This window comes from Impatiens glandulifera, chromosome 6, assembly GCF_907164915.1.
Source record: "Impatiens glandulifera chromosome 6, dImpGla2.1, whole genome shotgun sequence".
Lineage (NCBI taxonomy): Eukaryota > Viridiplantae > Streptophyta > Magnoliopsida > Ericales > Balsaminaceae > Impatiens > Impatiens glandulifera.
Genome location: NC_061867.1, coordinates 8,113,944 through 8,258,122, shown reverse-complemented (window position 1 = coordinate 8,258,122; position 144,179 = coordinate 8,113,944). Strand labels below are relative to the sequence as shown.

At 29.8% G+C, this 144,179-nt stretch overlaps 5 protein-coding genes, 1 long non-coding RNA gene and 1 pseudogene across 7 annotated transcripts in view; all 7 read right to left on the bottom strand.

The window, feature by feature from the left end:
• Window positions 1–2,579, bottom strand: part of LOC124941366 (eukaryotic translation initiation factor 5-like) — a 2,812-nt gene extending 233 nt beyond the window's left edge. Inside the window, exons 1-2 of one of the 2 annotated variants that reach the window (XM_047481676.1) lie at window positions 2,420–2,579; window positions 1–1,536 (exon numbers count right to left, since the gene is read on the bottom strand). The exon at window positions 1–1,536 is cut by the window's left edge and continues 233 nt beyond it. In XM_047481676.1, the coding sequence (XP_047337632.1) occupies window positions 1–1,231 (1,231 nt within the window). In that variant the 5' untranslated portion in view covers window positions 1,232–1,536; window positions 2,420–2,579. The remainder of the gene's footprint in view (window positions 1,537–2,419) is intronic. The other variant, XM_047481675.1, reaches the window with a different exon arrangement.
• A 15,383-nt stretch (window positions 2,580–17,962) lies between these two features.
• Window positions 17,963–20,070, bottom strand: LOC124942860 (trihelix transcription factor PTL-like). Its single transcript, XM_047483429.1, has 2 exons — window positions 19,561–20,070; window positions 17,963–18,704 (listed from the first exon to the last, which is right to left on the bottom strand). Exons 1-2 carry the CDS (start codon window positions 19,905–19,907, stop codon window positions 17,963–17,965), a joined length of 1,089 nt encoding a protein of 362 aa, XP_047339385.1. The 5' UTR covers window positions 19,908–20,070.
• A 24,033-nt stretch (window positions 20,071–44,103) lies between these two features.
• LOC124941196 lies at window positions 44,104–44,767 on the bottom strand. Its single transcript, XR_007099612.1, has 2 exons — window positions 44,536–44,767; window positions 44,104–44,439 (listed from the first exon to the last, which is right to left on the bottom strand). It is a non-coding gene; the product is annotated as an uncharacterized LOC124941196 (long non-coding RNA).
• A 574-nt stretch (window positions 44,768–45,341) lies between these two features.
• LOC124943069 (putative disease resistance protein RGA4) lies at window positions 45,342–48,764 on the bottom strand. The gene has a single exon (XM_047483632.1). The coding sequence runs from the start codon at window positions 48,762–48,764 to the stop codon at window positions 45,342–45,344; it is 3,423 nt and encodes a 1,140-aa protein (XP_047339588.1).
• Window positions 48,765–80,569: 31,805 nt separating this feature from the next.
• LOC124943068 (putative disease resistance protein RGA3) lies at window positions 80,570–84,016 on the bottom strand. Its single transcript, XM_047483631.1, has one exon. The coding sequence runs from the start codon at window positions 84,014–84,016 to the stop codon at window positions 80,570–80,572; it is 3,447 nt and encodes a 1,148-aa protein (XP_047339587.1).
• Window positions 84,017–120,529: 36,513 nt separating this feature from the next.
• LOC124943067 (putative disease resistance protein RGA1) lies at window positions 120,530–123,113 on the bottom strand. The gene is made up of 2 exons (XM_047483630.1): window positions 122,808–123,113; window positions 120,530–122,704 (listed from the first exon to the last, which is right to left on the bottom strand). Exons 1-2 carry the CDS (start codon window positions 123,111–123,113, stop codon window positions 120,530–120,532), a joined length of 2,481 nt encoding a protein of 826 aa, XP_047339586.1.
• A 1,099-nt stretch (window positions 123,114–124,212) lies between these two features.
• Window positions 124,213–141,052, bottom strand: LOC124943066 (annotated as a pseudogene).
• Window positions 141,053–144,179: the final 3,127 nt, after the last annotated feature.

Below are 144,179 nucleotides of genomic sequence, written 5' to 3'. Positions count from 1 at the left end.
TAAAAGGCTTAACATTCTTCCAAATTGAACTCCCTTTGTTACTCCCAACCAAACCCTTCTCGTACCATTCCACGATAAACTCCTCTTCCAAAACATCCATATCGTAAAGCGCCTTCAGCACCAGAGCAACTTCCTTCAATGCATCCGTATTCGTTTTCCCACAATAATTCTCAATCGCTTCAAGCAGCACCAGCTGAGATGAACCCTCCCCTTGAACAGCCGCAAGATAATTCTTCTTCTTCACAACTTCCTTTGAGAAACCCTTGCCAATTCCGTCAAACATAGCTTCAAACAATGCCTCCATTATCTCCTTTGGAGATTCAGTTAATGATTCAACAAACAATTTAAACTGAGCTGCGGATGAACCCTTATCCAGAAATTCTTTAATTGAAGCAACCAGCTTCAAATGTGCCTTGACCGCCTTTGGCTTCTCATCTTCTTCTGTCGATAGCATAACCATACCAGCAGTAACAGCACTCAGCTGTTCCTGAATTCGCTGACGGGCAGCCTCTGCTGATGTGTCTGTCAGCCATTGGACGTCGTCGCCAGCATCATCATCATCGTCATTGTCCTCGACTGCAACAGATTCGGTCTCATCGGCTTGGCTGCCTTGAGGAGAATGATCTTCGTCTTTCTTTTTAGACGATGTTTTCGCCACAGTAGTTCCCTTCTTTTTAATAGCATCTTTTTTCAGTTTCTTCTGCTCTTCATCGGCCGCTTCACCTTCCTTGAGACGTTCCTTCTCAGCTTTCCTCATCGCCTTCTTATCCTTTGAACCCTTTTTCTGTTCTGGCGGGTTTTTAACTATAAACGTAGTGAGCTTATCCCTCATATCAACATCAGAAATAAATCCACAAGCAATGCACTTCAGAGTGATCATTTGCGACTTCGATATGATTACTTCAGTCTCTGGATTCCCACACCCATAGCATTGAACATATTTCTTGATAAAATTCTCGAGAAGACCCGCAAGCTTGGAAGTGTCGTGTGCCCCGTTTACATGTGAGGTTCCAGTTTTCTCATCAAATTTCGATTGGGCTCCGAGCTCACATCCAAAGTATTTCGTCGTATAAGAAGCAGGCCTACCTAGGGCTTTCGCGATTTCAACCATGTTGACTACGTTAGTCTTAATGCCATTTCCACGCCCTTCAATCTTTGTCAACATTCTCGGCATCTTGTAACGATAGAAGGCGTCATCCTTGTTTCCAGCACCGATATTCTGAAGAGCCATGATTGGAACCTGGGGCTGCTTTTGCGTTAATCAGTGTTCTTTTTGAAGAATTGAGTTCCGTTGAATGGAAGAGTGCTCTCGAACTGCCAAAAGTAATTGGGATAGCTAAAGTCTTCAAGCAGCTCAAGATGCATGCAAATGGCTGAAGAATGTATCTCCTTTTTTCTAGACGTAGGGCAGTACTCTCCAAGCAATCCAATAGATAATAAAAAGGGAGATGCTTGTTCAGACATAAAAGAAGGTTTTAACGTGACACGATCCACTTTTGCTAACTGTATATTACACACCAAACTCCAATTATCCTGCTATAAAACAAAGTTAGAAACAGGAAATTGATCTAAATATCATCCAACAGAAACGAATTCAAATCAATTTAATGCACAATTCAACCATCAATGGTTACAAAGGAGATACATAAACCTAACCAATTCAAATGTTTCAATAAACAGGAAATCCTTTTAAAACTTATAATACACTTCATGAATAACTTCTGAGAAAAAACAACGAATAACCATATGAACTGGCAAAGTTCTGATGCAAATCCAAAAACGAAAGCAAAAGTCAAATAATAGATCATCAAATCTTATCTAAATTTAATGAACAATTAAAACCTAGCCAATTCAAAACTGTAGATAAGACTATTAAACTGTTTCAATAAACAGAAAAGCCTTTAAAAACGTATAATACACTTCATAAATAACTTCCGAGAATAAACAAGGAATATCCATATGAACTGTTAAAGATCTGAAGCAAATCCAAAAAAGAAAGCAAAAGTCAAATTACAGATCTTCAAATCCTATTCCTATTCAAATTACCTAGTTCTGCTACACCTTATCAAATCGAAACGCTCAGCTGAATAAAATCATAGTTACGTATTCTAGTTGATCAAACTAACAAATAATGAATCAAATCCATAACGATGAACAAAATAACTAGATAAAAACACGAGATCTATAAAATTCATCAATTAACAAGATTACGCAACATCAAATTTACATCGAAAAACATAACAAAACCATAATAGATCGAAATAAACTTAACTAACTGATCTATCGATCAACCGAACTCTTCCGATCGAAATACAATACGAATAAATCGAATACATAAACAGATCTAGAGAATTCAAAGGCAATACAGGTAGATTGAGTCGATGTATAGATAATGAAAGAGAGAAGAATGATGATATACCTTATTAGATGATGATTAGAGAGAGAACGATGAATGAAAACGACGCTGGCCTCTTACGGTGGATGTGAAACGAATGAAGACTGGTAGCCTAAGAAGGGATCTTATATAGTGAGAGATGATGGAGAGGAGAGATAAGAACCCTAGGCCGCGTGACGAATTAGGGCAAACGCCTTCAGCCGACTTATAAATTTTCTGAAAATATTTTAATTTTATTTATGTCCTTCTAATTTTATTATATTTATTTATTTTACTTTAAGTTTTAAAATATTTATTCTTTTACCTCTCTTTTTCTTCTACTTTTTCTTTTTGAATATTTCTTTTTTATTGCTTTATTTTTTATTTTTAATAAAGGTGCATATTTAATAGCGTGTCTGTTTCTGAGCTTCTAGATAATTATTATATTTTTTAAAATTAAAATTTATTTTACCAAGTTTCTCATATTTATCACTTATAATATTTTTAGTGATTTTTTTTAATTTATAATATATTTTTTATTTAAAAATAACATAAAGTTTTTTAAATATATATAATTTTATAATTTGTTTTTGAATTTTGAGAATTTATAGGAAAGCGACGTCACATAATTACTTCATTGAAAAAGAAAATATATGTGAGGAAAGAGATTAAAACCTAACAACCAATTCAATCACAAAGTTCAACTTTATATTATTTAAATTTAAATTAATTTAATTTTTTATTTTTTATTTAATATTTTAATATATTATCACATCTACTTTTTTTAAAAGAATTCCGTAATTCATAACTTTTTTTTGTTTTTGTAATTATTTTAATTATTATTATTATTATTATTTATATAAGAGGAAATGTCAACCTAATTTAAAAAAGATTTTTTTTTTATTAGTAAATTGAATAAAATATTAAATAAAATTAAGAAAAGTGGTACGGGAGGAAATTTGGGAGAGAACAAGCAAGTAAATAACTTGAAGAGAAATAATTTTTTTTAATTTTTCAGTGATTGGGCAACATAATTTCTTTTAAATTTTCCTCTCACAAATTTCCTCATCAATTATTTCTCTAAAATTAATACGCATGTATTTCGTGCATTTGTACGAGTAATAATATAAAAAACCGTGAAAAAAATATTATGGTAAAATTTTTATGAGCGGACCAACCCACAATCCGACTCAAGTATTCATTTACTCTCACATATATTCAAATTAATCACAGTTCTTGACCCTCGAACTTATATTGTTAAAATGTCACGGGTTTATCAAATTTTGGGTTGAATTTAAAATATAAAATTTTATTAGTCTAATTGGTTAAAAAGTTATACTTGTTTTGTTAGGTTGCAAGTTCGAATCATACCTATAACATTTTTAATTTTATTTTTAACGGTTGTAAGTTTATGGGCGGGTCAACCCACAATCCGACCCAAGTATCCATTACTCTCACATATATCCAAATTAACCACAGCTCTCAACCCGGTAATCCATTAACCACACTCAACCCGGTAATCCATTAACCACAGCTCTCAACCCGGTAATCCGGACACTTTAAAAATTAAGCAGCATTATATATATATAGATGAGCTGATAAATTAGTAATTTTAAAAATTAAGCATCATTATATATATATAGATGAGCTGATAAATTAGTAATTTTAATTAAAATAATTTTATTTAATAAATAATTTTTTTATTAAATTAAATATAAAAGACTATTAAATGGTAATTTATTTTTTATAATTATTAATTATATTTATTTAAAGATAATTATTGTTAGTTTATATGCTTAAGTTGTCTTAGGTGTTTTTTTTAATAATATGTAGAGAAAAATAGTTTTGAAGATATGAGATTTTTTTAAAATAAAATATTTAAAAGGTTTTGATTTATATAAATAAAATAAAATAAAAAATAATAATTTTATTTTTTTTTATTATTGAATTGAGTGATTTATTAAAGAGAAGACTGACCAATGTTCTCAAAATCCAACAAGGCTTTAGTTTTGATTTTATAAATATATATATATATATATATATATATATATATTATTATTATTATTATTATTATTATTTTTTAAAGGTAGATATAAAACACCTAGGTTGCATGAGTAATAACGATGAAAATATAAACAAAATAAATTTAATAAAAAGTTATAATAATATGTAATTCAATGTTTAAAATTCTTAATAAATCATTAAATAATATATTAAAATAAAAAATAAAGCACTATCAATCCACATTTTATTTACTTCAGTAAAATAACTTATTTTTTCATATATTTCATCACATATTTTTTCTTAATTAACATTTCATTTTGTGACATTACACTTTGGTCAAATCACAAATATTACCAATATTTTTTTTACCCTCATTTTTGCCATCAATGCTCAATCATCTCATTCCACATTTATCTATACAAATTTAAATCGGACTTCTCATCTCGTGACTTTAATTTTCACTTCGGTTAAACAACAAATTTTTTCGCATATTTTAACAACCAATATCAATTTATTTCCTAGTTGACCTCTATCTTTATACATTATTTTCACTTCGACTAATCAAAAATCATCTCATTCCATATTTATCCACTAATCACAATCGACCTTTATTCTCTCGAAGACCTTATTTTAACTTCATCAAACAACACATCTTCTCACATATTTTATAATATATAACCCGTCATTTTTATCCTCATTTCGGCTAACCATACATTTTATTCCACATTTATCCACCGCAATTGACCTCTTATCTCGTTACCTTATTTTTATTTTGACTAATTAACCATCTCATTCCACATTTATCAACTAATTCACAATCGATCTCTCATCTTGAGATATTGATTTCACTTCGTAAACTCATCTCCTAACATAATTTACAATATACAACCCGATCTTTTTTATCCTCAATTCGGCTAATCATCCATCTCATTCCACAATTATACACCCCAATAATCGACCTCTCATATGTGACCTTACACTTTCATTTTTGTCATATCAATCATCGATTTCCAACATCACCAATCTCTTTTACTCTTCACTCGGGTCACCAATCATCAACTGACCTCTTATCTCGTGACCCATCTCCTCACATATTATACAATATACAACCTAACTTTTTTATCCTCACTTCGGATAACTAACCATCTCATTACACATTATCCACACCCTAATCAACCTCTCATATTGTGTGACCTTACACAATTCTATTTCAGTCAAATTAACCATCTCCAATATTACCAATCTTTTTTACCTTCACTTTAAATCATAAATGCCCCAATCGACCTCTCATAGTGTGACCTTACTTACTTCGATTAATCAAAACCATCTCATTCCACATTTATATCTCACTAATCTCAATCGAACATCTCATCTCGAGACTTTACTTTCATTTTGTTCAAACAATCCATCTCCTCACATATTTTACAATAAATACTCAAGTTACTTATCCCCAATTCGACTCACCAGCCCATCTCATTTCATATTTATCCACTCTAATTGGACATCTCATACCGTGACCTTAAACTTTCACTTTGGTACATTACCAATCTCTTTTACCCTCATTTGGCACACCATTCCTAGTCCGCCTTCTTCTATAGGAGTGCAAACATCCTCCCATTTGACTTTTTTCCCTCATCTGCCTTGTGTTCCCTATATGTAATCTCTCATGATCCTATCGATTTCAGCCATTACTTTCTTTGGGATGAATATTTGTTGTGCATAGTAGCCAATAATTTCAAAGATGACTCTTTTAACTAGCTCGATTCTACCTGCATAAGACAATTTTTTTGTAGCCCAACCCAAGACATAATTTCTAACATTTTCTACTAGTTGTCTAAATTGATTATATCGGAGTTGTTTTGATGACAGGAGTACTCCAAGGTATTTCACTGATAGTTCACCTTCCTTGATTCCCATAATATTGAATATGTTTTCTTTCATTTCTTCATTAAGCCCTCCATAGAAAGCATGACCTTTGTCATCATTGATGTATGAATTTGTAATACTCGAAAAGATTGTTAGAGCTTCCTTGATTATACTAACAGATTCAACATTCGCATAAGTCACAAAAAATAGATCATCTGACAAACGTATATAGGTTATTGCTTCTTCTTTACGGGTGAAATTTGAAATGATAACTTCTCAAAAACATTTTAAAAATGCAGTCATCATTATGTAACATTAACACGGTTAGACCACTTAAGATTGTTAATTTATATTTATAATTTTGTGTATGCAAATATAATTTATATGAATAACAATTAATATATATATATATATAACATTTGTATTTTTAAAATATTTAATAAATACTAATTATTTTTAATATATTTAAATTAAATATTTATTTTTAAAATTTAATAATTTTTACTATGATTTATTATATATATATGAATGAATTGTTATTGTAAATGTTGATTTTTTATTATTGTTTTACATCAATTTTGAATTATTAATTTTATTTATTTAAATTTATTATTAAAATAAAAATAAAAAAATATGTCAATTTCTTTCTTAATTAACTATACTCTCTTTTTCATTATTAAGGTTTATTATTTGATAAATGGTTATACTTGTTATTATGTTACAAATTCCAAATATACATATAACATTTTTTATTTTAGTTTTAATCGTTTTAAGTTTATTAGCCGGTCAACTCAAAATTCGATCCAAGTATCCATTTACTTTTACATTTATATCCAAATTAACCTAAACTCTTAACTCAAAAATTCCAAAAACTTTGAAATTAAACATTATATATATATATATATATATTAGAATAAATATAATAAATAAACAACTAATAAATATTTGTAGACTATTAAATGATAAATTATTTTTTACAAATATTAATTTTAATTATTTAAAGATAATTATGATTAGTTTACATGTTTAAGTTGTTTTAGTTTTGAATTAATAAATAATTTTTTTTATAAAGGTTGTAACCATGTCATCTTTGATCTTTCAGTGTGTAATAAATAACTAAAAGTTGATTAGGTTACAATTAAAAGATTAATTTATTTTAAATTTGATTTAGATTAATCCTTAGATAAAGTTAATAATAGTATTATTCCCTTAATTGAATTTGACTAAAAAATCTTAAAATTTTAATTATCAAAATAAATAATAATAATTTTAAAATTAAATATTAATTTAAACAATAATTCAAAAGAAAATAGGATCAAGTAAACATTGCATTTTGCTATAGTACATATATTTCAAAAGCTTTTTAGAGCCATCACAATTAATAAATAATTAAATATCTAATAATAAATAATTAATAGATATTATTTTTCTATAAATATGGCTATTACTCCAATACAAATAATCTTGGGCCCAACTTTTGTCCTTTAAGATTTTCTATGGTTTTGAATCCAACGGAAAAATAAAATCTAACAGCATCTATTCGAATTATTTCAAGAGATCCATCATCCTCTAATTAATTTTCAAATTATTCATTAAAATATAAAATACTTTATATATATATATATATAAATATATATATATATATATATATTTTAAATACATTATTGATTTTATTATGTATTAATATATTTGACCATTTTTATTCAAATAATTCAATATATATATTTTGAATAAGTGGACTCAGCCAAAAGTATACTTTAAGGTTAATTGGGTGATATTTGAATAAATTTAAATATGTTCATAGTTCATACAATGTTGGTTAAATTTAGATATTTGATGGGTATAATTATTATATTTACTTATATATATTCAATAATATTTTATGTTAGTCATGTTTTAAACTAATTAAAAAAAATTAATTAAAAAAACAGTCAGAGCCGGCACACAGAGGAAGCCCAACAAATATATATGGGGCTAGGGCAGACCCACCGAGGGCAATTTTTTTTTTTTAAATCCAATAAAAATTCTTTTAAAAACTATTAATTAATATATAATCCACTAATATTATATATCTGTAAATTTTATTAGTTAATAACATTAATTAATATATTTTTAAGTGTCAAAATTTTGTTTGATTATTTGAATATATCTTATATTCAACCTAATAGATCTATTTTTATATTAAAATTTTATATTTGACTCTAAAACCAAGAAATCAATTGTTTTCGATTAATAAGTCGATATAATAGGGTTAAAATTAGTTGAATGATAATACTAATATATTGTATATATTATTTTTGAAAGTTTATTATAATAGATTTCAAATTAGGTATATGCGAGACTTGAAAATATGGTTTTTGAATGATTAAGCCCAATTGAAATTGACGTTTGAAAATTGGGCTGGGATCAGATAATACCTTTTACTTTTACTAATATAAGTTCAGTAATAATTTATTATTTTGTTAGTTATTTTGAAATAATTTGACTTTGATATTTTTATTCTTTTACTTAAGAAAAAAAAAGATTGATCTAAATATATTACTGAGTTTTTATGATAATTCAAACAGTCAAATATAATTTAAAAAATAAATTTGTGTGTCCTTTGTTTGAAAATGGAGGATCTGGATTTGGAAAAAATAATATAAATTTATTTAAAAATATTTGTGTTGACTTATGGAATATTGATTTATATGAATTTTTTTTATAAAATATATTTTAATTATATAAATATTTATATTAATAAATTTAATAATTTTATTTTTCAAAATTTTGTTCTCCAATTTCACGTATTTTCAAATAATATATGTTCACCAAAATAATAAAGATTTTTGGGATTAAAATTTGACATTTATGCTTGTTTTATTTTTTTAATCTAACTATAATCATAGATCCCTTCCTTCACTCTTTTATCAATCATGTAATTTAATTTATTAACGAAATACTAATATATATTCTATTAAATATATTTTTTTATTTTATCCTTATATATTAATATTTAAAAAAAAAAACACATATGTTCAAAACATAATGTACATTTATTGACTTTTTGTTTAGCCCTATATTTGCTAATTGTTTTCGGCATGTTGAGGGAATGCTTGGTACGTGTTTTTTTACTCAGGAATGGGAAAGAGAATAAAATGAAGTGTTTGGTTGATGGGTTTCATTCCAGAATATTGATTTGATTCCCGGATATTCAGGAATCATCCATTCCTCTCTAAATTGGAAGAATGAATCTCATTCCTCTCTTACACGTTCTCTCTCATAATTATAATTATAATATTATATATATTTTTTCTTTTATAATTATATTAGACGTTCTTTTATAATTAAAATAATAATTTATTTATTTAAATAAATTATTTCAATTATTTATATAATATTGAGAAATTATTTTAAATAATATAAAATTAATAAAATAAAATAATTATAATAACTAATAATAAAAAATTTATTTTTATATAATCAATTTATATATTATATATTAATAATAAAATGATAATAAATTAATTAAAATATAAAAACATAAAAATAAAATAACAATTTTATATAAAATAAATATTGAAAAAATATTAAAAAAGTTAGATATAAAATATTTTAATAAAATATTTTATTAAAAATATTATGCAATGTTATAGTATATATTATTAAATAAAATATTATATTTTATTTGATTAATTATTAATATATAATATTTTAAAAAATTTATCTTTATTAATAGATAATTTTTATTTATAAATAAAAGAAATTGAATCATTCAATTATTTTTTTATATGTATTTAAAATATATATATATATATAATTAATATAATAAAATATTAGATGTTTATATTTTATTAAATTAGAATACACTTCAATATTTTATATATTTTAAACAATTATAATATAAAAATAATAATATTTTGTATTTTTAATTAAATAAAATATAATAAAAAATAAAAATATTAATCTAATTCAATTACAAAATAATATTAATAATTTCTCTCTAATAAATCTAAACATTATCAATGAAATAGAAATATGGGAATGAAAATATCCAAACACTATCAATGGTATTGATAATGATTAATACTCATAACCAAACACTACACTTCTATCAATCATACTCATTCCCATTCCACACATTTATCAATCCCATTCCTATTCTGATTCCCTTATTTGAACCAAGCGCCTCCTGAGTATGTTCTCTTCAAAGAATATTATTTTCCTTCTTTTGAAACCAATCCCACTAAAGTCTGGAGCTTTTATTTATATATGGATGGTTATATTTGCAAAATGATCGACACATCTTACTACCATGATCTTTCGTTTTCATTCAAAACGCATTTAATATGAATTAAATTATTCTCGTAGGTCGATTTTTTATACTAAGTCACCAGATAGTTATAAAAAATGGAAGAACAGATTAATTATATATATAACCCGTAAACACACTTAACCATTTAACTATACGTAGAACTTGTCGTTCGAACCCAAAATCTTAATGTGAGTATCCATTTCTTTGTTGCTAGGTTAGAAGAAATGATAAAAAAATGGTTAGTGATGGTATCAATTGACATATTCAATAATTTGTTCATGCATATTTGATAAATGTAAAGGTTAATAGAATTATTGGTGGGCAACAAGATTCTTCCAACTCTTTGTTTACAAAATTTATCATCAAAATATAAAAAATAATAGTAAAATACTTCTATTTTAAATTATTTTATTATATATTAATATCATTTTATTATTTTTATAAAAAAATATACTTTTTTAAAATTATCACCAATCCCTAATGTTTATTTGTTTGAAAATACCGATATTCAAGTTGTATTTGAGTTTGAATAAAAAATATAATTTAGTTCGAAATTTTTATGCTCATAGATTTAATAATGATTTTCGTTAAAAATGACACTAGTGGAATTAAGGTTATTAGCAACTTATATCAGCGACGATTTTTTGTCGCTGTCGCTTATAAAAATTATCAGTGATGGCAAAGTAACACCGTCCATAATAATTATTATCAACGACAATTGTCGTTATAAATGTCGTCGCTACAAAAGAGAGGCTTCTGGTTTTCTCGTAATGTTTTTTGAAAGATTATCAACGACGATATTATAATAGCTGATAAACTATAATATTAACGACGACATTGTCGGGTGCCGTGCTGATATTCAGGTTTTGCCGCCATATTTTTGGAACGATTAGCAGCGACGATATTATGTTGAGCGTATACAGCGTCTAAGCAACCGTTGACGATGTCGTCGCTAATAGTCTGTTAAATTTTTTCTTCTTTCTTTTCCTTTTCCTCCGACGTTGTTCCTCTCCCGACGCTTCTTCCACCTGATCCCATTTGTCTATTGTTTAGGTATAAAAAGAAGTTATATTTAAGAAAAAAGAAATATAAGAAAAATATGAGATTCTAACTAGGTGTCGACTCTAAACGAGACGATGTAAGTATGAACTGATTTTCGGGTTTACAATATCGAAAAACTTGATATTTTGATACGTATTTTGCATTACCATATTTTCAATATATCGAAAATATGAGTAATTTTGTCGCACTTAAATACGAGTGATATAATAGTTAAAGTTAAAAGAGGAAAAATATTAATTAAATTTTGAGTTAAAAAAAAGAATATCAAACAAGCTCTTAGCTAGTGTGATTTTGTTTGTAAATATCCATATTTAGAGCCGTATTTGGGTTTGATTTAGATAATTATTTTCCTTAAAACTAAACTTCATCCCATTTGTCTATTGTTTATATAGAAAAAAAAGTTATATTTTTTTAAAAATAAAAAATAAAAAATGTAAGATTCCAAACTTATTTGTTTGTGGTATTAGAAAGAAGGCATGCATGCAATAAATACTGTCTGTCTCTCTTTGGGTTTTGGTTATGGGGGTCAGAGAGAGAGAGAGAGTGCAAGTTAATGTGGCAGTTGACGACTGTATATATGAGTGAGATCAGCAGATAAGTACTATTTGTAGAGACTAGAGACAAAAGAGACAAGTTTAAAAAATGATATCAAAACCACTCTCTATTTAGGTCTCTGCCATAAAATAAAAATTATAGCCAAAAAGAAAGAAAGAAGAAGAAGAAAGGGGACCAGATTCTCATACTTTTATGGGTTTTTCTTCAGTCATTTGTCAAATCATCATCTCTGCCCAGGCAGGAAGAAGAAGAGGATCAAATACATTGCTTGCTTACAAACCCAAAACTATTTCTTTGGTTATAAACCTCAAGTGGAATACCGATTCAATATAATAAACCCATATACAAGAATGCTTATATAATATATTGATATCAATGTAATTTGGTTCAAATAAATAGTTTTGATTAAGAATTGATTAAACGGTAAATTTAACCCGTATTATTCATCTCATATTCAACCCATTAGTATGATTTAGATAACCCAAACTAAATTTTAATTTTTAATACCTTTATTATATTTTTTTACTCGTTTAAAATATTTTTGTTCATTTTAATTTTTTTTTAATGTTTAATAATTGTGATTTATTTTTTCTATAACTAAACTGTATACAATAAATATATTATTAATAATTTTTTTTAAAAAAAATTATCCCCACTTGAGTGTAGCTAGGTTCCCACGATTTTTCGCTTTGCTAATAAGATAAAATTGTGAATTCTATAGACTATCATAAAATATATATATTTAATTTGAATAATTTAGATAATCTTAATCCAAATTAAACTTAACATAAATGCATTTCAAACCAAATTAATATTTTGAGTTTGAGTTAGGGTTAGAATTTGGGTCAACTTAAGATATGCTCACCCTTAATTTTGTCTTTAATAAAAATAACCTAATAAAAAATTATATATATATATATAAATATATAATATTTATGGCGATGTGAATAACCAAATAAATTAATTATAAACCTCTACGTAAAAACCGAAATTTGAATAACATCATACTGTATAAAACTATTTCTTTAATAACTTATAACATAAACATATGTATCAGTTTTGATGGGAGACACAAAACCTGAACCGGCTTTTGTAGTTTGTCTTTTGACAGGCTAAATGTTAAAAATAGTCATTTCACTTTGAAAATTGCAATTCTTTGTCAATTTCTCTTTGTTTTCTTTACTCTCTTTAAAGCCTTACTAGGATTTGGATTTTTTATTTTTATTTTTTTTAAATGTGAGAGAATCATGATAATATTATTGATGATTTTAAGGAGATAAATATTTGTTTTTAAAATGATTTAAAATATTAATATATAATAATAAAATTAAAATAATTATTTAAAATAGACCTCTAATATCATAATTTTATTATTTTCTTTACGGATTTTTTTATCTCTTAACAAACTAACCACCAATCTCAACTGACATCTCATCTTTTGACCTCACAATTTCAATGTTATCGACCTTTTATCCATCAACAAACCACATCTCAATTTCAATGTTTTCGGGCTCTTATCCCTCGACAAATCATAACTAATCTCAATCAACCTTTAACATTTTTCCATCACACTTTGGTTAATCAAATATATATTTAATATAATTTTAACCATAATATCTCATTTGTTACCGATCTCTTATTCACACATATAATTCACTTAAATTTAAATTTGCAAAAATTTAAAATTTAGTCTTTGAGTGTAGAAGATGACCATTTTAATTTTAACCACTAGATCACTTATGATTGAATAATTTTATTTATAATTTTGTGTATACATATATATTTATATATTTTGTTAACTAATAAAATTTCAAACCATTTTGTATCAAGTATAAAATGTATATAAATAATAAAAACAATAATTTATTTTTAACTATTTTTTTAGTATAAAAATATTATTTACTCGTGTTTTTGTGTCAAATATAGGAGGTAGACAAATAATAAAAAAGATTAATTTATTTTTATTTAAATTAAGTTTTAAATAAATTTATATATATATATATATATAATAATTATATAAATTAAAAATAATTAATACATATAGAATTATTGATATAAATATATAAATATTTTTAAAAAATGTATTGAAAAAGTTATAAAATTTTAAAAATTAAATTAATAATAAAAAGTTAAAATAAGAATGTATCTAATAAATATGAACTGAATTAAAAAATATAAAATAGAATTAAGAAGATATATGATTTTTTATATACTATTTGTTTATTAATTTTGATAATTAATTAACTTACGGTTGAATTTATTATAAAAAAATTAACCTAAATATATATTTTGTCTCATATAATTATCCAAATTAAACACAAACTTCGACCTAACAATCCCAATAATTACATTTAAGCATTGACAAAAATAAAATGTAGATAAATATATTACAAATTAAATTTTAAATAATGTGTGTTCTATATAATATATATAAGTATATGGATAATAAAATAAGTAATATAAATAGAATTATTGATATATATAATATTGATTAAAAAAAATTCCATTAATGAAAATAGTAATGTTTCTAATAAATAACTATTGAGTGAATTTAAAAATGTTAATATAAAAAAGTGATAAATAATAAAAAGAGGTTAATTTTATTTTTATTTAAATATATTTATATATATAATATAATATAATATAATTATATAAATTATAAAATAATTAATACAAATATATATATAATTATTTATTTAAAAAAATATAAAATAGAGTTAGACCATCTCCAACAGAAAAACTCATTTTCAAACTCATTTTGGTGTAAATATCATATCAAACAGTAATTATTCTTCAACCGAAAAAACTCATTCTCAAACCCAAAAGAATATTCTTATAATATTCTTTCTTACATCCACTTTTATAACTTTTTAACATAACTCATATATTTTACATTGGTATAAATTACACCATAATATTTTAATATCCACCTGAAATAAAAATAAAGATAATTCGTACAAATAAAAAAGGAGATAAATTTTTAAAATAAAAATTATTTGTATTTTGTGTATTATTGTAATATACTTTGTAATTTTTATAATTATATTTTGTATTTTATAATTTATAATTTTTATAATTCTATTTAATACAAAATAAAATACAATAATACACAAAATAAATATTGTACAAAATAATAATAAAACAAATGTTATTAAAAAAAATAAACATAATTAAATATTGTTCTTTATTATAATTTTTTAACATTATTATATTTATTTTTTTAACATTATTATAAATTTTTAACATTATTATAATTTTTTTAACACTATTATAATTTTTTTAAACATTATTATAAATTTATGTTATATAAAAAAAATTTATATAAAAAATTTTATTTTATATAAATAAATTGTATAAATAAATTAAAATAATAAATTATATAATAAGTTTAATTTATAAAATGTACTTAAATTAAGTTTCTGGGTTAAATTAAAAAACAAAAAAGTTTTGAGATTAGATACCTATTTGGTTTGCAAGAGAAAATAGGGTAAACCCATTTTGGGTTTATGTGTGGTATGGTTGGAGGGTAAAAGTGGATTTGGGTTTGGGTTTGGAATTTTGTTGGAAATGGTATTAAAAATGATATACACTTTGTTAAATTTGATGATTAATTAAGTATTTATTAAATTTTAATATATATATATATATATTATTAAATAAAAAATAATAATTAAAGAAAAGTTTTTTGATATAATTTATACTAATACAAATTAACTTAATTATTTGTAATAAAATTACTAGATATTCATTTTGATTCATAATTAGTGATTTAAGTTTTAAGTATTAATATATATAAAGAATTAACACAGTCCTACGTCATCCTAATAATTATTCACTTTTACCCAAAGAATCATCACAGTCCTATTTTTCTCTGAGCTTGTTTTTATTTTATTTTATGATTTAAAAAAAATTCTTATTTGACAAAATTTCTTCAAAAAAAGATATTTTAAAAGATAAAAATTTCTTAAAAAAAAGAGTAGATGTGAAAGACACAGTCAATCAGATAAATAAGATTTTGAGCAAATATTTTTGTATTTTTTTTTTGAAGAAATGATTCAACATATATAAGTATTTTTTTTATATATATATATTACAAATTTAAGTTTAATAAAATTAAAATAAGAATATTTAGTTAATAAATTAAGTTATTTAATAAAAAAAAAATTGAATTAAGAAGAACTATAATCCTTTAAAACTTTTGGTATCTTAGGTATACTATTTTCACTTAACAAACTCGATAAAATAAGTTAAGTAATAATTAAAATGATATTAATGTAATATTAGTAATTTTAAAATTATATATAATTATAAACATCAATTCTTATTCCAACATTAATTCGCCCAAGAAGGCGCAAATTAAAACATCTTCAATTAATTATTTGCTGCAAATCTATAAGTATAGTCAATTATTTTGTTTACCCCCAATTTAGCGACATTAACTTGATTGCAAAACATACATTCTCGACTATTTTCACAAAGTGAAGGAATTGCGTTAATTATTTGGTACTTTAATCAATTAATTTTTTCAAAAAATGAAAAGAATCCTGTATAATAGAAAAAATATTTGTGATCAGATTTTTTAATGTTAATTTTGAATTTTACTTCCTTAATCCTTATAGTCATTAAAGTATGTCATTTAAATGTTAAATAAAGTTACGTTTAAATATATAAGGTGTTGGTAGGTAGGCTTTCGTTTTCAAATTTAGATTGTTTGGCTGATTCTGTTCATGTAATATAAATAATATTAATTACTAATCATTCTTAATTATAATGCTCCTATGAAAAAGTTCCACGTTTTCAAAACAATTATAATGATCCTATATATGTTATAGGCTTCACTAGGCTTTGTAATTGTCACGCATGCATGTCACTTATATAAATACTTTAATTAAAATATCTTATTTGGCATTTCATGAATAGAACTTGTATCATTTTTTCTTTTAATTTTTTTTTGATAACATAAAAGAATATTGTAGTAATTATGAAACAAAAATAAATTAAGTTTGAATTATAAGCAACTCAATAAATTCATTATTCCAATTCAAATAGTAAGAGTTTTAATTAAAAAATAAAACATCTCATATTTATTTATTCCTATTAAAATTGTAGCGATATGTCATAACTATAAAAAACAATTTAAAAGATTTCTAAAACCAATCCATAACTAAAAAAATATACCCTTATAGCTTTTCGAGAATTTCATTTCAAAATTTTTTATAGTAACACCTTTCTTATAATTCACTCAGGAAAAATAATTATCAAGTAGTTTTGTATTTTCATTCTTGAAAAGTGGGCGATATTTATTATTTTCACTAATTCACTGTTCATGAAAAAGTTTATTTAAAATTTTTTCAAACATAATAATACGAGTAATTAGTTTTCATTTCAAATAAAAATACAAATCATAATAATATAAAGTAAACAAATAAAAGAAAACTACAAAATTACAACTCAAAATTAACTATATATCAAGGTTTTCAAATGATTTCATGAGGTGAACATAAAGTTTAATGACCTTGGCAATTGAAGATCATGAACTTGACTTAGCCTTGCTCCATTTCTTCATATTCATTGTTTTCATAAATTATTTTTTTTGCCAAAATCATTGAAATACATAAATACCCTACATCCATACCGACTTACTACATCGTTCATTGGAATAACGAATAACTCTGTAAAAATAGTTTTTACGTAAGAACTGTACTGATGTCTCAAGTTTGATTCACATTCTCATTAAATTAGAGTCATAAGAGATAGTCCTACTTGCAAAAAACAATATATAAAAAGATTAACTAGGTACTATCTAGTTAATGATTTTCTTCTTTGTTGAGATTCAAACCATAACTTCCCCACAAATTTTCACCATCACCCATCATCAAGAACCTAAAGCAACTATCTTGAATCCCATTACTTACACAAGAAGCAGCAAATTGATCATGTTCAATATTTGGTCCATTCATTTCATAACCGCTTCTTACATTCAACTGTTCATTTCCAGTCAATTTCTTCAAAGCCTCCATTAAAGATGCATCCCTAGCTTCAATCCAAGCTTTTTCCTTTGCCCAAAACAAGTACTCTCTCTCAACCCTATCTGCATCTTGTTTCCTCCATTCTTCTTCTTTCAAAACCCTTTCTTCATCTTTTCTATCCATAGTTTTCATCATTTTCTCTAACCATTCATCTTGCTTCTCCATTAGTTTTCTCATCTGAGAATCCATGAATTCTTTAATCTGAATTAGAACTTGATCATTAGAAGTACTTGAGGTGTCTAATTCAGAAGAGTTCGAACGGTCAGATATTAGTTGCTTTGTCTTTTGTTGTTGGAATCTAAAAGAACTCATATCTCCAAGGAAATGAGATTCAGAATTAGGGTTTGTGAGTTGTTCTGTACCATAGATAGATTCAAGCTGTTTGAAGAATCTATAATGTTTTCCATCTTGTCTACCAGCTTTCCCATCTTTGGTTTTTTTGTAATATTTGTATAGATTCTCAAACTTTTCTCTGCATTTCTTCCCACTCCTTTGATACCCATGTTCTTCAGCCATGATTCTGCCAAGAAAAAAAAATCGTCGAAAAAACCCTAAACATGGATGGAAATCTTTATCTTACAAAAAAAAAAAACATATTAGTACCAGTTTCCCAAGAAGATGAAGACAAATGCATGTGTCTTTTCATCATTTAAGAATGGTGTTTCACTGTTTTTAAATCAAACAAAAAAAAAGGAAACTCAAGATCTATTGACCTAGACTAAATATGATATTTGACAGATTTATGCAACACAACCTAGGTTATTTTAATATTTTTTTATGTGTTAGGGTTTAAGTATAAACTATTTACATTAAGAGCTTGTTTGATATTGAGTTTTTTGGATTTTTTTTATTATCAAAAACCCAGTATTTTTTTTTGCTCCTTTCACTTTATCTATGTTCTCACTCTTTTTATCTAACACAAACACCAAATGTTAATGTTTAATATCAATCTCATTTATCTCCACTGTATTATGATTATTAAATTTTGAAAAACTAGTTTAAAAAAAATTAAGTAAAATAATTTTTTTTATCTAAAACCCAGATAAAATCAAGATCAAACTTGATGTGAGTTTTTTGAGATTTTATTCCATAGTTTATAAATTCACTATTTTTTTTAACATTACTATCATTTTAAACATCAAATCATTAATTTCATCAATAAACAAGGTAGCCTAATAGTAAGAGTCCACTTAAGAGACAATTTCATTTAAAAACGCTCCATTATTTCAAAAAATATATAATTTTTTTAACAAACCCCTACAAACCTAAATAACCAATATGGAAGAAGAATGCCTAGCTATATATGTTTATGATTTACATAATTATGAAAGATCCTTATCAAAATATAGAGGAATGATTAATAATAGTGCACATACCTAGAAAGTTCATCCCAAACAGGTCCTTTCTGATTAGCTTCTTTAAATTTGGAATCAAGTTTGGATCTAATCTCAAGTAAGCATAGAGTCTCTTGACGTGGCCATCTTCCCGTATTAGGTTCCACCTCAAAGTATCCATGAGTGGTGGTTGACGCCGGACCGGCGTCGGCGACCAAACTTGCGCCGGCGCCGGCGGCTGCTTCGTGATGATGATGTTGATGAGTGAGCATGGGCGGCGTATCGTAGTGGTGGGATAATATCGGGATTAGAGTCGACGGATAATTATCGGCCGGTGTGATGGTGTTCATGAATTGGGTGATATCAGCCATGCTGTATTGTCCGTCCATTTGTAAATTTGTATCGTTGGAGAAATGATGGAGATGAGATAGAGAGAGAGAAGTCTGAGAGAGTGTGTGAAATAGAGAAAGGGAAACGGAAGACCCGGATCGTGTCGTTCACGAAAAAGCTATTGAATTTATGCCTCCATGAAGGTTTTTATGGACCCACTTAGACTTTTACTCTTATTTATTTTATTACAAAGAGTAATGAGAGGGATAAGAAGTTGGAGAAGAGTAGTGGTTATAATTTGTATAGAAATAAAAAAAATCATATTAAAAAATAAAATAATAAATTAAGAAAATGGTCATTTCGGGACAATAATATTTTTGTTATATTAAAAAAAATCATAAAATTAAAAAAATGGCCTTGTAGGTTGAAAATATTTCATAAAAAAGTTCTGAACCTAGCCATATTATGGAAAATGATCTTATTATGTTGAAAAAAAGTCCATAAGAAAATTCCGAACATAATGTTTAGAAAATTAGCGTATCATATTGAAAAAAGTTCATAAAAAATTCTATAACATTGTCATTTTCTCGAATATGGTCTTTTTTTTAAATTTATTATTATTATTTTTTAGACATATTGTTTTTATTATTTCTCTCTCTTGTACATTTGACAAACCAGACCACGTTGAATTCGTGGTCTTATTTTCTTTATATTTCCGTTTTCTAAATTACTTAGGTACGTATTATAAATTTGTCTGAATAGTCTAGTGAAAAAAGTTGACCTAAGAGATCAAAAATATCACAACCACTTTAAATGGAAGCGAATATATAGTGGGTGTAATGCTAATTCTCTATAATAAAAAAATATTTTTAAAAAATAATGAATTATAATAAAGTATACATATTGACTTAAAAAAATTAAAGTTCAATTAATATTAAAAACTATTTAATTGAAATGAATGAGATCTAATTTGTTGGATAAAGAAAAGAAAGTAAAAAAAATTATTTTATTTTTTTAGCTAACCAAATGTCATTCCCTCTCTCAATTGTTACTCTTTACAAAATTATGATTGATTATGGTTTTGTAAAAAGTTATTTTATTTTGAATAAAAAAACTTAGATATTAATATATAATAATAAAATAAAAAATAATAATTTTAAATAAAAAATATTTCAGTATTAATAGATTGAGTGATCATTATTAGGGAGAATGAAACCCTTGTATAGTTCCTTTCTACAGTGCTAACTATTTCGGAAATAAACTAGAAAAGAAATCAATAGAATATATAAAATCAAAAGCATCACAATTTGTCTAAATATGAAGGTTGAGGTTATCAATATATAGATAGGAATCATGATGTCTTTATTTTTTATTTCTCTTAATTGATATAAAAACAAGAAAATACATCCTTAATCGGTCGTAGAATTTTTAAATAAATACTATGAACATAATAAATAAATTAGTACTAGTTATATATTTATAAAACAAGGAAAATAAGCATTAAAAAAAAGAAATATAAAATAAGCACTACAAGATAATTTTAATGCATCCATAGTGACTTATTATTATTATTTAAATACCAAATCCTTAAATCTTCTTTAAAAATTTCTTACATTTATTTATTTTTTATTTAAGATAATTAACACTTTTCTCACCTCACCCTTGAACTCTGATACTTTTTATATTTAGAACAAAAGCTTACATTTTTTTTTTCATTTAAATAAAGCTACAAATTATTTCTATAAAGTAAAAATATTTTTTGGCATTTATTTTTTACTCACAAACATCTTCTTTTCAACCATTTGTAACATTATTCATTCATATTTAGTTTTTAATTTTTTTTTTATCAAATTCTCAGATCTCATTCTTAGAGCTTGTTTGATCGAGTTATTTTAAAAAGTAATTTATTTAAATTATTATTTTTATATAAAAATATAAAGAAAATATTTTATTTGATCAATTGAATAAACTGAATTTTTTATTTTATTTTAAAGATGTGATATAATAAATGATTATTTTAAAAATAATCAAATAAACCAAGATCAAACAAGCTCTTAACCTTTTACTTGTTTTATTTTTTGTCTTAAATATCTGCAACTTTTCAATGAGTTTACTTTTTACCATACAGAAACTGTAAAATCGATAGCATGAGTGCTATAAGAAGGAAACGGGCCTACAATTTTTTTGGAAATGAATATCCATAACTATGAAAGTAATGATTTCCAAATCTTTAAAATTGATTTATTTTACTTTATGTGGATGCTTGTTAATTTTGTCATCTTCTTCGAGTGACTTTGTTAGAATTGGGTTATTTGAAATTTGTATAAAATTGTTTGAAAAAATAGTTTATTTGAGAATAATTAATTCAATTAATATAATATTTTTTTATATTCAAATATTTTTTTTGTGTACTCTTTGGTTGAAAAGAAATCGTCGAACTTTGAGTGCGTATCATTCATAATACTATTATTATGACGCTATCTGAGATTCGTTCAGAAAAATCAGTAAAGTCTGCTGAGAAGTTAATCGTTCTTATCGAGAATTTACGAGTTTCATAACTTATTAAATACTATTTTTCTTATTTTAAAATTTTCTTTTAATACCATGTTTTTTCGTTATGCGTAAATAATTTTATTTTTATTTTTAATATATATGGATTTTTTTTAATTTTTTTATATTCAAAATTTAAAATTAATATAAATAAAGTAAAATTATTTTAATTAATTAACCGATTAGAAAGATGAGATGAATTTTTTATAAAGAAAAACCAGTCTTATATATATAAAAAAAGCAACAACATCAAACCACCTCTAATCTAAATAGCTTCTTTCTTACAATATTTTCACATATCCTATATCTCTGGAGTGTAGTTTTCAATTATTTAACAATTATTTAAGAAAATTGTTAAGGTAGTTTAAGTGAAAAATAATAAGATATAAAATTTAATTTTTACTTAAAAATTTACTTTAAGTTAAAGAACCACATAAACTGAAGTGGCTGTGATAACATTTTGAAAAAAAATAACTTTCAAATAATTCAAACTCATTTAGAGAATGAAATACTAAATAATGTAGAATTTCAGGCCCAAACTGAAAAGTCTCAAATTCTATGAAATAAAACCATGGCCAATCTTATTAATTTATTTGATATTTGACCAATTTAAAATATTTGAATGTGACCATTTTTTATTTTATTTTTTTAATGTTGATAAACAAGACCAATAAATATGAATTTCATTTTTATTTAGAGGGTTTTTAATAAAAATCAAATTCTTAAATTTTTTGATTTTTGGTCTCTTAAAAATCTGCGACGATATTTTAAGTAATAACAATCCTTTTGTATTGTCGCTATTTGTCCCTTTCAAACGCAACCAATTGTTTACATAATTGATCATATTTAAAGTTAGTAAACCAATTGAAGAAGGTTGATTTTATTGTGAGTAGTCTGGTTTGGGCTAGGCATTGGATAATGAATATTGTTGAAATTTTCTAATTTAAGATAGTTTGATTTAAAAAAAAAGATATTTGATACTTTTGATTCAATCAAATATATATTAGATTTTTAAGAAGTAAATTTTTAATATTTATTTGAAAATTAAAAGCAGTGCTATTGAAAAAAAAACTATATTTAACTATACATAATTAATTTTACACACTATATTTAGTGTTCTATTTTATTGCAGTGCTCAGTTATATATTATTATAGTGTGATTATTTTTTATTTGGAACAAAATATATTTTATTAATATTTTAATTTTTGAAAATTATCAATTCATTTAATTGTTTATTAGCTATATCATATTTGTTAATAGACTATCTAATATTTTTTTACGACAAAATAGAAATTTAAACTTCAATACTTTGGACAAAATAATTCTTCTTCTTATCATACTTCACAGCCTTTTATTACAAGTAAAAAAAAAAAAAATCAAGAACAAGAAAACCTTTGATCTTTAGCTACGAAAACCAAGAACCTTATCGCTAAAATCTTCTTTTATCTCTTGTAAGTAGAAGGGTATCATATAATACTCTTTCTTTACGCGTTTTCAACCTCCATAAGATCTGAAAAATATCGAATCATGTAACAAACTTCAGTCTTGCTAGCTCTGTGTTTGTAATCAAAACAAAAACAAAGTAATTATAATATAATTAAGGAGTACCTTAAGCATGTAATCTTGGTATGAATTTGAATGAATCCAATTTGAGGTATTAAGAGAATAATATTTGTGGATTTCTTTCAACATACCTTGTTCAAAATCCTTCTCATTAGCACTTAAAATGGACCTCATCAAACATATGCAAGACACTCCTCAACAAATCTATACCAACTCGACTAATCCCTTTGCGTTGTCTATCAATTACACGATTTAAGAACGCCTTCATTTCATCGCCAAGAACCAGTTTGTTGAAGATGGAATAACTCATTTCTTGCAAAGTGGGTAATTTTTTAGGAGCAAGATAGTATTGGTTAAGTTGGTTAAAGAATATTGACGTCCAACTTGTCATGAATTTATGGTTGTCCCATTTTTTGACAACTTTTTGCAACAAGTTTACTTCTTCTTCCTTTCCCCTCAAACATGGAATAACCTAGAATGATCATAATAATGTGAGATTCTCAAGAAAGATATGAATTAGACTATTAGTATCATGTAATTTAGTACTTACCTTGGAAATGATATAATCTTCAAAAGCTTTATTGTAGTTTTCATAAACGAGTTGATAGTGTCTAGGTGATATATAAATTTCACGTACTCTATATGCCATTCTAATTAGAGAGTTAAAGTAGACGATTATAAAGAACAAATCGCAACAAAAATAAGGAAGAAAAAATTGGATACGCGTAGATATCTTTGAAATCTCCGGGATTGTATTTATTGAGGCTTTCGACAATCCCAATTATCATGTCGATCGCATCCTGCATAACATCCATGCCTTCTTCCACTTTCATGCCTTCTTCAGTAGTAGCCATTTTTGTGTTTACTTCTCCACAGCTAATGATCTATTTAATATATACTCTTCAATAAATTGAGAAATTTTAATAACCTTTTTCTTAATTTGTTCATTAACTAACTCCTCAAGGACCTATTTAAACATTTTACACAAGAACCCCAAGAATTGGTTCGATTTTTGTTATTTGGTGAAAATTCATTTATATTTTACACTTTTACTTAATTTAATTTATAATATATATAAGTAACCTACTTTTTCATTTATTAAGGTGAGTTCAATTTATCTAATCTTAAGATTTATTTCATTATTTTTGGTAGTAATAAGACTTAAGAAAGCGACTGATTCAAGAAAAAAATAAATTTAAAAAATATTTATCAAAGCGTCGGAACAGTGACTACTAGTAAAGATTAACGATGAAAGCTATAACAACGACTAGCGACGCTTTTATTCCATTTATTAATTCTTTTATAACACTTTTATATTTCTTCACAAAAGAACTTGTTTGTTATAAATTAAAATACATCATCTATAATCAAGATTTTATAAGCTCAAACTAAAGAGAAAATAAATAACAAAGCATACACAACCCTTTATTTATTTTATCCTCTTTATTTGTTATTTGGATGGATAATTGGTAAGGGTTTTCCTTATCATTTCTAAACTTGAGAGAAATGAATATAAAGTTTTAACATTTTTTTGTACAAATATCTCCATCGAAAACCATCGCAATATCCACCTATGAAACCCTCCAACTCACAAATTACCGCACAAATGTGGCTCTTAAAGCACATCCCCTTAAAATGTTGGCTTCTGCAATTCACAATTCCTCTCGGCTTTCGCCCACACCACTAGACCCATCTTTGCATGCATGTAGTTTTTATCGACTAATTAATTACATCATTACATTTTTTTATGACTAACAATCAACGCATGCACTATAATTATTGCGTTTAATCAATTACGAGCTTATTGTTGATCCACTAAAAATAACTATGGTTTATTAGTATCGTTATTTTGTTTTAAGAAAAAAAATTTACTTATAAAATATAATATAAAAAAAATATATTTGCCCATAAGAATGAGAAGTGTAAATACTAACATACAAGGAAGATTAGACACAACCATCTTTATTAAAGAGTAAAAGAAGGAGAATATTTTTTTGAAATGTAATGAAGTTTCTAATATAAAAAAAATTAAGAAGAAGAACAAGGGAGGAACACTAGTTAAAAAAAATGAAAAAAACAAAAAGTATTAAACTGTAACCGTCGATATAAGATAATACTGACGGTGGAAAAAATGGTCGCTAGTCTTTCTTATTGTCATTGTCTTATTTTAAGATTCATTTGATGCTTTTAAAAGTGAAAAATAGTTATTAGACCTTATTCAGTTATATATTTGTTTGTTTTAAACTCAAATACATAGTAATGAAGAATTTCTAAGGAAAAAAAAAATCAGTCTTAACGCAAAAAACAAAATACCCTAAAGATTTATTTGAATTTTTGCCATGCATATAATAATAATAATGCCTTTCAATCTCAATAGAGCTATATGATTATTACTTTTTATACACAATTTATCTTTAAACCATAATATTCTTAATAATAATCGAAGTTACAATTTTTATTTTCTTAAATAAGAATTTTAGCACTTGAAGATTGAATCGACTACTCACTTATTTTTGTATTTTTAATGGTAACTAGTATTTGAAGTTTATTTTTGTGAAGTATTACTGGAATTCATTAGTTGATGTCTGCGTCTTTGGGTATTAGTTGTTGGAAAATTTGAATTGACGCGTCTCATATGAGAGACTCACATATTTGAGTTATTATCTATTTTGTTTTTTCATTGACTATCTGGTTGAAGAGAAATCGTCGAATTTTCAGTGATCATAGTCGTACCATGCGTATCATTCAGAATTCTATTTTTATGACGCTTTCTGAGATTTATTCCGGAAAATCAGTAGAATCGGTCGGAAAATTAATCTTTCTTCTCGAGGACTTACGAGCTCAAAAACCTATTAAGTAATCTTTTTTTTCATACTTTGTCGTTGTGTTTAAACGATATTTATTTTTTAATATATATGGGCTATTTAAAAAAACACTTGAAGGAGGTTCTCTAATTATAAATATAATGAAATTTTTATCATTTTTTAAATAAGGACTTAATTAAACTCAAATATATCATAAAAAATATATATAATACCCTCTTCTAGCCTAGCGGTAATGAGAGGTAGATACTAACCTTAGGTTTCTGGGTTCGAGCTCGTCAGCGTTTAATTAAATAGTTAAGTGTGCTTGCGGGTTATATACTTAATTCGTTGTCCCATATATATTATTAAATATGGTTTGATAACATAAAAGGTAATATGACGATGTATAATTTGGTGGTTTCTTTATCTACATTTAAATTCAAGAATCAAAAACAAATAAAATTCAAATGGGCTTTACTCTATTTTTTTGCTTCAAAGAGAACATTTTTATGTTTTATTACTTACTGCATACTAAAAATAGTTTAATATTGAATTGGAATGACTTGGCTAGCACTAACTTGTAGAGTTGAATAAAACATTTAGAAAATCTATAACTTATGATCATATGATTTAGACATTAATAAATCTCATCACTTCTCTAATTGCAATCTCAAATCTTATTTTTTCCATTTCCGTAAGTATTTTTTCCTTCGGCCATTAGTTGGCAATATCGAAATTGGAATCTTGAAGGTCATCTCTTTTTTTATTCGATATTAATTCTTATCATCTTTTTGACACTTCAATTAGGGTGTGTTTGATAGCCCTGGAATTGGCATTGGAATTGGAGGGTCAAATTCCAATTCTTATGTTTGTTAGACACTTTAATATTAAGAATTGGAATTGGAATTAGAATTCCAATGGAATTCAATATAGTGTAATTTGATAGTTCTCAATTCCTATCTTTTTAGGTCAGAATTGTAATTCCAAATTAACACGTTTTTCATGTTTTTGACATGTTTAACACGTTTTTCACACATTAAACACGTTTAACATATTTTCATATTTTGGCACGTTTAACACGTTTTTGGCACGTTTAATACGTTTTTGCCCGTTTAACACATTTTTGACACATTTAACACATTTTTCACGTTCTTGACACGTTTAACACGTTTTTGACACGTTTAACATGATTTTCACGTTTTTAACACGTTTAACACGTTTAACACATTTTTGTCACGTTTAACACGTTTAACACGTTTTGACACATTTAACACGTTTTTCACGTCCTTGACATGTTTAACACGTTTTTGACACATTTAACACGTTTTTCACGTCTTTGACACGTTTAACACGTTTTTGACACATTTAACATGATTTTCACATTTTTAACACCTTTAACACATTTTATGTTTTGGCACATTTTGCACGTTTTGGCACGCTTAACAAGTTTTTCACATATTTAACACGTTTTTGACGCGTTTAACACGTTTTCACGTTTTTGACACATGTAACACGTTTTTTTACATTTTTGACATGTTTAACGCGTTTTCACGTTTTTGACACATTTAACACGTTTTTTTTACGTTTTTGACACATTTACCACATTTTGACACGTTTTACACGTTTTCACGTTTCGACACGTTTAACAAGTTTTTCACATATTTAACACGTTTTTGACACGTTTAACACGTTTTCACGTTTTTGACACATTTAACACATTTTTTTACGTTTTTGACACGTTTAACACGTTTTCACGTTTTTGACACATTTAACACATTTTTTTACGTTTTGACACGCTTACCACATTTTTGACACGTTTAACACGTTTTGGCACGTTTAACAAGTTTTTCACATGTTTAACACGTTTTTGACACATTTAACACATTTTTTTATGTTTTTGACACGTTTAACATGTTTTCACGTTTTTAACACATTTAACACTTTTTTACGTTTTTGACACGTTTACCACATTTTTGACACGTTTAACACGTTTTTCACGTTTTGGCATGTTTAACACGTTTTTCACATGTTTGGAACGTTTAACACGTTTTTGACACGTTTTCATGTTTTTAACACGTTTAAAACGTTTTTAACACGTTACTGACATGTTTCACATGTTTTTTACGTTTTTGACACGTTTGACACATTTAACACGTTTAACATGTTTTAACATGTTTAATACGTGAAAAACGTGAAAAATGTGAAAAACGTGAAAAACGTGAAAACGTGTGAAAATGTGTGATAAACGTGAAAAACGTGTGAAAATGTGAAAAACGTGTGAAAACGTGTTAAAACGTGTAAAAAACGTGAAAACGTTTGAAAACATGATAAACGTGTTAAAACGTGTGAAAAACGTGAAAAACATGAAAAACGTGAAAAACGTGAAAAACGTGAAAAACACGAAAAACGTGAAAAACGTGTTAAAACGTGTGAAAAACGTGAAAAACGTGTGGAAAACGTGAAAAACGTGTTGTAATGTGTGAAAAATGTGAAAACGTATTAAAACGTGTGAAAACGTGTAAAAAACGTGTGAAAACGTGAAAAATGTGTTAAAACGTGTGAAAAACGTGAAAACGTGAAAAACGTGAAAAACATGTGAAAAACATGAAAAACGTTTGAAAAACGTGAAAACGTGTGAAAAACATGAAAACGTGTGAAAAACGTGAAAAATGTGTGAAAATGTGAAAAACGTGTGAAAATGTGAAAAAATGTCAAAAACGTATTAAACGTGCCAAAACGTCAAAACATATTTTAAAAGTTAACATTTTGAACCGATATTTTATTTTACAAACATTGGAATTAGAATTGAATTACAATTCTATCATTTTCCCAAACATAGGAATTAGAATTGAATTACAATTCTATCATTTTTCCAAACATAGGAATTGAATTGTAATTCAATGCCAATTCTCATGGAATTGGAATTAGAATTCCAATGCCAATTCCAATTCCCCATCATCAAACACACCCTTAGGGAAAATTGTATGATTTATTCTTACATGTTAGCCAAGTCATTATAATTCAAAATTATAATTATTTTTAGTATTGAGAAATAAACCTAAATCAGTTATTTTATATTCGTTCTTAATTGTTAGTAGATAAAATCATATAGAGGGAATGTGAGAAATTGAAACATTTGAAGATATTCTACTAAAAATGTAGATAAAATGAATTGTACCTCAAATGCAATGTCATTGTTAATGTTTGTTTTTTCAGTTATTTTTAATATTATTTATTTATTTTTTAAGTTTTCTTTTAAGTTTTGAAATCAATCCTCAATTGACCTTTTTAAGTTTGACCGCTGTCATTTTTAGAACGAAACATATATAGACAATCATTACCATTTCAATTGCTTTGCTAAAAGAATCATACATCTTATAGTCCAAATATCACCCAAATAAAGAGAGTATTATATACGATTCTAGGCTCGAAAATATAAAAACCATCTCAAATCATTTAAGATCTAATAAAACAAAATGAACCAAAAACCATTTAGAAAGTCTTAACCGTTCATGTTCAAAATTTGTACTGATTCCAAACTAGATAACCAGATATTTTTAGTTCTAAGAGTTTAACTATGAGTCATAAATCAAATCCAAATAACAACTCATTTACATCCTTAGCAAAACAAAAATTCTAACTCACCAAGTTGTAAACATATTCTGGTAACGGATAGATCTAGGTAGGCATCAAATCAATGCGCGGGAAATTGAAAGAAAATATCAAATCCTTTTATAAGTGTTTATAAGAAACTTTTGTCTTTATGTATTTTTGTTCCAACCTACAATATTGTGAATTGTTTTGAATTTAAGAACTCGAATCGGTAAAAAATGAAGGAAGTCAGAACTAAGTCACGATGAATGTTTAAAACATCTTAAACCTTTCCCATTGTGCATGAGGTGACAATATTACCTCATAGTAGTTGTGAACTCTTGAACATTAAAACCCAATTATTATTTAAATCTCAAAATTTTGTTCAAAATATATGAAATACCTAATTAACTTGTGATATCTTTATTTGGAGAGTGGTGGTGAATTAAAATATACACATCAAGGAATGAAGCATTTGATACTAGGGGTGAGCATAATTTGAGTTTACCCAAATCCAACCTTAACCCAAACCCAAACCCAAAATATTAATTTGGGTTGGGTTGAGTTTAATTTGAGTTGGGTTAGGGTTACCCATATTACTCAAATTATATAAATTTAACTTAATTCTCTATTATTAATCAAATATAAACTAATCATCTTCCAATTTTAAGTTGAACACGTTTTTGACATGTTTAACACGTTTAGCACTTTCCTCCGCCGAAAGATGCTTAGCCAAAAGCGACAAAGGGGGAGCTGTAGCATACCTTTAGGATTCACCGAATGCATCTCCCCTAATCAAAGAGCATGCATCCCATATCTTGAATCGTGAAATAAAAAAACAACTAAGTAGTTCCAACTTTGTTTTGTTGAGAGTTCCCTTTATTTTCTGGCCCGGACCCCTTTTTAGGGAGACCTTCACGTCCGGTTCGGAGGGCGGGGATATCCCGACCCTACTATCATTATGCCTTTTCCCTATCCTGCTCAACACTTTATGCCGTATGGTTCGCGGGTGTATAGCTCAGTTGGTAGAGCATGATAGCTAGGCCTGGTAGCATGTTTGCAAGTCTTGTCGGACTAGTCTCGACCGAAAGTTGTTCCTTCGATGTCTTGGTTTTCCAAGTACCTCAGACTATGTTGTAGATTGTCATAAACCTTTGAGTAGTTTTTAACATTTTAACACGTTTTCACACTTATAACACGTTTAACACGTTTTTCACACGTTTAACACGTTTTCACGTTTCCACGTTTTTGGCATGTTTAACACATTTTGACATATTTAACACGTTTTCACACTAATAACACGTTATTCACACGTTTAACACGTTTTTCATGTTTTTATCACGTTTAGCACGTTTTTGACGTGCTTAATACGTTTAACACGTTTTTGACAAGTTTAATACATTTTTTTTACGTTTTTGGAATATTTAACACGTTTTTGACATATATAACACATTAACACGTTTTTGATAAATTTAACACGGTTTTCACGTTTTTGGCACGTTTAACACATTTTTGACATTTTAACACGTTTAACATATTTTTGATATGTTTAACACGTTTTTCACACATTTAATAAGTTTTTCACATGTTTAACATGTTTTTCACGTTTTTGGCATTTTAACACGTTTTTGACATATTTGACATGTTTTTCACACGTTAACATGTTTTTCACATTTTTGGCACGTTTAACATGTTTTGGACATGTTGAACATGTTTAACACGTTTTTGGCTCATTTAACACATTTTTAGCACATTTAACAAGTTTTGGTACGGTTAACACGTTTTGACACGTTTTTGGCACATTTAACACATTTTTGCACATTTAACTTAGTTTGACATATTTAACATGTTTTTTGCACGTTAACACGCTATGACAAGTTTTAACACGTTTTTGGCACGTTTAACACATTTTTTTTGCATGTTTAACATGTTTTCACGTTTTTAACACTTTTAACACTTTTTTTTTCACGTTTTGGCACGTTGAATGTGTGAAAAACGTATTAAACATGTCAAAAATATGAGAAATATATTAAACGTGTCAAAACGTGCCAAAAATGTGGAAAACGTGCTAAACGTGTCAAAATGTGCTAAAAACGTGAAAAATGTGTGAAAATGTGTTAAACATGTTAAACGTGTCAAGAACATGAAAAACGTGAAATTTTTTTATATGTGTTAAAACGTGTTAAACGTGCCAAAAATGTATTAAAATGTGTTAAATGTGTCAAAAACGTGTTAAAAACGTGTTAAACATGTCAAAAACATGAAAAATGTGTTCAACGTGTCAAAAATGTGTGCGAAAAACGTGTTCAATGTGTCAAAAACGTTTTAAATGTGCCAAAACGTGTCAAACATGTGAAAAACATATTAAATGTGTCAAAAATATGAAAATGTGTCAAAAATGTGTTAAACGTGCCAAAAACGTGTTAAAATGTGTTAAATTTGTCATAGTCGTGAAAAACGTGTCAAAATCGTGTTAAACGGGTTAAAAATGTGTTAAACATATTAAAAATATGAAAACGTGTTCAACGTGTCAAAAATGTGTTAAACGTGCCAAAAACGTGTTCAACGTGTTAAACGTGTCAAAAACGTGTTAAACGTGTGAAAAACATATTAAACGTGTCAAAAACGTGTTAAACGTGTAAAAACGTACGAAAAACGTGAAAAATGTGTTAAACTTGTTAAAAACATGTTAAATGGATTAAAATGTGTTAAATGAGACAAATACATGTTAAATGAAAAAATAAAAAAATAATTTGGGTTACCCAACCCAACCCAACCCATATTAATAAATAATATGAGTTGGGTTACGGGTTGGGTAAATTTAATTTGGGTTGAATATGTGTTGGGTAATACGAGTTGGGTTTACCCGTTTGCTCACTCCTACTTGATACATCTACAAATATTAAGCTTGTTTGTGATATGAAAGAAAATAGATTATCATTGTCAACAACTAGATGAATTAAAATAAATTAACATTATAAGAGTAGTTAGGTTTGTAAATTATGAAATGTAAGGGTGTTCCTCTAGCTTCCAAGACATTGGTATCAATTGAGGTTCAAGAGCGATCAAAATAAATGACGCCGAATAATTAAGAAATAACGAAAAAGTGAGATATCCCAAAATGAAAAAAAATATGAAGGTTGAGTTATTACACCTGAAAGAAATTTGACTATGGTGTGCTATAACTCCCAATGATACTTTTTATTTTTGACAAGATAAAAACATTTTAATATCCTGGGTTTGCGAAGATCGGATATTGAAATTGAAAAAAGAATATTAATCCAAGGGTAGAGCATTGCTCATGGTTAAATGATGAAGACCAAGAAGTAGAAGCAGATGATGTGAACTTGCTCAACTTCAAATGAGTTGTACCATTTTTTAAAGATCACAATGAGATTTGTTAATTATTATTGAGTGAATTCAAGTTTTTATTTATTATTATTATTATAATGGATTTCAAATGTTTAAATAATACATTGTAATTTATTTTTTCTACACAAGTGTTGTTCACAATTTGTTCAACATGGCATGTGATTGCATTGAATCTGGATTTCAAATGTTTTATAGATTGCAATATTTTCTTTTTATTATACAAGCTCCTAATTTTTTTTTTTATTTTCAATTAGGCCCTTAAAGGTTTATTGTGAGTTAGAAAACTTAATTTAATACAATTAATATTTTTCCATACCAAAAGAAGGAGAGATAGAGTTAATAATTTTCTTTGGAGAATTTGAATAATCACTTGTAGCAATGAAAATTATGAATTTCCTTCTTTTTCTAACTTCTTATTGTAAATTTGTAACATGACGCAAGTAAATTTGGTCCAATCATTTTTTTATAATCTGTACATTAGTGAAGTAATAATAAACTATATTTGCAAATCTACCTTGAATTTACCACACCAGAAAAACATATGCAAATCTATTATTATAATACATCTTACTTCATTCAAGATTAATAGGAACTGGAACAATATAAAAAAGGGGTAAATACAATATAAAAAAGGGGTAAATACAAGCAAAACTAGAATCATATAAATGGTTGCCTAAACTAGAATTATATATAGATATATATATATTCGAGGAAATGACTGGAATATTGAGGCTAACAAAAAAAAATCAAATGTTGGCATAATAAATTAAGACCAATGGTTAGGAAAAAGGATATAAAATTGAAAATAATCAAGATAAAATATAAATAAAGGTAACATAAGATTTACATAGAAACCAAAAACGAAAAAACTCATGGGCAAAAGAGGAAAACTTTTTTCACTATATCTTTAATAAAAGATTACAATTTAAAGAGAGAAAAATAATGACACATATATAATTTTATTTTATTGCACCGCGAGCCTAGACCCCGGTCAAAACTCATATGGGTCACCATAATCCAACCGTTTATGTACTTCCTTCAACTATGTAAATGTCATACGATATGGAGTCTTCGTTACCGTTGATGTTCCCAGTAATACCTCAATTGTAATTTATACTTCTCTTTATAGAGATAGTCCAAGTAGTTCATCTAAAAATACATTATGAAATCACTTGCTACTATAATACTTTTTCAATAGGTTGTTTATATTGTTTGAGTACTCCATAGAATGACTAGATAGTATTGATACCATTTCCTAAGCACACTTCCAGCCTTTATAATACAAATAATTCGTATCGAATTAATAACACTAAGCACCATAAAAGAAAATATAAGAAAATATAGGTCATCTCAGAATCTGAAATGACACTTCTTTTTAATGACAGTCTAATATAGAAAAATTTATGAGTAACACAAGATTTACATAGAAACCAAAAACGAAAAAACTCATGGGCAAAAGAGGAAAACTTTTTTCACTATGTCTTTAATAAAAGATTACAATTTAAAGAGAGAAAAATAATGACACACATATAATTTTATTTTATTGCACCGCGAGCCTAGACCCCGGTCAAAACTCATATGGGTCACCATAATCCAACCGTTTATGTACTTCCTTCAACTATGTAAATGTCATACGATATGGAGTCTTCGTTACCGTTGATGTTCCCAGTAATACCTCAATTGTAATTTATACTTCTCTTTATAGAGATAGTCCAAGTAGTTCATCTAAAAATACATTATGAAATCACTTGCTACTATAATACTTTTTCAATAGGTTGTTTATATTGTTTGAGTACTCCATAGAATGACTAGATAGTATTGATACCATTTCCTAAGCATACTTCCAGCCTTTATAATACAAATCATTCGTATCGAATTAATAACACTACGCACCATAAAAGAAAATATAGGTCATCTCAGAATTTGAAATGACACTTCCTTTTAATGACAGTCTAATATAGAAAAATTTATGAGTAACACAAGATTTACATAGAAACCAAAAACGAAAAAACTCATGGGCAAAAGAGGAAAACTTTTTTCACTATGTCTTTAATAAAAGATTACAATTTAAAGAGAGAAAAATAATGACACATATATAATTTTATTTTATTGCACCGCGAACCTAGACCCCGGTCAAAACTCATATGGGTCACCATAATCCAACTGTTTATGTACTTCCTTCAACTATGTAAATGTCATACGATATGGAGTCTTCGTTACCGTTGATGTTCCCAGTAATACCTCAATTGTAATTTATACTTCTCTTTATAGAGATAGTCCAAGTAGTTCATCTAAAAATACATTATGAAATCACTTGCTACTATAATACTTTTTCAATAGGTTGTTTATATTGTTTGAGTACTCCATAGAATGACTAGATAGTATTGATACCATTTCCTAAGCACACTTCCAGCCTTTATAATACAAATAATTCGTATCGAATTAATAACACTAAGCACCATAAAAGAAAATATAAGAAAATATAGGTCATCTCAGAATCTGAAATGACACTTCTTTTTAATGACAGTCTAATATAGAAAAATTTATGAGTAACACAAGATTTACATAGAAACCAAAAACGAAAAAACTCATGGGCAAAAGAGGAAAACTTTTTTCACTATGTCTTTAATAAAAGATTACAATTTAAAGAGAGAAAAATAATGACACACATATAATTTTATTTTATTGCACCGCGAGCCTAGACCCCGGTCAAAACTCATATGGGTCACCATAATCCAACCGTTTATGTACTTCCTTCAACTATGTAAATGTCATACGATATGGAGTCTTCGTTACCGTTGATGTTCCCAGTAATACCTCAATTGTAATTTATACTTCTCTTTATAGAGATAGTCCAAGTAGTTCATCTAAAAATACATTATGAAATCACTTGCTACTATAATACTTTTTCAATAGGTTGTTTATATTGTTTGAGTACTCCATAGAATGACTAGATAGTATTGATACCATTTCCTAAGCATACTTCCAGCCTTTATAATACAAATCATTCGTATCGAATTAATAACACTACGCACCATAAAAGAAAATATAGGTCATCTCAGAATTTGAAATGACACTTCCTTTTAATGACAGTCTAATATAGAAAAATTTATGAGTAACACAAGATTTACATAGAAACCAAAAACGAAAAAACTCATGGGCAAAAGAGGAAAACTTTTTTCACTATGTCTTTAATAAAAGATTACAATTTAAAGAGAGAAAAATAATGACACATATATAATTTTATTTTATTGCACCGCGAACCTAGACCCCGGTCAAAACTCATATGGGTCACCATAATCCAACTGTTTATGTACTTCCTTCAACTATGTAAATGTCATACGATATGGAGTCTTCGTTACCGTTGATGTTCCCAGTAATACCTCAATTGTAATTTATACTTCTCTTTATAGAGATAGTCCAAGTAGTTCATCTAAAAATACATTCTGAAATCACTTGCTACTATAATACTTTTTCAATAGGTTGTTTATATTGTCTGAGTACTCCATATAATGACTAGATAGTATTGATACCATTTCCTAAGCATACTTCCAGCCTTTATAATACAAATCATTCGTATCGAATTAATAACACTACGCACCATAAAAGAAAATATAGGTCATCTCAGAATTTGAAATGACACTTCCTTTTAATGACAGTCTAATATAGAAAAATTTATGAGTAACCAATCTATTCCGAGTATAACATAAAATCCGTGTATATCAAACACGATAAGATCAAATAGTAACACATTACCTTCTATACAGATATCAAAAGATTTACATACTAAATTCGCAATTATTTATCACCTAATGAAGTTTCAACTAATATATCATTTTTAGGTTCAGAAATTCAACCATATTTTTTCACAAAATATTTGGCTAAAAAAGAATATGTAGCATCAGAATCAAACAGTACTAAAACATAAACCGATGATATTAGAATAGTATGTAAAACACTCGTGTTAAAATTTTGTGCTTGTTCTAATTTTTTCATTGAAAATACTCGTGCCTCGCGTTTTTGTTGTTGGTTTAGTCTACTTCTTTGATTGTTCATGATTTTTTTGTTGGACGGTCTCTTGAATTCTCGAGAAAAATATCTCTTTGTTGTGGACAATTTTCTTTTTAGTGATTATATTTCTCGCCGATGATTCATGCACCAATAAATCATCCCCAATCCTTTGTCTCATAATTTTTGTGACAGTAGAAATATTGAGCACTGTAGCGTGATATATTGCCTACCGATCTCTGAGTCATCATGATATTTTTCCTAGGTTTCTCGTGAACTCAATGGAAAATTTTATTTCCTTATTTGTTCCCCTTCAACCACTTGCGAAATATTTAGTTCTCTTTCAACCAATAGCGTTTTTTCAACCATTGTACTAAAAGTGTCAAGCTGAAATGGAACTACTATTTGTCGAATGCGAGGTTGTAGTCACATCTCAAAATTTTCCATCTTGCCTGCTTCATCTCTAATCCATCTTCGAGCAAATTTGGCGAGCTCTAAAAACTTGACTTCATATTCTGACACTATGGATCCATGTTCAAACTTTACAAATTTTACCTCTTTTTATTGTCGAGTACTAATGAGAATGTAGTTATCATAGAATAAGTTTTGAACTTTTTCCAAGATATTACAATAGCACCTAGTTCGAGTGTCATCTTCTCTATTTCCCACCAATGACGCGCATTTAGTTGCAGTTGATTATCAACGAAGAAAGTATTTTCTTTATCATCACATTCTAGCACTCCAAACATCATCTCCATCTCTTCCAATCACATCTCAGCCTCTAAATGATCCATTTTTCTCTCGAAAACAAAACAGGTGGAGCTAACTTCTTGGATTTCTTGAACTTTTATGCAATAGACGTCTTTCTTGAATTCCGCTCCAAAAACTCTTGGTTTCATTACTTACCTTGTGCATTTCTACATTTGGGTCATGCCTATTCATTTTTCTTGAGGAAGATTTGTAATTAACTCATTATCCTTCATGCCTACAATATTCAAATCGCTCATAAACTTTTTATCACAAACGATTAATGTATATTTATATATAGCAAAACAATGTCATTTATATTTGGGTTAAACTTTAGGCTCTAATATCACCAAAACTGGCACGCCCCGAATTAAAACATGAGACATGCAGTCGCCGCATGTCTCATGTTAGAATAACAAAATCCGTAAACATTTGTATAATAAACTAAGACCTCATTCATCATAAAAAATTTCAAAGTTTACATAACTTTCTTGTCACTTCAACATTAATTCAAAAATGGTTGACTACATGTCACTAAAAACATCAATTTCCTAAAACACTCTCTATACTGCTATATAAACAAGAGTTAACTTGTTTACTAGTTAGTCTAGATATAGTCTTTCTTTATCCCGTGGTCTTTCTTTCTGTCTAGTCTTGGTCTTTATCTAAAAAAGGGTCCATATATATTGATGAGCTAACAGCACTCAATAAGAAAATCAAATATTTTTGCAGCTAAATCCAATTAGAATAACAACCAACTTTTAATAATTAAAATCATCTATTAACACCAAATAATATCTTTTTAGTATTATCTCTGGATCAGATGGTGATTGAGATGGTGATTGAAATCATGATAACTTAGTAATAAGACATCTATCAAAACATAAAAGACATACAAGTTTTGTGTTGACGACCGGTATAAACAACACACAAGGTACCTATAGTTCATTATTAGATAGTAGTAAAATCAGTTTCAGCCTTAAACAATCATTTCAAAATATACAACATAATCCATTTCAAACCATCTTTTACTCATTCATCACAAATTACTTTATCAACATATACATTTGTTATTGATCCATAAATTATAAACAGTTAAGTAAATTTTGTTCAAGTTGAAAATAAAGTTTTATAAAAAAACTAGTATTCTAAAAACTCAATTCTCCATACTACTACTACTAATATATATATATATATATATATATATATATATATATATATATATATATATATATATATATATATATATATATATATATATATATATATATATATATATATATATATATATATATATAATTGCAAATAGATAAAATTTATTACTTTTCTCCCAACTCAACCAAGCCCTAAACTTTTTTTTTTGAAACACCTTTCTTTTCTTCTTCCACTCTCTCTATTTTTTTTTTTTTTATAACTTGCACTTTCTGAAACAATTAAAAGCAAACCTTTATATATATATATATATATATATATATATGTTTTTTTTTTCCTTACAAGGTATTACAAATATCATAATTCACTTTAATATTTAACTTAGAATTTTATTTATATATAGAGAATTTTATTTTATTTTGTTATTGGATTATATAATGTAGAAAAAAACATTTTAAAATTAATTATTGTGAAGCAAAAAGTCAAGCTTCTATCTAGATGATATTGACATCAATTTAGATTATGCATGTTGTCAAAAACATAAATACATTTCTAATTATTACTTCATAAGCTGTCATTTATCATGAAATAATTGTTTTTCCTTATCAATGTGATTGGTAGCTGAAATATAAAACTTTTAAGTATTTATAAATTAAAATTTTATTATTTTAAAAATTAAATATAATTAAATTGAAAATTTATAAATAAAAAAAATTCAAAACGTGGAAGGAATGGTGAAAATGTGATTAAAGTTAGATGATAATTCAGTTGTGGTATATTCCATTTACATTGTTTATAAAGCGACACTAAAATTGTTTCGACGCTAAACATAACCTGTAAATCTTTGTGACGCTGTTATGCACGGGTAAATACTTTTCTTTTGCAAGGTCAAAAGTAAGAATTGTTGTAGAAGGATAACCCCAAAAAAACTCATACAATGTAGAAGTGAGAATGAGATATTTCCAACTCTAATATTTCAAAATTATTTCTAAAGTTTTAAACTAGAGCAAGTAGTTTAGATGATTCTTTTTATTTATTTTTCACTATTTCGACATTTGGACATATGCTGTATTATTGCATACTAAAAATAGTTGTAATATTGAATTAGAATGACTTGGCTAGCACTCACTTTTAGAGTTGAATAAGAACATTTAGTCAATCTATTACTTGTCATATTAGATTTAGATATTAATACATCTCCTCACTTCTCTAATTGCAATATAATTTTCTTTTCCATTTTAAAAAGCATTTTTTTTCCTTCCTCCATTAGTTGGCAATAGCGAAATTGGATTGTTGAAGATAAACTCTCTTTTTTATTGAATGTTATTTTAAAGTCCATTTGTGCATAAATTCTACTCTTCTTCACAGAAAAATTTATAAACATTTTTCTCATATTTAATCTTTGTTTTTAGTAGATAAAACAATATTTTATTTATATAAATTGATCCGCTAAACATACCTGCAAATCTTTGTGGCACTGTTATGTGTCGGTAAATACTTTTCTTTTGCATTGAAAATACCTAGAGGGATGTTTATATAAACTGATCAAATTTTTTTAAAAATGTTTATGATTGCCATCTAAAGGGACGTTAGAAATTTAAAAATGGAAGACATTAAGTTTATTTGTGATAGGCAAGAACAAAAAAGATTGGACGCGAAATGAATTTACGGAATTGGACATTTGAGTTATTAAGAATTATCAACCATTCAATATTGAATGACACTAGTATTCTACCGCGGTCGCCCACCTTTACGCTATCAAACCGAATCGGTTATGACCAATAACACTTACAACCATCTCCTCAATCAAATCAACTTGTTCATCCTTCTCTACAATAACTACAACTCTCGGATTCGATAATGGCAATACGGTTTTCTCCAATTTCAGCTCCTTCAATGGAATAGTACCTCAAATGCAAAGGACTCTCAATCCTACACCCTTCAGGAACATACACCACTATCAAATCGCCCACTCCATTGATTGACCAAAACAAGTCCCCATCGAAACTCGACATAAATTCAGACACTTTTTTCATTAAATCTTCCGATAAATACCCCATCGGGTAATTCCGGTGATTGGGAGAGATAATTTATAATGTATCCATCGATTTTGATTGTGTTGGATTGGAGAATGGAAGATATGAAGATGAAGATGTATGTAGAGACACAATCGTCCTTGTTGTGTCGAGAAGGGGAGTGAAGATTGATGCAGCCATTAATGGCGTCTATTGTCCTCTCGGCTAAATTTGTGCTATTGAGTTTTTGGACTTTGTTGACCATAATTGGTGGACATAAATAAAATAAAATTAATATATAAAAAATTAAAAGTTATACTGTACTTGTACCTCTTTTAGGATTATTTCGATGATACCCGTAAAGACAACGACATTGTATTCCACTCATAAAATGACACGTATACACAAAAGTGAAGCATCACCCTCCTCATTTGTTGATTTGTACAGATGACAGTGACTTAGTGAATACAGACCGTGCCTAAATGGGTAACATCAAACTAACCTTTAAGAAACAACATAATAGTTTTTATAAAAAAATTAATATATACTTATTATTAAATATTTATTTTTTCTCCTTTTTTTATATTAATTAATTAATTTATCTCCTTTTATATAATTTTTTTTAATCTGTTCTTATGTTTTATATTAATATTTGATATATGATTATTTAATTTGATTTCTTTTTATTATTTTGCTTTATTTCGATATGAACATAGATTTATTTAGGAAATAATACTTAAATATTATAATCTCTAAGTAGTTTAATGTAATTAAAAATTATAAATTCTCAATCAAAGATTACATAAGAAAAAAATTATTAATTTTATTTTTGTTTATATTACAGAAACACACTCCATAAAACATTATAGTAGAATAAAATTTACAAATAAATTGTTATTTTTTTTTATAAAATTAGAAAACCTGTTATAATATTATAATAGAATAAACTCATCAAAAATATAATAGAACAAAACTGATAGAGAATAGAAGTTAAAAAGAGGGAGAGAAATATAATCGATAAAGAAAAAGGAAAGAAGAGAGAAAATGAATATTTAATTAATAAAAAAAGAAGAGAGAAAAAAAAAATTTATTTAATAAATATTAATTAAAAAAAATTAACTTACTCAATTAAGATGCCATTTTTATTAGTAAATACGTTTAAATTAACTTTTATTAGTTTATATATCTAAGCGTTAGTTTATACAACTACATACATTTAATGAGTTTTTCTTTAAATAGAAGTCATTAGTAAATAGACCCAAAATAAGGGCCCAATGATTTGTGGAAACCTGTTGGGCTTTTAACCCAAATCTTATTTGATCTATAAGGCAGTCTAATGGTGGCCTTTCTCAAGCTGGACCTAGGGTGATTATCAAAGTCCATTTGAATCAAACATGGCCTTATTATCACTATTATCACGGGATGAAATTGAAATTCGACTCGTGTGACACTATGTTAGATCGACTCAAATTCTAGCTAGTAAGTCATTTTACACCATGCAAAAGTAACTTAGAGATAAAGAACTTGAGAATAAGAATTGTATATTGAATACTTGATAATTACAATGTATACCTTTGAGGTAATTATAAGACTTATAATCTACTAATTTAAGAATTGCCTTCTAATTACAAATTAATTACACTAATTTCGGATATCCCTTCTTAACTTAGAAGTTAGAATATCAACTCCTTAACTAGAATATCCCTTATTAAATTAGAATATCTCTCCCTTAATTAGAATATTCATTGGGTTGAGCCTATTTAGGCGATTGAACCTCCCTTGGGCTAGGAAGATTAACACACTATGAGATCAAGACTTTAATGAACCTCGACATCCCCTTGAATGTGTTGTGACACTAATGAGCCGTAACATTATACTGAGTAGTTGGAAGTTTTAAACAATCAAATAAACAAACCAAATATAAACTCATTTAAATCCGCCTTTAGATCTAGAGGTGATATATGTCATTTTTAGAATAGTTGGTATTTAAAAGTATGAAAAAAAATAATTGGACTGCCATAAATCAAGAGTGCCAATAAAAGCCAATTTACATCCTTAACAAAGCAAGAATAGACATTTTGGCATAACAATAGATATAACTAATTAACTATATATATATAAAGGTGCAAATTAGATGAAATACTTTTACAGATCTACACTTGTTTGGCTGCTGCTTCAGCGCGGAATCAGAATTGGAGGTCTGCAATAACTTTATTATAAAAGATGCCTGAATTTTCGTCATGATGCAAAAGATTAGATTAGATTATATTGGATTGGATCGTTTTAAAAATATAAAACAATAAAAAAGATGTAATTGATCGTTTTACTAAATACGTACCAAATTTGGTTACTTTAAGTCTGGTTCGAAGGGAACGCAGGAGTGCGATAAAATCGTCCGCTTCTTCTGAAGACACCAACTTAGGACAATCCCAGATAGTCAAATCCTGTAGTGAATTATTATTAATATTGAGGTTTCCAACAAATTCCTCAACTGATATCATCAACTCCGGACAATAGAAAATAGTCAATTCGGTGAGAGAGTTGATGAATTGTTTGTTCTGGCAGCCACTAATCTTTGATATCATTCCCTCATCAAACAAACGCCTTAACTTCTTGCAGTGGAGAATAGACAGATATTCTTCTTCTTCTTCTATTCCTCGTCTATGATATCTACATCGAATTTTGTGTACAAGCCTTTATCGAACGATTTGTTTAGTTGCATTTAAGCTTATCCCATTCGAGTTCTTGCTTCAGTGTTTCAACCCTTTTCCAACAGATTCATGTTCTCCTGTTAGTTTGATAATACATACATACATACATACCATATTACGAAAACAACAAATAAGATGAAAACAAGTTGATTGAATATTGAAGAATCAATCACCTTCTGAAGCAATTCCAGCCTCTTTTTCAAGTAGTTATTTATTTGCACCATTTTCCTCCATCATCCTCTTTTTCATCTGCAAAAACATGAATCGTAATGAGCATCTATTCAGCTTGAACTATTAATGGATGATATATATGTTTAACTAATAACCTAACAAGCAATGGGAATGAGATAATCAAATGTATTAGGGCTAAATTGAAAAGATAAATTCTCACATTGTTTAAATCCTTAAATGCACATAGAAGCCCTTTCTAGTTGTTGGTGGTACATTCGTCTCCAGTCAGCAGATTCATCCATTGCTTCCCTGTTAGCAAGATCAAACTCCCTCCTGCAAAGAGTTCAGCAAGAAATAAAATAGATTCAATAATCAATGGATTTCTTGTATTAAAATTTGATTAAGAAATAATTTGTTTGAAACACTTTTCTATCATATTCATATAGAAAGTTAGAATCATACAAACAGATCTTGCATACCAAATTTCGTATAGAAACAGAGATCTGCCTACCAAATTTCGTGTTTATTTTCCAATAGATTACCTATCCACTCTGAACTTCAAGTAAATAAGAAATCATTACAAAATGAATATAATTATTTAGGTACGTACCAGCTCCTTGTTTGTTGAGTCTTCTACTCCTCCTTTAATTAATTAGGTTATCACTGTATGTCAAGAAATTAATTACAAGTCATTAAATAATTAATAATAATTAAGATGCAATTAATGGATGAATATAATTATTCTTCTTCTTATACGTACCTTCTAATTGAATCTTCCTCTTTTTCTATTCTTTTTCCACTTCTTCTTCTATTCCTCTTCCAATAGAACTCTGAAGAATTTAAGTCTGGTTCGAAGGGAACGCAGGAGTACGATAACATCGTCCGCTTCTTCTGAAGACACCAACTTAGGACAATTCCAGATAGTCAATCTCTGTAGTGAATTATTATTAATATTGAGGTTTCCAACAAATTCCTCAACTGATATCATCAACTCCGGACAAATACGAATATCCAATTCCGTGAGAGAGTTGATGAAGTGTTTGTTCTGGCAGCCACTAATCTTTGATATCATTCCCTCATCAAACAAACGCCTTAACTTCTTGCAGTAACTAATACGCAGAGATTGAAGAGATTGGAAAGTTGAGCGTCCTCTTCCTCCTAATTGTGCTTCACTATTATTATTTGACGATGATGATGATGTTGATGGCATCTCATCATCAAACATTAATGCCTTATAACCAGCTCCAAATAAAACACTTCTTTCATTCAATCCAACAAGAGTGAGACGAGTGAGGGCACTGAGATTTGAGATGCTATATAACAACTCATCCGAACATTCACCCCAAATATATACCTCTTTGAGTGATTTGAGATGCGGTGGCAAGGCCCCTAGCTTTGGACAATAAGATATATCCAGCTTGAATAGATTAGGGAATGCTCCAGTACTCCAACAGTTAGGTGACACCAATTCCCTCAAATTATTCATACCACCAATCTTCAGTTCCTCTAACAAAGGGAATAACACTACTTCAATTCCATTCATGTTGTTGTTGACGCTGAATATTCCATGCTCCACATCATTATTCAATCCACTAAGTTTCAGATGAGTGAGAGTACCACTAAGATTCCAGATGCTATATAACAATTCATCCGAACATTCACCAATAAAAGTTACATCTTTGAGTGCTTTGAGATGCGGTGGCAAGGCCCCTAGCTTTGGGCAATACCATATCGCCAGCTTGGTTAGATTAGGGAATGCTCCAGCACTCCAACAGCTAGGTGACACCAATTCCCTCAAATTCTTCATACTCCAAATCTCCAATTCCTCTAACAAAGGGAATAGTACTATCATTTCATTGTCAACGCTGCTACTAGCAATCGTATTCACATTGTCCAAGCCCTTAAGCTCAAGCCATTTAGGGAAATTTTCACCTTCGTAACCACTCATTATCAAAATCTTCAACCTCGCAGTTGAAACCTCTAGAGCTTCACCAATTTTCTCATCTCTAGTATTCTTGCCCTCTTTATCTTCATAAAGAGATCTCCATTCCAACTCCAATTCATTGATATTCGTTTTTCTAGCCATACTTATCCCTCTTTTCATAGATGTATCGCTAACTCTTCCAAGGTTCTTCAATTTCAATGATCCGCCAATATCCAATTCTTTTAATTCATCTAATTGGCAGTCTCTCCCCTTGCTGCTTATCACAAACAAGCTTAACGTCTTCAGATGTTTCAATTTCCCCATCCCTCTAGGCATATATTTTAATCTATCACACCCCTCCAAATAAAGATGCCGCAGACTAATAAGGTCTTTCGTATTTCTGGGCAAACTTTTAAGCCTATAACACTTATTGAGTTTCAAAGTTTGTAAGTTCAAGAGATCGCAAATACTATCCGGTAATGTTCTTATCCAAATATTTTCGGAAATGTCTAAGTATCTAAGATGTTTTAGACATCCCACATATTCTAAATGCACATTGCAGCTCAGTTGAAGGACACGTAGAGCCGAAAGTTTCTTCAAGACACTCAAACAAATCTGCTGTATTTTGACATCTAGATAAACATCTCTGTCATTGAGCATTAGTGATTGCAATCCTCCAATTTTTTTAAGAGAACGAACCGGTGTTTTGACAAATTCATCAACCATTGTCGACACATGGCGAATTTCTCGTCTTAAACCATCACTTGAGCTATTAACATCCAACGTATAACATTCATTTTTCATAACAGATTGGGCAAGATCGTGCATAAGATCGTGCATCTTACATGTTTCATAAATTCCATATTGATCTGATTTCTCGTCTTGAAAAAAGGATCTCCAACACAACTCTTTCCAAATTGTATTCCCAATATCTTCCATTTCTTGGTTTATAACTGTAGGAATTAAACCATGGGCCATCCACAATTGGATTAATCTCTCCTTTTTTATTTCAGCATCCTTGGGAAATATAGCACAAAACACAAAGCATCTTCTCAAATGATAAGGAAGGTCATAGTAACTCAACCTTAGAATAGGCAAAAGATCAGATTCTTCATTTTGAGTCTCCCATATCTCATTATCTCTTATTTTACCCCATTCATTTATATCACTTTTAAAGCCCAATTGTCCTCCAAATGTCTTGGCAACTAAGGGAACACCTTTACATTTTTTAGCTATTTCTTTTCCAATATCAACAAAGTTTTGAGTTTTGGGTGTCCCACACATAAATGCACGCTCTTCAAAGAGTAGCCAACAATCCTCGTCAGAGAGCAATGGTATCTGAATATGTTGAATCGTTTCCATAATTGTTGCCACATTTTTTTTCCGTGTCGTGGTAAGGACAAACGCACCATTTGATCCACAGTCCAAGATAGATTTCAACTGTGCCCATGCCTCAAAGTTTTCATTCCAAACATCATCCAATACAATTAAATATCTTTTCCCGCTCAATTTTTCTCTAACTTTTTTCTGCAATTCTTCTGAGCGTGCTTCCGCCTTTTCTTCTAAGATGGCTTTCATCACCAATTGAATATCAAATTCATCAGAAACACAAACCCAGATTTTGGTTTCAAAATGCTTAGCAATCTTCTCATCGTTGAAGACCGTTTGAGCAAGTGTTGTTTTACCAAGACCCCCAATTCCAACAATGGGTAGAACAGATAGTTTTTTATCGGCACAAGCACCAGATGTATTATTGACCAGAATATCAATAATCTTTTTCTTCTCCATATCTCTCCCATATACTTTATTACAACTAGAAAGAGATATGGTTTCACACCAACGACTAGTAAATTTGTCATGAATAGATTCACGCAAATGTAACTTTTGACAGTCTGAAGAAATTTGGTTAAGCTTCTCTTGAACATCCTTAATTTTGTGACCAACTTTTAGACGTGTCCTAGTACTGATAAAAGGACGGGTTATTGAGTTGATTACCTTGATCCAGGTTGAAGAGGAGGCATTACGCCTGTTGACTTGAAGACGAAGATCTGCATAGGTGCAGTCATCCATGATGTCTTGAACCTCATACACCACATCTTTGAGCTTCCACAACCAATCTTCCGTTTGTTTGTCCTTCTTCCACGCGTCCTTTATCTCAGCATGTTCAAGTGCGGCATTAATTGCAGATAGCGTGCCCAATAGCTTTTCAACCTCCTTATCAAAACCATAAATCAACTTGAATTCATCCTGAATCAGAGGTACCAAATTTGAAAGCAAACCACTGGTTATAGTTGCTGGATCAGCCATGGTGGTTAATTTCTCTCTCTAATGAAATCTGAGAATTGAAGTTCAAATAAATCAGATACAAAATTCAGCAACTCTTACTTGACAGTATATAATATGGAGCCAAGCACTTAAATGCACGTGTCTTGTGTACCCAAAGATAATTTTTGTTTAAATTTAGGCGATGTGACTTGACACTTTTTAATAGGGATATTGTGGCATGATCGAACGCCTGTATATTTTGACAGTGATTGAAGTTTGTTTGATTTTATTTGAATAAATATGTACAATTTTACAAAGGTATAAATATTAAAAAATATTTTTAGATTATAAATAAATTTGAGACTCTTATTTGGATTAAATGTTTATTTTTTCTAATGTGGAAAAACATTTGTCTAAATCAATGTTTTCTATAACTTTTATAAATATTTATGTATAGTTTTCCTACTATGCAACCACATGCACGTGAACAAGTTTAAAATTAAAGTAATTTTGAAATCAGAAACAGATATTATATCGTGGAACTTTTAGATATTATTTAATTATTTACCCAATTAAATTTTCCAATCCATAATTTTTGTGTAAAAAAACAGATATTATCATCTGTCATCAACATTTATTGACGCATTAACTGTTCCTCATTTTTATTATAAATATATATTACTTTCTTTATATAAATTCATAATATTATATATATATATATAATTATGTTAAAAATATACAAATAATAGTTGAGTTTTTATTGGAATAATGGTTTTTTAAATAATTTATGACTAAATTTTTGTAAAAAAATATGATATTTTTTTAAGTAAAAAGACTTAAATATTATTAATATATAATAATAAAATATTTTAAAATAAATAAAAAATTGTTTGGAGAACTCTGTTTTGGATATTCGACTCAATTATTTATATATATATATATATTATTTATTTAAATTACATAAATATTTAAAAAGTATTATATATAACTAGATAAAATTTAAATTAAAAAAATCTTATAACATCTAAATTTATTAATTAAGTATTTCAGTCAGGTAAAATAATATATATATATATATTAAAAATTAAAATAATATATAAAAATTTATTGATTTTTTTAAAATAAGATATTTTAATTATTTATTTTTAAATTTAAATAAATTATAATATATTATTTAAAGATAATACATTATATTAAACCTAAATAATTTTACACCGTTATACATATTAACTATATATTTTTAGTATTTTAAATATTATTATTTTCAATTAAATCCTTACAAATTTATTGTGAGTTAAAAAAACCATTCTTTAAAACAATTATATTTCTTTATCATTCTTTAAAACAATTATATTTTTTCACACTAAGAAAAAAGAAGTAAGAGAAAAAGAGTTAGAGTTAATTGATTTTCTTTTAAGAATTTTAAGGGTCATCTAATATAATAATTTTGTCATAAACGGTTTTCTAAATAGTTTTATCGATTGAAAATAAAACTAGTTTGCTTGTTTAATTAACATAAATTGAAAATTTGATAATATATCATTTAATTCTTTAACTAAATAAACCACAATTGTACCGTACAATTAACATCAATATTTTTCAACATAGTTAATTAATCTATATAGTTTCAAATTTAATAGGTATATATGAAAAACAATTTCGATAAAAAAAAGTTTATAATTGAAGCCATTATGATCGTTTTTAATGTTATCAGTTTTAAATTCTAAGGGTTTGATTGGTGGTACAAAGAGGTACTACCACTAGTGGAAAAATAGGCTTCCGTAACGAAGATTAGTAACGACGCTCAAACGCTCTTAATAATAGTTTTTATTAGTAACAGTAACTCTTACTATTATGAATATATCAGTAACGGCTATATATAGCCGTTACTGATAAAAAATCTTCAGTAACGAACATAGGAAAAACCCCGTTACAGATACCAACGTCTTTATTTTTTTTCGAATTCAGGGTATTAGTAACGATTTATGAGAAAACCGTTACTGATATAGCTACCGTTCAGTTTTTTTTAGGGCTATTAGTAACGGTTTTTGTGGAAAACCGTTACTGATAGAGTATTGGTAACGATTAATGAGAAAACCGTTACTGATACGAAGGCTGACGTTTCAACTTCACAAGAGGTATCAGTAATGGTTTATGAGAAAATCGTCAATGAGAAAATCGTTACTGATATGACTACCGTTCAACTTTTTTGGAAGGCTATGAGTAATGGTTTTAATAAAAAACCGATATGACTACATTTCAATTTTTTTGGAGGGCTATTAGTGAATCAAACACTTACACAGCCGCTCTATTTCTCTAACCTTCAGGAGATTTTTATTTTATTTTTTATTTTTTTTAGTCTAAGCATATTTTTTATATTATAAATAAAAATAAATTAGACTGAAAGAGTAGGTAGTAATAGGTAAAAGACGGAAATACTTGAAAATTGACAGAGGCTGGTTTCGCTGAGAATCCACTAACAGGACCAATTTAGATTTGGCCTTAGTGTGGTCCTCTATATTAATATTATTATTTTATATTTTATATTTTAATATATTTAATACTGCTATTAAATTTGAATAAAATTATTATTTATGTTCTTTATTCAGCCATTATAACTCTATTTAATCTTAATTTGAAACTACTATAATAAATTATTAAATTATATTTATATTTTATATATTTTTAATAAAACTCTATAATTAAAACATTATAATTTTTAAATAAAATATAAATATTTATAATAAACAACTAATCTTAAAATGTGAATTAATTAAATAAATAAAATGAAATATAAAAATAGCATCAACAAAAGTGAGTTAAATCTTTGAAAATATATTGATAATTTATACATTATTGGTATAGTGTAAACTATATTAATATTTTAATATTGTATTTTTTTTATATTTTTATTATTAATATAAATTTATACCCTATATAATTTATATCTTATATAGTAAATTATTCCCTAATATAACACTATTCTTATATCGTTTAATTTTTAATTTACCATTATACTCTTTATTAATATTATATATAATTTATTATTATATAATATATTAAATATATTTTATTTAGTTTTAATAATAATATTATTATTATATATAATTATTTTTAATATTAATATTTTTTAAATAATTCAATATTTTAATTAAAAATTATTTATTTATTTCTATAACGATAATTTTATTAATTATTATTTTCTATATTTACTTATATTATAAATAATATTTTATTTTAGTTTATTTTATTACAATTAATAATAATATTTAAATTAAATAAATATAATTTATCGTTTATATTATAATTAATTTTTATATTTTAATTAAAATTACATTAATTAATAAATAATAGCAAAACAATCATTTATAATAATAATAGACAATATTATTTATAATATAAATAAATATAAAAATAATAATAATAATTTTAAATTAATATTATACAAGTTATACTACAACTCTTATACAATATATCCAACACAAAATTTTAAAACATATACAACTTATACAATTTCTTATAATTTTTATCAAACATTAATAACTTATACAACTTATACTACCATATATTATTTATACTTCGTTACAATTTATACCATATACAACTTATACCCTATATAATTTGTACCAAATACCGAACGCTATCTAACCGTATAAAAAAATACTGGTCCAAACTGATGTTTTATTATTTATAATATAAAATATTTATTTATAATCTATAAATGTTTGGATTGATGTAAAAATAAATAAATTTATAAATATAATTTAAAAAAAAAATTAAAAGTGAGTTTGGTTTTAATTTTAATAAAAATATAATGAATCGATTTCTCTCGACTCTCTATCTTTATTTTTTTTATTTTAATATTTTATTCCTGAATTTGTTTTAGTAAATATTTTTGAATTTTATAAATAAATCGAGAATTGACTTTTAGATTATACAGTCACCACATAATTTTAGAAAAACTTAAAAAAATAGTTTGCGTAATTAAACACGTTTTATATGATTTATTTCAGTTCGGGGCTTTATTACACTTGAGAAATGACTTTTGCGCTTATTTCTCTGTACCGTCAAACCGACGACGGTCTCCACTTTACATTTTGGGTTAATTTTACAATCGTATTGTTTTGCAATTTTAATTTTTGGATTATTTAAACAATAACTATGAAGAATATTAAAATTTCATAACTAAAATTATACATATGAAAATATAATTTAATCGATTGTGTACCTTGTTTGCAAATTTTTTGTTCGTGTTTCTTCTTTCCTTCCTTTCTCTCTCTTCCTCCAGTTTTTCTTTCTCCGGTTTCCTATTCTCTTCTCCTCCTTTTATTCTTTTCTTTTCTTCCAGCTTTTCTTTCATTATTTATTTGATTTCTTCATTTTTTTTTATTATTATAATTATATTAATAATAATTATTATTATTTTTATTTTTATTATTATTATTTTTATTATTATTATACAACCACGTCACCCAATAAATTATAGAGGTAGTTAGTTCTCGGGAAAAATAAATAACTCCCCGACTAATTACATCGACTTTCCGGAACGTATCTCAGAAAACATAATAATAACTTAATTTATAAATGATACGATTCAGACGACTACGATCATTGAAAGTTCAACGACTTCTCTTCAACTAGATAATTCATCAAAAGTTCGAAGAAATCTCTCAAACCATATAATTCATTAAAAAATAATTAGGATAAATTATTTGTAAAATAAATTGATTAGTCAAAATGTTTGATTCTCTCGTACAAATTAAATCTAAGAATGATGCGACTCATGAATTTTTTTAATTAAATTGAAAACCATCATAATGTATAATGTAGCGCAATTGACGGTGAAAATAAAGATAAAAGAAACTATTACAATCATCAAGAATAATAAAAAATTGTATATTTTCAAATTATAAAGTGAACTCCATGTGCCTATACTTTTAATATTTAATTTTTCATATCAAATCATAAGATATTCAAATCATTAAGAATAATAAAAAAAATGTAAATTTCATTCATGATTTGAATAACTTTTATTTGAGATATAATTACATTTTGATCTATTTTTTTGATTGGAATACTATTCACAATATTTCATTCATGATACTAATAACTTTTATTTGGGATATTGTTACACTTTTTTCAATAAAGTTAGCCCGATTAATATTGGTTAAGAAAATTTGCAAGAGTCTAAGATGCCCAGTAAAATCTCTTTTTTGGTTGAAGTGTTATTCACAGCGAAATTCTCAGTAACGATAGATGTATGAGAAAATACATAATTATTGCGAGTCGTTGTCGTATGTGTTACAAACAGTTTGAAACAACTTTTCATATACTTTTACATTGTCACGTTATTGTAAGTATATTAGTATTTTATGGAATTTTACCGGAATACAATGGATTATATTGGTGACCGTCAGTGATTTGGGATGCATGAATTGAGATGACTAAAGATGGGAGACTTAAAATATGAGTATCTATCCCTATAATTTTATAGTGGACTATTTGATTGCAAATAAATCAGATAACATTTAACCACCAAAGTAGACTGTTAAAGATTATTCACAATGTCATTATCATGACTATGTTAGAGATTGATCCGGAAAACATGTGAATTCATATAGAGATCTTATTCATGTTTTAAAGATTTTCGAGTCAATTAATTATTCTCTTATATTTTAATTTGTACTTAACTTATTTATTTTATTTTTTTAAAGTTATACATAAACAATTTTTTATTAAATGGATTATTTTGAAAATAATATATATTTTTAAATTATAAAGTGAAGTACTCATAATTTTAATATTTAATTCCTCATATAAAATTATATTTTTTTTGATCATTAAGAATTATATTAAGAATTATAATGTGAACTCCACCTACCTATATTTTGATACTTAATTCCTCGTGTCAAGTCATAATATTTTTGGATCATTAAGAATAATAAAAAATGATAATTAATTACGAGAGATAAATTGAGAGAGAATTTGAGAAGGAATATATGACTCAATTTGATCTTTGAAAAAATAACAAATTTACGAGAATTATAATTCCCTCTTCAAATTCACTCCACTATCAAATATAAATTTTCAAATTATAAAGTGGAGTACCTACCTATACGTTTGGTATTTAATTCTTCATGTCAAATAATAAAACTTTTGTATCATTAAAAATTATAAAGTGACTCCACTTACCTATACTTTATGATATCATATGATTTTTGGATAATCGAGAATAATAATAAAAATTATATTTTTATATTATAAAGTTGAACTCCACTTATCTATACTTTTGTTATTTAATTACCTCAATTTTTTGTTCGTGTTTTTTCTTTCCTTCCTTTCTCTCTCTTCCTCCAGTTTTTCTTTCTCCGGTTTCCTATTCTCTTCTCCTCCTTTTATTCTTTTCTTTTCTACCAGCTTTTCTTTCATTCTTTCTTTGATTTCTTCCTTCTTTTATTATTATTATTATTATTATAATTATAATAATAATAATAATTATTATTTTTATTTTTATTATTATTATTTTTATTATTATTATACAACCACGTCACCCAATAAATTATAGAGGTAGTTAGTTCTCGAGAAAAATAATTAACTCTCCGACTAATTACACCGACTTTCCGGAACGTATCTCAGAAAACATAATAATAACTTAATTTATAAATGATACGATTTAGACGACTACGATCATTGAAAGTTCAACGACTTCTCTTCAACTAGATAATTCATCAAAAGTTCGAAGAAATCTCTCAAACCATATAATTCATTAAAAAATAATTAGAATAAATTATTTGTAAAATAAATTGATTAGTCAAAATGTTTGATTCTCTCGTACAAATTAAATCTAAGAATGATGCGACTCATGAATTTTTTTAATTAAATTGAAAGCCATCATAATGTATAATGTAGCGCAATTGACGGTGAAAAGAAAGATAAAAGAAACTATTACAATCATCAAGAATAATAAAAAAATGTATATTTTTAAATTATAAAGTGAACTCCATGTGCCTATACTTTTGATATTTAATTTTTCATATCAAATCATAAGATTTTCAAATCATTAAGAATAATAAAAAAAAATGTAAATTTCATTCATGATTTGAATAACTTTTATTTGAGATATAATTACATTTTGATCTATTTTTTTGATTGGAGTACTATTCACAATATTTCATGATACTAATAACTTTTATTTGGGATATTGTTAAATTTTTTTCAATAAAGTTAGCCCGATTGATATTGGTTGAGAAAATTTGCAAGAGTCTAAGATGCCCAGTAAAATTTCTTTTTTGGTTGAAGTGTTATTCACAGCGAAATTCTCACTAACGATAGATGTATGAGAAAATACATAATTATTGTGAGTCGTTGTCGCATGTGTTACAAACAGTTTGAAACGATTTTTCATATACTTTTACATTGTCACGTTATTGTAAGTATATTAGTATTTTATGGAATTTTACCGGAATACAATGGGTTATATTGGTGACCGTCAGTGATTTGGGATGCATTAATTGAGATGACTAAAGATGCGAGACTTAAAATATGAGTTTCTATCCCTATAATTTTATAGTGGACTATTTGATTACAAATAAATCAGATAACATTTAACCACCAAAGTAGACTGTTAAAGATTATTCACAATGTCATTATCATGACTATGTTAGAGATTGATCCGGAAAACATGTGAATTCATATAGAGATCTTATTCATGTTTTAAAGATTTTCGAGTCAATTAATTATTCTCTTATATTTTAATTTGTACTTAACTTATTTTTTTTTTAAGTTATACATAAACAATTTTTTATTAAATGGATTATTTTGAAAATAATATATATATATATATATATATTTTTAAATTATAAAGTGAAGTACTCATAATTTTAATATTTAATTCCTCATATAAAATTATAATTTTTTTGATCATTAAGAATTATAATGTGAACTCCACCTCCCTATATTTTGATACTTAATTCCTCGTGTCAAGTCATAATACTTTTGGATCATTAAGAATAATAAAAAATGATAATAGTATTTTTGGATCATTAAGAATAATAATTACGAGAGATAAATTGAGAGAGAATTTAAGAAAGAATATATGACTCAATTTGATTTTTGAAAAAATAACAAATTTAAGAGAATTATAATTCCCTCTTGAAATTCACTCCACTATCAAATGTAAATTTTCAAATGATAAAGTGGAGTACCTACCTATACGTTTGGTATTTAATTCTTCAGGTCAAATAATAAAAACTTTTGGATCATTAAAAATTATAAAGTGACTCCACTTACCTATACTTTATGATATCATATGATTTTTGGATAATCGAGAATAATAATAAAAATTATATTTTTATAATATAAAGTTGAACTCCACTTATCTATACTTTTGTTATTTAATTACCTATGCCACTGATTACTAATTTTGAGTGGGTGTTTTATATTTTTAAAATATAAAGTTGAACTCCACTTACCTATATTTTGGTTATTTAATTACCTATGCCATTAAGTACTAATTTTGAGTGGGTGTCTAGTGGTGAACTTTAATTAATGCATATTAAATGTGATAACTTTATTAGACACATGGAGTTATATCTCCCTACCTTTTCATGATTATACCACTACACCAAAATATACTGAAATCGGCATATTAAATGCATAAATTACATTTTTCACCACATAAAAGCATTGTAGCAAAATCGATTTATGTTATGGCAAATAAGCGTCGGTGAATTTATTTAAGTGTCGCCAAATGCTTTAATTTTGAGATTTTTTTCTTTCTAAATTCAACAATCTAATAATTTTTTTAATCGTTAATTACTCAATTAATCAGCCAAAATATTCATATATTTTTTATTTTTAATTTTATAAAATTTAAATACAAAAATATTATAATAATTTATCCAATTAAAAACTCAAATAACTTACCTTTCATCTATTAACACTTTTAGTAAAATCAATTAAAAACCCTCCCACAGCCAACTATCAACATCAAACAAACTCTAAGGACATATTTCATAATAGTTTAACTACAATTTATTTATTTATTTAAAAATGATGGTTGGTTGGTTGCAATTTTATTCCTTATTCTTTGAGGCTCAATTGCTATTTCGGACTCAAAATTTTAACATATAGACTCTAACTATCACAGTTTTAGTAACTTAATGTTTTTTCACAAACGGATGAACATTTGTGTTATCACTTTAACCTATTATTGTCCTTTTCTTAATTAAAAAAATACGTTCAAAATGTCTCTTATTATTATTTCATTACAAATATGACAAATTAGTTAGAAAAAAATGATACATTAAAATAAGACTACAAACGTTTAGTATATTTGTGAATATTTTAAAATTACTAAAATTTTAATAATTGAGTGTCATACATAATTCAAAGTTTGAGTTTTAAATATCAATTCAGCCTATTCTAATATCTTGATATGCGTGTTGTTTATATTCTAGGGGTAGCGACAACAAGAGATAAATATTCGTAGCCTTCCTGAGATTCTGGGTTCGAGCCCGTCAAACGATAAATTCTTCGTCAAATTAAATAGTTAAATGTGTTTGTGGGCTTAACATGTGTTTCCATTTTTATTTATATAATTTAATGCTTTTTCACAAACGAATGAACATTATCTGTCTTATTAATTTAATATATTATTATCCTTTTCTTAATTAAAAAAATAAGTTCAAAACGTCCCTTAATATCATTTCATTTAAAAACATAACAAATTAGTTAAAAAAAAATGATGCATTAAAATAAGACTACAGACGTTTTTTATATTTGTGAAAAGTTTCAAATTTCTAAAATTTTAATAGTGAGTGTCATACAGTTCAAAGTTTGAGTTTTAAATATCAATTCAGCCTATTCTAATATCTTGATATGTGTTATTTATATTCTAGAGGTAGCGGTAAAAAGAGGTGAATATTTCCAGCCTCTCTAAGATTTTGGGTTCGAGCACGATAAATTTTGCGTCTAGTTAAATAGTTAAATGTGTTTGCGGGTTTAACCCAGGTTCTATTTTTTTATATTTAGTTTTATAAATATTTATGTATAGTTTTTCTACTATGCTTGCATATATGTGGACCAAGCTTTAAAATTAGAAAAGTTTTGAAATCAGAGACTAATAATAAGTTAATAACAATATGAATGGTAGAACTTTTAGATGATATATAGTTATTTACCCGTCATAAATTTGTCTTTACCCTTCCATTATAATAAAATATTTGATTACATTTTATTAATTAATTTTTATTAAAAATAATATCATACAAAATTTTTATTTATAAGTATTCAATAATATTTATAACATTTCATTAACGAATTCAAAATTCAATTTCGTTTTACATTTTAACTTTGTTCTTCTATGTGTTTGACCCATTAGGTCCCCTGAGTTTTTAGTCGATTATAATCAATAAATTATTTGTAATTCAATCACGATTATATTTATAACAAAACGCTCGTGACTCCTAATACTCCATAAAACTAATTAGTACTACTTTAACGATGTGTCGAGCCTTCCTTTATTATTTATCTGTAACATTTATCTCGTCACAGTTTATATTTAGCTCAATTATTTGAGTATGATTATTAATTATCAATTGCCATTAAACCGTAATATCATATCCAGATCAAGCCTTTTTGCCATCCATAATTTTACTACTCCTTTAATATATTACGAGGAGACCATTAACCTCATAAAGAATGCCATCAATGACTATAATGAGTGTTTCGAGAAGAATCTTTGAGAATATACACCGTTGTTTCTAGAGTTGTATATCCATTATTAAATACTCACCTTACACCATATGTTTCACATATACCCAATCACTAACTCTTGAATGTTTTTTTTACAGATTTTTTTTATCTAGTGTCAAATATATGACTCACATATGATTTATTTCAGAATCTCAAGTCTAGAGATAACTCGTAATTGTCTCTCTGAGACGCACCTCCTACACAAAATTATTAACTACCATGAAAGGTCTTGTGCGGAACACTATGGTGCGTTGTTAATTCATTTATAACTACTCATATGTTATTTCACATTATCAACTATAACCTCAAGAAATATGAAGTCACTTGATCAAATCAAGTAATATAACATACAATACAATAATCTTATCAGTTGAATGATGTCCTATGTCATTAAGTATATGATTATGGATTATTTAGATACAAACATTATGAAATATAATAGACGACCTACTTGTATGATCACTATCATAAATATTTTTATACTAGTAACATATCATGGACTTTTATTTGATAAAATAAAGAGAGAGGCTAGAGTTTCTTATTAGCAAGCATAAAATAAACTGAATATAATGAAAGAGTTTATATAGTTAGTGATTACAATAGACTAAAATACCCTTAAGTACTAATAAAGATAATAAAACTAATATATCTAACATCCTCTCAAACTCACGATGCAACAACAATATGCATTGAGAGTTTGTCAGTCAGAAAACGAAAGCGCGAAGTCGAGTGCACTTTTGTAAATATATCAACAATCTTCAAGGAGTAAAGGAACAAATGATAAAGTGATGGTGTGAGTTTGTAGAAGATGAATAGTGACATGACAATAAATCTCAATATGTTTGGTTCGCTCATGAAAGACAGAATTCCGTGCAATCTAGATAGCACTTTGATTATTGCAATGTAGCGGAGTAGGGTGAGAAAGAGAACTACTCATATAAATAAGTACTCTACGTAACCAAACAATTTCACAAGTAGTCGAGGCCATGTCACGATACTCAACTTTTGTAGAAGACCGAGAGATGACATCTTGTTTCTTGATCTTCCATGAAATAAGTGAATCACTAAGGAAAATATAATATCTAGTGGTCAACTTGCGGTCCATAGAATCACCAGTTCAATCCGCATCAGAGTAGGCATGTAACTCTAATGAAGACGTGGAAGGAAACATGAGACTATGAAATTGAGTGCCACGAAGATACCTGAGAATACGAAGAACAATAGCCCAATGAATTGTAGTAGGGGCATTGATAAACTAACTAACCACATGAAGTGCATGTGCAATGTTTGGGCGAGTTGCAGTAAGATAAACCAAACTACCAACAATGGTACGATAAATACTAGAATCCTCTAAAGGAGTGCTATCAGACGAAGAGTATCTAGCATTGGTCTCAATGGGTGTATCAAAAATTTGGTTGTTGGTTAGTCGAGCATGCTCAAACAAATCAGCAATATACTTAGATTAAGATAAGAGATAACATTTTGGAGAATAAGCTACCTCAATTCCCAAAACATAACGTAGCATGCGCAAATCTTTCATAACGAATGAGTGTGCTAACTCAGACTTCAATGATTCAATACCATCATGATAATCACTTGTAATAATCATATCATCAACATACAAGGATATAAGAATGCATCCTACTGTTGTACGCTTGACAAATAAAGCTAAACCACTGTGACTAAGAAGAAATCCAAGAAAAGTGATCACCATAGAGAAATTTTCAAACAAGACACATGGTGCTTGTTTGACACTATAAAGAGTTTTGCGAACCTTGCAAATTTCACCAACATGACGAGGAACACCCGGGGGAGGCATCATATAAACCTCTTCATGGAATCCGTTGTCCCATTTTAGGGCACAATCGACACAATCGGCACGAACAACATGGTATTGACTCTAATAACTAAGTCGTTCATTCATATGCAAAGCTTGGTTGGAAGGTTATGGTTTCTAGTTTAATATGTTCTATAATAGTTAGGGTTTCTAGTGTATCATATTCTGTTATAGTTCTGTTTTGTTTTTGTGTTCTGCTATTCATCAAACTGAGAAGAAAGAAAAACAATAAAATAAGAAAGTTAGAGAATTTGTGATGGAAGGAGTAAGGGAGGTAGCTAAAAAAGAAATCGATAGGATTGCTAAAGAAATTGTCCATGAAAAACAACAATGCAACAAAGGTAAAGAACCAATTACTGATATAAATTCTTAAGAAATTGTAGTAGAAAAACAGGGAAAAATGAAGGAATATGGAAGGTTGAATATAATGAAAGAGAAAATCTCTTTGGACTTAAAAATCAAATCACAAAGCTACTGATGCATACAAAGAAAGGAGAGATTGTTCATAACAAAGAGAAAATACAACAAACAACCGTCCAATTGAATATATATTATCTTTAAGATTGGAACCTACTGAAGAAGGAAGAATACGAAAAGATAGTAAACTGGTCAGTGGAAACAATGAGGGAGTTAATGAAGTCCCCCAAATCAAAGAGCTATACTATCAGGAGCAATTCCTACTGAAAGGTAAATGAAGTCTAGAAAAAGAATGCAGAAAAGAAAGTAGAAGATCATGCATACAAAGGTCAAATCTACTTGGGTGAGTTTAAAATAAAAGTTGAGATTCTTAACTCTCATTTTGAATTTAAATTTCCCATTGAAGTGGTGGAGAAATACGTCAAAGAATGGGAAAATATAGTTTTTGGGAACTACATAGGAAAAAACCGCGTATCTTTCCTAGACACTAAGGAATCACTAATGAAACAATGAGAGCAGAAATGACTGAAGAAGGTTTCTGCAAACATCTATGATCTCTATTTTCCACAATTCAAAAAGGGAACGAACTTGAATGATATTTTTAAAATTGGGCATACTTATACTGGATCAAACTATATGAAGTTTGAGAGATGGTCTGAAGAATTGAGCCTTCTAAACAAGCCAAAGGAAACAACCCAAATATGGTTCAAACTTAGGAACATCCCAACACACATGTATAATGCAGAAACTCTAAGTCACTTTGCTAGTCTATTGGGAAACTATTATATATGGACCCAATTACAGAGGGAGGAGAACACCTTACTTTTTCTAGAATAAGCATTGAAGTGCATCCTCAAAGTACACTGCCAAATAACATGACAATTGTTGATAGGGAAAGCCCACAATAATTGAAATCTTATATGAATGGAGGCCAAACAGGTGTGCTTTCTGCATTACTTTCCAACATGTTAGTACTAAATGTGCAAAAGAAATTGAGGAAGAACAAAAAATCATGAAAACCCAAGAAGCAAAAAACAGGAAAATAAAACGGAAGAATAAAAAATGGAAGAGCATATTGGTGAAGTCAAGGATAGTGATAAAAAAACAAAAATGCAAAGGAGGAAAGTAAGAAAGATTTTGGGAAAAAGAAAAGCAGTGAAGGAAAGAAAGTAAAGGGAATCAAGGTGAAAAGGAACATTTTTTTTCTATAATTCGAAGGATTAAAATGAAAATGGAAGATGAACCTCGAGTTGTTGTTGAGGAAACTCAATAGGAAGATACACAAATTTTAAAGCTGAAACAGAGAATTTAAAAGTCGATAAAGAAGATTCCAAAACCAATGTGGAGTCTGAAGCCGAAGATAATGAAGACAAGAACACATAAATTCAAGTTGAAAATAACAAAGATAAAAGCCTTGAGATTCTCAAAAACAATTCTTTCTATCAAATCAAATCGGGCTCGTACAAAAAGAGAATTCAAAATGAGAAATAACAATACTCATCATCATCATCTTCAATACAACCTCCTTTCATCATTAGAGGAACGGGAAAAAGAAAAGGAAGGTGAAGAAGGCCCTCAATGAAAACAAATGGCAAGGGAAAATGCTAGGCTGTGATAGTTAATTTTGAATGTAGTCTTTTCTACTTGTACTCTCTGTTTTTTTAGAATGTATGAATGTTACCAATCAGTATTTTTTAGGGTCTTTTGATTGTCATCCTTAATCATAGCTAGGGTTTGTCTAGCTTTGATTTCTAACCCTCCCGCTTTTGGGATTTTAATAAAATGGTTCTAACCGTTTTCCAAAAAAAATAAAATAAATAAACCTTTTTATGAAGGTCACCATTCAAGAAAGCCTTCTTCACATCCATTTGATCGATTTTCCACTAGCAAACCGAAGCAACAACAATCAAAGTGCGGACAATTGTCATTTTTACAACATGTGCAAATGGTTCCTCATAATCCATGTCATATTTTTGAGAATAGCCTTTAGCAACAAGTCGAACCTTGTATCGCTCAATGGAACCATTCGATTTTGTTTTAATCTTGTAGACCCAACGGGAGTCAATGGCATGTTTTTTAGACGATAATTAAACTAAATCCCATGTATGAGTCTGATATAAAGCAGTAAGTTCCTCAGCCATAGTAGTCCACCAAAGAGGATCACATACTGACTCCTTATAGAATGAAGGTTTAAAAACGATGAACAAAAGTGACAAAGGAAGCAAATGAAGTAGAATAAGAGGAGTACTTAAAATCGAGAAGTATAGTAGACTTACGAATGCGAGTGGAGTGACGAGGAGGAGGTTCCACAATCTCATTTGGAAATTGGGTGGTCGTAGGAGCAGGGACATGGGAGGTGGATGTATCGTGAACCAAAGTATAAGATAGACTAGTAAGAGGATCCACAATCTCATCCAAAATTTGGGTGGTCGTAGGAGTAGGGACATGGGAGCTGAATGTATCGTGAACAAAAGTATCGTGAACTAAAGTATTAGATATATCTTCATCGGGCTTAGTGTAAAAGGGATCAATACGAACTAAATCTTTTTGGGTCATATGATGTGAACTAGCAGGAACACAAAAGAATGAAATGTGCTCTAAAAACACAACAAGACGTAAAACATACAGTTTTTGACTAACTAGATCAAAACAACGATATACCTTTTGACCAACACCATAACCTAGAAAGTCACATAAGGCAGACCGAAGAGACAATTTATAACGCTCAATATGTGGTCGAAGGACAAAGAAAATACAACTAAAAACACGCAACGAGGAATAATTAGGTAGTGAATGGCCATATACCTTTTCAAATGGGGACAAACCTGAATTATGAGATATTGGGATTGTATTGATTACATGAGCAGCGGTAAGAACTACTTTCCCCCAAAACGCACTAGGAACCTCAACTGATAGCATGAAAGAACGATCTGTTTCAACAAGGTGACGATGTTTTCTTTCAGCCACCCCATTTTGTTGTGGAGTGTCAGTACATGAGGTTTGGTGAATTGTACCATCATAGACAAATAATGGAGAGAAATCATTAGAAGTGTATTCACCTCCCAAATTACACCTAAAAACATTTAATGACTGAAGAATATTGGGTTCTCACAAGAGCTTGAAAATTGATGACTATAGTATGAAATTCAGACCTGCATTTCATAAGTTAAATCCAAGTATAACGAGTGAAGTCATCAAAAACAAAATATAATATCGAGAACCTCATTTAGAAGAAACATAATAAGGTCCCCACACATTAAAATGCACGAGATCAAATGGAGTAGTAGAAAAAAAACACTTTTATAAAAAGACATTGCTGAAAATTTAGCCAATTTGCAACCACGACAATCAGAAATGTCATGACTTTCTAAACTACCCAAAGTTCCAGTAGACGCTAAAAACTTTAAACGAGATCCAGAAATATGACCTAAACAAGAATGTCAATGGTAAAATTCCGAAGATGAACTATTCAAACGAAATGATGACAAGTCAATGCTGGAGACAACAACATCTGATAATTTGAGTTCATCCAAAACATATAGTCATCATTTCCTACGACCTGTCCCAATCACCTTTTGTGACCGTGGGTCCTTAACATAATAATTGGAAGAATTAAACAAAACTGTGAGACCAGAATCACACAATTGACTAACAAATATAAGGTTTAAAGAAAGACGGAATATGGTAGACACGTGGAAGAGAAAAACAAGATGTATGTACAGAACCAATTCCTTCTAATGACATTGGAGTACCATCGACAGTCATGAAGGAAGATGGTGGAACATTTGACTAACAAAAATGAGTTAATATTAGGAGACATATGATGAGATGAGCCTGAATCTAATATCCATAAGGGAGACGATTTACTTGAATTATCCGACGATGACAAACCTTTATGAAAAGAGCAGACATGGCATGTGGTTGTGAGGCAAGGAACTGCTTAAACTGCTCAAACTTCTCAAACATATATGTATCCAAGGTTAGAGTATCAATTGTATTACCAATATGCAGTGGAAGATAAGTCTATTGTGCACTTTGTTGCGAATCATCTTTACGATCAGACATGGTGAAAATATCAACCACCAATATGGCACGACACAACACGATGCGACACAAATACAAATCTCCAACGACAACCCAAATACAACAACACAAATATTGGCAAAAACTATGTAAGGACCTGGTTTAACCAACCCAAAAACAACAACAACAAATATGGCATGACACAACACGATGCGACACGAATACAAATCTCCAATGACAACCCAAATATAACAGCACAAATATGGCACGAAACAGCACAATGCGACACGACACGACATGACGCGATGCGAATACAAATATAAAAAACGAAAACACAAATAAAATAAAACGAATATGGCACAACGCGACACGATGCGGCACGACGCAACATAAATACAAATTTCCAAACAAAATCAGCTAGAGCAAAAGGAAGTGAAAACGAAAAATACCATTGACGATTGCAGACTCAAACACCAAATTCAAATCGAAAGAGGTAGATTGAAAGTTTTAGGTTGAACAAAGAGAATTCATAAACGGAGGCTCTGATACTATGATAAAATAAAGAGAGAGAGGCTAGAGTTTCTTATTAGCAAATATAAAATAAACTGAATGTAATAAAAAGTTTATATAGTTAGTGATTACAATAAACTAAAATACCTTTAAGTGCTGATAAAGATAATAAAACTAATATATCTAACATCATTTATTCATATTTGGAAAAAAAGTTTATCACAATTTCTCTTAAAGATAATAATATGAAATAAAGAAGACGTTTTTATTAATTTGATATAATAATATTCAATATCACAGCTATCTGCCAATGTGATAGCCATTGATAGCCATTGAGAACATATATCTAACCAAGTTTAACAATTTCACAATTTCACTTAAGAACAGTAGTATAGTATGAACCAAAAAGTCGCCTCTATTAATTCGAAATAATATTATTCAATATTATAGGTGTCAAGGTGATGACATTGAGAACCTATATCTAACAAAAATTTAACAATATAGTGTGCAAATACATTTGTGAAAATAACCTCTGCATTCTCCTTTGATATATCTCTCTTGCTTGCAAACGAAATCACAATGGTCATTCTTATAACAAGCTCCCGTGAAATGTCCACTTTCCTTGATACATATCCTCTCGCCTTCCTTAACCATCTCTGAACCTATTATCTCTGTATGCAATTAGCTAGGGATGAAGTCAGAAATTAAAATTAGGGGACTTTCAACAGAATGTGAAAACAATTATTTAGGGGGTTTGAACTTATGTAAATTCTCATTTCCAAAATAAAATTCCACTTGAGAAGAATTTAATGAAATGCAGAATATTCTCTGTTCATCTTAAAATCAATATAGTATTAGTAAATGTTTAATAGGTAACAAAATAATTGTTTTGGAACGAGCTACCGTCCCTACATAAATCCGTCTGCATTCAACCATTAATCACTAATTACAACATTACTAATTTTACTTAGTAAAATATAATATTCACCTATAGGAATGTGAACCATGACTACTAACAATACAAATAAGCTCAATCGCAAATATTGTTCCATTGAGAGTAAAGATTATGATAAGAAAATGAATGAATTGTGGTCTATAAGGGCAATGAGGGCTTTTCCATCTTCAACTATTTATATATATTTCCTAGCTAAACAAAAAGAAGAGTTGATTATGTAAATATATATAAATAAAGTACTTAGATGGTTTTTACTTTAATTTTATAAAAGAAAATATTTATTTGGGAAAATTATAAAAAAATATATTAATATATGTTAAAATATAAGATAATAATCATCTTATTATCATAATAAGATTGTTATTATATTATATTATATTATATTAAAGGATTATTGAATAATTATCATTTAATTTAATATAATATAATATAATATAATATAATATAATATAATATAATATAATATAATATAATATAATATAATATAATATAATATAATATAATATAATATAATATAATATAATATAATGGTATTATTATAATTTATCATAATAATAATTTTAAATATATTATCTTATATATGTTCTAACAATATAGACTCATTTATAATAACACATGGACAATGTACTACTCCTTTCATCTATTTTGAGGAGACAATCAACCTCTAAAAGAATGTCACCGCCAATGACTATAATTAAAGTTTGGAGAAGAGGTCTTTCAGTATATACATCATTGTTTCTCTTACAAGAGTTGTATCTCCAATATTAATTATTCACAATACACCGTACATGTACTCAACCATAGACTCTTAAACGTTTTTTTAAAGATTTGTCGTAACTGATGTCAAAATATATGATTCACTTATGATTTATTTGAGCATCTCAAGTCTAGGGTTAATTCGTAATAGTATCTACAAGAGGCACAACCTACATAAAATTATTAATTAGCATCAGAGGTACTCCGTTGCGTCGTTAAATTATTTACAACCACTCATATGTCCTATTTCATTGAACCTATGATTATGAATTATTTCAATATAAATATTATGAAATATAATAAGTGACCTACTCTTGTAATCACTATTATAAATGTTTGTATAAATGGACTCTAGAAAAAGTTTTTCACAATTTCTTTTAAAGACAATATTATGAAATAATGTTTTTATTAATTTGAAATAATAATATTCAATATCATAGTTATCTGTCAATGTGATAGCCATTGAGAACAAATACAATAAAACGAATATGGCACAACGCGACACGATGCGACATGACGCAACATAAATACAAATTTCCAAACAAAATCAGCTAGAGCAAAAGGAAGTGTAAACGAAAAATACCATTGACGATTGCAGACTCAAACACCAAATTCAAATAGAAAGAAGTAGATTGAAAGTTTTAGGTTGAATACAGAGAATTCATAAATGGAGGCTCTGATACTATGATAAAATAAATAGAGAGAAAGGCTAAGGTTTATTATTAGCAAACATAAAATAAACTGAATGTAATAAAACGTTTATATAGTTAGTGATTACAATAGACTAAAATACCTTTAAGTGCTATTACAGATAATAAAACTGATATATCTAACATCATTTATTCATATTTGGAAAAAGTTTATCACAATTTCTCTTAAAGACAATAATATGAAATAAAAAAACGTTTTTATTAATTTAATATAATAATATTCAATATCATAGTTATCTGCAATTGTGATAGCCATTGAGAACATATATCTAACCAAGTTTAACAATCTTTGGTGCAAATACATTTGTGGAAAAAACCTCTACATTTTCCTCCGCGAAGTCCATCCGACAAGCAAGCTTCATCACATTTGTAATTACTACGACAAGTTCCCTTAAAACGGTGGCTCTGCGTTATACATATCCGCTCGCCTCCCCCAACAATCTCTGAACCCAATATTTCTGCATGCAGTTATGGATAGAGTCAAAAATTAAAATTTTATACTTCAAGAAAAGTAAAATTTAGGGGTTTGAACTCAATGTAAATTCTTTTTTCCAAAATAAAAATCTATTTAGAGAATTGAATTGTTTATCTTAAAATCACTATATTATTAGTATAATATATATTTGTTTTTGAAGATTTAAATACGTAAATGTTTAGTAAGCAATAATTTTTTTGGAAAGAGTTTAAACTCATACTGTCCCTACATAGATCGATTCTGTATTCAACCATGAATGAACATTCACAACTTACTAATTTTACTTATAAAATATAATATTCACCTATAGGAATGAGAACCATGACTATTAACAATACAAATAAGAACAATCGCAAACATTGTTCCACTGAGAGTAAAGATCAAGAGAAGAAAATGAAAGAATTGTGGTCTACAAGGGCAACGATGCCTTCTCCATTTTCAACTATTTATATATTTTTAGCTAAACAAAAAGAAGAATTGATTATGTAAATATTTATAAAATACTTTAGAAATAAAGTATTTAGATGATTTTTATGTTTGATTTATAATATGAAACTAGGAAGGTGAAATCTTATAAAAGAAAATATTAATATAGACTGATTTTCAATAACACAACGATAATGAATTAACAACGCAAAAATTGTCGCGATTAAATACCAAAATTATTAAAAATCGCTTAAAAGTCTTTGAAAATAAAAATAATTAAGTTAGCCAATTTGAGTGTATTTATGTAAAAACTAAGTTATAAAATCAATATTATAAATTATTATAATGATACATATGCGTCACAAGGTTAAAATGCGGTGAAAAACTAACATTATAAAAATTGTCGCGATTAAACATTAAATAATTGGTATGAACCTTCGGTATTTGTAAATTTGTGGATTTCCTTATATCTTGTTAAAAACTCTTCTCATAGCACTCATTCCCGCTCTCCACATAGCATGATCAACGACACTCTTGAGCAAAACTCGATCAATTTGACCTCTGTTATGTTGTGTATCAATTATGCACATTAAGAACTTCATTTCATCGCCAAAACCAGTTTGTAAAATATGGACTAACTCGCTACTTGCAAAGTGCAAGTGGGTAAATTTCTAGGACCAACATAATATCGGTTAAAGAATATTGACATCCCACTTGTCATGAATTTATGGTTGTTCCATCTTTTGACAACTCTTTGCAACAAGTTTACTTCTTCTTCCTTTCTCCTCAAACATGGAATAACCTAGAATGATCCTAATAATGTGAGATTCTCAAGAAATATATGAATTAGACTATTAGTATCATGTAATTAAGTATTTACCTTGAAATGATATAATCTTCAAAAGCTTTATTGTAACACTATTAGGATATACAAAATTCACTTACATTCTTTGATTAGACAATTTTAATGAACAAATCAAATAAGGAGGAAAAATTATGATATGAGTAGATTTTCTTAAACTCTCCGGGATTGCATTTCTTGATGCCTTCGATAATCTCAATTATCATGTCAATTCCATCTTGTGTTAAAAATATGTCTTTAACTAATAGATCTATAAAATAACGTTACAAGGAAATAAAATAAAATAAAATATATATGAAGAACAATATCACCGAATAAGAGGTTAATTTGAAGCATTTTCTTAACACATTTCTCTTAAAACAGTTTCATCATCTCCCTTTGGACTGAAATTTATCGTAGATGACTATCACCTAAGTACAACGAATCTAGTAGTGAAATCACTACGCAACAAACTTGACAAAATACCTAAATAGATCAACGGGTTTCAACATAAATACATCGAGTCAAAACTCAAAAAGCACTCGATTGAGTGAAGAACACTCATTTGAGCGAAGATCATAGACGCAGTCATGCGTTGAGGTGGGCTTCTGAATTTTTTTTCCTTTTCAATGCATGTCTCCTAATTTATATATAATTATAGCCCTTAATTTCTCTCTAATTTCCTGTAACTCTACAAGTAGTTACTTTATATTTTATTTCACTCCTTTTTTATATTTTAATTATTTGCATCTAATTTTTCTAATATATATATTTTTTAGTTCTAAGCAAATAGAATCTCATTTTTTAAAATTTATTTCCTAATTCTCTAACTTAATTCTATCTTATTAATTGGTATAATTGTCAACTTAATTATTTAAAATTAATTTTTATTTTTGTTTAATTGAATGTACAACTTTAAAATTTATTATTCTAACATCACTTACTTTTTTTCTTCTTCTTCACATTCTAATTATTCGATAAAATATTTACCTAATTTTTTCCCCTTTCTTTATTTTTACATTTCAATTGTTCAATAAAATATTCACTTAACATGAGTAATTGAGTTTATCTTAAAATTTAATATAAACATAATTTTAGAGTTAAACATTTAATTATTTGTCCAAATAATATGGTATATATATATAAATTAGAACATATCAATTAATTAAAAAATAAAAATATTAATATTTTCAATTTATTGTTTTGAGAAAAGAGATTGTAAAGATGAACAAGGTAATGTTTCAGATGAGGGGAAACAATAGTGTAAAGAAAGATACATACACATTTTATTTTTACGTTAGTAACTTTAGATTATGATAAGTATATTTCATTTAAAAAGAACCCACCCGTAAAGGTTAACTGTTGCGTCTTCTCCAGATGCAGCCTGATATTAGAGTTACGAAAGAATTTATATAGAAGAACAAGGTAATGTTTGAGATGAGGGCATTAAACAATAGTGTAAAGAAAGAAAGAAAGATACATACACACACATTTTAACATGACATAAAGCTCCTTGGTCTTCTTGTTCAAGCATGGGGGAGGCATTAATATTAGAGCCATTTAAAACATTTATGGTAGTTGAATCAAACATAACCACCTCTTTTGATACATACCTCTGTTCTTCTTCGTGTTTGTTTTCCAATGGATAATCTTTATACTCTGAACTTCAAGCAAATAAGAAACCATTACAAAATGAATATAATTATTTCACTAGTTTAGTTATATAGGTGGTACGTACCTCCATGTTGAGTCATCTACTCCTTTGAGTTATCACTGTATATATGTCAAGAAATTAATTAGAAGCCATTAAAATAATTAATAATAGATACAATTTATGGATGATTATAATTATTATTTTTATACGTACCTTCTAATTGACTCTTCCTCTCCTTTTCTATTTCTCCTTTATGATATCTACATAGAACTTCTTAGGACCAAGTCTGGTTCGAAGGGAACGCAGGAGTGCGATAACATTGTCCGCTTCTTCTGAAGACACCAACTTAGGACAATTCCAGATAGTCAATCTCTGTAGTGAATTATTATTAATATTGAGGTTTCCAACAAATTCCTCAACTGATATCATCAACTCCGGACAATCACTAATATCCAATTGCGTGAGAGAGTTGATGAAGTGTTTGTTCTGGCAGCCACTAATCTTTGATATCATTCCCTCATCAAACAAACGCCTTAACTTCTTGCACCCCCAAATACGCAGAGATTGAAGAGATTGAAAAGTTGAGCGTACTCTTCCTCCTCTTCCTCCTAATTGTGATGTTGATGGTATCTCATCATCAAACATTAAGGCCTTATAACCAGCTCCAAATAAAATACTTCTTTCGTTCAAACAACAAAGAGTGAGATCAGTGAGAGCATTAAGATTTGAGATGCTATATAACAATTCATCCGAACATTCACCCCAAACATTTACATCTTTTAGTGATCTGAGATGCGGTGGCAAGGCCCCTAGCTTTGGGCAATCAGATATCTCCAGCATGGATAGATTAGGGAATAGTCCGGCACTAGGAGGAGACACGAATTTTGGGAGATTCACACCTTTGTAACCTCTCACTGTCAATATCTTCAGCATCGTTGAAACCTCTAGAGCTTCACCAATTGTCTCATCTCTAGTACTCTTCCTCTCATTAAGATCAACTTCATCGATAGATCTCCATTTCAACGCCAAATAATCGATACTCGACATTTTAGCCATACTTACCCCTCTTGCAATAGATGCATCACTAACTCTTCCAAGATTCTTGGATATCAATGATCCGCCGATATCCAATTCTTTTAATTCATCTAGTTGACAGTCTCTCTCCTTGTCGCTTATCACAAACAAACTTAACGTCTTCAGATGTTTCAATTGCCCCATCCCTCTAGGCATATATTTTAATTTATTACAATCCATCAAATAAAGATGTCGCAGATTAATAAGGTCTTTCGTATTTCTGGGCAAACTTTCAAGATTAAAACACTGATTGAGTTTCAAAGTCTGTAGGTTCAATAGATCACAAATACTATTCGGTAATGTTGTTATCTCATAATTACCGGAAATGTCTAAATATCTCAGATGTTTTAGACATCCCAGGTAATGAAAATCTTGAAATTCATATGGCTTATAGTATCTCAGTTCAAGGACACGTAAAGCCCGAAAGTTCCTTCATCAAGACACTCAAACAAATCTGCTGTGTGACATTTCCATAAACATATCTGCAATTGAGCATTAGTGATTGCAACCCTACAATTTTCTTAAGAGAATGAGATGATATTTTGACAAATTCATCAAACATTGCCGTTAAATGACGAATTTCTCGTTTTAAACCATCATTTGAGCTATTAGCATCCAAACTATAACATTCATCTTTCATAATAGATTGGGCAATGTCGTGCATAAGATCGTGCATCTTACATGTTTCATATAAATACAATTTCTCTCCAACATAGGTGCTTCCAAATTGTATTCCCAATACGAAGGCCATTTCTTAGAGAAGAAACGGGTTGGAAAGCTAGCATATCGCTCAAAACTTCTGACGCATTTGAAGACATCATTCAGACCTACAAAATGAGATAAAAAGAGGGAGAGAAATATAATCGATAAAGAAAAAGGAAAAGAAGATATAAAATGAATATTTATTTAATAAAAAAAATAAGAGAGAAAAAATAAATATTAATTTTAAAAAAAAACTTAACTTGCTTTATTAACATGCAATTTTTATTAGTAGATAATAATAAATTAACTTTTATTAATTTATATATTTAGCTGTACACACGTACATACATTTAATGAGTTTTTTTTAAAAATATATTTAGAATAGAAGTCACTAGTAAATAGACCCGAAATAAGGGCCCAATGATTTGTGGAAACCTGTTGGGCTTTTAACCCAAATCTTATTTGATCTATAAGGCAGTCTGATGGTGGCCTTTCTCAAGTTGGACCTATGGTGATTATCAAAGTCCATTTGAATCAAACAGGGCTTGGGATGAAATTCGACCCGTGACACTAGGCTATATTCAACTCAAATTCTAACTAGTAAGTCCTTTTACACAATACAAGTAAAATTTAAAGAGATAAAGAGCTTGAGAAAGAATTGTATATTGAATATTTGGTAATTATAATATAATACTAATACCTTTGAGGTAATTATATGACTTATGACGTACTAATTTAGTAATTGTCTTTTAATTACAAATTAATTACACTAATTTCGGATATCCTTTCTTAACTTAGAATATCAATTGCTTAACTAGAATATCCCTTCTTAAATTAGAGTATCCCTTTTAAAATAGAACATATATTCTTTAATAAGAATATTCCTTGGGTTGGGTCTATTTAGGCGATTGAACCTCATTTGGACTAGAAAGATTAGCACACTGTGAGACCAAGACTTTAATGAGACTCGACATCTCCTTTAATGTGTCGTGACACTAATGAGTCGTAACATTATACTGAGTAGTTAGAAGTTTTAAACAATAAAATAAACAAACCAAATATAAACTCATTGAAATTCGCCTTTAGATCTAGACGTGATATATTTTATTTTTAGAATAGTTGGTATTTAAAAGTATGAAAAAAAATTATTGGACTGTTTTTTATCCACTGTTTTTATTTTTTAACATGTAAAAATCATATTTACAAAATAAATTAAGTTTTCTTTTTAAGTTTCAAAATCATTACTCAAGTGACATTGTAAATTGCGACAAGTTAGTCATTTTTAGATCACAAACATATATTGCGGAACATCAATATTTGCCTCAAGTATCAGCTCGATTAACATCTAAAAATCTATCGTATTTTTTATAATTTATATCGTAACTGAATGTCTAAAATTGTCTAAAAATGATCTGTACACTCAGAAATATAAATCATTCAAAATCATATAACACTTTAAACAATATTTATCTTTAAAAAATATAGTTAAAAAAAGTTGAACGCCCTTCAATCATAAATCAAGAGACACTACGACAAAAAAATCTACGGCGACGCATAAAAAGATTTCTGCCAACCTTTAAAAGCGTCGCCAAAAATAGTATCGACGTTTATTCTTGCGTCGCCGAAAGCAGGGTGGGCGTAAGTTTTTACCACGCTTCTTTAAGCGTCGGTACAAGCGTTGCCAAAAGCAGAAGTTTTAACAACGCTTAAAAAACGTTGGTAATAAATATTAAACGTCGCCAAAAGTCTATTTTATTTTAAAACTATTTTTTAACAATTTTTTAAAAATTATTTTTATTTCTTCTTTTGTTTTCGATATTATTTTAATTTTCTTTATAAATTAAATAAAAACACCAAAATTAGAAAAGTCTTATATATTCAACAACCCATTGACCAAACTTAAGGAACTATTCATACTTTTATACTTTTGAATAGAAATATGGAATATTTTGTAGAGTACTTATTTCTTTAGGCTACTATAACTTGCCACTTGCCACTCTTACTCTTGAGTTCTCCTTTCTTTCCGACCTCGATAATTGAAAATTTCATCATCTCTTTCATTACACCACACGAGCATTTGTAGGAAATCGGATCAATAAAATACATTTTGTTGGCCACATCTCGCTTCAAAGTAGAGAGAGGCTAGCGTGCAATGGCTTCTCCGATAGAGGCTCGCTTCCTCTACTTGTTGCTCGCTATCTACTAAATGTGAGCCTTCACTGTCGCCCGACCCCCTGATTTAATCAACAATAAAATTCATTAAAATCAATTAAATGAACAACCCAACCTCTTTGTTTGAAGCTTTGCCACTTTTTCTATACTTACGGGAATGAAAGCGTCGAAAGGTGAAAAAAGGAAAAAAATGAACCCTTTTCAAAAAGTATGAAAAACAAAAAACGGAATACCTGGATTGCCTTTTTAACTTTGGGCTTTGACCTAGATTCTGAAGACATTTCCTACCAACCAAATTGTTTTCTACAAAAACACAAATAATAATTCAGCCAAAACATTTATATATAATAAAAAGAATTAAATAATAAATTTCAAGTAATTAGCTCCCATAAGAGAAAAGTTCTTAAAATATTACTACTTTTTATCCTTTGACAATTTGAATATGGACAATCTTTACACTTGAGCGCAAACACTAGAAAATCTCTCTATAAGAATAATATCACACATAATAATGGTGCAGAGTTATGTTCTAAGAGTTTAATTTACCAATTTTTTCAGAAACATCATGCTCTTGTTCACCTTTAAGCTTCTTCTTTTTCTAGAGTATGCAATACTACTGACTCCAATACCATAAATAGCACAATTTCCCGCTCATTTCCTGCATTTCTTTAACATCATACAAAGATAGATTTTGTAAATAATTTTTTTTTCTTATGAAATATTGACAAGTCTAGGATTACCTGTGTAGATGTTATTATGTTTGGGTTCTGGCAGAGAACAGCTTGATGCAAGTTCTTGATCTGTTAACCAGCCAACATATGGAGAAGCTATTAGAAAAGTAACCAGCTTAAAGGTGAACATCATGCTCTTGTTCACCTTTAAGCTTCTTCTTTTTCTAGAGTATGCAATACTACTGACTCCAATACCATAAATAGCACAATTTCCCGCTCATTTCCTGCATTTCTTTAACATCATACAAAGATAGATTTTGTAAATAATTTTTTTTTCTTATGAAATATTGACAAGTCTAGGATTACCTGTGTAGATGTTATTATGTTTGGGTTCTGGCAGAGAACAGCTTGATGCAAGTTCTTGATCTGTTAACCAGCCAACATATGGAGAAGCTATTAGAAAAGTAACCCAATTCAATGAATTAATATATTTATATCAAGTTTTGAGAATTCATTACTTGTGCTATGGCACTAAAGTGGACTACTTATCTCTGCAATCAAATCAAAAATCTTTCAAGAACTCTGAGTTGAATCACTAAAATAACTTCTAAGAGAGGTAAGTAATTAATCTCACTTGAGGCACTAATGAAGGCTAAAAGATCTTGTCAACCACAAGAAAATGCAGCACAAGAATGCAGTACTTAAGAAATCCAATAAAAACAAACAATATTTGAAGTCAACTTTTGTTTTCTCCATGGACATCATCAAGAAGACAATTGTCAGAAACATGCAAACTTAGTAATACAGATGAAACAAACATATATGGGCCATAAACAGATCCAACATTATTCGAAAATTACAAGCAGTTAGTTTCTCATGTGGATCCAAATTCAGATCCAAGAAGAGTTTCCAAATGGGAAGTAAGTGAACAATTGGTCATAGTAAGAACACTCTATATCACCCTGAAACAAAAGTTGTACATTTAGGGTTATGTAAATGAAAGATAAAGATAAAGATCAAAGATTCAACAAAGTTCTCTATCGGTCTCAAAGGGTAACCAAATATGTTGAATGTCACAGAGCCAATAGTTCCACCTCCCTGTCGTGGATGGTGATACTTACATGAAGCCCCAAGTAGTAGATACAATCAGGCTCTTCTGGAAATTCAGAATAAGATTCACCACCAGCCACAGAAGGCTCTGCATTTTGAAAACGGAATTCCACATTACCAGTTCGATCCAAATCGAGGCTAATGCAGATGTAATTCGACAAAATTGAAGGTTCATAAACTGACTTATTACCTTCAAGACCTGTATCTTTGGCTTGAGAACTTCACTCCATCGGCGGATCAGACTGTGTACCTTCCATAGACGATGTTCAACCGTACCTCTCCATTAGAAGAATTATAAAACAGGAAATATATATATAAATATGTACTAACTATGATCTTCCATTTGAATTGAATTGAATTTGGAGAGGGAGAGAGCGCGATAACAATCATGGGGAAGAAGAGAGTCTGAATGAATGGGGTATTGGGCTTTATTTTATTTTTTATTTTTATGTATACTGATTTTCTAATAATTATTGGTTTTTTTTTTATATTTTATGTATACTGATTCTTAATTTAAAAAAAAATAAAAGTTAAATTTTTATTTTTAAATATAATAAAATATTTAATTTATTTACTTTTAATTTATATTATTTTTTACTTTTAATTTAATTAAATTTAAATAATAATTAAATAAAGACATGTTAATAAAAAAAATTTAATAATATTGTAAAGAAAAATTTAAAATATGTTATATAAAAATAATAATTAAAAATAAAATTTTAAGTCAAATTTAATTAAAGAAATTAAAATAGTAAAATAAAATATTTATAAATTTAAAAATAGAACATAAAAAATATTAAAATTTAGAATACTTAAATTTTTTATATAAAAAAAAATTAAAGGTGGTGGTATAAGTATAAGGATTGGAAAAAAAAATTTCCTTTTTAGTTTTTACCCACACTTAATATACGTTGGAATATAAGGGTTGCTGAAAGTATATTTTGTTGTAGTGGAGTGCCAATAAAAGCCAATTTACATCCTTAACAAAATAAGAATAGACATTTTGGCATAACATATAGATATAACTAATTAAATATATATATATATATATATATATATATATATATATATATATATATATATATATATATATATATATATATATATATATATATATATATATATATATATATATATATATATGTATATATGCATGAAACACAATTAAAGGAGCAAATTAGATGAAATACTTTTACAGCGCGGAATCAGAATTGGAGGTCTGCAATAATAACTTTATTATAAAAGATGCCTGAATTTTCGTCGTGATGCAAAAGATTAGATTAGATTATATTGGATTGGATCGTTTTAAAAATATAAAACAATAAAAAAGATGTAATTGATCGTTTTACTAAATACGTACCAAATTTGGTTATGATAGGGGCCACTATGCTTTACCAATTGAATATCAGGGGAGTAGATAGGATGTCTTGCTCTGCTCTGCTCTCCCTCTTCCTTTTTTCAATTGAATATCTACATTGAAGACTTTAAGTCTGGTTCGAAGGGAACGCAGGAGTGCCATAAAATCGTCCGCTTCTTCTGAACACACCAACTTAGGACAATCTTTAATCCACAATCTCTGTAGTGAATTCTCACATTGTTTAAATCCTTAAATGCACATAGAAGCCCTTTCTAGTTGTTGGTGGTACATTCGTCTCCAGTCAGCAGATTCATCCATTGCTTCCCTGTTAGCAAGATCAAACTCCCTCCTGCAAAGAGTTCAGCAAGAAATAAAATTAGATTCAATAATCAAGTTGAGTTCAGCAAGAAATATCGAAGACCTAACGGAGTGTAAGCGAGAAATGAGGATGAAAAACGAAACCTGCCTTAAATCAACAGACCAGAAAACCATAACCACGGCGAATGCAAGGAAGACTAATCTTCTCTCTTTCTTCATTGTTCCCTTACTTTCTCTGAATAGCTAGCTTCAATCGGGATTCGAGATCACTCAAACCCTTCTTTTCTTCTTCTTCTTCTTCTTCTTCTTCTTCTTCTTCTTCTTCTTCTTCTTCTTCTTCTTCTTCTTCTTCTTCTTCTTCTTCTTCTTCTTCTTCTTCTTCTTCTTCTTCTTCTTCTTCTTCTTCTTCTTCTTCTTCTCGCTGAATGAACGATATGATTATCAGACCCCGCCATTTTAACTAGTATCAAAGCTTTGGCCCAACTCTAGACTCAATAATTTCTATACATTATAAATCATTTTTAAATATAGCTAGTACCACAACAATTGTAATAATCACTTAAGTTGAAATTGTCAACTACTTGTCAAATTGATTAAAATTTCAAATGAGATAATTCATATTGAAAAAATTTGGATGAATTTTTATATTTTCAGTACTTCAAAATGCTGTAAATTGAAACAAATACTGGATTGACACAAGACCAGATGTATATGCCATTAAATTGGTCTATTTCTTGTATTAAAATTTGATTATAATGATGCTGACCGTGATGATGTATAATTTGTTTGAAACAGTTTTCTATCATATTCATATAGTATATATAAAAAGTTAGAATCATAGAAACAGATACCAAATAATAGATTACCTATCTACTCCTCTCAACTTCAAGTAAATAAGAAATGAATATAATTATTTAGGTACGTACCAGCTCCTTGTTTCTTGAGTCTTCTACTCCTCTTTTACCTTTAATTAATTAGGTTATCACTGTATGTCAAGATATTAATTAGAATTCATTAAAATAATTAATAATAATAGATGAATATAATTATTATTTTTATACATACCTTCTAATTGACTCTTCTTCTATTTCTCCTTTATGATATCTACATCGAAATTCTTAGGACCAAGTCTGGTTCGAAGGGAACGCAGGAGTGCGATAACATCGTCCGCTTCTTCTGAAGACACCAACTTAGGACAATTCCAGATAGTCAATCTCTGTAGTGAATTATTATTAATATTGAGGTTTCCAAGAAATTCCTCAACTGATATCATCAACTCCGGACATTTGTAAATAATCAAATCCGTGAGAGAGTTGATGAAGTGTTTGTTCTGGCAGCCACTAATCTTTGATATCATTCCCTCATCAAACAAACGCCTTAACTTCTCGCAGTTGATAATATACAGAGATTGAAGAGATTGGAAAGTTGAGCGTACTCCTCCTCTTAATTGTGCTTCACTATTATTATTTGACGATGATGATGTTGATGGTATCTCATCATTAAACATTAATGTCATATAACCAGCTCCAAATAAAACACTTTTATTAATATCACCAAGAGTGAGATGAGTGAGAGCAATAAGATTTGAGATGCTAAATAACAACTCATCCGAATATTCACCCCAAACCTTTACTTCTTTGAGTGATTTGAGATGCGGTGGCAAGGCCCCTAGCTTTGGGCAATACCATATCGCAATCTTGCATAAATTAGGGAATGCTCTAGTACAGCTAGGTGACACCAATTCCCTCAAATTCTTCATACAACTAATCTCGAGTTCCTCTAACAAAGGGAATAACACTACTTCAATTCCATTCATGTTGTTGTTCACTAGATGCTTCACATCATTATTCAATCTATCAAGTTTCAGATGAGTGAGAGTACCATTAAGATTCGAGATGCTATATAACAATTCATCCAAACATTTAAAACTAACAGTTACATCTTTGAGTGCTTTGAGATGCGATGGCAAGGCCCCTAGTTTTGGGCAATCAGTTATAATCAGTTTGCATAGATTAGGGAATGCTCCAGTAATCCAACAGCTAGGTGACACCAATTCCCTCAAATTCTTCATACTCCAAATCTCCAATCGCTCTAACAAAGGGAATAGTACTATCATTTCATTGTCAACACTGCTACTAGCAATCGTATTCACATTGTCCAAGCCCTTAAGCTCAAGCCATTTAGGGAAATTTTCACCTCTATAACCCTTCATTATCAAAATCTTCAACCTCGCAGTTGAAACCTCTAGAGCTTCACCAATTTTCTCATCTCTAGTACTCTTGCTCTCATTATTATCAATTTCATAGATAGATCTCCAAGACAACTTCAATTCACTGATATTCGTCTTTTTAGCCATACTTATCCCTCTTTCCATAGATGCATCACTAACTCTTCCAAGGTTCTTAATTTTCAAAGATCCGCGGATATCCAATTCTTTTAATTCATCTAGTTGGCCGTCTCTTCCCTTGTTGCTTATCACAAACAAGCTTAATGTCTTCAGATGTTTCAATTGCCCCATCCCTCTAGGCATATATTTTAATCCTTTACATTTCTCCAAATAAAGATGCCGCAGACTAATAAGGTCTTTCGTATTTCTGGGCAAACTTTTAAGCTTAGAACACTCATTGAGTTTCAAAGTCTGTAAGTTCAAGAGATCACAAATGCTATCAGGTAATGTTGTTATCTTTTTATTACCGGAAATGTCTAAGTATCTAAGATGTTTTAGACCTCCCACATATTCTAAACGCAAACATTGATATTGCACATTGCAGCTAAGTTCAAGGACACGTAAAGCCGAAAGTTCCTTCAAGACACTCAAACAAATCTTCTGTATTTTGACATTTCGATAAACATCTCTGCCATTGAGCATTAGTGATTGCAACCCTCCAATTTTCTTAAAAGAACGAACCGGTGTTTTGACAAATTCATCAACCATTGCCGACACATGGCGAATTTCTCGTCTTAAACCATCACTTGAGCTATTAACATCCAGCGTATAACATTCATTTTTCATAACAGATTGGGCAAGATCGTGTATAAGATCGTGCATCTTACATGTTTCATAAATTCCATATTGATCTGATTTCTCGTCTTGAAAAAAGGATCTCCAACACAACTCTTTCCAAATTGTATTCCCAATATCTTCCATTTCTTGGTTTATAATTGTAGGAATTAAACCATGGGCCATCCACAATTGGATTAATCTCTCCTTTTTAATTTCAGCATCCTTGGGAAATATAGCACAAAACAAAAAGCATCTTCTCAAATGATAAGGAAGGTCATAGTAACTCAACCTTAGAATGGGCAAGAGATCAGATTCTTCATTTTGAGATATCTTCCATATCTCATTATCTCTTATTTTACACCATTCATTTATATCACTTTTGAAGCCCAATTGACCTCCAAATGTCTTGGCAACTAAGGGAACACCCTTACATTTTTTAACTATTTCTTTTCCAATATCAACAAAGTTTGGAGTTTTTGGTGTCCCACACATAAATGCACGCTCTTCAAAGAGCAGCCAACAATCCTCGTCAGAGAGCAATGATATCTGAATATGTTGAATTGTTTCCATAATTTTTGCCACATTTCTTTTCCGTGTCGTGGTAAGGACAAAGGCACCATTTGATCCACAATCCAAAATAGATCTCAACTGATCCCATGCCTCAAGATTTTCATTCCAAACATCATCCAATACAATTAAATATCTTTTCCCGCTCAATTTTTCTCTAACTTTTTTCTGCAATTCTTCTGAGCGTGCTTCCGCCTTTTCTTCTAAGATGGCTTTCATCACCAATTGAATATCAAATTCATCAGAAACACAAACCCAGATTTTGGTTTCAAAATGCTTAGTAATCTGCTCGTCGTTGAAGACCTTCTGGGCAAGTGTTGTTTTACCGAGACCCCCAATTCCAACAATGGGTAGAACAGATGGTTTTTTATCAACACAAGCACCAGATGTATAATTGACCAGAATATCAATAATCTTTTTCTTCTCCTCATCTCTCCCATAAATATGATTACAACTAGAAAGAGACATGGTTTCACGCCAACGACTAGTAAACTTGTCTCTTTTTGAGTCAGGACTAGATTCACTCAAACGTAACGTTTGGCGCTCAGAAGAAATTTGGTCAAGCTTCTCTTGAACATCCTTAATTTTGTGACCAACTTTTAGACGTGTCTTAGTACTGATAAAAGGACGGGTTATTGAGTTGATTACCTTGATCCAGGTTGAAGAGGAGGCATTACGCCTGTTGACTTGAAGACGAAGATCTTTATAGGTGCAGTCATCCATGATGTCTCGAACCTCATACGCCACATCTTTGAGCTTCCACAACCAATCTTCCGTTTGTTTGTCCTTCTTCCACGCGTCCTTTATCTCAGCATGTTCAAGTGCGGCATTAATTGCAGATAGCGTGCCCAATAGCTTTTCAACCTCCTTATCAAAACCATAAATCAACTTGAATTCATCCTGAATCAGAGGTACCAAATTTGAAAGCAAACCACTGATTATAGTTGCTGGATCAGCCATGGTGGTTAATTTCTCTCTCTAATGAAATCTGAGAATTGAAGTTCAAATAAATCAGATACAAAATGCAGCAGCTCTGCTCTTACTTGACAGTATATAATATGGAGCCAAGCACTTAAACGCACGTGTCTTGTGTACCCAAAGAAAATTAGATTGCAATGTATAAGAACATACGATAATTTTTGTATAAATTTAGGCGATGTGACACTTTTTAATAGCAGAGAAAATTGGGATATTGTGGCATGATCGACGCCTGTATATTTTATTTTGACAGTGATTGAAGTTTGTTTGATTTTATTTGAATAAATATGTACAATTTAAAAAGGTATAAATATTAAAAAATATTTTTAATTATAAATAAATTTGACTCTTATTTGGATTAAATGTTTATTTTTTCTAATAATGTGGAAAAACATTTGTCTAAATCAATGTTTTCTATAACTTTTATAAATATTTATGTATAGTTTTTTTTTACTATGCAAACAAGTTTAAAATTAAATTAGTTTTGAAATCAGAAACTAATAATAGCAATATAATATATCGTGGAACTTTTAGATATTATTTAATTGTTTACACGTCATAAATTCATCTTTATCCTTTCATTACCAAATTAAAGTTTTAATTTTCCAATCAATAATTTATGTGTAAAAAAAATAAATATTCCCATATGTCATTCAACATTTATTGACGCATAACTGGTTCTTCATTTTTATTATATAAAATATTACTTTTTTTTATATAAATTCATAATATTATATATATATATATATAATTATGTTAATAAAATACCAATAATAGTTGAGTTTTTGTTGGATTAATGGTTTTTTAAAATAATTTATGACTAAATTTAAAAAAAAAAAAAATTTAAGTAAAAAGACAAAAATATTATTAATATATAATAACAAAATATTTTAAAATAAATAAAAATTTGTTTGGAGAACTCTGTCTTGGATATTCAACTCAATTATATATATATATATATATATATATATATTATATTTAAAATAAATAAATCATTAAAAAAAAGTATTATATATAATTAGATAAAATTTAAATTAAAAAAATCTTATAACATCTAAATTTATTAATTAAGTATTTCAGTCATGTAAAATAATATATATATATATATATATATTAAAAATTAAAATAATATATAAAAAATTATTTTATTTTTTTTAAAATAAAATATTTTAATTATTTATTTTTAAAGTTAAATAAATTATAATATATTATTTAAAGATAATACATTATATTAAACATAAATAATTTTACACCGTTATACATATTAACTATATATTTTTAGTATTTAAACTATTATTATTTTCAATTAAATCCTTACAAATTTATTGTGAGTTAAAAAAACCATTCTTTAAAACAATTATATTTCTTACCATTCTTTAAAACAATTATATTTTTTCACACTAAGAGAAAAAGAGTTAGAGTTAGTTGATTTTCTTTTAAGAATTTTAAGGGTCATCTAATATAATAATTTTGTCAAAATAAAATTAGTTTGCTTGGTTGATTAATTGAAAATTTGACAATATATCATTTAATTCATTAATTAAATAAATCACAATTGTACCGTACAATTAGCATCAATATTTTTCAACATATTATTTATACATTTAATTAATCTATATAGTTTCAAATTTAATAGGTATATATGGAAAACAATTTCGATAAAAACAAGTTTATAATTGAAGCCATTATAATCGTCTTTAATGTTATCAGTTTTAAGTTCTAAGGGTACGTTTGATTGGTGGTACAAAGAGGTACTACCACTAGTAGAAAAATAGACTTCCGTAACGAAGATTAGTAAGGACGCTCGAACGCTCTTAATAATAGTTTTTATCAGTAACGGTAACGGTTACTATTATGAATATATCAGTAACGACTATATATGGCCGTTACTGATAAAAATCTTCAGTAACGGACATAGGGAAACCCCGGTTACAGATACCAACGTTTTTATTTATTTTTTCGAATTGAGGGTATCAATAACGGTTTATAAGAAAACCGTTACTGATATAGCTACCGTTCAACTTTTTTGGAGGGCTATTAGTAACGGTTTTGATGGAAAACCGTTACTGATAGAGTATTGGTAACGATTAATGAGAAAACCGTTATTGATATGAAGGTCAAAAAGAATTGCGATTTACCGTTTCAACTTCACAAGAGGTATCAGTAACGATTTATGAGAAAATCGTTACTGATATGGCTACCGTTCAACTTTTTTGAAGGGCTATTAGTAATGATTTTAGTAAAAAATTGGTAACAGTTAATGAGAAAATCGTTACTGATACGAAGACTGATGTTTTAACTTCACAAGAGCTATCAATAAAAAAACCGTTACTGATAGACTACCTTTCAACTTTTATGGAGGGCTATCAGTGAAGCAAACACTTAGTCGGCCGCTTTATTTCTCTAACCTTCATTTTATTTTTATTTTTTTATTTTTATTTTTTTTTAGTCTAAAAGACGGAAAGACTTGAAAATTGACCACGGCTGGTTTCGCTGAAAATCCACTAGCCTCTATATTAATATTAATATTATTATTTTATATTTTAATATATTTAATACAGCTTTTAAATTTGAATAAAATTATTATTTATGTTCTTTATTCAGTCATTATAACTTTATTTAATCTTAATTTGAAACTACTATAATAAATTATATTTATATTTTATATATTTGTTAATAAAACTCTATAATTAAAACATTATAATGTTAAAATAAAATATAAATATTTATAATAAATAACTAATTTTAAAATGTAAATTAATTAAATAAATAAAATTAAACATAAAAATAGCATCTACAAAAGTGAGTTAAATCTTTGAAAATATATTGGTAATTTATACACTAGTATAGTATAAATTATACTAATATTTTAATATTGTATTTTTTTTTATAATTTTATTATTAATATAAATTTATACTCTATATAATTTATATCTCAAATTTGGTATAAAATAGTAAATTATTCCTTCATATAATACTATTTTTATATCATTTAATTATTAATTTATCATTATACTCTTTATTAATATTATATATAACTTATTATTATATAATATATTAAATATTTTTTATTTAGTTTTAATAATAATAATATTATTATATATAATTATTTTTAATGTTGATATTTTTTTAAATCATTCAATATTTTAATTAAAAATTATTTATTTATTTTTATAACGATAATTTTATTAATTATTATTTTCTATATTTACTTATATTATAAATAATATTTTATTTTAGTTTAGTTTATTACAATTATTAATAATATTTAAATTAAATAAATATAATTTATCGTTTATATTAGAATTAATTTTTATATTTTAATTAAAATTACATTAATTATTAAATAATAGAAATACAATCCTTTATAATAATAATAGACAATATTATTTATAATATAAATAAATATAAAAATAATAATAATAATAATTTTAAATTAATATTTATACAAGTTATACTACAAGTCTTATACTATATACCCAATACAAAATTTTAAACCATATACAATTTATACAATTTTTATAATTTTTATCAATCATCAATAACTTATACAACTTATATTACCGTATATTATTTATATCTCGTTACAATTTATACTATATACAACTTATACCCTATATAATTGGTACCAAATACCAAACACTACCTAACAGTGTAAAAAGACATTGGTCCAAATTGATATTTTATTATTTATAATATAAAATATTAATTTATCTATAAAGGTTTGGATTGATGTAAAAATAAATAATTTTATAAATGTATATATTTTTTTAAAATTCAATTTGAGTTTGATTTTAATTTTAATAAAAATAAAAATGTAATGACTCGATTTCTCTCGACTCTCTATTTATTTTTTTTTTTTTGAATTTTATTAATAAATGGAGAATTGACTTTTAGATTATACCGTCACCACATAATTTTAGAAAAACTTAGAAAAATAGTTTGCGTAATTAAACGCGTTTTATATGATTTATTTCAGTTCGGGGCTTTATTACACTCAAGAAATGACTTTTGCGCTTATTTCTCCGTACCGTCAGACCGAAAACTGTCTCCATTTTACATTTTTTTTGTCAATTTTACAATTTTATTGTTTTGCAATTTTAATTTTTGGATTATTTAAACAATAACTATGAAGGATAATAAAATTTCATGATTTTTCATAATAAAATTTCATAATTAAAATCATAGATGAAGATATAATTTAATCGATTGTGTACCTTGGCAAATTTTTTTTCGTGTTTCTTCTTTCCTTCCTTTCTCTCTCTTCCTTCAGTTTTTCTTTCTCCGGTTTCCTATTCTATTCTCCTCCTTTTATTCTTTTCTTTTCTTCCAGCTTTTCTTTCCTTCTTTCTTTGATTTTTTCATTCTTTATTTTTATTTTTATTTTTATTTTTATTTTTATTATTATTATTATTAGGACGCACTTATTATTATTATTATTATTATTATACAACCACGTCACCCAATAAATTATAGAGGTCGTTAGTTCTCGAAAAGAATAATTAACTTCTCGACCAATTACACCGACTTTTCGAAACGTATCTCAGAAAACATAATAATAACTTAATTTATAAATGATACGATTCAGACGATTACGGTCATTGAAAGTTCAACGACTTCTCTCTAACTAGATAATTCATCAAAAGTTTGAAGACTTCTCTCAAATCATATAATTCATTAAAAAATAATTAGGATAAATTATTTGTAAAATAAATTGATTAGTCAAAATGTTTTGATTCTCTCATACAAATTAAATCTAAGAATGATGCGACTCATGAATTATTTTAATTAAATTGAAAGCGATCATGATGTATAATGTAGCGCAATTGACGGGTGGAAATAAAGATAACTATTACAATCATCAAGAATAATAAAAAAAATGTATATTTTCAAATTATAAAGTGAACTCCATGTGCCTATTCTTTTGATATTTATTTTTTCATATCAAATCATTAAGAATAATAAAAAAAATGTAAATTTCATTCATGATTTGAATAACTTTTATTTGAGATATAATTACATTTTGATCTTTGTTGGAAAAATTTATGAGTGTCTAAGATGCCTAACAAAGATCTATTTTTTTTTATTGGAGTACTATTCACAATATTTCATTCATGATACTAATAACTTTTATTTGGGATATTGTTACACTTTGTTCAATAAAGTTAGCCCGATTGATCTTGGTTGAGAAAATTTGCAAGAGTCTAAGATGCCTAGTAAAATCTCTTTTTTGGTTGAAGTGTTATTCACGGCGAAATTCTCACTAACGATAGATATATGAGAAAATACATAATTATTGTGAGTTTTTGTCGTATGTGTTACAAACAGTTTGAAACGACTTTTCATATACTTTTACATTGTCACGTTATTGTAAGTATATTAGTATTTTTTGAAATTTTACCGGAATACAATGGGTTATATTGGTGACCGTCAGTGATTTGGAATGCATGAATTGAAACGACTAAAGATGCGAGACTTAAAATATGAGTCTCTATCCCTATAATTTTATAGTGGACTATTTGATTGCATATAAATCAGATAACATTTAACCACCAAAGTAGACTGTTAAAGATTATTCACAATGTCATTATCATGACTATGTTAGAGATTGATCCGAAAAACTTGTGAATTCATATAGAGATCTTATTTCTCTTTTAAAGATTTTTGAGTCAATTAATTATTCTCTTATATTTTAATTTGTACTTAACTTATTTATTTTATTTTTTAAGTTATACATAAACAATTTTTTATTAAATGGATTATTTTGAAAATAATATATATATATATATATATATATATATATATATATATTTTTAAATTATAAAGTGAAGTACTCATAATTTTGATATTTAATTCCTCATATAAAATTATAATTTTTTTTTGATCATCAAGAATTATAACGTGAACTCCACCTACCTATATTTTGATACTTAATTCCTCGTGTCAAGTCATAATATTTTCGGATCATTGAGAATAATAAAAAATGATAAATAATTAGGAGAGATAAATTGAGAGAGAATTTGAGAGGGAATTACCTAACTCAATTTGATCGTTGAAATTTTTTTAGAGAATTATCATTCCCTCTTCAAATTCCCTCCCACTATCAAATGTATATTTTCAAATTATAAAGTAGAGTACCTACCTATACTTTTGGTATTTAATTCCTAATGTCAAATAATAAAACTTTTGGATCATTAAAAATTATAAAATGAACTCCACTTACCTATACATTATACATTGTGATATCATATGATTTTTGGATAATCGAGAATAATAATAAAAATTATATTTTTATAATATAAAGTTGAACTCCACTTATCTATACTTTTGTTATTTAATTACCTATGCCACTGATTACTAATTTTGAGTGGGTTGAGTGGGTGTTTTATATTTTTAAAATATAAAGTTGAACTCCACTTACCTATATTTTGGTTATTTAATTACCTATGCCATTAAGTACTAATTTTGAGTGGGTTGAGTGAGTGTCTAGTGGTGAACTTTAATTAATGCATATTAAATGTGATAACTTTATTAGACACATGGAGATATATCTCCCCTACCTTTTCATGATTATACCACTACACCAAAATATACTGAAATCGGCTATGCATAAAGTACATTTTTCACCGCATAAAAGCATGGTAGCAAAATCGATTTAGGTTATGGCAAATAAGCGCCGGTGAATTTATTTAAGTGTCGCCAAATACTTTAATTTTTGAGATTTGTTTCTTTCTAAATTCAACAATCTAATCGTTTTTTTAATTGTTAATTACTCAATTAATCAGCCAAAATATTCATATATTTTTGATTTTTAATTTTATAAAATTTAAATACAAAAATATTATAATAATTTAACCAATTAAAAACTTAAATAACTTACATTTTATGAACACTCTTAGTATAATCAATTAAAAACCCTCCCAAGCCAACTACCAACATCAAACAAACTCTAAGGACATATTTCATAATAGTTTAATTATAATTTATTTATTTATTTGAAAATGATGGTTGGTTGGTTGCAATTTTATTCCTTATTCTTTGAGTCTCAATTGCTATTTCGGACTAAAACATTTGAATTTTAACATATAGGACTCTAACTATCACAATTTTAGTAATTTAATGTTTTTTCACAAACGAATGAACATCCGTGTTATCACTCTAACATATTATAGTCCTTTTCTTAATTAAAAAAATACGTTCAAAATGTCTCTTATTATCATTTCATTAAAAACATGACAAATTAGTTAGAAAAAAAATAATACATTAAAACAAGACTACAAACGTTTTGTATATTTGTGAATATTTTAAAATTACTAATTTTAATAGTTCGAGTGTCATACATAATTCAAAGTTTGAGTTTTAAATATCAATTCAGCCTATTCTAATATCTTGATATGTGTGTTGTTTATATTTTAGTGGTAGCGACAACAAGAGATAAATATTCGTAGCCTTCCTGAGATTCTGGGTTCGAGCCCGTCAAACGGTAAATTTTGCGTCTAATTAAATAGTTAAATGTGTTTCTGGGTTTAACCCGTGTTTCCATTTTTATTTATATAATTTAATGCTTTTTCACAAACGAATGAACATCTGTCTTATTAATTTAATATATTATTATCCTTTTCTTAATTAAAAAAAAAGTTAAAAACGTCCATTAATATCATTTTATTTAAAAACACAACAAATTAGTTAAAAAAAAATGATGCATTAAAATAAGACTACAAAAGTTTTTTATATTTGTGAAAAGTCTCAAATTTCTAAAATTTTAATAATTCGAGTGTCATACACAGTTCAAAGTTTGAGTCTTGATATGTGTGTTATTTTTAGAGAGATAGCGGTAACAAGAGGTGAATATTTCAGCCTTCCTAAAAATTTGGACTCGAGCCCGTCAGATGGTAAATTTTGCGTCTAGTTAAATAGTTAAAGTGTTTGCGGGCTTAACCCAGAGTTCCATTTTTTTATACCATTTTTTTATATTTGATTTTATAAATATTTATGTATAGTTTTTCTACCATGCTTGCATATATGTGGACCAAGATTTAAAATTAGAAAAGTTTTGAAATCAGAGACTTATAATAAGTTAATAACAATATGAATGGTAGAACTTTTAGATGATATTTAGTTATTTACCCGTCATAAATTCGTCTTTATCCTTCCATTATAATAAAATATTTGATTACATTTTATTAATTAAATTTTATTAAAAATAATATCATACAATTTTTTTATTTATAAGTATTCAATAATATTTATAACATTTCATTAACGAATTCAAAATTCATTAACAAATTCAAAATTCAATTTCGTTTTTTTATTCAATTTCGTCTTTATCCTTCCACTATAATAAAATATTTGATTACATTTTATTAATTAAATTTTATTAAAAATAATATCATACAAATTTTTTTATTTATAAGTATTCAATAATATTTATAACATTTCATTAACGAATTCAATAATATTTATAACATTTCAACTTTGTTCTTCGATGTGTTTGACCCATTAGGTCCCCTGAGTTTTTAGTCGATTATAATCAATAAATTATTTGTAATTCAATCACGATTATATTTATAACAAAACGCTCGTGACTCCTAATACACCATACAACTAATTAGTACTACTTTAACGATGTGTCGAGCCTTCCTTTATTATTTATCTGTAACTTTTATCTCGTCATAGTTTATATTTGGCTCAATTATTTGAGTATGATTATTAATTATCAATTGCCATTAAACCGTAATATCATATCCAGATCAAGCCTTTTTGCCATCCATAATTTTACTACTCCTTTAATATATTACGAGGAGACCATCAACCTCATAAAGAATGCCATCAATGACTATAATTAGTGTTTCGAGAAGAATCTTTGAGTATATACACTGTTGTTTCTAGAGTTGTATATCCATTATTAAATACTCACCTTACACCATATGTTTCACATATACCCAATCACTAACTCTTGAATGCTTTTTTTACATATTTTTTTTTGTATCAAGTGTCAAATATATGACTCACATATGATTTATTTCAGAATCTCAAGTCTAGAGATAATTTGCAATTGTCTCTATGAGATGCACCTCCTACACAAAATTATTAACTACCATGAAAGGTCTCGTGCGGAACACTATGGTGCGTTGTTAATTCATTTATAACTACTCATATGTTATTTCACATTATCAACTATAACCTCAAGAAATATGAAGTCACAAGTAATATAACATACAATACAATAATCTTATCAGTTGAATGATGTCCTATGTCATTAAGTATATGATTATGGATTATTTAGATACAAACATTATGAAATATAATAGACGACCTACTTGTATGATCACTATCATAAATATTTTTATACTAGTAACATATCATGGACTTTTATTTGATAAAATAAAGAGAGAGGCTAGAGTTTCTTATTAGCAAGCATAAAATAAACTGAATATAATGAAAGACTTTATATAGTTAGTGATTACAATAGACTAAAATACCCTTAAGTACTAATAAAGATAATAAAACTAATATATCTAACATCCTCTCAAACTCACGATGCAACAACAATATGCATTGAGAGTTTTCAGTCAGAAAACGAAAGCGCGAAGTCGAGTGCACTTTTGTAAATATATCAACAATCTTCAAAGAGGAAAGGAACAAATGATAAAGTGATGGTGTGAGTTTGTAGAAGATGAATAGTGACATGACAATCAATCAAAATATGTTTGGTTCGCTCATGAAAGACAGAATTCTGTGCAATCTAGATAGCACTTTGATTATTGCAATGTAGCGGAGTAGGGTGAGAAAGAGAAATACTCATATAAATAAGTAATCTACGTAACCAAACAATTTCACAAGTAGTCGAGGCCATGTCACGATACTCAACTTTTGTAGAAGACCGAGAGATGACATCTTGTTTCTTGCTCTTCCATGAAATAAGCGAATCACTAAGGAAAATATAATATCTAGTGGTCGACTTGCGGTCCATAGAATCACCAGTTCAATCCGCATCAGAGTAGGCATGTAACTCTAATGAAGACGTGGAAGGAAACATGAGACTATGAAATTGAGTGCCACAAAGATACTTGAGAATACGAAGAACAATAGCCCAATGAATTGTAGTAGGGGCATTGATAAACTAACTAACCACATGAAGTGCATGTGCAATGTTTGGGCGAGTTGCAGTAAGATAAACCAAACTACCAACAATGGTACGATAAATACTAGAATCCTCTAAAGGAGTGCTATCAGACGAAGAGTATCTAGCATTGGTCTCAATGGGTGTATCAAAAATTTGGTTGTTGGTTAGTCGAGCATGCTCAAACAAATCAGCAATATACTTAGATTAAGATAAAAGATAACATTTTGGAGAATAAGCTACCTCAATTCCCAAAACATAACGTAGCATGCCCAAATCTTTCATAACGAATGAGTGTGCTAACTCAGACTTCAATGATTCAATACCATCATGATAATCACTTGTAATAATCATATCATCAACATACAAGGATATAAGAATGCATCCTACTGTTGTACGCTTGACAAATAAAGCTAAACCACTGTGACTAAGAAGAAATCCAAGCAAAGTGATCACCATAGAGAAATTTTCAAACAAGGCACATGGTGCTTGTTTGACACTATAAAAAGTTTTGCGAACCTTGCAAATTTTACCAACATGACGAGGAACACCCGGGGGAGGCATCATATAAACCTCTTACTGGAATCCGTTGTCCCATTTTAGGGCACAATCGACACAATCGACACGAACAACATGGTATTGACTCTAATAACTAAGTCGTTCATTCATATGCAAAGCTTGGTTGGAAGGTTATGATTTCTAGTTTAATATGTTCTATAATAGTTAGGGTTTCTAGTGTATCATATTCTGTTATAGTTCTGTTTTGTTTTTGTGTTCTGCTATTCATCAAACTGAGAAGAAAGAAAAACAATAAAATAAGAAAGTTAGAGAATTTGTGATGGAAGGAGTAAGGGAGGTAGCTAAAAAAGAAATCGATAGGATTGCTAAAGAAATTGTCCATGAAAAACAGCAATGCAACAAAGGTAAAGAACCAATTACTGATATAAATTCTTAAGAAATTGTAGTAGAAAAACAGGGAAAAATGAAGGAATATGGAAGGTTGAATATAATGAAAGAGAAAATCTCTTTGGACTTAAAAATCAAATCACAAAGCTACTGATGCATACAAAGAAAAGAGAGATTGTTCATAACAAAGAGAAAATACAACAAACAACCGTCCAATTGAATATATATTATCTTTAAGATTGGAACCTACTGAAGAAGGAAGAATACGAAAAGATAGTAAACTGGTCAGTGGAAACAATGAGGGAGTTAATGAAGTCCCCCAAATCAAAGAGCTATACTATCAGGAGCAATTCCTACTGAAAGGTAAATGAAGTCTAGAAAAAGAATGCAGAAAAGAAAGTAGAAGATCATGCATACAAAGGTCAAATCTACTTGGGTGAGTTTAAAATAAAAGTTGAGATTCTTAACTCTCATTTTGAATTTAAATTTTCCATTGAAGTGGTGGAGAAATACGTCAAAGAATGGGAAAATATAGTTTTTGGGAACTACATAGGAAAAAACCGCGTATCTTTCCTAGACACTAAGGAATCACTAATGAAACAATGAGAGCAAAAATGACTGAAGAAGGTTTCTGCAAACATCTATGATCTCTATTTTCCACAATTCAAAAAGGGAACGAACTTGAATGATATTTTTAAAATTGGGCATACTTATACTGGATCAAACTATATGAAGTTTGAGAGATGGTCTGAAGAATTGAGCCTTCTAAACAAGCCAAAGGAAACAACCCAAATATGGTTCAAACTTAGGAACATCCCAACACACATGTATAATGCAGAAACTCTAAGTCACTTTGCTAGTCTATTGGGAAACTATTATATATGGACCCAATTACAGAGGGAGGAGAACACCTTACTTTTTCTAGAATAAGCATTGAAGTGCATCCTCAAAGTACACTGCCAAATAACATGACAATTGTTGATAGGGAAAGCCCACAATAATTGAAATCTTATATGAATGGAGGCCAAACAGGTGTGCTTTCTGCATTACTTTCCAACATGTTAGTACTAAATGTGCAAAAGAAATTGAGGAAGAACAAAAAATCATGAAAGACCAAGAAGCAAAAAGCAGGAAAATAAAACGGAAGAATAAAAAATGGAAGAGCATATTGTGGAAGTCAAGGATAGTGATAAAAAAACAAAAATGCAAAGGAGGAAAGTAAGAAATATTTTGGGAAAAAGAAAAGCAGTGAAGGAAAGAAAGTAAAGGGAATCAAGGTGAAAAGGAACATGTTTTTTCTATAATTCGAAGGATTAAAATGAAAATGGAAGATGAACCTCGAGTTGTTGTTGAGGAAACTCAATAGGAAGATACCCAAATTTTAAAGCTGAAACAGAGAATTTAAAAGTCGATAAAGAAGATTCCAAAACCAATGTGGAGTCTGAAGCCGAAGATAATGAAGACAAGAACACATAAATTCAAGTTGAAAATAACAAAGATAAAAGCCTTGAGATTCTCAAAAACAATTCTTTCTATCAAATCAAATCGGGCTCGTACAAAAAGAGAATTCAAAATGAGAAATAACAATACTCATCATCATCATCTTCAATACAACCTCCTTTCATCATTAGAGGAACGGGAAAAAGAAAAGGAAGGTGAAGAAGGCCCTCAATGAAAACAAATGGCATGGGAAAATGCTAGGCTGTGATAGTTAATTTTGAATGTAGTCTTTTCTACTTGTACTCTCTGTTTTTTTAGAATGTATGAATGTTACCAATCAGTATTTTTTAGGGTCTTTTGATTGTCATCCTTAATCATAGCTAGGGTTTGTCTAGCTTTGATTTCTAACCCTCCCGCTTTTGGGATTTTAATAAAATGGTTCTAACCGTTTTCCAAAAAAAATAAAATAAATAAACCTTTTTATGAAGGTCACCATTCAAGAAAGCCTTCTTCACATCCATTTGATCGATTTTCCACTAGCAAACCGAAGCAACAACAATCAAAGTGCGGACAATTGTCATTTTTACAACATGTGCAAATGGTTCCTCATAATCCATGTCATATTTTTGAGAATAGCCTTTAGCAACAAGTCGAACCTTGTATCGCTCAATGGAACCATTCGATTTTGTTTTAATCTTGTAGACCCAACGGGAGTCAATGGCATGTTTTTTAGACGATAATTAAACTAAATCCCATGTATGAGTCTGATATAAAGCAGTAAGTTCCTCAGCCATAGTAGTCCACCAAAGAGGATCACATACTGCCTCCTTATAGAATGAAGGTTTAAAAACGATGAACAAAAGTGACAAAGGAAGCAAATGAAGTAGAATAAGAGGAGTACTTAAAATCGAGAAGTATAGTAGACTTACGAATGCGAGTGGAGTGACGAGGAGGAGGTTCCACAATCTCATTTGGAAATTGGGTAGTCGTAGGAGCAGGGACATGGGAGGTGGATGTATCGTGAACCAAAGTATAAGATAGACTAGTAAGAGGATCCACAATCTCATCCAAAATTTGGGTGGTCGTAGGAGTAGGGACATGGGAGCTGAATGTATCGTGAACAAAAGTATCGTGAACTAAAGTATTAGATATATCTTCATCGGGCTTAGTGTAAAAGGGATCAATACGAACTAGATCTTTTTGGGTCATATGATGTGAACTAGCAGGAACACAGAAGAATGAAATGTGCTCTAAAAACACAACAAGACGTAAAACATACAGCTTTTGACTAACTAGATCAAAACAACGATATACCTTTTGACCAACACCATAACCTAGAAAGTCACATAAGGCAGACCGAAGAGACAATTTATAACGCTCAATATGTGGTCGAAGGACAAAGAAAATACAACTAAAAACACGCAACGAGGAATAATTAGGTAGTGAATGGCCATATACTTTTTCAAATGGGGACAAACCTGAATTATGAGATATTGGGATTGTATTGATTACATGAGCAGCGGTAAGAACTACTTTCCCCCAAAACGCACTAGGAACCTCAACTGATAGCATGAAAGAACGATCTGTTTCAACAAGGTGACGATGTTTTCTTTCAGCCACCCCATTTTGTTGTGGAGTGTCAGTACATGAGGTTTGGTGAATTGTACCATCATAGGCAAATAATGGAGAGAAATCATTAGAAGTGTATTCACCTCCCAAATTACACCTAAAAACATTTAATGACTGAAGAATATTGGGTTCTCACAAGAGCTTGAAAATTGATGACTATAGTATGAAATTCAGACTTGCATTTCATAAGTTAAATCCAAGTATAACGAGTGAAGTCATCAACAAACAAAATATAATATCGAGAACCTCATTTAGAAGAAACATAATAAGGTCCCCACACATTAAAATGCACGAGATCAAATGGAGTAGTAGAAAAAAAACACTTTTATAAAAAGACATTGCTGAAAATTTAGCCAATTTGCAACCACGACAATCAGAAATGTCATGACTTTCTAAACTACCCAAAGTTCTAGTAGACGCTAAAAACTTTAAACGAGATCCAGAAATATGACCCAAACAAGAATGTCAATGGTAAAATTCCGAAGATGAACTATTCAAACGAAATGATGACAAGTCAATGCTAGAGATAACAACATCTGATAATTTGAGTTCATCCAAAACATATAGTCATCATTTCCTACGACCTGTCCCAATCACCTTTTGTGACCGTGGGTCCTTAACATAATAATTGGAAGAATTAAACAAAACTGTGAGACCAGAATCACACAATTAACTAACAAATATAAGGTTTAAAGAAAGACGGAATATGGTAGACACGTGGAAGAGAAAAACAAGATGTATGTACAGAACCAATTCCTTCTAATGACATTGGAGTACCATCGACAGTCATGAAGGAAGATGGTGGAACATTTGACTAACAAAAATGAGTTAATATTAGGAGACATATGATGAGATGAGCCTGAATCTAATATCCATAAGGGAGACGATTTACTTGAATTATCCGACGATGACAAACCTTTATGAAAAGAGCAGACATGGCATGTGGTTGTGAGGCAAGGAACTTCTTAAACTGCTCAAACTTCTCAAACATATATGTATCCAAGGTTAGAGTATCAATTGTATTACCAATATGCAGTGGAAGATAAGTCTATTGTGCACTTTGTTGCGAATCATCTTTACGATCAGACATGGTGAAAATATCAACCACCAATATGGCACGACACAACACGATGCGACACAAATACAAATCTCCAACGACAACCCAAATACAACAACACAAATATTGGCAAAAACTATGTAAGGACCTGGTTTAACCAACCCAAAAACAACAACAACAAATATGGAATGACACAACACGATGCGACACGAATACAAATCTCCAATGACAACCCAAATATAACAGCACAAATATGGCACGAAACAGCACAATGCAACACGACACGACATGACGCGATGCGAATACAAATATAAAAAACGAAAACACAAATAAAATAAAACGAATATGGCACAACGCGACACGATGCGGCACGACGCAACATAAATACAAATTTCCAAACAAAATCAGCTAGAGCAAAAGGAAGTGAAAACGAAAAATACCATTGACGATTGCAGACTCAAACACCAAATTCAAATCGAAAGTGGTAGATTGAAAGTTTTAGGTTGAACAAAGAGAATTCATAAACGGAGGCTCTGATACTATGATAAAATAAAGAGAGAGAGGCTAGAGTTTCTTATTAGCAAATATAAAATAAACTGAATGTAATAAAAAGTTTATATAGTTAGTGATTACAATAGACTAAAATACCTTTAAGTGCTGATAAAGATAATAAAACTAATATATCTAACATCATTTATTCATATTTGGAAAAAAAGTTTATCACAATTTCTCTTAAAGACAATAATATGAAATAAAGAAGACGTTTTTATTAATTTGATATAATAATATTCAATATCCTAGCTATCTGCTAATGTGATAGCCATTGATAGCCATTGAGAACATATATCTAACCAAGTTTAACAATTTCACAATTTCACTTAAGAACAGTAGTATAGTATGAACCAAAAAGTCGCCTCTATTAATTCGAAATAATATTATTCAATATTATAGGTGTCAAGGTGATGACATTGAGAACCTATATCTAACAAAAATTTAACAATATAGTGTGCAAATACATTTGTGAAAATAACCTCTGCATTCTCCTTTGATATATCTCTCTTGCTTGCAAACGAAATCACAATGGTCATTCTTATAACAAGCTCCCGTGAAATGTCCACTTTCCTTGATACATATCCTCTCGCCTTCCTTAACCATCTCTGAACCTATTATCTCTGTATGCAATTAGCTAGGGATGAAGTCAGAAATTAAAATTAGGGGACTTTCAACAGAATGTGAAAACAATTATTTAGGGGGTTTGAACTTATGTAAATTCTCATTTCCAAAATAAAATTCCACTTGAGAAGAATTTAATGAAATGCAGAATATTCTCTGTTCATCTTAAAATCAATATAGTATTAGTAAATGTTTAATAGGTAACAAAATAATTGTTTTGGAACGAGCTACCGTCCCTACATAAATCCGTCTGCATTCAACCATTAATCACTAATTACAACATTACTAATTTTACTTAGTAAAATATAATATTCACTTATAGGAATGTGAACCATGACTAATAACAATACAAATAAGCTCAATTGCAAATATTGTTCCATTGAGAGTAAAGATTATGATAAGAAAATGAATGAATTGTGGTCTATAAGGGCAATGAGGGCTTTTCCATCTTCAACTATTTATATATATTTCCTAGCTAAACAAAAAGAAGAGTTGATTATGTAAATATATATAAATAAAGTACTTAGATGGTTTTTACTTTAATTTTATAAAAGAAAATATTTATTTGGGAAAATTATAAAAAAAAATATTAATATATATTAAAATATAAGATAATAATAATCAGATTATCATAATAAGATTGTTATTGTATTATATTATATTATATTAAAGGATTATTGAATAATTATCATTTAATTTAATTTAATATAATATAATATAATATAATATAATATAATATAATATAATATAATATAATATAATATAATATAATATAATATAATATAATATAATATAATATAATATAATATAATATAATATAATATAATATAATATAATATAATATAATATAATATAATATAATATAATATAATATAATATAATATAATATAATATAATGGTATTATTATAATTTATCATAATAATAATTTTAAATATATTATCTTATATATGTTCTAACAATATAGACTCATTTATAATAACACATGGACAATGTACTACTCCTTTCATCTATTTTGAGGAGACAATCAACCTCTAAAAGAATGTCACCGCCAATGACTATAATTAAAGTTTGGAGAAGAGGTCTTTCAGTATATACATCATTGTTTCTCTTACAAGAGTTGTATCTCCAATATTAATTATTCACAATACACCGTACATGTACTCAACCATAGACTCTTAAACGTTTTTTTAAAGATTTGTCGTAACTGATGTCAAAATATATGATTCACTTATGATTTATTTGAGCATCTCAAGTCTAGGGTTAATTCGTAATAGTATCTACAAGAGGCACAACCTACATAAAATTATTAATTAGCATCAGAGGTACTCCGTTGCGTCGTTAAATTATTTACAACCACTCATATGTCCTATTTCATTGAACCTATGATTATGAATTATTTCAATATAAATATTATGAAATATAATAAGTGACCTACTCTTGTAATCACTATTATAAATGTTTGTATAAATGGACTCTAGAAAAAGTTTTTCACAATTTCTTTTAAAGACAATATTATGAAATAATGTTTTTATTAATTTGAAATAATAATATTCAATATCATAGTTATCTGCCAACGTGATAGCCATTGAGAACAAATACAATAAAACGAATATGGCACAACGCGACACGATGCGGCATGACGCAACATAAATACAAATTTCCAAACAAAATCAGCTAGAGCAAAAGGAAGTGAAAACGAAAAATACTATTGATGATTGCAGTCTCAAACACCAAATTCAAATTGAAAGAAGTAGGTTGAACAAAGAAAATTTATAAACGGAGGCTCTGATACTATAGTAAAATAAAGAGAGAGAGGCTAGGGTTACTTATTAGCAATCATAAAATAAACTGAATGTAATAAAAAGTTTATATAGTTAGTGATTATAATAGACTAAAATACCTTTAAGTGCTGATAAAGATAATAAAACTTATATATCTAACATAATTTAGTCATATTTGAAAAAAGTTTATCACAATTTCTCTTAAAGACAATAATATGAAATAAAGAAGACGTTTTTACTAATTTGATATAATAATATTCAATATCATAGCTATATATCTGCCAATGTGATAGCCATTGAGAACATATATCTAACCAAGTTTAACAATCTTTGGTGCAAATACATTTGTGGAAAAAACCTCTACATTTTCCTCCGCGAAGTCCATCCAACAAGCAAGCTTCATCACATTTGTAATTACTACGACAAGTTCCCTTAAAACGGTGGCTTTGCGTTATACATATCCGCTCGCCTCCCCCAACAATCTCTGAACCCAATATTTCTGCATGTAGTCATGGATGGAGTCAAAAATTAAAATTTTATACTTCAAGAAAAGTAAAATTTAGGGGTTTGAACTCAATGTTAATTCTTTAGAGAGAATTGAATTGTTTATCTTAAAATCACTATATTATTAGTATAATATATATTTGTTTTTGAAGATTTAAATACGTAAATGTTTAGTAGGTAATAATTTTTTTGGAAAGAGTTTAAACTCATACTGTCCCTACATAGATCGATCCTGCATTCAACCATTAATGAACATTCAGAACTTACTAATTTTACTTATAAAATATAATATTCTATATAGGAATGAGAACCATGACTATTAACAATACAAATAAGCACAATCGTAAACATTGTTCCATTGAGAGTAAAGATGAGGAGAAGAAAATGAAAGAATTATGGTCTACAAGGGCAATGATGCCTTCTCCATCTTCAACTATTTATATACATTTTTTAGCTAAACAAAAAGAAGAATTGATTATGTAAATATTTATAAAATACTTTAGAAATAAAGTATTTAGATGATTTTTATGTTTGATCTATAATATGAAACTAGGAAGGTGAAATCTTATAAAAGAAAATACTAATATTGACTGCTTTTCAATAACACAACGACAATGAGTTAACAATGCAAAAATTGTCGCGTCTAAATACCAAACATATTATTAAAAATTGCTTAAAAGTATTTGAAAATAAAAATAATTAAGTTAGCTAATTTTATGTAAAAAAATAAGTTATAAAATCAATATTATAAATTATTATAATGATACATATGCGTTACAAGGTTAAAATGCGGTGAAAAACTAACATTATAAAAATTATCGCGATTAAACATTAAATAATTGGTATGAACCTTCGGTATTTGTAAATTTGTGGATTTCCTTATATCTTGTTAAAAACTCTCATTGCACTCATTCCCGTTCTCCACGTAGCATGATCAACGATACTCTTGTGCAAAACTCGATCAATTTGACCTCTGTTATGTTGTGTATCAATTATGCACATTGAGAACATTTCATCGCCAAGACCAGTTTGTAAAATATGGACTAACTCGCTACTTGCAAAGTGGGTAAATTTCTAGGACCAACATAACATCGGTTAAAGAATATTGACATCCCACTTGTCATGAATTTATGGTTGTCCCATCTTTTGACAACTCTTTGCAACAAGTTTACTTCTTCTTCCTTTCTCCTCAAACATGGAATAACCTAGAATGATCCTAATAATGTGAGATTCTCAAGAAATATATGAATTAGACTATTAGTATATGTAATTAAATACTTACCTTGAAATGATATAATCTTCAAAAACTTTTTTGTATCACATAAACGCATTGATACTCATTAGGATATATACAAAATTCACTTACATGCTCTGGTTAGACGATTTTAATGAACAAATTGCAACAAAAAAATAAGGAGGAAAAAATTAGGATAAGTGTAGATTTTCTTAAACTCTTCGGGATTGCATTTCTTGATGCCTTCGATAATATCAATTATCATGTCAATCCCATCTTGCGTTAAAAATATGTCTTTAACTAATAGAAAACATATATAAAATGATATTATAAACAAATTAAATAAAATACAATATATATGTAGAACAATATCACCGAATAAGAGGTTAATTCGAAGCATGTGTTTAAGACATTTCTCTTAAAATAGTTTCATCATCTCCCTTTGTACTGAAATTTATCGTAGATGACTAACTATCTCCTAGGGTACAACGAATCTAGTAGTGATTCAACACTAAAATTACTACGCAACAAACTTGACAAAGTACCTAAATAGATCAACGGATTTCAACAGAAATACATCGAGTCAAAAACTCAAAGAACACTCAATTGAGAGGAACTCGTAAAACACTCATTTGAGCGAAGATTAGAAACGCATTCCTGAAAAAAAAATGTTTGCCTTTTCAATGCATGTCTCCTAATCTATCTATAATTATAGCCTTTATATTCTCTCTAATTTCTGCTCTATAAGTAGTTACTTTATATTTTATTCCACTCATTTTTTATATTTTAATTATTTTCATTTAATTTTTCAAATATATATATTTTTTTAATTCTAATCAAATAAAATCTCATTCTTTTAAAAAGTTATTTCCTAATTCTCTAACTTAATTCTATCTTCTTAATTGGTATAATTGTCGACTTAATTATTTAAAATTAATTTTTATTTTTGTTTAATTGAATGTACAACTTAAAAATTTATTATTCTAATATCACTTACTTTTTTTTTCTTCACACTCTAACTATGATAAAATATTTATGCAGTTTTTTTTCCTTTTTTTATCTTTACATTTCAATTGTTCAATAAAATACTCACTTTAACATGAGTAATTGAGTTTATCTTAAAATTTAATATAAATATAATTTGAGAGTTAAACATTTAAATATTTGTCCAAATAACATTGTATAATAATTTTTTTTTTATATATATATATATAAAAATTAGAACATCAATTAATTACAAAAAAATATTAATATTGAAACAATTTATTGTTTTGAGAAAAGAAATTGTAAAACTAATTAAAGCCCTCCACCCACTATCTCTACCATCCAAAATCAATTTATTGAAAGTTTTTAATTTCATATTTCAATCTAATGAAATTTTTTAGTCATCTTTCTCCAAATAGAAGAATTAAAGTTAAAATTTGAGATTACATTAATTCAAACCCACCCCAAATTTAATTTTTAAGTCTGTCCCTAGTAAAAATTTTGAAGAACACTCAAAACAAACAAAGAAATGACTATTCGAATTCTAGAGTTAATAAAATGAATAAATAAAGGCTATGAGATATCTAAGAGTTTCAACCTGAGAATATATATATAAATGAGAATATATATATATATATAGCTAGCCGTAAATTAAACCATCAATATAAATTCATTTAAAAATTAGTGACGAGTAATTCATCAACGACTGTCCTGTCATTCATAGACTCTTGGTAGATTAAATTATATTTTATTTATTTATTCTAAATTCTCATTTAATAGAACACACTCTATTTTTACGTTAGTAACCTTAGATTATGATAATTATATTTCATTTAAAAAGAATCCACCCGTAAAGGTCAACCGTCGCGTCTTCTCCAGATGCAGCCTGCCTGATATTAGAGTCACAAAAGAATTTATATAGCAGAAGAACAAGGTAATGATTCAGTATTTCAAATGAGGGAATTAAACAATAGTGTAAAGAAAGAAAGATACATACACATTTTAATATCTTCTTGTTCAAGCATGGGGGAGGCATTAATATTAGAGCCATTTAAAACATTTTAAATTTTGTTATATGGGGGCCAGCAGTATGCTCTGCTCTTCCAATAGATTATCTTTATACTCTGAACTTCCAAGTAAATAAGAATTACAAAATGAATATAATTATTTCACTCCATGTTTAGTTATATATATAGGTACGTACGTACGTACCTCCATGTTGAGTCTTCTACTCCTCCTTTAGGTTATTACTGTAGGTCAAGAAATTACTCACAAGTCATTAAATAATAGATGCAATTAATCAGATGAATATAATTATTATTTTTATATGTACCTTTTAATTGACTATCATTCTTCTATTCCTCTTCAATAGAATATCTACTCTGAAGAATTTAAGTCTGGTTCGAAGGGAACGCAGGAGTGCGATAACATCGTCCGCTTCTTCTGAAGACACCAACTTAGGACAATCATCGATATACAATCTCTGTAGTGAATTATTATTAATATTGAGGTTTCCAACAAATTCCTCAACTGATATCATCAACTCCGGATTATCAATAATACGCAAATCCGTGAGAGAGTTGATGAGGTGTTTGTTGTGGCAGCCACTAATCTTTGATATCATTCTCTCATCAAACAAACGACCTTAACTTGTTGCAATCCCAAATATTTAGACATTGAAGAGATTGGTAAGTTGAGCGTACTCGTACTCCTCCTCCTAATTGTGCTTCATTATTATCATCAAACATTAATGCCATATAACCAGCTCCAAATAAAACACTTCTTTCACCCAATCCAATAAAAGAGAGACCAGTGATAGCACTAAGATTTGAGATGCTATATAACAACTCATCCGAACATTCACCATCAATACATACATGTTTGAGTGATTTGAGATGAGGTGGCAAGGCCCTTAGCTTTGGGCAATCAGTTATATACAACGAGGATAGATTAAGGAATGTTCCGGCACTAGGAATAGTAGGAGACACCAATTCCCTCAAATTCTTCATGTTACCAATACTAAGTATCTTTAACAAAGGGAATAACACTACTTCAATTTCATTCATGTTATTGTTGTTGACGGTGAATATGTGCTCCACATCATTATTCAATCTATCAAGTCTGAGATGAATAAGAGTACCATTAAGATTCCAGATGCTATATAACAATTCATTCGAACATTCATCTTCAACTCTTACATATTTGAGTGCTTTGAGATGAGATGGCAAGACCCCTAGCTTTGGGCAATACATTATGCACAGGTTGCATAGATTAGGGAATGCTCCAGTACTCCAACAGCTAGGTGACACCAATTTCCTCAAATTCTTCATTCTATCAATTACAAGTGTCTCTAATAAAGGGAATAGTACTATCATTTCATTGTCATCTCTATTCACATTGTCCACCCATTTAGGGATGTTGTTTTTGGCACAATTAGAATCCCACATCGGAAAATAATGAGAGTGAAATAAGTTTCTTAGTATATAAAAGAAACTATATTCACAATTAGAATAAATCCCACATCGGAAGATGATGGGAGTTGGGGAAGTTTCTTAGTATATAAAAGAAACTCTCCCCTCTTTGGTTTATTGCACCCAAATTTGTATCTCTTCTTCCTTATTAATTGATAGCCTTAGTGCTCGGAGACGTAGACAACATTTTGGCCGAACTCCGTTATCAAATTCTGTTAGTGTTCTTTCAGTTTGTTTTTTCTTCTTTTGTGGTTCTGTCAAGGGTTTTTCCCCAACAAGTGGTATCAGAGCCAAAGGTTCGTCCTTGGCATGGTGGATTCTTCAAAAGGGGCGTCAACTCCTTCGTCATCCTGGACGAGGACACCGATGTCGAATTTGAAGTTTGCGGTGGAGATCTTTGATGGAACTGGGCATTTCGGCATGTGGCAAGGTGAGGTTCTAGATTGTCTTTTTCAGCAGGGTCTAGATGTTGCTATTGAGGTCGGAAAGCCAGATGGTATAGAAGAAAAAGAGTGCAGTATCATGAATCGGTTAGCGTGCGGAACAATTCGGTCGTGCCTGTCTAGAGAGCAGAAGTATGCTGTGAAGAATGAAACTTCTGCACAGAAGCTGTGGCAAGCATTGGAGGACAAGTTTCTGAAGAAGAGTGGTCAGAATAAGCTCCTTATGAAGAAGCGACTGTTCCGGTTTGAATACCAATCAGGTACTACGATGAATGAGCATATAACTAAGTTTAATCAGTTAGTAGCGGATTTGTTAAACCTTGACGTTAGGTTTGAGGATGAAGATTTGGCTTTGATGTTGCTATCGTCCCTTCCTGATGAATTTGAACACTTAGAAACAACGTTACTTCATGGGAAGGGAAATGTTTCTCTTGATGCTGTAAGTTCTGCTTTATATAGTAATGAATTGAGAAAGCAGGATAAAAGAAAAAGCAAGGTAGGTACAGCAGATGAAGCATTGATGGTCAGGGGCCGTCAGCAGAGCAAATCAAAAGGGAAAGGAAGAAGATCTGAAAGTAGAGTTGCCAAAGATTAATGTGCTTTCTGTCGTGAGAAAGGACATTGGAAGATTAACTGCCCAAAGTTGAAGAAGAAAGAGAAAGATTTTGAAGATGCGAATGTTGCAGAAAACAAAGGTGATGCAGATTCAGAATACTCTTTATCGATGTCACACACAACATCACATCCTTATGCGTGGATATTGGACTCAGCTTGCACTTATCATATGACACCAGTTCGAAAGTGGTTCTTTGACTTTAAGGAGCTAGATGGTGGAGTTGTTTACATGGGAGATGCTAATACATGTAAAATAAAGGGGATATGTTCAATCAAGCTGAGGAATGATGACGGATCCACCAGAATTATTAGAGATGTTCGGTACATACCGAATATGAAAAAGAATCTCATTTCTTTGGGGGCCTTGGAGTCGAAAGGCCTACATGTGAAATTGGAAAATGGAGTTCTTAGGGTAATATCTGGAGCGCTAGTGATGTTGAAAGCTATCAGGAAGAGTAATAATTTGTATTATTATCAAGGTAGTACAGTTAATGGGACATCATGTGTATCAACTTCCGGGAGCAGTAAGGATTTAGAGGCAACAAAACTATGGCATATGCGATTGGGGAACGCTGGTGAGAAATCTATGCAAACTCTTGTCAAGCAAGGATTATTGAAAGGTACAAAAGTTTGTAAGTTAGATTTTTGTGAAATTGTATTCTGGGAAAACAAAGGCGAGTAAAATTTGGCACTGCAATTCATAACACCGAGGGTATTTTGGATTATGTGCACTCAGATGTCTGGGGACCTGCCAAGACTCCTTCTCTTGGAGGTAGACATTACTTTGTTACTTTTGTTGACGATTTTTCCAGAAGAGTATGGGTGTTTACGATGAAGAACAAAGGTGAAGTGTTTGAGATTTTTCTTAAATGGAAAACTCAAGTTGAAGACGAGACAGGAAGAAAGATCAAAATTCTCCGAACTGATAACGGTGGAGAATACAAGAATGATCCATTCCAGAAGTTATGCCAAGAGTGTGGCATAGTTCGACACTCCACAGTCAGAAAAACACCACAGCAGAATGGAGTATCGGAACGTATGAACAGGACATTGGTGGAGAAAGTTCGATGTATGTTGTCTAATGCTGGGTTAGACAGGAAATTTTGGGCAGAAGCTGTGTCATACGCTCAACATTTGGTAAATGGCCTACCATCATCTGCACTTGGTGGCAAGACTCCATTAGAGGTATGGTCTGGAAAACCTGCAACTGATTATGATTCTTTACATATTTTTGGTTCTACTGCATATTATCATGTAGTTGAATCAAAGTTGGATCCACGAGGAAAGAAGGCTCTTTTTATGAGATTTACTACGGGAGTTAAAGAGTATCGCCTCTGGTGTTTGGATGAAAAGAAAACCATTATCAGTAGAGATGTTACTTTTGATGATTATTCAATGTTGAATAAGGTAACACCAGACAAAATTGATTGTACTCCGCGACAGGTGGAGTTTGAGCAGATAAAGATAAGCCCAATAATAAGTGACTCTCCGACGACAGACGAAGAGTTAAATGAGGAAGAGGTTCCAACCCAAGAACCTTCAGAACAACGTGAATCAATTGCTGTAAACAGGCCAAGACGAGTTATTCAAAAACCAGGTCGGTTTGTTGACATGGCGGCCTATGCACTTCTAGTCGTAGATGATGCTCCATCCACTTTTCCAGATGTCAATCAAAATACTGAAAATGGAAAAAGGAGAGGTGTTATGGAAGATGAGATGCAATCTATTCAGGAGAATGAGACATGCAAGTTGACGCATCTACAAAAAGGGAAGAAGGCTATTGGTGGTAAATGGATCTTTGCTAAGAAAGAAGGATTTCCTGAAAAATTTGATGTTCGCTACAAGGAAAAATTGGTAGTTAAAGACTACGCTCAGAAGGAAGAAGGTGATTATAATGAGGTACTTTCTCCTGTTGTTAAACACTCTTCCATTAAAATTTTGTTGGCCTTGGTAGCGCAGATGAATTTGGAGCTAGCTCAACCAGATGTGAAGACCGTAGACATACACGGTCATTTGAACGAGGAAATCTACATTTATCAACCAGATGGATTCAATGTTGCTGATAAAGAAAATTGGGTTTGCAAGTTGAACAGATCATTGTACAGGTTGAAGCAATCGTCGAGACAATGGTACAAGCGACTTGACAAGTTTATGATGGAGCACAAGTACACAAGAAGCAGATTCAGTTCATATGTGTATTTGCGCAAATTGCAAGATGAGTCTTACATCTATATACTCTTGTACGTTGATGATATGTTGATAGCATCAAAGAGCCAATATAAAGTTGAAAAATTGAAGGCTCAATTGGGTAAAGAGTTCGAGATGAAAGACATGGGGAAAACCAAATCTAATTGTTTAGATTTGGTACACATGTTCCGCGTTTGAGTCGGCGCTGAAGAGCGCCAATTGGAAGCACTGAAGGTTTATTTTTTAATATTGAAGATTAGTATTTGGATATTGTGTCAAGGTGGAGATTTGTTGTTTTTGGCACAATTAGAATCCCACATCGGAAAATAATGGGAGTGAAATAAGTTTCTTAGTATATAAAAGAAACTATATTCACAATTAGAATAAATCCCACATCGGAAGATGATGGGAGTTGGGGAAGTTTCTTAGTGTATAAAAGAAACTCTCCCCTCTTTGGTTTATTGCACCCAAATTTGTATCTCTTCTTCCTTATTAATTGATAGCCTTAGTGCTCGGAGACGTAGGCAACATTTTGGCCGAACTCCGTTATCAAATTCTGTTAGTGTTCTTTCAGTTTGTTTTTTCTTCTTTTGTGGTTCTGTCAAGGGTTTTTCCCCAACAAGGGAGATTCACACCTTTGTAACCACTCATTCCCAACATCTTCAGCCTTGCAATTGAAACCTCTAGAGCTTCACCAATTTTCTCATCTCTAGTACTCTTGCTCTCATAATCTTCATCATCAGATCTCCATTTCAACTCCAAATTATTGATACTCGATATTTTAGCCATACCTACCCCTCTTGCAATAGTTGCATCAATAACTCTCCCAAGGTTCTTAATTGTCAATGATCCGTAGATATCCAATTTTTTTAATTCATCTAGTTGGCAGTCTTTTTCCTTCATGCCTATCACAAACAAGCTTAACGTCTTTAGATGTTTCAATTGCCCAATCCCTCTATGATGCAGCGTGCGTGGCTAGGATGAACCTTTATCAAGATTCGTTGATTCTTACGAATACCGAAAGTTGATAGATATTGAGGAAACCTCGTTTTCTGATTAATAATCTTCCCATAACAAAGTGTTTTAAGATTCTTTAAATACTCAAACCCTAGCTTGCAAAAGAAATAAACAACTTTTAATAAATTGTAAAAAACACCCGAAACTAATAAAAATGCGATTTTGAGCCCCTAAACGTCGTCAGATGGCCTTAAACCATCATACCTCATGGCAAAGCCATGACTTCTTCACAGCACCACGTTTCCGCCCGAAAAACACTAGGCAATCGTCGAAATCTGACACTTGCGGGATATTTTCGGATGCTGCAACTTTCGCATAAACGCCTCTTCGACTCGCACCACATCATTCCCCCCAGGGTAGAAAAGATTCGTCCTCGAATCTGGAACCGCATCATCCTCATCAGAAGAAGACTCACCCACAAAAGGAACAAGATGCTTCACATTGAACACATCAGAGGTACGCACATGGCTGGGAAGGCCTAAACGATAAGCATTGGGGTTGATCTTCTCCACAATCTCAACAGGACCAATCTTCTTAGCAGCAAGCTTGCTATATTCATGAGCTGGAAAACGATCCTTAGTCAGAATAGCCCACACAAAGTCACCAACTTCAAAATCAACAGCACGCCTTCTCGAATCAGCCTTCTCCTTGTACTTGGCAGTAGCAGCAACCAAGCGGTCATGAGTGGTCTGATGAACCTGAGCCAACTGACCAACAAAATCCGCAGCAGTGGAATGAGGACGCACCTTGCTAGGCAGCGCTAACAAATCAAGAGGAGCACGCAGAGACAGTCCGTAAATCACATGGAAAGGACTGAAACCAGTGGAGCGATTAACAGCATGATTGTGAGCAAACTCGGCCTGAGGCAGCTTCAGATCCCAAGCCTTAGGATGATCCCCAACTAAACTGCGCAGAAGGTTCCCCAAAGACCTATTAACAACTTCAGTTTGGCCATCAGTTTGCGGGTGATAGGCACTGCTAAAATTCAGCTGAGTATTAACCAAACGCCAAAGACTCCTCCAAAAGTGACTCACAAAGCGAGTGTCCCGATCAGAAACTATGGAGGCAGAAAGTCCATGAAGGCGATACACATCCCTGAAATAAAGCTGTGCAACAGCCACAGCATCAGAGGTTTTCTTGCAGGGAATGAAATGAACCATCTTCGAGAATCGGTCAACCACCACAAAAATCGAATCAGAACCACGCTGGGTACGTGGCAGCCCAAGGACAAAATCCATACTGACATCAGACCATGGTTGAGTGGGAATAGGCAGAGGCAAGTATAACCCGGCATTAGTCGAAGCGCCCTTAGCCAACTGACAAACACGACAGCGAGCAACAAAACGCCCCACCTCTTTGCGCATCGAAGGCCAGAAATAAGAAGCTGCAAGAAGCTGGAAGGTACGATCACGCCCAACATGGCCTTCTTTGTGGAGTTCCTGAATCATCCTCAAACGCAGGCTGCAATCTGGAATGCACAGCTGCACACCGCGGAAAAGGAACCCATCCTCCAAGACAAAGTCCCTCGAATCCCCCTGTTGGATGCGAATGAGGACCTGAGAAAAGAAAGGATCATCACGATAGAGGTCCACAAACGAATCAAAGCCGGGTACATGGACACGCATCTCCGCCAACAGCCCATGACGACGACTCAAAGCATCAGCCACGCGATTAGACACACCAGCCTTGTGTTTAATCACAAAAGTAAACTGCTGTAAATAAGAGACCCACGAAGCATGACGATGAGAAATCTTGTCCTGACCACCAAGATGCTTGAGGGAATCATGATCCGTATATAAGACAAACTCCCGCTGAAATAAATAATGACGCCAGTGTTTGACTGCCTGGACAATAGCATAGAACTCAATATCATAGGTACTGAAACGAAGTTTAGCGCTAGACAGTTTCTCACTAAAATAAGCAAGAGGACGCCCAGATTGGCTAAGTACAGCCCCAATACCCAATTTCGAAGCATCACAATGTAGTTCAAATGGCTGGGAAAAATCAGGAAGAACCAAAATAGGGGCTGAAGTGAGTCGGTGCTTGATCTCAACAAAGGCAGCCTCGGCATCATCCGTCCAGAAAAACTTAACCCCCTTCATACAATCAGTGATAGGAGCCGTAACACTGCTGAAGTGAGGAATAAAACGCCGATAGAAGGAAGCTAAGCCATGAAAACTGCGAACTTCAATGATCGAAGAGGGGCGGGGCCACTGATTGACAGCTAGTACCTTACTCGGGTCCACTTTCAGGCCCTCCCGAGACACCACATAACCGAGGAACTGGGTAGAATCAGTAAGAAATGTGCACTTCGAGGAAGCAGCATAGAACTTGTCACGCCGGAGAACAGATAACACCTCACGAAGATGGGAGAGGTGTGCTACCTCGCTGTCATTGTAAATCAAGATGTCGTCGAAGTAAACGACTACAAACTTCCCAATGAAAGGGCGAAGAGCCTGGTTCACCACACGCATAAAGGTGCTAGGAGCATTTGACAGACCAAACGGCATAACCAGCCACTCATATAAGCCCTCACGAGTCTTAAAGGCAGTCTTCCACTCATCACCCATGCGAATACGAATCTGATGGTATCCACTCTTGAGATCCAGTTTGCTAAACACAGAAGCACCACCCAAGTGATCCAACAAGTCATCCAACCGGGGAATAGGAAATCGATAACGCACTGTAATCTTGTTGATAGCACGGCTATCAATGCACATACGCCAAGACCCATCCTTTTTTGGGGTAAGAAGGGCCGGGACAGCACAGGGACTAAGGCTCTCTCGAATGTGTCCCTTAGCCAGCAAGTCCTCCACCTGTCTACGCAACTCTTCATGTTCTTTGGGACTCATGTGGTAATGAGGACGGTTGGGTAGGGCAGCACCTGGAACCAAGTCAATGTGATGCTGGATATCACGCAAAGGAGGCAAGGCACAAGGCAGATTCTCAGGAAAAACATCTGCAAACTCCTGTAACAGCGGCTGCACTGGAGTAGGCACCTCAGAACTAGCACCACAGGTAATCAGCGAACAAAATAGAGCAAACACCATGCCAGATTCGACCATGGCGGTCTGAAAAGGACCCCGAGACAACAAGGTGGCAGGGGGGGACGCATGATGAGTGGGGGCAGCACCCTTCTTGGGCTGATTTGGCATCAACACAATCTTGGTACCATGAAATAAGAACGTGTAGGTATTAGCACGCCCATCATGTATAACAGAATGATCAAACTGCCAAGGGCGACCAAGTAAAAGGTGACAAGCATCCATAGGAACCACATCACAATATACAACATCACGATAATGGGAACCAATGGAAAAATTAACAAGTACGCGCTTGGAAACTGTAACATCCGTACCTTGACTCAGCCAGGACAGGCGATAAGGCTTGGGGTGAGGTTCAGTGGACAGACCCAGCTTCGAAACTGCAACCTCAGAAATCACATTCTCACAACTCCCAACATCAATGATGAAGGTGCAAACTTTGCCACCGATGGTACAAGTGGAATGGAACAGATTATTGCGTAACCACTCGTTGTCAGGAGCACGAGGGGTTAAACATGATCGACGAATCACCAAAAGGGGGCCAACATCACCAGAAACATACTCCTCCGCTGCCTCATCATCATAAACATCATACACTGGGGCTGAATCTGAAGGAAGAGCAGAGTCAGGATCATCCACCTCAGTAAAAAGACCACGATTGGTGGACTTTGGGTTGCGACACTCTGCTTGGCGATGGCCAACTTCACCACAATTGAAACAACGCAAGCCACCGGGACGTCCCTGCGGGGGGGCTGTAGTGCCGCGAGGGGGGGCTGGGGTGGGATGGGCCGGCTGGGAAGAAGAACCAATGCCACTAGTGGGGACAACCTGTTTTCCAAAGCTACCCGAACCGCGCCTGGCTAGCTGTTTCTCAGCCTGTGAAGCACGCTGATGTGCCTCAGAAACAGTCAAGGGATCAAACATATTCAAAATATCCTGCAACTGGAGGCGAAGGCCACCAATATAGCGAGAAACCAACTGGAGAGGGGACTCAGACAGGTCAACACGAGCCACAAAGGTGTAAAACTCAGTGGAATAGTCATCCACGGAACGAGAACCCTGACGAAGATTCTGGAACCGCTGGTACAGGTTACGTTCGTAATTATATGGTAGAAACGTAGCCCCAATATGCTTCCTGAATTTGTCCCAATTCGTGAGCTTTGCCTTACCATGACGAACACGTGTCTGTTTCAACTGCTACCACCATGCTTGTGCACGACCATGTAAGCGGATCGTAACAAGGGGTACACGACGATCTGCAGGAACTTCCTTGAAATCCAGAATCTCTTCAACCTGAGAAAGCCAATCAATAAACTCTTCCGGTGGTAGACTACCATCGAACTTAGGGATGTCCACCCTGAAAGCCTGCTCCCAGCGATGATTGGGGCGTTCAGGGGATCGACTCCGAAGACCACCGAAAGGGTTTTCATCTGTCACCGTAACATCATCTTCAGGGTGATGCATGTGCATAGATGCATCCATCCGTTGCGTCAACCATTCAACCTGCCGCCTCAAATCGTCGTTATCACGGCGAAACTCAGCGTTTTCACGTCGCAACTCAGCAAGGTCACCATCATCAGCACCAGGGGTAGGGTTGCGCGGCTGTCTTCGGGGCGGCATACCTCAGGGTCGACTGGAAACTGATACCAACTGATGCAGCGTGCGTGGCTAGGATGAACCTTTATCAAGATTCGTTGATTCTTACGAATACCGAAAGTTGATAGATATTGAGGAAACCTCGTTTTCTGATTAATAATCTTCCCATAACAAAGTGTTTTAAGATTCTTTAAATACTCAAACCCTAGCTTGCAAAAGAAATAAACAACTTTTAATAAATTGCAAAAAACACCCGAAACTAATAAAAATGCGATTTTGAGCCCCTAAACGTCGTCAGATGGCCTTAAACCATCATACCTCATGGCAAAGACATGACTTCTTCACAGCACCACGTTTCCGCCCGAAAAACACTAGGCAATCGTCGAAATCTGACACTTGCGGGATATTTTCGGATGCTGCAACTTTCGCATAAACGCCTCTTCGACTCGCACCGCATCACTCTAGGCATATATTTTAATTCATCACAATCCTTCAAATAAAGATGTCGGAGACTAATAAGGTGTTTCGTATTTCTGGGCAAACTTTCAAGCTTAGAACACTCATTGAGTTTGAAAATCTGTAAGTTCAAGAGATCACAAATGCTATCAGGTAATGTTGTTATCTTTTTATTACCGGAAATGTCTAAGTATCTAAGATGTTTTAGACATCCCACATATTCTAAACGCAAATATTCATATTTCACATTGCAGCTCAGTTCAAGGACACGTAAAGCCGAAAGTTCCTTAAAGACACTCAAACAAATCTGTTGTGTGACATTTCCAGAATCATGTCTGCCATTGAGCATTAGCGATTGCAACCCTCCAATTTTCTTAAGAGAACGAACTGATGTTTTGACAAATTCATCAACCATTGCCGATACATGACGAATTTCTCGTCTTAAACCATCACTTGAGCTATTAGCCTCCAACGTATAACATTCATCTTTCATAACAGATTGGGCAAGATAGTGTATAAGATCGTGCATCTTACATGTTTCATTAAATCCATACCGATCTGATTTCTCGTCTTGAAAAAAGATCTCCAACACAGGTGCTTCCAAATTGTATTCCCAACATCTTCCACTTCTTGGTTCTTATAAGTAGGAATTAAATCATGGGCTATCCACAATTGGATTAATCTCTCCTTTTTAATTTGAGCATCATTGGGAAATATAGCGCAAAATACAAAGCATCTTCTCAAATGATAAGGGAGTTCATAGTAACTCAACCTTAGAATAGGCAAGAGATCAGATTCTCCATTTTGAGATATCTTCCATATCTCATTATCTCTTATTTTACACCATTCATTTATATCACTTTTTGACTCCAAATGTCTTGGCAACTAAAGGACCATTTCTTTTCCAATATCAACAAAGTTTGGAGTTTTTGGTGTCCCACACATAAATGCGCGCTTTTCAAAGAGTAGCCAACAATCATCGTCAGAGAGCAATGATATCTGAATAGGTTAAAAATATGTCTTTAACTAATAAAAAATAAATATATAATGATGTTACAAACAAATTAAATAAAATGCAATATATATGTAGAACAATATCACCGAATAAGAGGTTAATTCGAAGCATGTGTTTAAAACATTTCTCTTAAAACAGTTCCATTATCTCCCTTTGTACTGAAATTTATCGTAGATGACTATCTCCTAGGGTACAACAAATCTAGTAGTGATTCAACACTAAAATCACTACACAACAAATTTGACAAAGTACCTAAATAGATCAACGGTCAAAAATTCAAAGAACACTCAATTGAGAGGAACTCGTAAAACACTCATTTGAACAAAGTTCAGAGACGCAGTCATGGGCTTAAGGTTTGCCTTTTCAATGCATGTCTCCTAATCTATCTATAATTATAGCCCTTAATTTCTCTAATTTTCGGTAATTCTACAAGTAGTTACTTTACATTTTATTCCACTTATTTTTTATATTTTAATTATTTGCATCTAACTTTTCTAATATATATATATATATATATATATATATATATATATATATATTTTAATTCTAAGCAAATAGAATCTCATTTTTTAAATTTATTTCCTAATTCTTTAATTTAATTCTATCTTATTAATTGGTATAATTGACAACTTAATTATTTAAAATTAATTTTTATTTTTGTTTAATTGAATGTACAACTTTAAAATTTATTATTCTAAGGTCACTTACTTCTTTTTCTTCTTCGCACTCTAATTATTCGATAAAATATTTATCTAATTTTTTCCCCTTTCTTTAACTTTACATTTCAATTGTTCAATAAAATACTCATTTAACATGAGTAATTGAATTTATCTTAAAATTCAATATAAATATAATTTGAGAGTTAAAACATTTAATTATTTGTCTAAATAATATTGTTTAATAAATTATATATATATATATATATATATATATATATAAATTAGAACATATCAATTAATTAAAAAAATAAAAAATATTAATTTTTTCAATTTTTGTTTTGAGAAAAAAAGATCATAAAATTAATAAAAGCCCTCCACCCACTATCTCTACCATCCAAAATCAAATTATTGAAGATTTTTTAATTTTATATTTCAATCTAGTGAAAATTTTAGTCATCGTTCTCCAAATATAAGAATTAAAGCTAAAGCTTGAGATTACATTAATTCAAGCCCACCTCAAATTTAATTTCTAGGGTTGTTCCTAATGATGATTTTGAAGAACACTCACAACAAACCAATAAATGACTATTCAAATTCTAGAGAGTTAATAAAATGAATAAATAAAGATATCTAAGAGTTTCAACATGCATTATATATATTAATAGAATACTTTATTTTTACATTAATAAGTACTTTAGATTACGGAAAATTATATTTCATTTATAAAGAACCCACCCGTAAAGGTCAATCATTGCGTCTCCTCTAGATGCAGCCTCTGATATTAGAGTCACAAAAGAATTTATATATAGCAGAACAAGGTAATGTTTCAGATTTAGGGAAAACAATAGTGTAAAGAAAGAAAGATACATACACATTTTAACATGACATAAAGCTCCTTGGTCTTTTGCTGTCTCTAATATCATCTTGTTCAAGCCTGGGGGAGGCATTAATAGAGACATTTAAAACATTTATGGTAGTTGAATCAAATTCAAACATAACCACCTCTTTAGATACATACCAAATTTGGTTATATGGGTCAGTATGCTCTGCTCTTCTTCGTGTTTGTTTTCCAATAGATTATCTTTATACACTGAACTTCAAGCAAATAAGAAATAAGAAACCATTACTCTGAACTTCAAGTAAATAGGAATTCTTATAGTTTAGTTATATAGGTACGTACCTCCTTGTTGAGTCTTCTACTCCTTTAGGTTATCACTGTATGTATGTCAGGAAATTTCTTACAAGTCATTAAATAATAGATGCAATTAATCAGATGAATATAATTATTATTTATAAACGTACCTTTTAATTGACTATGCTTCTTCTGTTCCTCTTCCAATAGAATATCTACTCTGAAGAATTTAAGTCTGGTTCGAAGGGAACGCAGGAGTGCGATAACATCGTCCGCTTCTTCTGAAGACACCAACTTAGGACAACCCCAGATAGTCAATCTCTGTAGTGAATTATTATTAATATTGAGGTTTCCAACAAATTCCTCAACTGATATCATCAATTCCGGGCATCGACAGATAATCAATTGCGTGAGAGAGTTGATGAAGGGTTTGTTCTGGCAGCCACTAATCTTTGATATCATTCCCTCATCAAACAAACGCCTTAGCTTCTTGCACCTCCAAACAAACAGAGATTGAAGAGATTGGAAAGTTGAGCGTACTCCTCCTAATTGTGCAAAGGAGGTTGATGCAAAGGAGGTTGATGATGATATCACATCATCAAACATTAATGCCATATAACCAGCTCCAAATAAAACACTTCTTTCATTCATATCACGAAGAGAGATGAATGAGAGCACTAAGATTTGAGATGCTATATAACAATTCATCCGAACATTCACCCCAAATATATACCTCTTTGAGTGATTTGAGATGCGGTGGCAAGGCCCCTAGCTTTGGGCAATAATGTATCTTCAGCTTGCATAGATTAGGGAATGCTCCGGCACTATGAGACACCAACTCCCTCAAATTCTTCAACAAAGAAATATTCAAATACTTTAACAAAGGGAATAACACTATTTCAATTCCATTCATGTTGTTGTTGACGGTGAATATTCCATGCTCCACATCATTATTCAATTCACTAAGTTTGAGATGAGTGAGAGTACCATTAAGATTCCAAATGCTATATAACAACTCATCCGAACATTCACCCCCAAACAGTTACATCTTTGAGTGATTTGAGAAGCGGTGGCAAAGCCCCTAGCTTCGGGCAATAAGATATCTCAATCTTGCATAGATTAGGGAATGCTCTAGTACTCCAACAGCTAGGTGACACCAATTCTCTCAAATTGTTCATGCAATCAATTACAAGTTTCTCTAACAAAGGGAATAGTACTATCATTTCATTGTCATCGCTGCTACTAGCAATATTATTCACATGGTCCAAGCCCTTAAGCTCAAGCCATTTAGGGAGATTCACACCTTTGTAACGACTCATTTTCAATATCTTCAGCCTTGCAGTTGAAACCTCTAGAGCTTCACCAATTTTCTCATCTCTAGTACTCATATTGTTCTCATTATCATCATATGTCCATTCCAACTCCAACTCATTGATACTCGACATTTTAGCCATACTTACCCCTCTTGCAATAGATGCATCACTAACTCTTCCAAGGTTCATCAATTTCAATGATCCGCCGATATCCAATTCTTTTAATTCATCTAGTTGACAGTTTTTCTCCTTGTCGCTTATCACAAACAAGTTTAACGTCTTCAGATGTTTCAATTGTCCCATCCCTTTAGGCATATATTTTAATTCATCACACTCCTCCAAATCAAGATGCCGCATACTAATAAGGTCTTTCATATTTTTGGGCAAACTTTCAAGATTAGAACACTGATTGAGTTTCAAAGTCTGTAGGTTCAAGAGATCACAAATACTATCCGGTAATGTTGTTATCTCATAATTATTGGAAATGTCTAAATATCTTAGATGTTTTAGACATCCCATGTAATGCAAATCTTGATATTGATATTGCTTATAGTAGCTCAGTTCAAGAACGCGTAAAGCCGGAAGTTCCTTCTTCAAGACACTCAAACAAATCTGCTGTGTGACATTTCCATAAACATCTCTGCCATTGAGCATTAGTGATTGCAACCCTCCAATTTTCTTAAGAGAATGAGATGATATTTTGACAAATTCATCAAACATTGCCGTTAAATGACGAATTTCTCGTTTTAAACCATCATTTGAGCTATTAGCATCCAAACTATAACATTCATCTTTCATAACAGATTGGGCAAGGTTGTGCATAAGATCGTGCATCTTACATGTTTCATACATTCCATACCGATCTGATTTCTCGTCTTGAAAAAAGGATCTCCAACATAGGTTCTTCCAAATTGTATTCCCAACATCTTCCACTTCTTGGTTCTTATCTGTAGGAATTAAACCATGGGCCATCCATAATTGGATTAATCTCTCCTTTTTTATTAAAGCATCTTTTGGAAATATAGCGCAAAATACAAAACATCTTCTCAAATGATAAAGGAGTTCATAATAACTCAACCTTAGAATAGGCAAGAGATCAGATTCTTCATTTTGAGATATCTTCCATATTTCATTATCTCTTATTTTACACCATTCATTTATATCACTTTTGAAGCCCATTTGACCTCCAAATGTCTTGGCAACTAAGGGAACACCCTTACATTTTTTAACTATTTCTTTTCCAATATTAACAAAGTTGTGAGTTTTTGGTGTCCCACACATAAATGCACGTTCTTCAAAGAGTAACCAACAATCCTCGTCAGAGAGCAATGATATCCGTATATGTTGAATCGTTTCCATAATTTTTGCCACATTTCTTTTCCGTGTCGTGGCAAGGACAAACGCACCATTTGATCCACAATCCAAGATAGATCTCAACTGATCCCATGCCTCAAGGTTTTCATTCCAAACATCATCCAATACAATCAAATATTTTTTCCCACACAATTTTTCTCTAACTTTTATCTGCAATTCTTCTAAGCGTGCTTCCGCCTTTTCTTCTAAGATGGCTTTCATCACTAATTGAATATCAAATTCATCAGAAACACAAACCCAGATTTTGGTTTCAAAATGCTTAGCAATCTCCTCGTCGTTGAATACCGTTTGAGCAAGTGTTGTTTTACCTAGACCCCCAATTCCAACAATGGGTAGAACAGATAGTTTTTTATCCACACAAGCACCAGATGTATTATTGACCAGAATATCAATAATCATTTTCTTCTCCACATCTCTCCCATATACTTTATTACAACTAGAAAGAGATATGGTTTCACGCCAACAGACTAGTAAACTTGTCATCAATAGATTCACGTAAATGTAACGTTTGACGCTCTGAAGAAATTTGGTTAAGCTTCTCTTGAACATCCTTAATTTTGTGACCAACTTTTAGACGTGTCCTAGTACTGTTAAAAGGACGGGTTATTGAGTTGGTTACCTGGATACAGGTTGAAGAGGAGGCATTACGCCTGTTGACTTGAAGACGAAGATCTTTATAGGTGCAGTCATCCATGATGTCTCGAACCTCATACGCCACATCTTTGAGCTTCCACAACCAATCTTCCGTTTGTTTGTCCTTGTCCTTCTTTCTCTCTGCATCCTCAAGAACGGCACTAATTGAAGTTAGCGTGCTGGATAGCTTTTGAACTTCCTTCTTAAAACTCCAAAGCAACGAGAATTCATCCTGAATCAGAGGTGACAAGTTTGAAAGCAAACCACTGATTATAGTTGCTGGATCAGCCATGGTGGTTAATTTCTCTCTCTAATGAAATCTGAGAATTGAAGTTCAAATAAATCAGATACAAAATGGCCGCACTTTGATACTTGTAAGCATGTGCTGATGCTGCAGTTGACCAAACGAAAATTAGATTGCAATGTATAAAAATTTGAAATCCGGACATATGATCAATTTATTTAAATGCTCCATTCATAAAATAAAATAGATCTATTTCCAAGTGGCTTGTTGACTAAAAGAAAATTAGATTGCAATGTATACAAATTTGAAATCCGGACATGATCAAAATTAGTGCAATGTATGGGAACAAAGTTTTATAATTCACAATAAAACTGATCTAATGACCTAAACTATAAAATTACTTTAATATTAGTATTTTAGTTATAATCTTTTCTCATGAAGAATTAAGTATAAGTTAATATTGCATTATAATTTTCTTTCGTACCAAATCTCAACAGCTTATAATGCAAAAAAACTAAGTCTCAATTTCATTATAATGAAGAAAAATAACCAAGTCACAATTTCATTATTTATTTAAACAAAAAAAGTCTATGTCAAAAAAATAAAATAATTGACTACTTTAAATAACTACTCAATTTTTATATTTCAATTCTGTTGGATATTAAATGATCTAAGAATTGTTTAAATTAACTTAAAAAATATAACACTAAATCTATTGTAAACGGGTCAAATACTTATTTTATTTTTTTATTTTTCATATTAGATATTTAGGAGGCATCCTTGAAACTTTCGGATTTAATTAGGTATATCATGCCTATCAATAAGATATTTATTTTTTCAATATTATTAGTTTTTGCATTACATTTATGTTTAGCTTAATTTGTCCAATAAAGCTTGTGTCATTATCTCAAACTAGTCTAACCAACTATTTACATTGTTTATTATAACAACCTCCCTATTTATTATAATGAAAAGAAAGTCCAATGTTTCTATATTGGAATTGGGATGGCTAGGAGGGGATTAGCATTTTGTAAAGTGAAGCCAAATTTCTCTTCATTGTCCAAATCTTTTGGTTTAACCTCACCCTCAGTCTTCCAATGAAATGAATTAATCAAAGAGCCCAACACTGTTGGGATGATTCTCATTGCTAGGGATAATCCGAGGCAAACCCTCCGTCCACCTCTCCAAAAGGAATCAATTCAAAGTCTTGACCACGCACGTCAATCTTGGAGTCAATAAACCTCCCGGGTTTAAATTCCATTGGACTTTTCCATTTCCAATGATCAGGGTTGCGACCTATTGCCCACACGTTCACCAATGCTTGTGCCACAGTTGGTATGGTGTATCCACTAAACTCAACTTCTTTATGTACTTGACGAGGGATAAGAAATGGGATTGGTGGATGCATTCTTTGAGTTTCTTTTATAACCGCTTGCAGATATGGTAATTCAGGCACAACCGAGTCTTCAACTTGCTTCCCTACACCAACTACTCGCTCAAGCTCATTTTTTGCAATTTGCACGTTGGGTGTTGCAATAATTCTGACATTGCCCACTCAATTGTGCTGGATGATGTAGTATCTGTTCCGCCTATAAATATATATATTCGGAATGATATTACAAAAACTAGCATTTAGCCCGTGTATTTGCACGAGTAATAATATAAAAACCGTGAAAAAAATTATGGATAACATTTTTAATTTTATTTTTAACCGTTTTAAGTTTATGGGTGGGTCAACCCACAATCCGACCAAAGTATCCAGTTACTCAACATCATCACATATTAGTTAGTTAAAAAATTGAACTTATATTAATATTAAAACGTCCCGCGTTTATCAAATTTGGTGTTGAATTTAAAATATAAAGTCTTTGTAGCCTAGTTGGTTAAAGAGTTGTGCTTGTTTTTTTAGTTTGCAAGTTCGAAATATACCTCTAGCATTTTTAATTTTATTTTTAACCGTTTTAAATTTAAAAACGGGTCAACCCACAATCCGACCCAAGTATCCAAATTAACCACAACTCTCGACCCGACAATCCGGACATTTTAAAAATTAAGCATCATTATATATATATAGATTAGTTAGTTAAAAAGTTGAACTTATATTAATGTTAAAACGTCCCGCGTTTATCAAATTTGGTGTTGAATTTAAAATATAAAGTCTTAGTAGCCTAGTTGGTTAAAGAGTTGTACTTGTATTGTTAGGTTGTAAGTTTGAAACATACTTCTAGCATTTTTAATTTTATTTTAACCGTTTTAAATTTAAAGGCGGGTCAACCCACAATCCGACCCAAGTATCCAAAATTAACCACAACTCTCGACCCGGCAATCCGGACATTTTAAAAATTAAGCATCATTATATATATAGATTAGTTAGTTAAAAAGTTGAACTTATATTAATATTAAAACGTTCCGCGTTTATCAAATTTGGTGTTGAATATAAAATATAAAGTCATTGTAGCCTAGTTGGTTAAAGAGTTGTATTTATTTTGTTAGGTTGCAAGTTCGAAACATACCTTTAACATTTTTAATTTTATTTTTAACCGTTTTAAATTTAAAAACGGGTCAACCCACAACCCGACCCAAGTATCCAAATTAACCACAACTCTCGACCCGACAATTCGGACACTTTAAAAATTAAACATCATTATATATATATATAGATAACTTATTTTCACAAATAAAATATTTCACAATCATATATAAACTTCATCTTTTATTAATTGTTTCCTTTTTCACTTTCATATTGTTTAACTAAATAAGAAATTATAGCTTACATAATAATAAAATAAATATAACTAACTTCTAACCACCAAATAACTACGAAATAATTATAATTATTACACTATAGTTAACATTTGTAACTATGTTACAACATTTCTTGAGCGACTTACACAACCATGTTACTAATATGTAGCTGATTTTGCGCATCAAATTACAATGAATTTTAGGGAGCAAATTTGCAAATAGTATGATTAAGTCATTTGCAACCTGTTTAAAGGATTGCAAACTAGTATGGATTTTACAACCTTTATTTAAAACATTTTTTTATAAAAAAATGGTCCGGGTGTAAAAATATTTCAAACCCATTAATTTATTGGCATTATTTTTTACGTTGTACCAATAGTGTTCTCTCATCTTCTTTCGACTCTAACTCTCTTACTTTTTTTAGAACAAATATCAGTTTAAACTAAAGTTTTATAATTCACAATAAAACTTTAATGGTATAAATTATAAAAATAAAGTTTAAAAACTTGTATGCTGATGCTGCATTTTTTAATGGCCGCACTTTGTAACTTGTAAGCATGTGCTGATGCTGCATTTTTTACTTGTACGCATGGGCTGATGGTGCAGTTGAGACAAAAATAAAATAAGATCTATTTGCATGTGGCTTGTTGACCAAACGAATTAGATTGCAATGTATAAAAATTTGAAATCCGGACATATGATCAATTTATTTAAATACTCATTCATAAAAAAAAATAAAAAATAAAAGAGATAATATATAAAGCACCCTTATAAAACGAAATGACCATAATAATTACACTTTTTCTTTTGGAATGGCCGGTGCCCGATAAACTTTACAAAAATGACATTTTCGTACGAAAATACCACCTCACGTCACATGCGTCGCGAGGGATAACCTCCTAGAAACGTGGAAGGTGAAGAGACAGCACTGTTGCGTCACTCGACCTCCTAGAAGGCGGAAAGGCAGCAAAGTCGCAACCGCTTGGAAGGCAAAGAGGCGGCACTGGCAGTGTGTACTTTGCTCATGTGTGTTTTGTAAATATCTCTAAGTTTCTTCTATATGAGTGCAATAATATTTGTAAATTGAGATTATTTTGTAAACAACCTTTAAGTTTCTTCATTATTCTGTACTTTTTTGTTTTTGTTAAATCTTGAATTATGAACTCTTTATGGTTGAATTTCTCTATCTGAAGTTAGTCCCTCAAATTATGTTGTACCAATATTTCCCACCTCTCCACACAAAACATTTTTTTATTTTTTTTGTATGAATAATGTATAACAATTACCAACCCAGGCATTGATCTTGAAGCTGATATGATTATGAGATTGTCAATTATAGTGAACAATATTTCTGTTCATAGACAATAATTTTTTGAAAGAGATATTCAAAATAGAGTGGGTATAAGTTGTTTAAAAAAAATTGTATTGCATTTTATATATTTTTTAGTAGGTTTCAAAAGGATCAACCAAACTCATTGTTTAATAGAAATTAAATGTAAACATATTCGGGGAAAATTGCAAGCATATCTCAGTTGTGCCGCCTCTTCACCTTCCACGTTTTGTGTGTCACCTCTTCGCCTTCCACGCATCGCGAGACGCGACCAACCATCACGCGGCCGCATCCAACTTCTCTGCCTTCGAATCCATTTGTATCCAATCTCATCATCATTATCTCCCTTCAACACCAAATCTACCAGTATCAAATCTCGAATTTGTTCAATTAATCACACAAACATTAAAACAAATATAATGTTCGTCGTTCGCCGTTGTGTTCGCCCATCGATCGTCATTGTATTCGCCCAACGTTCACCGTTGTGTTCATCGTTGGCCGTTCGCGATGGTTGGTCGTCGTCGCTTAGGGTTTAGAAGTTTAGAGAGAAGACCGAGAATAGAGAGAGAACGGTGAAAAAAATTCTATTTTTTTTCAGGAATTTATAATAAATAATAAATTTCGTCGCGTCTCGCAACGCAGCGTTGCGACATGCCTGAAAGGGTCATTTTTGTAGAGTTTATCAGGCACCAGTCATTTTTTAAAAAGTGTAATTATTAGGGTCATTTCATCAAATTTTCCTTATAAAGCGCCTTAACAAGAATGTCCACCTCAGCGATTTTCTTTTAATAATTATCTTTATTTGATTTATTTCTCTCTTTTACTAAACATCTTCTTTATTTCTCTCTTTTTTAAAAAAAATGTTATAATGAATTAAAAGACATTTAAAATCTGATTATAGTAATTTTTCACCTAATCTTTACTAAAAAAAATTTAGTTTTATTATTTTGTTTAGTTTAAAGGATAAAATATTATCTCATGTATTGTAAATGAGATTAAGAGAACTTCATTGAATATTAAAAAGGCCAGAGGGGAATAGAGAAAAATTAAGAGAAAGAGAAAAAAATATGAAAAAGGGAGGGAGAAAATTTAAAAAGAAAAAATTAAGATAAAGAGAAAATTTATTTGACTTGATATAATAATTTTTTTTGTTTTTTATTTGTTAACATTAGTTTAATACTTTTTCATTACATTTTGTATTGTATTTTCTATAAATTCAATGGGTAAGTTATGAAAACACATTCATACAAAATAATATTACTTAATATTAATTAATAATACATACTACACTAGTGAAAAAAGACCTTTACCGACAGAATTTATCGAGAGTTTTATAAAACTCTCGGTAATGGTCCCGAGAGGAAGAAATATTTCGTTATTAAAAATAAATTCCGAGAGTTGTGTAAAACCTTCGGTGATATGAGTTTTTACCGAAAGTTTTTTAAAAAATCATCGGGTTTGACTCTTCCCAAAAAAACTGAAAATAATTCTAAGTGTTGGAAAGTGGTAATTGCGAAGGTTTTTAAAATAAACTCTCGTTTTTGACTCTCCCCAAAAGGGTAATTGCGAAGGTTTTTAAAAAAACTCTTGGTTTGACTCTTCCCAAAAAAACTGAAAATAATTCTAAGTGTTGGGAAGAGGGTAATTGCGAAGGTTTTTTAAAAAAAACCTCGGTTTGACTCTTCCCCAAAAAAACAGAAAATAATTCTAATTGTTGGGAAGGGGGTAATTGCGAAGGTTTTCAAAAAACCTCAATTTTGACTCTTCCAAAAAAACTGAAAATAATTCTAAGTGTTGAAAAGGGTAATTGCGGAGGTTTTTCAAAAAACCCTCGAATTTTACTCTTCCCAAAAAAACTGAAAATAATTATAAGTGTTGAAAATGGGTAATTGGGAAAGTTTTTCAAAAAACAATCGATTTTGACTCTTCCCAAAAAACTGAAAATAATTCTAAGTGTTGGGAGGGGGTAATTGCAAAGGTTTTTCAAAAAATTCTTGGTTTTGACTCTTCCCAAAAAACTGAAAATAATTATAAGTGCTGGGAAGGGGGTAATTGCGAAGGTTTTTCAAAAAAGCCCTCGGTTTTAACTCTTCCCAAAAAAACTGAAAATAATTCTAAGTGTTGAGAATGGGTAATTGCGAAGGTTTTTCAAAAAACCCTCGGTTTTGACTTTCCCAAAAAAACTGAAAATAATTTTAAGTGTTGGGAAGAGGGTAATTGAGAAAGTTTTTCAAAAAAACCTCGTTTTTGACTCTTCCCAAAAAAACTTAAAATAATTCTAAGTGTTGGGAAGGGGTAATTGCGAAGGTTTTTCAAAAAATCATCGGTTTTGACTCTTCTCCAAAAAAATAGAAAATAATTCTAAGTGTTGGGAAATGCGGTAATTCAGAAGGTTTTTCAAAAAACCCTCAGTTTTGACTCTTAAAAAAACAGAAAATAATTCAAAGTGTTGGAAATGAGGTAATTGCGAAGGTTTTTTAAAAAAACCATTGATTTTGACTTATAAAAACCGAAAGATATTTCATATATCTCTCGGTATTTGACTTAAATGTAAATGATGTTTCACTTTTTAATTAGCTTGTCTAATCTCCTAACTAAGATGATCAATTGTGTGTTATTTTTGAAGTATATGGATTGTGATTAATTTTATAAATGTATATGATTGTGTTTGATTATATAAAAAATTATATATGTTGAGTTTGATGATAATAAGGATGTGTGTAGAGTTTGATTATAAGGAAGTGTTGAATTGATTAATGTTATAAGGATATGAAATGTGTTAAATTAATGTTGTTCAAGCTAATTAGAAAGTAAAATACCAATTAAATTAACGAATAAAGAAATGAAATACCGAAAGATTTCTATGTATCTTTCGATATTGATTGGTAATACCGAGAGTTATAGGCATATCTCTCGATATTTGACATCTCAAAACCGAAAGTTATTTAGAAAACTTTCGGTATTTTACTTCTCCATTTGTTAATTTAATTGGTATTTCACTTTATAATTAGCTTGTATAAACTCCTAACTAAGCTAATAAAGTGTGTGTTGTTTTTGAAGTATATACAGATTGTGATTAATTATATAAATGTATATGATTGTGTATGATTATATAAAGAAGTGTATGTTTTGTGTTTGATTATATTAAGGATGTGTGTAGAGTTTGATTATTAAATGTATGAGGATTGTGTACTGTTTTAAGGATATGAAATGTGTTAAATTAATTTTGTTCAAGTTAATTAGAAAGTTAAACACCAATTAAATTAAAAAATGAAGAAGTGAAATACCGAAAGATATTTTGAATGGTAAAATTGAGAGTTATAGATATATCTCTCGGTATTTGACTTCTTCATTTTTTTTTAATTTACTTGGTGTTTAATTAGCTTGTTTAAACTCCTAACTAAAATAATCAAGTGTGTGTTATTTTTGAAGTGTAGGGATTTGATTAATTTTTTAAATTTATATGATTGTGTTTAATTATATAAAGAATTGTATATGTTTGTGTTTGATGATAATAAGAATATGTGTAGAGTTTGATTATAAAAAGGATGTGTTTGATGATAATTAGGTTGTGTTTTAAATAGATGAATGTGTGTTGTTGATGTTTTAAGTTAAAAAATTTAAGTTTAAAACTGAGAGTTTTAAGTATATCTTTTGGTAATAGAGGTCAAAACTGAGAGATATACACAATTCTTTCGGTTTTTATCTTATTAAAATTTGTATGAGATCCATCAAAACCGAGAGATTTATGAATATCTCTCGGAAATAAATAACCTAAACCGAGAGTTATACATAAAACTCTCGGAAATATTAAAAACTAAAACCGAGAGTTATACCTAAAACTCTCGGAAATATGAAAGGGTCAAAACCGAGAGTTATACCTAAAACTCTCGGTAAAACCCTTTTAATTAAAAAAACCTTTCCCTTTCCAGATCATTATCGCCCGCTTTTTCCCTCTCCCCTTCTTTTGATCGATAATCGCACTCTCCCAAAAGACGATTCACGCTGCCCACGTCCACGCCGCCGATTGATCCTTCCGCTGCCTATAGTTCGCCGTCGATGTACCTGCCGCCGCGTCTCTAGCTCTTCATCGATTTGCCTTCCGTTGTACTTCTTCTCTTCAAATTCTAGGTTAGGTTAATTATGTTTATATTATATGGTTAGATTTAGGTTTGATGTTGGTTAGTTTTAGGTTTGATTTAGGTTAGAGTTTCTTGGATTTAAGTTTTATTTATGTTAGATTTAGGTTTGAATGATGTTAGTTTTATGTTTGATTTATGTTATATTTTGTTAGATTTAAGTTTGATTGATGTTAGTTTTATGTTAGATTTAGATTAGATTTTGTTAGATTTATGATTTATGTTAGATTTAGGTTTGAATGATGTTAGTTTTATGTTAGATTTTATTAGATTTATGTTTGATTTAAGTTTGTAAATGAATTGATTATTATTGATGTTAGTTTTAGGGAAGATTATTATTGATGTTAGATTTATGTTTGATTTAAGCTTGTGAATGAATTGATTATTATTGATGTTAGTTTTAGGTTTGATTATTATTGATGTTAGATTTAGGTTTGATTTAAGTTTGTGAATGAATTGATTATTATTGATGTTAGTTTTAGGTTAGATTATTATTGATGTTAGATTTAGTTTTGATTTAAGTTTGTGAATGAATTGATTATTATTGATTATATAATTTCATAAATCATTTATTTTAACAGGCGGGTGAAATAGGACGGACCCCCTCTATCGTTAAAGTTTTCAAGAGGACCCGTATCCCGAAAGCTACAAAAAAAACCCTAACCCGATCCTGGACGAACTAGCGCAAGAGATGATTATAAGTTAATTGACTTTAATAAAATTATATATAGCTTATTTATATAAATGAAAATTAATTTCAAATATGCATGCGGATATGGAGGAAGTAAGAAGCAACGAACTAGATATCTCTAACTTCGACTTAACAGAGAAAGTGTTTGGACACCAAATGCATGGGACAGTGATCAGTATGAGATTTGGCGTCCGACCCACACACTTTTGAGAGGATCGTCGAAGTGACAATAATTCTCAACGATCCACTGATCGGTTATTGGAGGAGAATGAACATGGCGTTGACAATGGAAGAAATTCAAAGGAGGGATATGGAAAGAGCAGAAATGATTAGTGAAATGGAAAGGAGGGACAGAGAAAGATCGCAAAGGAAGAGTCAAATGAAAACGGAGAGGGTACAAATGATACAAAGAATGGAGAAATATGAACAACAAATTGAATTCTTAATGAGGCAGCATCAACCCCCCTCCCATCCCCCCCAAATAGTTAGTACATTATAGATTTTGAACAATTGTAAACGTTTTGGTTCGACTGATAACATGTTGTTTGAATGATTGTGTTTGGTTTAGAATTTTGGAATTATAATGATCTTCTGGTTTATGAATGTTATTGTATATGTATTGGTTTGGCTCAATAGGTTTTGGTTACGCACAAAACGATCGGCCTATTTGATACATTTATAGAGGCAATACCTCTCGGTTTTTCTTGCGAGGGAAAATATGATAGTTTTTCAAATAACTCTCGGGTTTTCTTATAAAGAAAAACTGAGAGTTTTTCAAATAACTTTCAGATTTTTTTGTAAGGGAAAAACCGAGAGTTTTTCAAATAACTCTCGAGTTTTCTTTTAAGGAAAAACCAAGTGTTTTTCAAATAACTCTCGGTTTTTCTCTCTAGTATCTAAACCAAGAGATTTATAAAATCTCTCGGTTAACACCCAATTAGATTTACCAAAAGTGGCAATACCAACGAATGCTGAGAATTACCTAAACTATCGGTATTATATCTACACCGACAGATATAGGGCCATTACCGAAAGATTATACTCTCGGTAAAATAATTAAATTAATCATTAATCCTCAATCGTTTGTTAATGTGTGGTGGTTTTGTATCATTTTATCTTGATAATTCATGAATGACAAAACATAATGATGAAAAAAAATTAATTTAATCATGTTATATTTTTTTATTATTATAATCTGAATGAATTTTATATAGTGAAGAATCATGATTTTGGGGTGTTAATGTTAATTCTCTTTTAATTCTAAAAAAAAAAGAAGATATTTTGGTATGAGAATTGGTATAAATGAAATTAAATTATGACTTAATTATATAATTCATTTGTTTAATTATTTAAAATAAAAACTAATGGAAAAGATAATTAAGGTAAAGAGATAAATTAATAAAAGAGATAATACTGACTTAATTTTATTTTTTAATTTTGGTCTAACACTGACTTTCACCTGAGTTGCTGTATCACGCTCTATAAAAAAACGCTTTGTCTTTGTCTATCAATGCTCAAATATATTATTATATCATATATGATATTAATTTGTAGCTAACCAACAATATTTCTTGTATCTTAAATCTTATTTTTCAAATATACTTTTAACTAATATATATTTATATTTATTATTATTATATAATTATATTTAATTATAATTCATTTCAACATTATAATTTTGTATTAATAAAATTATATATTATATATTTTTAATTATTATTATTATTATTTTGTTTTTAAATGATAAACTAATAATATTCAAATGAATTTATATTTTTGACAAATAAAGTGAAAATATATTATAAATTTTGTATATTGAATTAAAATATAATAATTAAGAATATTTAATAATGATAATAAACATCCTATGTTAAACAAGCTAAACCAAATTATAGAACTAACCCATTTTATTTTTTAATAGTCAACCTTTTTCACTTTTCAACTAAACTTGTTTTTAGCTAGAATCAATATGAGACGGTTAAGATTTGTATCTCCCAAATCCGACATACTTGAAACAATCGGTAAAAACGCAAGAAAGAAGAACACAAGAAGACACAGATTTATAGTGGTTCACTCAAATTGAGCTACGTCCACTTTAGCCGCCACCAAATTTCACTATAAAGAAGAAGAAAAAGGAATATAGAGTTTTTGTCTCACACTTTATCTCTCTAGAATTATGTCTAGTTTTTGTAAACCCTTAATAATCACATATTTATAGGGTAAACAATTAGGTAATAAACCTAAATAACTTTTGGTCAGGCCCAAACCCAAACCCAAAACCAAATACAAACCCAATAAACTCTAATTAACAATGTAGAGTTTATTATAAGTGTAGGCTCCATAACTCAACAATCTCCCACTTGGAGACTAACTTCATCATCTCTCGATAGGTAGCGGCTTTCCATCCGTTGTCTTAACGAAGAAGACCAACTGAAGTTGCACACAACTTCACTTTCTCATTTGTCACAGCTTTCGTCAACATATCAATTGAATTCTCACTCTCAGGAATCTTCTCAAGAGCTAATACTCCATCTTCTAAAGCTGACCGTATGAAATGATAACGAACCTGTATATGCTTCGTCCGCCATGATAAACATGATTCTTTGCCAAATGAATGACACTTTGATTGTCGCATCGCAATACATTTCCCTCGTAGTCTTGACCCAATTCTCGCAAAAAGGGTTATAACCACATCATCTCCTTAACAACCTCTGTTACAGCAACATATTCTGCCTCACAACTAGAAAGAGCAACAATCTTCTTCAATTTTGGAACTCAACTGATTGCAGTACCTCTTAGAGTACAAATGTAGCATGTTGTGCTCTTCCTAATATCAACATCACCACCATTGTCAGCATCAACATATCCATCCAAACCCATATTAGATTTTCGAAAACACAAAGTGAGACCCGTACTTACTCTTAAGTATCGTAATATCCACTTTACTACTTCCTAATATTGTTGTCTACCCGGGTTGCTCATGAACCTGCTAACAACTCCCACTACATGTGCTATGTCTAGTCTTGTGTAAACCATCACATACATAATACAACCAATGATAGAGACATACAGAACAATGACAATGTAATTTTTCTTCTCCTCTGTTAAAGGTGACTGGTCTTTAGATAGTCTGAAGTGACTAGCTAAGGGGGTAGTAACTAGTTTTGCATCATACAAGTTGAACATGATAAGAACTTTCTTCACATATTCTTCTTGTGAAAGCTTGATAACTTCTTCATCCCTAAAAATTCTCATCCCAAGGATTTGTTTTGCAGCACCCAAATCCTTCATTGCAAACTTTTCAGACAACTCTTTCTTGAGCTTGTTAATCTCATACAAGCTTGCTCCAACAATCAACATGTCATCAATGTAGAAGAGTAGAATAATGTACGATTTATCAAACCTCTTAAAATATCAGCAATGATCAACCTCACACCTCAGAAAATTGTTACTTTTCATGAAGCTATCGAACTTCTTGTACCATTGTCTTAAAGCCTGTTTTAAACCATATAGACTTTTCTGAAGCTTACACACAAGCTCATCTTTTCCTTTGATTTCAAATCATTCCGGTTGTCGTATATAAATCTCTTCATCTAAATCACCATGAAGAAAAAAGAAGTTTTGACATTCATTTGTTGAAGATGAATGTCTTCTTTCACAACCAAACTCAAAATAGTTCTAATTGTCATCAATTTAACTATTGGAGAGAAGATATCATTTTAGTCAATACCTTCTTTCAATTGAAATCCTTTCACAATCAACATTGCCTTGTACCTCATGGTTTTATCATGTTCTTCTTTAATCCTGAAGATCCATTTGTTGTGAAGTACTTTATTTTCCTTTGATAGCTCAGTGAGCTCCCAAGTATGATTAAAAGTCAAATAGTCCATCTCATCTTTCATCGTAGACTCCCACTTAACCGATTAATCAGATTGTATTGCTTCCTCATAGCATTCAGGTTCACCTCTATCTGTCAACAAGATATAGTTCAGAGATGGAGACCACCTCTCAACTGGTTTTTAGATTCCTTGACGATCTTCTCAACTGTATAACCGGTGTTTGCTAATTTACCTATGGGGCCATGTTCTCAACGATTTCATCTTCTACAACACATTGTTCTTCTTCGACATTCAGTATATATTCAGCTGAAAATTCTCTCAAATCGACTGTACTAGTCTCTTCTAACATGGAATCACCATTTGATATTTTCCCAACACAATCTTTGTAGAGAACCTGTTCATTGAAGTAACATTTCTGCTATGAATGATCTTCCGATTCTGATTATCTCAGAAATGATAACCAAATTCGATATCACCATAACCAATGAAAAAACATTTATTAGACTTTCGATCAAGCTTGATCTTATCACATTCATTAATATGAACATATGATAAACAACCAAACACTTTCAAATAAGAAAGATTTACCTTTTTATTGCTTTAAGCTTCTTCAGGATTCTGAATTCAAGAGGAATAGAGGGTCCCCTGTTTATCAAATAGGCAGCAGTATTGATAGATTCTGCCCAAAAAGTTTTAGGAAGCCCTGCATGCAATCTAATGCTTCTAGCACGCTCGTTTAATGTTCGATTCATTCGTTCAGCTACTCCATTCTCTTGAAGCATTCGGGGAACAATCTTCACCATACTGATCCCATTCACATCACAACACTCTTTGAAATCTGAATTGATATATTCACCTCCGTTGTGGGATCTCAAGCACTTAACTTTCTGATTTGTTTCATTTTCAACAAAAGCCTTTCATTTCTTGAAAATAGCAAATACTTCAGACATGTGCTTCATAAAATATACCCATACATTTCTTGTCAAATCATCTATATACGTCATGTAGTATTGTTATCCGTCAATAGAAGAAACAGATGCAGGTTCCCACACATCAATGTGTACCAACTCTAGCCTTTCTTTCTTGAGCTCCTTCCCAATCTTTAAGAAACTCACCCGTTTCTGTTTTCCAAGAATGTAGTTTTCACATAACTGATGTTTAACAGACTTCAGTTCTAGTTTTCACATAACTGAATTTTCATCATTTTTTCGTTCATATAGCCAAACCTGCAATGCCACAACTCACTTTTCTTCGAGTCATCAACTATAACAACAATTGTTTCTCTACAAGTTGAAGTCGTGTATAACGTTCTATTTTGTCATCTCGAGCAATAACTATTGCTCCTTTAGTCACCTTCCATGCACCATTTCCACAACAGAAATTGTGACCTTCTTCATTAAGTTGTGTAACAGAAATTAGATTGCGCATTAAACCTGGAATGTGTCTCATCTTATTAGTCTTTAAAAAAAACCATTTTCCATCTTCAATTTGATGTCCCACATGCCAACAATATCCAGTGTTTCACCATCTGCGAGATAAACTTTCTCACAGTTTCCAGCAACATAATTCTCCATTAATTCTATGTGGGCAGTGGTGTGGAAAGACGCTCCCAAGTCCAAAACCCATGAATCTATCGGGTTATCAACAGACAAAAGTAACGCATCAGTCACAGTTTCTGTAACAACGTTGACTGCATTATTTTTATCATCACTGTTTCTCTTTAGTGCTTTGCAGTTCCTCTTCAAATGACCCTGTTTACCATAATTCCAACACTCAAATATCTGCCCAGACTTGGACTGACTCATCTTGCTCCTCGACATAGATCTACTCTTACCTCGGTTGAAACTTCTATTATTACCTCTGCCCATGTTTTCCACATTCAGAGCAAAACATTTAAATGTTTCACCAGAATCAATTTTAAGAACCTCTTTAGCAAGAATACGCTATCTAACTTCAATAAATTTTAGTTTAGCATTTCCAACTGAATTACTAATTGTTGTCTCATAGGTTCCCAGCTATTTGGTAGAGATGCTAACAAAATCAGGGCACTAACTTCATCCCCAAAATCAATCTCAACATATAACAATTGATTCACAATTGTATTGAATTCATACAAATGAGTATTGACAGAAGTACCATCAACCATTCTTAAATAAAATAGTCTTTTCATTAAGTGTACCTTGTTGTTAGTAGATGGTTTCTCATACATATCAGAAAAAGCTTTCATCAGACCTATGTTGGTTTCTCCTTTGATACATTGTGAGCAAACCGTCTTGGTTAGCGTCAATCAGACAACTCCCAAAACCTGTCTATCAAGGAGTTTCCATTCAACTTCATCCATCTTCTCTGGTTTCTCACTCAAAAGAACATTAAACTTCTTTCCATAGAGATAATCTTCAATCTGCATTCTCTAGAAGGCATAATTTGTCCCATAGAATCTTCTAATGTCGTGTCATATATTGTTGTCGTTTGTCATCATTTCCAATGCTCAGATCTAGCCTAACTGCTCTGATATCAGTTGTTAGGATTTGTATCTCCTAAATCCGACCTGCTTGAAACAATCTGTAAAACGAAAGAAAGAAGAACACAAAAAGATACAAATTTATAGTGGTTCACTCAAATTGAGCTACGTCCACTTCAGCCTCCACATTTCACTATGAAGAAGAAGAAAAAGGAATACAGAGTTTTTGCTTTACACTTTATCTCTCTAGATTTATGTCTAGTTTTTGCCAACACTTAATAATCACATATTTATAGGGTAAACATTTAGGTAATAATCCTAAATAACTCCTGGTCAAGCCCAAACCCAAAACCAAATACAAACCCAATAAATCTAATTAATAATGTAGAGTTTGTTATAAGTGTAGGCTCAATAACTCATCATAGACTTGATTGATTCCTATATATATAATATATATATACTAAAACAAATATTTTTTAGACCTGTCTAGAATGATCTCTTAAACTCGTATTTTATTTTTCCATTTTTTGGAATTTTTAATGAAATAACGTTAATTCGTTTTTCAAAAAAAAAAATATAGAACTCGGGCAATTGAGGTGGGATCGCGCATCTTATTAAAGCCCAATTCAATCCATCAAAGAAAGGATGTTTCTTCAACTAACAGCTCCTCTCTCAAATCCAAGTCTATTCTCAGGTTCCTTTACTAACAGCCCACGTATGAGTTCCCTCGCATGAAAACTCACCATTGGAGTTTCAGGAAACTCGAGGTTCTCGAAAACAACATTAGCTAATGTTTCTTCGTTTCCCAGCCCTTCAAATGGTGTCTTCCCATATAAAAGCTCGTAAATCAATATCCCAAAAGTTCATCAATCAACTGCACTTCCATGGCCATCTCCTTTGATGATTTTAGGAGCTAAGTATTCATGGGTACCTACAAATGAGTTAGAACGAGCATCGGTTGGCTCAGCCACTAACTGTGGCAACTCGGGTTTTGAGTTTTTTACTTTGTTGGATTTTGGTAATAGCCAGGGACCAAAGCATGACACTTCGCATGATGGTCTTACGCAGAATGGGTCGATGCAGTTGAAACCGGTGCATGCGTTGGAGATTCTCGGGGGTTGTTTATATGAAGAAAGAAACTCTAAGAGGGTCGGGTTCACTTTGCATCTAAACGAAAGATCGAAATCTGTCAGAATTATGTGACCATCTTTACTAACTAATATATTTCTGGTTTTAAATCTCTGTAGATGACGCCGAGCACATGGAGGTATTCCAAAGCAAGGAGAACCTCAGCAACGTAAAACCTGGAAAAGTACAAAATGTTTTATGAAAACAATCAATAATAATACATTTCTAAAAGGAACCAAAATTGATGAAGAAGAATATAATTAAAATTTCCATCTTCTTACAAATGGATTACTATTAGTAAAGCAATGCATCATTGAAATGAATAAATAGTTATCCTTTAATATCTCTTTATAGAACTTTTAACTAGTCACACCATCGACCGAATATGGCGACATTGTGAAAAATACGATAAAGTTGATGCAAACCAAGAGATAAAACAAACAAAAAGAAACACTCAAAAGTTTATAGAGTATTCAATGAAAAATCTCGAATGGGTGTGTTTGGTTAGAGGTGAATTGACATTGGAATTAGAATTGGTGGAGTGACTCGAATTATGTTGTTTATTTAATAACTTAAAATAAAGGATTGGATTTAGAATTTGAAGTATTATGGAATTAAAATAATTATATATACACTCAAATTCTACAAATTTTCCAAGCAGAAGAATTGTAATTTAATGTCAATTCTATTTTTTTTTTTCTAAACACAACCAAAAAAGAAGTGTTTGGTTTGAGGTGAACTAATATTGGTTGGAATACGTTCTCAAAAAAAAATTTGGTTGAAATTGTTGGGGGCAATTACAATTATGTTGTTTTGTAAAGACTTAAACTGAGGAATTGAATCAAGATTTTAAATGCTAATTAATGTATTTTAAACAAGTATAATGTATATTGCTTAGAATGAGATTTGAATTCTAGGATTTTCCCCTACATAAGAATTGAATTGTAATTCGTCAAATATTCTTATAAAGATTTGAAATTAGAATCATCCAAAACACATCCTAAGATTTGTTAAAACTGATTAGATTTAAAAAAGTGTATGTTTGGCTATAAAAACAAGTTTCATGTTCAATAATGATATCACTTACCTTGCAGAAGCTTCAGGAAAATATCATCCAGGCTGCTTCTGTCTTAGAACATGTAAATCACCTCCGGGACAGTACTCCATAACTAAGCAGGATAGATTATCTGAAACAAATTCGGCATACAGAGTGGGAAGAAACGGGTGATTAACATCTTCAATATTTCCCTTTCACTAATGTTGGCCCTTACCATTTTCTTTCTTCTAGCCAAATAATCATTATCCATGACTTTTATAGCGAACAAGCAGTTACTACCGATCAATTCAGCAAGATAAACAGTTCCAATATCTCCAGAACCGAGTTTCTTTAACATATTGAAGTGTTTCAGTCCTAATCCTCCCCGCAGCTTTCTAACATGCTTGATTGCTTCCTACTTTATGTTTTTCGACATGTGTGGCCTACCTGTTGTGCTAATTGGACTTCTCATATTACTTTCTTCTTCTTCTTCATCCCGGTTGTTGTCATGGAAATCATCACTATTTTCTATGCTTGCATTTTGGTTCACTTCCTTATGATCTTCCAAGCCCAAGTGTTTTGCATCTTCCTTTTTCTGATTTGCTAAGGCACATTGGCATTTTTTGCAAAGCATTAAAGCTAAAGCTTGAGATTACATTAATTCAAGCCACCCCAAATCTAATTTCTATGTATGTTCCTGGCAAACATCTCGAAGAACACTCACAACAAACAAAGAAATCACTATTCGAATTCTAGAGAGTTAATAAAATAAATAAATAAATAAATAAAGACCGAGATATCTAAGAGTTTCAACCTGACCTGCATGAGAATATATATATATATATATTTAAATTAAACCATCATAATAAATTCATTTAACAATCTAACAACTAGTAATTAGGGATGGCAATGGGGCGGTTCGGGGCGGGGAATGCAATTACCATCCCCGCCCCGTTTTAATTTCGGGGATTTTTTTAATACCATCCCCGCCCCATTCGGTTTTTTTCGGTTTCGGGGAATCCTGCGGGGCACCGTTAATAATTTTTATTTTAAAAAATAAATAAATATTATACAATAAAATTATATAAATCAAATTTTTAATATAATATATATTATAATATATTAAAATTTTATATTATTATAAAGAAATAATTTTAATACTCTTATAAAATATAGTAAATAAATAAATATATTGGTGATTTAATATATTTAAGTATGTTTATGGTATTCGGGGCAGAATCGGGGTGAAATCGGGGCGGGTCGGGGCGGGGGACACAAATACCATCCCCGCCCCATCCTCGTTCGGTTTCGGGGAAAAACCGTCCCAAACGGGGCAATTCGGTTCGGTTTTCGCGGGGCGGTTTCAAATTGCCATCCTTACTAGTAATGCATCAACCAACTGTCATTTCTAGACTCTTGGTTTGAATTAATATTTATTTAGATTAAATTACATTTAATTTATTTATCCAAATTCTTATTTAAAATTCCAACAATCCCCACATTAATATCTTTGACCAATATAGTCCGATGTGATAACTCTATTAGAGAGTATAGTCTAAGGACACTATGTCTAAGATGTCTATGTTTAGGCTTGTCATTCATTTAAGCTTGTCCAATTTCAAATTATTATCATAATAACTAGCATGTATCCCGTGCATTTGCACGAGTAATAATATAAAAAATCGTGAAAAAAATATTACGGTACAAATTTTATGGGCGGATCAACTCACAATCCGACCCAAATATCAATTCACTCTCACATATATCCAAATTAACCACAACTCTCAACCCGACAATCCGGACACTTTAAAAATTAAGCATCATTATATATATATAGATTAGTTAGTTAGTTAAAAAGTTAAACTTATATTGTTAAAATTTCACGCGTTTATCAAATTTTGGGTTGCATTTAAAATATAAAGTGTTATTAGCCTAGTTGGTTAAAAGGTTGTACTTGTTTTGTTAGGTTGCAAATTCGTATCATACCTATAGTATTTTTAATTATATTTTTAACCGTTTTAAGTTTATGGGCGGGTCAACCTACAATCCGACCCAAGTATCCATTTACTCTCACATATATCCAAATTAACCACAGCTCTCGACCCGACAATCCAGACACTTTAAAAATTAAGCATCATTATATATATATAGATTAGTTAGTTAAAAAGTTGAACTTATATTGTTAAAATGTCACGCGTTTATCAAATTTTGGGTTGAATTTAAAATATAAAGTATTATTAGCCTAGTTGGTTAAAATGTTGTACTTGTTTTGTTAATTTGCAAGTTCGAACCATACCTATAGTTTTTTTTATTTTATTTTTAACCGTTTTAAGTTTATGGGCGGGTCAACCCACAATCCGACCCAAGTATTACTCTCGACCCGACAATCCGGACACTTTAAAAATTAAGCATCATTATATATATATATATATATATATATATATATATATATATATATATATATATATATATATATATATATATAGATTAGTTAGTTAAAAAGTTGAACTTATATTGTTAAAATGTCACGCGTTTATCAAATTTTGGGTTGAATTTAAAATATAGAGTGTTATTAGCTTAGTTGGTTAAAAGGTTGTACTTGTTTTGTTAGGTTGCAAGTGCGAACCATACCTATAGCATTTTTAATTATATTTTTAACCGTTTTAAGTTTATGGGTGGGTCAACCCACAATCCGACATAAGTATCCATTTACTCTCACATATATCCAAATTAACCATAGCTCTCGACCCGGCAATCCGGACACTTTAAAAATTAAGCACCATTATATATATATAGATTAGAAATTTTTTGTTGTGTACAACCTTAGATAATTTTAAAATACATTCTAATAAAAATCATAATTATCTGTAAATGTTTCCATTTACACATTCTTTTATAAAAAATATTGTTTATTTAGTTAACAAGTAGACAAAATATCTTTGAACTATTCTGCCCTTCGTGTAAACGATTACATATTTTTCATAGAAATTATTTATTTTTCAGCACAAGTAAAAAAAATATAGATTATATCATTTAATTTATAAATCATATTTTTCTTAAAAGATTTTCATACATTTATTGTACTTACAAGTGTAAACATATTCACTTATAGACGTGTAAAGTATTTGATTTAATAATATCAATATATCATTTCATAAAAAACATGATATTTCGTGTAGTGCAATTTACATCTTTAGTGAATTTAATTATTTTTATCGTAATTTTTATTGATAAACAAATTGTACAAAAGACTAATGAAATAAATGTTTTCATTTTCCTTAATGATATATCCTAACTATTAAATTCATTTAAAATTATTGTATGATCAAATTTTTATGTCATTACTATAAAGTTTGTTATAAGTTATATGAAGACTTTATAAACCATTTTTTCTTATTAGAAGATATTAATTCTTCATATTTGTATGAAAATAATGTCAAAGAAAAAATGTCTCTTAATCTAAAAATCCTCAAATTTGAAAGATCGATTTGAGCACCAACTAAGCAAATAAAAACAAGATAATTTTTTTTGTTATTTTATTTCTCTTTGTTAAATTGCGTAACATTTATCCTTATAGAGAACACATCTCTTTAACAATAAATTACCAATTTATTTATCACAATATACACAATAATATTTTGTATTATTATCAATAAAAATATTTACCCCACATTCGTGTTGGTATCATTTAAAACACACATTTGTGTTACTTAAATCACAACAATTGATTCATCTTGTTTAAACT

Bases quoted from the DNA above. Each gene is read 5' to 3' on its own strand.
- LOC124942860 (XM_047483429.1), bottom strand. From the start codon at position 19,907: ATGGACGGACAATACAGCATGGCTGATATCACCCAATTCATGAACACC. The intron at 18,705-19,560 runs GTATGTGCACTA...TTTTCTTGGCAG, and splicing joins GTTTGGGATGAACTTTCTAG to AATCATGGCTGAAGAACATG.
- LOC124943068 (XM_047483631.1), bottom strand. From the start codon at position 84,016: ATGGCTGATCCAGCAACTATAATCAGTGGTTTGCTTTCAAATTTGGTA.
- LOC124943069 (XM_047483632.1), bottom strand. From the start codon at position 48,764: ATGGCTGATCCAGCAACTATAACCAGTGGTTTGCTTTCAAATTTGGTA.
- LOC124943067 (XM_047483630.1), bottom strand. From the start codon at position 123,113: ATGGCTGATCCAGCAACTATAATCAGTGGTTTGCTTTCAAACTTGTCA. The intron at 122,705-122,807 runs GTAACCAACTCA...AAATTTCTTCAG, and splicing joins CCTCTTCAACCTGTATCCAG to AGCGTCAAACGTTACATTTA.